The sequence below is a fragment of the Miscanthus floridulus genome, chromosome 18 (assembly GCF_019320115.1).
Source record: "Miscanthus floridulus cultivar M001 chromosome 18, ASM1932011v1, whole genome shotgun sequence".
NCBI lineage: Eukaryota > Viridiplantae > Streptophyta > Magnoliopsida > Poales > Poaceae > Miscanthus > Miscanthus floridulus.
The window spans coordinates 68,133,762-68,277,940 of record NC_089597.1 but is presented as its reverse complement, the minus strand read 5'-3'; positions in this window follow the sequence as shown (position 1 = coordinate 68,277,940).

Sequence of the window (144,179 nt, the reverse complement as noted above, 5' to 3'; positions counted from 1 at the left end):
CTTCTCATTCCATTCCTTTTCTCAAGTTTTAGTAATTCACCAGTCCTACATTGCTTCTGTAATGAAACGAGTCTCCGTATCCATGGAGCACTAGCAATTTGAATTGATTTAAGTCCCAGCTAGGGATTCCTTATCACACAACATATGTAGAACTTAATCTTGCATATATCAACCTCGCTACTGGATCCTCCTATACTAAGCCGTCTCCACGCCACCCGAGAGCACAGCACACCTCCAATTCGGCCACATTCTAGCCACAAGGGTACACATTACTCCTACCATCTCTCCACTCCTAGTGCGTGGGCATTCGTCTTAGTATCGGATTAGTCGAAGTAGGCTTACCAGAGTATGTGACCAGTACTACAAAGTGTCTTGTTCAGAAGATCCACAATGAGTGGCCTTTAAGTGACATAGTCGGCAACATTACCCTACATTCAAGATAAGTCACCTGACTAGTCTCTAGTTCATTCTATCTTCTTTCTTTCTTTGGCCAGTATGCCATCTTTGATTGTATCGAAACTTTTACTTTGAAAACCTACCATAAAGCATACTAAGCATTCTACGCCTTTCTAAATGAAATCATCTTCAAGGATGGTAAACAATTAACAAGGTAGGCAATGCATCAAGTAGGTAACATTTGAATTAATCAACTTAATGCAATAAGTAACATAGGTGATAAACTTTTCAAAGTAAACAAGGTAATGGTTTAATGCATAAACCGGGGCTTGCCTTCGTTGACGATCTCGGGTTCTGGATCAGTACCACAAATATCGAATCCCGAGACAACCGGGGATTCTTCCACAACTTGCTCAACTAGGATCGGTTCACTCTCGGATTCTACACGAAATAATAACATATGCTTCAACATGATGATAATGTAAACATGATGCTTTCATGGTGCATGAAATATAATAACACCTTGAGTACAACTTTCCTTCACGGTACAGTTGCAAGCCAACAAAACCAACTTGCAATTCTACCATCAAGGACCACACAAAAATGTTTACTAAGAAACCCTACTAGTCACAAAACATGCTCAAAACAAAAATCAAACTCTAACCTAACACTTAGGGTTTGCTTTTATTCATCTTTGAATTAATTTGGAAATAAGCCCAAAACGAACTTGTTCCAAATGACCTCAAAATTTTATGTAAGCTTCCTCATGACAATTTAGTGTACCAAAACAAATTTCATAATTTTTGAAGTTATACAGTGGCCTATAAAAATCATGGAAATTACATTTATCAATTAATTGAGCAATTTTCATCACATTCAAAAAGTACTGTAAATCAATATTTCATATTTCTCCTAAATAATATTCATCACAGAGAGGTCACACAAAAATTTTCATAATTTTTGGATCTCTAAATAAATCTACACAAAAATATCAAAAATAGACACTATTCATCCATTTCTGAAAATAGAAAAATTCCATTTTGAACTACACAGTCGCTGACATACGGGACCCACTTGTCATCCCTAACCTTCGGCTTTGACCACGACGACGACGGTGCTGACCGACGCTAACTCACCGACGGTGAGTCCAACGGCGACGGCCAAGGTACCAAAACACTCACAATAACATGGCGCACCGATTGGAGACACTAGCTAACTCAATCATGGCACGATTCGAGGCCGACGCCGGCCATGGCAGACGCGGTGGCATGGCAGCGCTGTGCCAGCGATAGGAGAATAGTAGCAATCAAATAAATAGCTCAGGAAGCATCTGTAGCATACCCCGAACGTGTTGAAGCAAAGAACAAGACCGGAGGAGCTACGGTGACGCGGTTCGACGATGACCGCGATCACGACGGAGCAGACTTCGCTGACGGCGGTGTTCTGGCAACTACAGTGGGCAAAATGAGCAAGCAACAGGTCATAGAGCATCATGGGAACAAGGCAGAGCTAACGGCATACCAAGCACGAGCAGAGACAGACCGTGGAGCTCTGGTCACGGTGAGGCGAACGTGACGGTGGTCTGGTCGGTCGTGAGGAAGAAGAACGTGGACAGCGAGTTCTCGGTGAAATCAAGCTGTGACAATAGGTCGGTTGGAGGTGCAAGGAGCAGGCAAAGCTGGGACACTGCTTTGTTGGGACTGGCTAGCGCTAAAGAGGCGAGGGGAGCTTGACGGAGCCAAGGCGGCGGCGGCGGGAAATAGAGGAGAGGAAGGAAAGCCGACGACGGCGTCGGAGCTTTATAGCGCGGCCAAGAGAGCAAGTGTAACACCTCGGGTGTTAGCCTTGCACAACTTGACCTGCATAACATGAGCATGAGCATCAAGCATTCATAAACAAGCATTTACAATTGAAACATTGGATTGAAACATCTGCAACATTTGCTTGTTATCGCATGTTTCCTTGAACATATGCAACTTTTCTCATTATTTCATGTCTCCATGTGTATATGCATATGATCATGAGTGTACACATGTACTTGGTGGATGTGAGTCACACAAACATGTAGCAACACCTAGGTTAGCAAATAGGACATTGTTCATGGTCACCATTCATGAACCAACACCTAAGCTTTCATGTGATTACACTAAATAGCTCTATGAGTGACTAATACATGAAATGATTGTATGACCTTGCAATTTCCTTAAACATGTTTAGAGTATCATTATGAACAACTTTGATATTCATGGTTAGGGGTAAATAGGTCATTAAGACATAGTTTGAAGTGTACCATTCTTTAAATGTGACATGTTTGGCCAAGTTTGAACTAGGTGTTAGAGACCTTGCATGGAGGTGGTCACTAAAGCAAAGTTGTAGTATTAGGTATAAGGAACAACTTTTATTTTTGGGTCATTGAATGATTCAGCTCCTAACATATTTGAAATTGGATCACAAGAGTCAGCAAAACAAACAATTCAACACTTATAAAATTTTTTCTAAGTCATGTTCCCTGACCGACTGATAGGCTGACATTGGGGATGATATAACTTTGTTTCGGTTGCGAATTAGCACGAGATCCTTGAACAAGAAATGAAGCTGGTACATAGGTCTACCATTTCGATGTAGAGCGTTTGCACGTTGGAGCCACAGATTAGCGGTTACATTGGCTTGAAAACCCGCTGTCAGGCACCGTTGCTGCTTCACTGAATGAACGGCGACGAGGTTCAGTGGCCGACACCAAGCAGAGTTCGCGCGCCGCGTGGAAGCCAGAGGACGCCGCGCATCGCCGGAGCCCCACCGCGTGTGGCCAAGGCAGGCCAGCGCACGTGTTAACACCCCAGCTACCGCCCGCTCCTGTCCGCGCATCATTTCGCATTTCCCGGCTTTTCCTTCGCCGTTTGCAGCTCCTGCAGCGGCAGCACCGCAGCGCCGCCGTCGTCGTTGATGGCACAAGCCGCGCCTAGCTACTCAATCGCCACCGCAACCCCTCCACTGTCATCCCAGCGACTCCCTACGCTCGCCTGTGTCCGCTGACCACGCTAGGTAAGCCACCACGCCGCGCACGGACCTCGCTGGCATCCGCCGTCGAGCTCCATTACCGTGGCCGCATCATTTCTGTCCGCCTTGCGTTGAAATAGCTCATGCGTTAGCTTCGTTGTCGCTTGTAGATGCACGGCATAGCCCTAGCTTGCGCTTCCATGGCTGGCTCTGGCGTATCGCCGTCGTCCCGCCCCGCCGTGCCACCATGGCCTGCGTCGTCGCCCTTCGCGCCGGTGATCAGCCCGCCTAGCTAGCCCCACGTGTGCGCCCGATCGTGTAGGTCGTGTTGTGAAGATGTCACCGCCGGCGAGTTCGCCGTCGGTGAGCTTTGGCCGCGCCACCATCGCGCAGCGTAGCTGCTTTGTTCTTGTCTCACTAACGCGTGGGTCCTCTGACCAGAGGGTCCCACCGGTCAGCGGCAGTGATAGTTCATTAATTCCAGATTTTGTACTGTTTTGTAATATTTGTAGCTCCAATTTGGTAGCTTCAAAAATGGTGAAATAAATTTGGTAGTGTTCCATAGGAAGTGAGGTATTTAAGAAAAATATGATCTTGACACTTACAGTAGAAATTTTGGAAGATTTAAATGGAGATTTGAAATGTGTTTTTGAATGCATGCAAACTTGTTTATTTTATATCTAGAGTTCCTGTGCTCCAAAAATTATGAAATTTTTGTGGTAAGCTATTCTTGTCATTTATGAGCTCTGGTAAAAATTTGAGGATCAGTGCATGTGTAGATTTATAGTTATATAGTTTTCTTTTATAAATAGTTAATCATTGTATGAATTTTTATAAATTATTTATGAATCCAAAATTCATGAAATTTGTTGGGGGTAATCGTAGTACCATAAGGATGCTACGAAAAATAGGAAATCTGTTGCTTGACACTTTTCACTAGGGTTTTCCATTTATGCTATTTTAAGCCTTTATGCTTTGTCTTTTTTGTATAGAGTGTTTTAATAAATAAAATGGCATGAAACTTTTACAGTTGTCTTTTGGTAGCATTAGTAAGGCACTCTAAATTTTTAAGAATTTATTATGCACATTTGATATATATTTATTATTTAACCTCTGTATCTAAATAAAATGATAAGGGCATTTAAAGAAATAGTTTGGGCTTCACCATTATATTTTCTTGAGTGTATTTGGTGTGCTTAAACTGGTGGTAGACTTTGTATTGTCAAACTATGAATGATTACATGAAGTAGAAGTATTGTTACATTGTAATGTGAATTAGAATAGTTTCCGGACAGATTCTGGAGTTTGATAAGTTGCATGTTAAAAATGATGTTTGCTGTAAAAATGGTTAATAACAAAGTTGTGGGTAATTTTATAAGCTTTCCAGAAAGTCTAGGATCACTGCATTTGGATAATTAAAACTCCAGTTATGAGTAAAATAAGTAGCTGCTATTTGTGAAGTAGTAGATGCATTGTCGAAGTAATTAGTTACATAATCAAGAAGAGATATGCACCTACTCAGTAGAACATGATGCACTTGTTAACATATATGCATTCGTAATATCTTATGCCATATTCATGCATCTAGGATCGGAGGAAGAAATAACGTTGCTGGAATTCGACGAGGTAGAGGAAGGGGACCAGCAGCAGAATCCTCAAGTCGCAGCTCCTGAAGGCGTGGAACAGAATCCTGAAGAGCTTCCGGAGTGTCCTGACCATCGCCCCACTTCCTTTCTGCGAGGCAAGCCCTGGAGCATTCTAAGTCTCCTAGTATTTTACAAATGATTACTTAAGTACTTATGATGGATGCATTAGGTTATAAGAGTTGAATAAAACCACTTGATGCATATACATTCCTTGTCCAGATATTACACCTTTAACCAGTATATGTCCAGGATCGAATATATGCTTAGCCATGCTTAGACCGGTAGAAGTCGGGTGATGTCCTGTCACCTGCGAGATATAGGTGGATACCGAAGCACGGTTGGCTATATTTGCTATCGTGGAACAGAACCATGGGGTAAAAGAAAATCGAGACCGGGCGAGATGTCGATAGGAAAGCAACAAGACATGGAGGCCTTGGGTGTGGATCTATCCCCGTCTGTGTCGATTAAGGACCATACCGTTGTTGTCACTTCTAACAAGATTGAACGTATGCCTCTCACTTAGCTGGCCGGATAACTCGTTCCGACCGTGAAGCCGAGTAATTCAACTCAGGCCGGGACCTATTTTGTTGTGCGCTCCTTGCGGGGGGCGATCAGACTGAGTCCAAGGGCAAGCTAGGCCTGAACATCCTGACATCTGGTGTCCTAGATTGTGCGGCACAGTACGGACCCGCGAAATGTAGACCTGAGCTGTACCAAAGGTGACCTAAGGCTGCCTTCGCGCGGTATGCCTGGGTTTGTGTTAGGAATAAATTCACAACTGGTTGAAAATGATTCAAATCGCCGTCTCTCCCGGATAGTGAGAAACTTGGCTAGTCCCAACATCGTAGTAACTGTGTTATGGAACATGATGGTTCGGATGAATATGGAATTACAATACCTGCTATGGTTACTATTGTATGCTTCTAAATTGATATACCACGTGTTTGGCACAGGATAGTTGCTAACCTAGAAATGGATAGTTATAATTAACTTGATAAAGGAATCGTAATTGTACAATAAGTCAATTGCTTTTATGTAAAATGTTGTCAAGTTATCTCCACTTATACAGCCTTGCATAATCCTTGGAGTCGATTTATTTCTGGTTTATGACGGGTAAGCCTAGCTGAGTACCTTCTCATACTCAGGGTTTTATTTCCCATTGTTGCAGATGGCACTGTGTATCATGGTTATTGCAAGAGTTGCTTCTATCCCGCCGTGGATGAGGAGTAAGCCTTGGGCAGGCTTCTTTATTAATCCCTATCTTTGCTTTTGTGGACCGTGATCCTACTTGGCACTGTATCAAACTATGTTGGAAACTTTATTTTTGAACTTAATTGCTTCCGCTTTATCTATCAAACTCGGTTTGTAATAACTGTTATTCGTACTCTGATGATGAAATGTATCTGTGAACTTTATGTAATATGTGGCATGTATGTTGAATCATGTACGATCTTGGTTGTTGTAAATCGTTTATCGAGACCCGTCGTGGTACTCGACGGACTACCGGGTTTATATGGGTTCAAGTATGACAGTGCGACCACTTGCGGGCTGCCATTGTACTTGTACTCTTATAAATTGGTCGATTCTATGACAGCTGGCATCAGAGCAAGATTCAACGTTAATTGTCACATGTGTATTTAAAACAAAAGTTTTTGTTTTCCAAAAACCCTTCTCTAGCAACTAATAGTTATATTAATAGGTATTTGAAACCTAAAGTGTGCCAATGATCACTTTCCTTATGCCCAAATTAAGGACTATTAGGTGGCTATTTAAGTACTAACATGGGGGTTTTTACTTCATCGTCCATACGGCGTGCTATAGTATGGATGCCATTTACTTGAATGGTAATGTATGGATCAACTGCCTCTACGCCAAGGTAAGATGATGAGTGTATGACCGCAAGATGTGAGCGTGCGGTCGGGGAGAGTTAGCTTTGGTACGGCTATGTATGCATGCTTGCATGTGTATATGGTACGTATTTAATTGTGGGGTTTAAATTATTGTCGGGTAGCTTGATATGGAAGCATACGTATGGGTATACGTATATGGAAGTATTTAAATTTACATTCTGCATATTTCATTATGGGTTTGGGCTGAAATGAAATTCTTATGCAGGTACACTAACAACGAAACGTGTAGCTCGACTAGTTACGCTATATATGAGAGAACGTATGTATGCCACCGTGTCTACCGTTAGAAACAAAATTTTCCTAAGTTTGTGAGGACGTACGGAACGAGCATGCATCATGATAATTATCATTCACATAATTACATTGTTCCTCCCCTTATAAAATTCTTACTCGGTTATGTAACTCTTATCCATTATGGCCTTGTCTCACCAAGAGTACATGCTGATGGTACAGACGGCAGCGCCAGTAGGGAGTGAGAATTTCCTGAATGTTTTCAGAACACCTACCCTCTTGTGGAGAGTTCTACACTTTGTGGGGTACCATGAACTGCCCCTTTATCATTGGAGTGGTGAGTACCTGGAAGGACAGCCATGGTACGAGGTGCGGCACACTATACCAGCCCGCACACAACCGCCCTTCTGGTAGGAGGGGAAAGCAGAATCGGAAGAGGAAGAGGTGGAGCCTGAGGAAGGAGATGGTCCTATTTCTGACCTCGATAGTGATCATGACGAGGATTAGACCGCGTAATATTTAGTATAAGTGCCTAATATATCATCATTGGATCTGGAATGGACCTATAGTTAGGAATTGGTATGGGTAATTTGAACTCATGTAAAATTGTTATTTGCATGACTAGCGCACGTCCAGTTAAATCCCTAATTCCAGTTGAGCTATCTGAGCTCATGATTTGGATATTAACGTGCTACGAGTCCGATGAGCGATCAAATTGGTGATGTCATGTTGCGAGAATGAATTGTTATGCCTCTGTTTTTATTGTGAATTTGAGAGTTTTCTCTAGTAATTTTAGTTTGGCATGATTATGATTCATCTGCAATCTTGTGGCATCAACCGATAATCGCTTATTGTTGCAACATCGCAGATGACATGCACCCGTGCTGGAGCTGGTGGCAGCCATGATGGCAATAATGATGACTTACCACCACCGCTGCCGCCGTCTGCTCAGGAGTTCTTTACCTAGTTCTTAGGAAGCCAAAGGACAATGGAAGAAGCTCTGCGCCTCATCGTGCAAAACACCGCTCGTGGCCACCCACATCAACCAGGGGCTGAGCCAAATCAGCACAGTACATTCAAGGAATTTCTAGATACGAAGCCTCCAATCTTCAAGGTGGCTGAGGAACCACTACAGGCTGACGAGTGGCTCAATACCATTGAGCAGAAGTTTCGTCTGCTAAGGGTCACAGAGCATCTGAAAGCTAAGTATGCTTCTCATCAGCTGCAAGGACCAGTAGGGATCTAGTGGACACATTTCTTGTCGTCTCTGCCTGCTAATGCGCGAGTGACCTGGGAATAGTTCAAGCTGGCTTTTAGGGGACATCATATTCCCCCCGGCCTAATGCGCATGAAAGCGGCTGAATTTATGAGGCTCACTCAAGGAACGAAGACCCTCACAGAATATATGCACGCATTCAACAACCTGTCCAGATATGCTCTAGGTTTTGTGGATACCGAGGAGAAAAAGATAGAGAGTTTCAAGCGGGGTCTGGGTACCAAACTGATGAAGACCATGGCCAATTCTAGGTGTGTCACATACAATGAGTTTATTAGTGATGCCTTGACCCAAGAAAACCACAACAACATGCATGCCGTTGCTAAGGGTCGCAAGAGGGCATATGAGGCAGGTGCCTTCGGATCTTCACAGTCAAAAGCGCCTATCACAGCTAGGCCACAATTCCGTCCACCTGCACCCAAGTTTAGGCCTCCACCACCTAAAGCTCAGAATAACAGACCACAGAAACCATTTTGTAAGGCATTTACTATAGCCTTACCAAAAGGGACTGGCAGTCAGGGGAGCTCCACCGGACCTCGGAATAATCAGCCATGTTTCAACTGCAACCAAATGGGTCATTGGGCCAAGGAATGCCCCCACCCCAAGAAGAATGGCAACCCAAATTAGAACAATCAGAGGTAGGCGAATGCAAGGGCACGTCCGGGATACGTGCATTATACCGCTGTTGAGGAAGTGCCCGCTGGAGAAGTTGTCACGGCTGGTATGTTTCTCGTCAACAAGCACCCACTGTTGTTTTATTTGATTCAGGAGCTTCTCATTCATTTATGAGTCAAGCATTTGCATCTATACATGATCAAGAAATAATTGAAGTAAGCAAAGGGGGTTATAATATAAGTTCAGCAGGGGGTACTATTACTACCAAAAAGATAGTCAAAAATGTGCTCATCTCTATACAAGGGAGGGAGTACACAACGGATTTGATAATATTGCCTGGGTTATCGATAAGTGTAATCTTAGGCATGAATTGGATGAAGTATCATGGTGTTCTTATTGACACTAGCACCCATACTATTATGTTGAGAGAACCCACGGGAGGGAATGCTTTTCTAGTACCACTCTCCTGCAATTTTGAACTCCAACATTTAGCTTGTGCTATCCAAACCACCACACTTTGTGATATCCCAGTGGTTTGTGAGTTTCCAGATGTATTTCTAGAGGAATTACCAGGCTTACCACCTGATAGGGATGTGGAATTTAAGATCGAGTTAGTGCTAGGAACGACACCCATATCCAGAAGGCCCTATAGAATGCCACCCAATGAGTTAGCGGAACTTAAGGTTCAATTGCAAGATCTATTGGACAAGGGTCTTATCCAACCTAGCTCATCTCCGTGGGGATGTCCAACCTTGTTTGTGAAAAAGAAGGACAAGTCACTGAGAATGTGTGTAGATTACAGACCGCTCAATGCTGTGACCATCAAGAACAAATATCCATTACCTCACATCGACATCTTGTTCGATCAGCTAGCAAAGGCAAAGGTATTCTCCAAAATTGACTTGAGAGCAGGCTACCATCAGATCAAGATCAGACCGAAGGATATACCTAAAACTGCTTTCTCTACTAGGTATGGCTTATATGAGTATTTGGTTATGTCTTTCGGACTAACAAATGCTCCAGCCTACTTCATGTACCTGATGAACTTGGTATTCATGCCCGAGCTCGACAAGTTTGTGGTCGTGTTTATCGATGATATATTGATTTATTCGGAAAATGAGTCAGATCATGAAGAGCATATGAGGATTGTTTTATCCAGATTGAGGGAGCATAAGCTATATGCGAAATTTAGCAAGTGTGAATTTTGGTTGAGCAAAGTACCTTTCTTAGGTCACATCTTATCAAGGGATGGAATCTCTGTAGACCCATCAAAAGTACAAGAGGTCATGGATTGGAAAGCCCCAACTTCGGTTCATGAAGTTCGGAGTTTTCTGGGGTTAGCAGGGTATTATCATCGTTTTATTCTAGATTTTTCAAAGATAGCTAAGCCTATGACCAGACTACTTCAGAAGGATGAGAAGTACAAATGGACACCAGAATGTGAAGCAGCTTTTCACACCCTCAGAACTTTGTTGACTACAGCACCTATGCTAGCACAACCAGACATTGAAAAGCCTTTTGATGTATTTTGTGATGCATTAGGAATAGGTTTGGGATGTGTGCTTATGCAAGAAGGAAGAGTTATTGCATATGCTTCTCGGCAATTGAGAAAGCATGAAGTCAACTACCCTACACATGATTTAGAACTTGTAGCAGTTGTTCATGCATTAAAGATATGGAGACATTATCTGTTGGGCAATGTATGTCATATATATACTGACCACAAAAGTCTCAAGTATATCTTTACCCAACCAGAGCTGAACATGAGACAACGAAGATGGTTAGAGATAATTAAGGACTATAATTTAGAAGTGCATTACCATCCGGGAAAAGCTAATATAGTAGCAGATGCACTCAGTCGAAAGTCCCATTGCAACACTATAGAAGCATTATTGGAAGATGGATTCAACTTGTTACATCCTGTGGTACTACACAATATCACGATCAGTTGTTCACTTGAGAGCAAAATCATAGAGCTACAGGAGACAGATGTAGGAATAAGTCACATCAAAAGAAAAATGCAAGAGCAAGAGACCAAGCATTTCAGATTGGACGAAAGAGGTATTTTATGGTTTGAGGACCGACTTGTGGTACCAAAAGACCGTGAGCTAAGGAATCAAATTTTAGATGAAGCTCACTCGTCTAAATTGTCTATCCATCCGGGTAGTAGTAAGATGTATCAAGATTTGAAAACCCGTTTTTGGTGGACTAAGATGAAGAAAGAGATCGTAGCCTATGTTGCTAGGTGTGATAACTATAGTAGAGTAAAAGCTGTTCATATGAAATCCGCCGGATTACTTCAGCCATTGCCTATTCTAGGATGGAAATGGGAGGAAATTAGCATGGACTTTATCACAGGCCTTCCAATGACACCACAAGGTCACGATTCAATATGGGTTATCGTCGATCGTCTCACCAAGTCAGCACATTTTATACCCATGAACACAAGGTATATAGTTGGGAAATACGCTGAGATATATGTTTCCCAGATCATGAGACTACATGGAGTACCTCGGACTATAATCTTAGATCGAGGACCATAGTTCATAGCTTGTTTCTGGGAGCACTTACACCAGGCCTTGGGAACCAAGCTAATCAAAAGTTCGGCATACCATCTGCAAACTTTAGGACAGACGAAGCGAGTGAACTAAATCCTAGAAGATTTGCTTAGAGCTTGTGTTATATCTTCAAAAGGTTCATGGGAGAAATGGTTACCTTTAGCTGAGTTCTCCTATAACAACAGTTATCAAGCGAGTATCAAGATGGCTCCATTTGAAGCATTATATGGCAGAAAATGTAGAACTCCATTGAATTGGATTGAGCCCGGTGAAAGGAGATACTTTGGTATTGACTTTGTCAATGAAGCTGAAGAGCAAGTACATGTCATCCAACAGCATATAAAGGCTGCTCAATCGAGACAAAAGAGTTATGCTGATAAAAGAAGAAGACCACTAACTTTTGAAGTGGGTGACTATGTATACTTGAAAGTATCGCCCATGAAACGTGTGAAGAGATTTGGGATGAAAAAGAAGCTTTCACCAAGATATGTAGGGCCATACAAGATTTTGGAATGGAAAGGAAATGTTGCATATAAGTTACAACTTCCATCAGAGATGAGTGCAATATTTGATGTCTTCCATGTTTCTCAGTTGAAGAAACGTCTTCGAGTACCTGAAGAAGCTATTGCACTCACCAACATGCAGCTTCAATCGGATTTGACCTATGAGGAAAAGCCAATTCGAGTATTAGAGGAGATGGAAAGAGTAACACGGAGTAAGATTATTAAGTTCTATAAGGTGGTGTGGAACAATCATAGTGAACAAGATGCTATGTGGGAAAGAGAAGATTATTTACGAGAAGTTTATCCCGCCTTTTTCCAAGAATGGTAGGTCTTGCAAATCTCGGGACGAGATTTTTATAAGGGGGAGGGGCTGTAACACCTCGGGTGTTAGCCTTGCACAACTTGACCTGCATAACATGAGCATGAGCATCAAGCATTCATAAACAAGCATTTACAATTGAAACATTGGATTGAAACATCTGCAACATTTGCTTGTTATCGCATGTTTCCTTGAACATATGCAACTTTTCTCATTATTTCATATCTCCATGTGTATATGCATATGATCATGAGTGTACACATGTACTTGGTGGATGTGAGTCACACAAACATGTAGCAACACCTAGGTTAGCAAATAGGACATTGTTCATGGTCACCTTTCATGAACCAACACTTAAGCTTTCATGTGATTACACTAAATAGCTCTATGAGTGACTAATACATGAAATGATTGTATGACCTTGCAATTTGCTTAAACATGTTTAGAGTATCATTATGAACAACTTTGATATTAATGGTTAGGGGTAAATAGGTCATTAAGACATAGTTTGAAGTGTACCATTCTTTAAATGTGACATGTTTGACCAAGTTGGAACTAGGTGTTAGAGACCTTGCATGGAGGTGGTCACTAAAGCAAAGTTGTAGTATTAGGTATAAGGAACAACTTCTATTTTTGGGTCATTGAATGATTCAGCTCCTAACATGTTTGAAATTGGATCACAAGAGTCAGCAAAACAAACAATTCAACACTTATAAAAATTTTTCTAAGTCATCTTCCCTGACCGACTGACAGGCTGATATTGGGGATGATATAACTTCGTTTCGGTTGCGAATTAGCATGAGATCCTTGAACAAGAAATGAAGCTAGTACATAGGTCTACCATTTCGATGTAGAACGTTTGCACGTTGGAGCCACGGATTAGCGGTTACATCGGCTTGAAAACCCGCTGTCAGGCACCGTTGCTGCTTCACTGAATGAATGGCGACGAGGTTCAGTGGCCGACACCAAGCAGAGTTCGCGCACCGCGTGGAAGCCAGAGGACGCCGCATGTCGCGGAACCCCGCCGTGTGTGGCCAAGGTAGGCCAGCACGCGTGTTAACACCCTGGCTACCACCCGCTCCTGTCCGCGCACCATTTCGCATTTCCCGGCTCCTCCTTCGCCGTTTGCAGCTCCCACAGCGGCAGCACCGCAGCGCCGCCGTCGTCGTTGACGGCACAAGCCACGCCTAGCTACTCAATCACCACCGCAACCCCTCCACCGTCATCCTAGCAACTCCCTGCGCCTACCCGTGTCCGCTGACCACGCTAGGTAAGCCACCACGCCGCGCACGGACCTCGCCGGCGTTCGCCGCCGAGCTCCGTTACCGTGGCCGCATCGTTTCTGTCCGCCTTGCGCCGAAATAGCTCATGCGTTAGCTTCATTGTCGCTTGTAGATGCACGGCGTAGCCCTAGCTTGCGCTTCCATGGCCGGCTCCGGTGTATCGCCGTCGTCCCGCCTCGCCGTGACGCCATGGCCGGCGTCATCGCCCTTCGCGCTGGTGATCAGCCCGCCTAGCTAGCCCCACGTGTGCACCCGGTCGTGTAGGTCGTGTTGTGAAGATGTCACCACCGGCGAGTTCGCCGTCGGCTAGCTTTGGCCGCGCCACCGTCGCACAGCGTAGCTGCTCTGTTCTTGTCTCACTGACGCATGGGTCCTCTGACCAGCGGGTCCCACCGGTTAGCGACAGTGAGAGTATAGGATAGTTCATTAATTCCAGATTTTGTACTATTTTGTAATATTTGTAGCTCCAATTTGGTAGCTTCAAAAATGGTGAAATAAATTTGGTAGTGTTCCATAGGAAGTGAAGTATTTAAGAAAAATATGATCTTGACACTTACAGTAGAAATTTTAGAAGATTTAAATGGAGATTTGAAATGTGTTTTTGAATGCATGCAAACTTGTTTATTTTATATCTAGAGTTCCTGTGCTCCAAAAATTATGAAATTTTTGTGGTAAGCTATTCTTGTCATTTATGAGCTCTGGTAAAAATTTGGGGATCAGTGCATGTGTAGATTTATAGTTATAGATTTTTCTTTTATAAATAGTTAATCCTTGTATGAATTTTTATAAATTATTTATGAATCCAAAATTCATGAAATTTGTTGGGGGTAATCGTAGTACCATAAGGATGCTAAGAAAAATAGGAAATCTATTGCTTGACACTTTTCACTAGGGTTTTCCGTTTATGCTATTTTAAGCCTTTATGCTTTGTCTTTTTTGTATAGAGTGTTTTACTAAATAAAATGGCATGAAACTTTTACAGTAGTCTTTTGGTAGCATTAGTAAGGCACTGTAAATTTTTAATAATTTATTATGCACATTTGATATATATTTATTATTTAACCTATGTATCTAAATAAAATGATAAAGGCATTTAAAGAAATAGTTTGGGCTTCACCATTATATTTTCTTGAGTGTATTTGGTGTGCTTAAACTGGTGGTAGACTTTGTATTGTCAAACTATGAATGATTACGTGAAGTAGAAGTATTGTTACATTGTAATGCGAATTAGAATAGTTTCCGGACAGATTCTGGAGTTTGATAAGTTGCATGTTAAAAATGATGTTTGCTGTTAAAATGGTTAATAACAAAGTTGTGGGTAATTTTATAAGCTTTCCAGAAAGTCTAGGATCACTACATTTGGATAATTAGAACTCCAGTTATGAGTAAAATAAGTAGCTACTGTTTGTGAAGTAGTAGATGCATTGTCGAAGTAATTAGTTACATAATCAAGAAGAGATATGCACCTACTTAGTAGAACATGATGCACTTGTTAACATATATGCATTCGCAATATCTTATGCCATATTCATGCATCTAGGATCGGAGGAAGAAATAACGTTGCTGGAATTCGATGAGGGAGAGGAAGGGGACCAGCAGGAGAATCCTCAAGTCGCAACTCCCGAAGGCGTAGAACAGAATCCTGAAGAGCTTCCGGAGTGTCCTGACCACCGCCCCACTTCCTTTCTATGAGGCAAGCCCTGGAGCATTCTAAGTCTCCTAGTATTTTTCAAATGATTACTTAAGTACTTATGATTGATGCATTAGGTTATAAGAGTTGAATGAAACCACTTGATGCATATACATTCCTTGTCAAGATATTACACCTTTAACCGGTATAGGTCTAGGATCGAATATATGCTTAGCCATGCTTAGACCGGTAGAAGTCCGGTGATGTCCTATCACCTGCGAGATATAGGTGGATACTGAAGCAAGATTGGCTATATTTGCTATCGTGGAACAGAACCATGGGGTAAAAGAAAATCGAGACCGGTTGGGATGTCAATAGAGAAGCAACAAGACATGGAGGCCTTGGGTGTGGATCTATCCCCGTCTGTGTCGATTAAGGACCGTATCGTTGTTGGTGCTTCTGACAAGATTGAACGCATGCCTCTCACTTAGCTGGCCAGATAACTCGTTCCGACCGTGAAGCCGAGTAATTCAACTCAGGCCGGGACCCGTTTTGTTGTGCGCTCCTTGCGGGGGGCGATCAGACTGAGTCCAAGGGCAGGCTAGGCCTGAACATCCTAACATCTAGTGTCCCAAATTGTGCGGCATAGTACGGACCCGCAAAATGTAGACCTAAGCTGTACCAAAGGTGACCTAAGGCTGCCTTCGCGCGGTATGCCTGGGTTTGTGTTAGGAATAAATTCCCAGCTGGTTGAAAACGATTCGAATCGCCATCTCTCCCGGATAGTGAGAAACTTAGCTAGTCCCAACATCATAGTAACTGTGTTATGGAACATGATGGTTCAGATGAATATGGAATTACAATACCTGCTATGGTTACTATTGTATGCTTCTAAATTGATATACCACGTGTTTGGCACAAGATAGTTGCTAACCTAGAAATGGATAGTTATAATTAACTTGATAAAGGAATCGTAATTATACAATAAGTCAATTGCTTTTATGCAAAATGTTGTCAAGTTATCTCCACTTATACAGCCTTGCATAATCCTTGGAGTCGATTTATTTCTGGTTTATGACGGGTAAGCCTAGCTGAGTACCTTCTCGTACTTAGGGTTTTATTTCCCATTGTTGCAGATGGCACTATGTATCATGGTTATTGCAAGAGTTGCTTCTATCCCACCGTGGATGAGGAGTAAGCATTGGGCTGGCTTCTTTATTAATCCCTATCTTTGCTTTTGTGGACCGTGATCCTACTTGGCACTGTATCAAACTATGTTGGAAACTTTATTTTTGAACTTAATTGCTTCCGCTTTATCTATCAAACTCGGTTTGTAATAATTGTTATTCGTACTCTGATGATGAAATGTATCTGTGAACTTTATGTAATATGTGGCATGTATGTTGAATCATGTACGATCTTGGTTGTTGTAAATCGTTTATCGAGACCCATCGTGGTACTCGACGGACTATCGGGTTTATATGGGTTCAAGTATGACAGTGCGACCGCTTGCGGGCTACCATTGTACTTGTACTCTTATAAATTGGTCGGTTCTGCAACAGCGAGGGGACGACACGCAGTGAGCATCCTGTGCCAGCGCAAAGCCGAGGGCGGCCATGGGCGCGTCTGGAAGGCCGGAGAAAGGACACCGGCGGTGGGGCGGTGTCGTGCACTGTTCACCAGAATTACAGAATTGCCACTGAGTTCATTTTACAAATTACTCCCAAATTTTCTAAAGAAGTTGAAAATCTCCAAAAATAAAAGTTGCTCAACATTTCAAGTTCTACAACTTTGCTTAAATAAACATTTTCAAATTCTGCCTCCATTTTGAAATTTGAATTTGGGGTGCATTTGAGCATTTGAATCATTTCAAAATTACTCCAAATTTTATATATAAACTTTAAAAACTTTGAATACCAAAGTTGATCCTTATAAAATAAGCTTCAACTTTGCTTTTTGTCACACCCCCAAATTCCAAATGGATTTTGAAATAGACAGAAGGGGCAAAAAGGACTTTTATGATTTGAATTTGAATTCAAATTTAATTTGTTTACCTTTTTACTTAACTATGATTTTTGACCAGTTACATGGCCCATTAGGGTTATTTGAGTCAATTGACACATGGTCTCACATGATCATATGAAATTTGACCCTTGTGGTCATGATCTTTATTTAGAGTTTTGGATCACATTACATCACATAAAATAACAACTTATGAAATAAAGCTTATTTAGTGAATGCATTCAAAATTTTCTACTTTATGAATGCTTTGTAATGCATATGATGACATGCCAAGTTTTAGTGCTAGGTCAAAACACAAGAGGTGTTACAACCCTTCCCCCTTAAAGAAATCTCGTCCCGAGATTTAAAACCTAAGGCTAAGTAATGGAAAAGGAAATGTGTCAAACTAACACATCATAAATTTATTCAAAAAGCTAGTGAGGGGGTTTTCCATTCTTTAGACAAAAGAGACAAGTTACAACATAGACAAGGTATTACAACTAAATAGAAGCGAAGAAGTCAGGAAAGTTTTCTTCTAAGTAATCCTCGGACTCCCAAGTAGCTTCATCTTCAGTGTGTTGATTCCATTGTACTTTGTAGAACTTGATCGTACGTCTTCGAGTGACTCGATCTTTCTGATCTAAGACTCTAATGGGGTACTCGGCATAAGTCAAATCAGGTTCTAGTTCTACATCACCAAAGTTGATCACTTGGTCAGGTACTTGAAGACACTTCTTTAACTAGGATACATGGAAGATATCATGCACAGCTGACATGTGATCTGGTAGCTTGACGCGATAGGCGATCGGTCCACATCGTTGTTGGATTTGAAAAGGACCGACATAACGGGGCGCCAACTTTCCCCGAATCCCAAAACAATGAACTCCTTTCATAGGCGACACCTTGAGGTAGACATGATCTCCCACTTTGAATTCTAGCGGTCGTCTCCTCTTATCAGCATAGCTTTTCTATCGGGATTGAGCTACCATCATATTAGCTTGTATGAGTTTAACTTTCTGTTCAGCTTCCTTGACCACATCTGGCCCAAAGAACCAACGTTCTCCAGCTTCTGACCAATTTAAAGGTGTCTGGCATCTACGGCCATACAATGCTTCGAATGGTGCCATTTTAATGCTCTCTTGATAGCTATTGTTATATGAGAATTTAGCTAAGGGAAGGCATTCATCCCATTTAGCACCATAGGAAAGGACACATGCTCTCAACATATCTTCAAGAATTTGATTTACCCTTTCAGTCTGTCCATCTGTTTGTGGATGATAAGCAGAGCCACGGATAAGTTTGGTTCCCAAAGACTCATGTAGACTTTTCCAAAACTTAGATACGAACAATGACCCTTTGTCAGAGACAATGGTCTTGGGTGCCCCATGTAGACTGAAGATTCTATCAAGATAAAGATTTGCATACTGTTCCGCTCGATATTTATCTCTGACTGGTAAGAAATGAGCTATCTTGGTTAGGCGATCAACAATAACCCATATTGAATTGTAGCCTACAGATGTCTTAGGCAATCCCACGATGAAGTCCATACAGATATCTTCCCACTTCCAAGATGGAACTGGCAATGAATGTAATGGACCTGCAGTCTTCATGTGAACTGCTTTGACTCTCTAACAAGTATCACATTTGGCCACATATTGAGCTATTTCTATTTTCATTTTGGTCCACAAATATCTCTTTCTCAGATCATGATACATCTTGTTGCTACCTGGATGAATGGAGTATCTTGTAGAATGAGCTTCATGAAGAATTTGCTTTCATAGCTCCGGACTTTTGGGTACTACCAATCTATCTTTGAACCATACGACATCGGATTCATCAATATTGAAACATGTTGGTTTCTAGATCTGACTTTATCTTTGATATGGGCTATTCCCTTACTTTTCCGTTGAGCAACAATGATCTGATCTTTGATAGTGGACTCAACTGCAATATTGGACAGGGAACCTTGTTCTATGATTTGTAAATTCAGATGCTCCATCTCTTGACACAATGTTCGTTGCATAGGTTTCACAGTCAGACAATGGCAATGACTCTTGTGACTCAGGGCATCGGCAACCACATTAGCCTTGCCCGGATGATAATGCACTTCTAAATCATAATCTTTGATAAGTTCTAACCATCTTCTTTGCCTCATATTCAACTCTAACTAAGTGAAGATATATTTCAAACTTTTGTGATCCGTATAGATATGATAGAATTGCCCAATAAATAATGTCGCCAAACCTTGAGTGCATGAACAACAGCGGCTAATTCAAGATCATGGGTGGGATAATGTTCTTCATGCTTCTTGAGTTGTCTAGAAGCATACGCTATGACTCTGCCTTCTTGCATAAGAACACAGCCAATACTAATTCCAGATGCATCACAATAGATGTCAAACGGTCTCTCGATATCAGGTTGTGCTAATACTGGTGCAGTTGTCAGCAACTTCTTTAATGTTTGAAAGGCCTTCTCACATTCTATTGACCATACAAACTTAGTTTGATTTTTCAACAGTTCAGTAATCGACTTTGCAATTCTGGAGAAGTCAGGGATGAACCGACGATAATAACCTGCCAACCCCAGAAAACTTCGAACTTGATGAATAGTGGTAGGTGCTCTCCAGTTAAGGACTTCTTCTACCTTGCTTGGATCAACAGCTATACCTTCAGCAGATAACACATGACCAAAAAATTGTACTTCCTCTAACCAGAATGCACATTTACTGAATTTGGCATATAATTCATGGTCTCTTAATCTTTGTAGAACAATGCAGAGATGTTCCGCATGTTCCTCTTTGCTCTTAGAATAGATAAGAATGTCATCAATGAACACCACTACAAACTTATCCAACTCGGGCATGAAAACTGAGTTCGGGCCATTGGTCAGCCCAAAAGACATGACTAGATACTCATATAGACCATATCGGGTAGTAAACGTTGTCTTCAGCACATCTTCCCATCTGATCTTAATCTAGTGATAGCCTGATCTCAAGTCTATCTTCGAGAACACCTTAGCTCTCGCAAGTTGATCAAAAAGCAAATCAATTTGGGGTAAGGGGTATTTGTTCTTTATGGTGACTTCATTTAACGGCCGATAGTCAATACATAACCTTAAGGTTTGGTCCTTTTTCTTCACAAAGATAGCAGGGCATCCCCAAGGTGATGAACTAGGTTGAATGAAACCCTTGTCTAACAACTCTTGTAGTTGGATTTTTAATTCTGCTAATTCTTTGGGTGGCATCCTATATGCTCTTCTGGACACAGGTGTCGTTCCTGGTTTCAGATCAATTCTAAACTCTACATCTCGGTCTGGTGGCAGACCATGCAGATCATCAGGAAAGACATCCGTAAATTCACATACCACCAAAATTTTCTCGGCTTCTTCAACAGTAGTTGCATAGACTGTTCCAACCGTACTCTTAGGAAAAGGTAGTTGGATGAGAAGTTGGGTTTTGCTATCAGGTACATTTACCCTTATGGTCTACGCAAGACATCTATGATAGCCCCGTGTTGGGTTAACCATTTCATACCAAGGATCACATCTATATCTTGATCCTTTAATATCAGCATGTTGGTAGGGAACTCATATCCTCCCAAATCAATAGGTACATGCTGAACTATCTCCCTTGTATAGATTCGTCCCCCGGGCGACTGTATATGATATGGTTCTTTTGTTTCCCCAATAGTTATCCCATGCTTCACAACAAATGTACGATTGATGAATGTATGGGATGCACCAGAATCAAATAAGGTAATTACAGGATGCTTAGCAATGGGAAACATACCAATCATTGCTGGTTCTCCTTCTGGAATAGATTCCACCTGAGTATAGAAGACCCTTCTAGTTTTCTTCTCAGCCTGACCCTTCTGACTGTTCTGAGCATTGCCCTTGTACTGATTCTGAGCTTGAGTAACAGGGGCTTTAGGTGCATCAGGATTACTCTTCCTAGGATACGGACATTCTCGAGAAAAGTGTTCGGGTTTACCACAATTATAACATGGATAATTGTGATTCTAGGGAGTAGCAGTGCGGTTTGCATTATTTATATTATTTTGCTGCTATGGTGCTTGACGAGGATAAGGCGTATTAGTTGCAGGGCGAATAAAGATTTGCTATCTGCTTTGGCTTTGTTGTGGGCAGAATGGCGCACGGCCATGATTCTAAGGATGGTAGACTATCTTTTGATGCTTTCCACTCGACGATCCGGAAGCAAATACTCTCTTTTTCTTCGCCTCCTTGTGTCAGCGGTAATTCTCCTCTGAAGCGATAGCAATGTTGACTGTCTCATGATAAGTTGCGTTGCCACAAGTTGCCATCATGGTCTGAAGTTTGGTGTTCAGGCCTCTTAGGAAATGATTCTTCTTCTTCCTGTCAGTATTCACATACTCTATAGCATATTGTGATAGGTGATTGAAGCGCCCAACATAGTGCATCACCGGGTGCTCCCCTTACTTAAGAGCCAAAAACTCTTCTAACTTCGTGGTCATCACACCATCTGGAATATAGTGTGCCCTAAAGGCATCCTTAAACTCCATCTAGGTGATTTAGTGACCAGCGGCCTATATAGCTACCAAATTTGCCCACCAGGCACCAGCAGCTCCTCAGAGTTGCTGTGCCGCAAACCTTGGTTTCTAAATCTTGGTACAGTGAATCAGCTCAAACTTTTGCTCTATTGTCCGGAGCTAATCATCAGCTTCTAAAGGCTCTTCTGCCTTAGAGAACACAGGTAGACGTGTGTCCATAAAATCAATATAGGTTGACTCATCATTTCCATTATTACGGCGGCCACGATTAGGGTGTGGTGCCTGTTGGTTCTGAGCCAATTCCCTTAACAACCTAGCATTCTCTACCATTGCATTGACAAGTGCGGCTATGGCATTTGCCATAGTCGGAGGCATTGGTGGAGGATTTGGGATATCATCATTGTCATGCGTGGTACTTGCGCTAGCTCGGGTGATAGGACGAGGCATCTGTTAGAGAGACACGTTTATTAACATTATTATTTATTGAAAGCAGTTAAAAGGTTTCATGCTACAAAGGGTTACTTATTTATATTACATGTCTTGTATCCCACAAGACAACCCTAGTTTACTAGAAAAGCAGTAAAGGAACTATTACTACTCCAAGCTCTCAGTCATCGGCGTCTGTGTCCATACCGGACGAAACCTCATCTTCATCTGAGAAGTACACTAATTCCTCAGGGTCCTCCTCCTCTTCTTCATCCTAGATTTCTCCTGGATTTACAATCATTTCTTCATCTGTAACTTCACCATCCCCATGGGGAGGATGAAGTTGAGCGTACATCATGTGGACATTCTCATGAAGAATGGCATTGTCCATCTCCAGGTCTTCTACGTAGAACTCCAACTCAAGCATGCGTTCGTTGGCCGCATCCTCTCGTGTCCAAGCTTCATTCCGCAACTCGATGTTCATGGTGATGTACCTTTGCATTTTCCGCCAACTTCTCTAGATCTTTGGCATGAGCTCAACGAAGAGTGTTGAGCTCCATGGTAAGGTTCTCGATGTTGGTGGGATTGCTTGAAGATCCTTCATCTCCTAAGGTCCTGGAACTTCCTTCACCAAGCTCATGGTTTCGCAGTGCCAACTGGTGACGAGGGACTCCGTGAGGTCCGGTGGACTTGTGTGCTGTTATCTTGGTCTTTGCCATAGCCTATAGAAGTTAGGGTAGGACTATAAGAATAACTAGAGGATAATGGAGGTTAGCAAGAATGGGATTGACATTACTTACCCAACCACTATTAAGGGGAATTATTATGCAAGGTGTTCAAGCATGATGCATGAATCGATCTTATGAATCTAGGTACAAAAGATTTATATAATCAAAAGTACTAGATTTTTAATACATAGGACAAACCTAATTATATTATCCGCCATGAACTTTCAAATAAGATAGGATTGAGGCTAGATCAGAGGTAAGAAGAAAGAAATTTGAACTTTATAATATCAAGTTTACTTTCTTTGATCCAAATCAATTTGAAGGTTTTCCAAAGTAACCTACAATGATCTTAGATAGGACCTGCTCTGATACCAGCTGTGGCAGAACCTTCTAAGAAATCGGGCCCACGTGCATCTATCGTTGTCTCAACAGACCTCTGATAGTGTACACAAGTTCCCAACAACTTAACAGGTCTGTCGGGTGTCCTCGGGAAACCCGAATCATCCATGAATCTTTTCCAAACAGGATCCCAATCACAGACATTGCAGATTACAATAGTTTTCAATATACATATCAGAGATTATAAAGCAAAAGACTTTAGTTTTAAGATTACAAACCAGTTGTTTCAAACTTACAAAACCATAAGTGTCATACAACCATAGTAGTGGGATAATATTACATTAACATTATTTTTCATACAAACTAGTGCCTTGTCCAAAGGCCATTCATCATTCCTCATTGTCACCGTCTTCAAACACTGACATGCAGCAGGGACCAAAACAAGCCTGCGCATGCGACTCACCTGCAACAAGGGTTAACAAACCCTGAGTACAAAAGTACTCAACAAGACTGACCTGACGTAAAAGGGGGTGAAAGACTTTAAAGATGCAGGTGTTGGGGCAAGGTAAGGATGTAGCAAGATTCAAAAGTTCTTTGCCAAAAGCTTACTATTCTTGAAACTATTTTCAGGTTTTACCCCTAAGTCTTCTTAGTTCATTATCTCAAACTAAGTGTTCATATCCCATGTTCTAATCCTTCTCATTCCATTCCTTTTCTCAAGTTTTAGTAATTCACCAGTCCTACATTGCTTCTGTAATGAAACGAGTCTCCATATCCGTGGGGCACCGGCAATTCGAATTGATTCAAGTCCTAGCTGGGGATTCCTTATCACACGACATATGTAGAACTTAATCTTGCATATATCAACCTCGCTACCGGATCATCCTATACTAAGCCGTCTCCACGCCACCCGAGAGCAAGCACACCTCCAATCCGGCCACATTCTAGCCACGAGGGTACACATTACTCCCACCATCTCTCCACTCCCAGTGCATGGGCATTCGTCTTAGTATCGGATTAGCCGGAGTAGGCTTACCGGAGTATGTGACCAGTACTACAAAGTGTCTCGTTCAGAAGATCCACAATGAGTGGCCTTTAAGCGACATAGTCGGCAACATTACCCAACATTCAAGATAAGTCACCCGACTAGTCTCTAGTTCATTCTATCTTCTTTCTTTCTTTGGCCAGTATGCCATCTTTGATTGTATCGAAACTTTTACTTTGAAAACCTACCATAAAGCATACTAAGCATTCTACGCCTTTGTAAATGAAATCATCTTCAAGGATGGTAAACAATTAACAAGGTAGGCAATGCATCAAGTAGGTAACATTTGAATTAATCAACTTAATGCAATAAGTAACATAGGTGATAAACTTTTCAAAGTAAACAAGGTAATGGTTTAATGCATAAACCGGGGCTTGCCTTCGTTGATGATCTCGGGTTCCGGATCAGTACCACAAATATCGAATCCTGAGACAACCGGGGATTCTTCCACAACTTGCTCAACTAGGATCGGTTCACTCTCGGATTCTACATGAAATAATAACATATGCTTCAACATGATGATAATGTAAACATGATGCTTTCATGGTGCATGAAATATAATAACACCTTGAGTACAACTTTCCTTCACGGTACAGTTGCAAGCCAACAAAACCAACTTGCAATTCTACCATCAAGGACCACACAAAAATGTTTACTAAGAAACCCTACTGGTCACAAAACATGATCAAAACAAAAATCAAACTCTAACCTAACACTTAGGGTTTGCTTTTATTCATCTTTGAATTAATTTGGAAATAAGCCCAAAACGAACTTGTTCTAAATGACCTCAAAATTTTATGTAAGCTTCCTCATGACAATTTAGTGTACCAAAACAAATTTCATAATTTTTGAAGTTATACAGTGGCCTACAAAAATCATGGAAATTACATTTATCAATTAATTGAGCAATTTTCATCACATTCAAAAAGTACTGTAAATCAATATTTCATATTTTTCCCAAATAATATTCATCACAGAGAGGTCACACAAAAAATTTCATAATTTTTGGAGCTCTAAATAAATCTACACAAAAATATAAAAAATAGACACTATTCATCCATTTCTGAAAATAGAAAAATTCCATTTTTGAACTACACAGTCTCTGACATACGGGACCCACTTGTCATCCCTAACCTTCGGCTTTGACCGCGATGAAGACGGCACTGACCGACGCTAACTCACCGACGGTGAGTCCAACGGCGACGGCCAAGGTACCAAAACACTCACAATAACATGGCGCATTGATTGGAGACACTAGCTAACTCAATCATGGCACGATTCAAGGCGGACGCCGGCCATGGCGGACACGGTGGCATGGCAGCGCTGTGCCAGCGATAGGAGAACGGTAGCAATCAAATAAATAGCTCAGGAAGCATCAGTAGCATACCCCGAACGTGTTGAAGCAAAGAACAAGACCGGAGGAGCTACGGTGACGCGGTTCGACGGTGACAGCGATCACGGTGGAGCAGACTTCGCCGACGGCGGTGTTCTGGCGACTGCAGTGGGCAAAACGAGCAAGCAACAGGTCATAGAGCATCATGGGAACAAGGCAGAGCTGACGGCATACCAAGCACGAGCAGAGACAGACCGTGGAGCTCTGGTCATGGTGAGGCGAACGTGACGGTGGTCCGGCCGACCGTGAGGAAGAAGAACGTGGACAGCGAGTTCTCGGTGAAATCAAGCTGTGACAACAGGTCGGTTGAAGGCGCAAGGAGCAGGTGGAGCTGGGTCACTGCTTTGCTAGGACTAGCTAGCGCTGAAGAGGCGAGGGGAGCTCGACGAAGCCGACGCGGCGGCGTCGGGAAACAGAGGAGAGGAAGGAAAGCCGACGACGGTGTCGGAGCTTTATAGCGTGGCCAAGAGAGTGAGGGGACGACACGCAGTGAGCATCCTGTGCCAGCGCGAAGCCAAGGGCGGCCACGGGCGCGTCTAGAAGGCCGGAGAAAGGACGCCGGCGGTGGGGCGGTGGTCGTGCACTGTTCACCAGAATTACAGAATTGCCACTGAGTTCATTTTACAAATTACTCCCAAATTTTCTAAAGAAGTTGAAAATCTGCCTCCATTTTACAAATCACCAGAATTACAGAATTGCCACTGAGTTGCTCAATATTTCAAGTTCTACAACTTTGCTTAAATAAACATTTTCAAATTCTGCCTCCATTTTGAAATTTGAATTTGGGGTGCATTTGAGCATTTGAATCATTTCAAAATTACTCCAAATTTTGTATGTAAACTTTAAAAACTTTGAATACCAAAGTTGATCCTTATAAAATAAGCTTCAACTTTGCTTTTTGTCACACCCCCAAATTCCAAATGGATTTTGAAATAGAAAGAAGGGGCAAAAAGGACTTTTATGATTTGAATTTGAATTCAAATTTAATTTGTTTACCTTTTTACTTAACTATGATTTTTGACCAGATACATGGCCCATTAGGGTTATTTGAGTCAATTGACACATGGTCTCACATGATCATATGAAATTTGACCCTTGTGGTCATGATCTTTATTTAGAGTTTTGGATCACATTACATCACATAAAATAACAACTTATGAAATAAAGCTTATTTAGTGAATGCATTCAAAATTTTCTACTTTATGAATGCTTTGCAATGCATATGATGACATGTCAAGTTTTAGTGCTAGGTCAAAACACTAGAGGTGTTACACCGGATGGGACTCAAAGTAGTGACGCAGCTTGCGTCGAGCCAAGACTATGGCGTAGATCAGCTTCTGGATGTGGGGGTAGCGTGTCTTAGTCTCGGAGAGCACCTCGCTGATGAAGTAGATAGTCATTGGATGGGTAGGGCATGCCCCTCTTCCTGCCTCTCGACCACCACGGCCACGCTGACCACTTGGGTTGTTGCAGCGATGTAGAGCAAGAGGGCCTCGCCCTTGGTCGGTGGCACTAGGACAGGAGGATTGGTGAGCAGTGCCTTGAGCTTGATGAGGGCTTCTTCGGCCTCAGGGGTCCAAGAAAAGCATTTGGATTTTCTCAAGAGGTGGTACAGAGGTAAGCCTTTTTCGCCAAGGCGTGAGATGAAGCGGCTCAGGGCCGCAAGGCATCCCATAACCCTCTACACTCCTTTGAGGTCTTAGATTGGTCCCATGTTGGTCACGGCCGAGACCTTCTCTAGGTTGGCCTCGATGCCGCGCTTTGAGACTATGAATCCCAAGAGCATGCCTCAGGGGACCCCGAAGACACACTTCTCAGGGTTGAGCTTGATGCCCTTCTCTTTGAGGCATTTGAAGGCTATCTCCAGGTCTTCGACGAGATCACCGGCCTTTCTAGACTTGACCACGATGTCATCCACATAGGCCTCAACAGCTCGCCCGATGTGCTCGCCAAAGACCTGGGTCATGCATCGCTGGTATGTGGCCCCTACGTTTCTGAGGTCGAATGGCATAGTCACATAGTAGTACATGCCGAATGGGGTGATGAACGAAGTCGCGAGCTGGTCGGATTCTTTCATCTTGATTTGATGGTAACCGGAATACGCATCAACGAAAGATAGGGTTTCGCATCCCGTAGTGGAGTTAATGATTTGGTCGATTCAAGGTAATGGGAAAGGGACTTTTGGACATGCTTTATTTAAACCGGTGTAGTCTATACACATTCTCCACTTCCCATTTTTCTTCTTAACTAATACAGGATTAGCTAACCACTCTAGATGGGACACTTCCTTGATGAATCCGGCTGCCATAAGCTTCTGCACCTCCTCGCCGATGGCCCTGCGCTTTTCCTCATCGAATCGGCGCAGGCGCTGCTTCACCGGTCTGGAGCCGGCCTGGATGTCCAAGGCGTGCTCGGCGACCTCCCTCGGTATGCCCGGCATGTCCGAGGGACTTCACGCTCATACATCGGCATTCATGAGGAGAAAGTCGACGAGCACGGCTTCCTATTTGCTGTCGAGGGTGGTGCTGATCCTCAGCGCCCGGCCGTCGGAGTAGGCGGGGTCGACCGGGACGAGTTTGACGGCCTCTGTGGGCTCGAAAGTCCCGGCACGACACTTGGAGTCAGGCGCCTTGCTGCCAAGTCAGTCGAGGTTGATGATGAGGGTCTCGGTCTCCACAAGAGCCTCGGCATACTCGATGCATTTGATGTCACAGTCGTATGCATGCTCGTACGTGGAGTCGACAGTGATGACGTCATTGGGGCCCAACATCTTGAGCTTGAGGTAGGTGTAGTTGGGGATCACCATGAACTTGGCATAGCACGGGCACCCCAGGATGGCGTGATAGGTCCCCTTGAACCCAACCACCTTGAAGGTGAGGACCTCTTTGCGGTAGTTGGAGGGAGTGCCGAAGCAGAAGGGCAAGTCGATGCGTCTGAGGGGTCGCGTGCGTTTCACTAGCACGATGCCGTGGAAGGGCGCGGCATCGCCTCGGAGCCGTGATTGGTCGAGCCCCAGGAGTTCCAGGGTGTTGGCATAGAGGATGTTGAGACCGCTGCCCCCATCCATCAACACCTTGGTGAGCCGGGTGTTGTCGATGATCGGGTCGACGACGAGTGGGTACTGCCCGGGGTTTGGGATGTAATCGGGGTGGTCATCCCGATCAAAGGTGATTGCCTCCCGAAACCAGTTCAGGTACCGGGGAGCGGCCACCCTAAGTGAGAAGACCTCCCAGTGCTCCCTCTTTCGCTGACATGCCATGAGGCACACTAAAGGCCTGCCAAAGATCATGAAGGCGTTGTACACCTCGGGGAACCCGTCGTCCTTCTTGTCGTCCTTGTCGCTGGCGCCCTTCTTCTTGGCATCATCATAGGGGAGCCCAAGCTTGGCGTAGTAACGTCGGAGCATGGTGCACTCTTTGAGGGTGTGCTTCACCAGGCCATGGTGGTAAGGGCAGGGCTTCTTTAGCATGTCGTTGAAGAGCCTGGGGCCTCTGACAGGGCCTCGGGGATTCTTGCGATCTGCGGCTGTGATGAGACCGACCTCGAGGACCTCCTGCTTCCCCTGGCAACCCTTTTTCTTTTTCTTGGGGAGGTGGGGGCTGAGGCCCCGGGGGCCTTGTCCCTCCTCTTCCCCTTGGCGTCGTTGTTGGGGAAGATGGCCCCTATAGCCTCTTCGCCCGAGGCGAAGTTGGTGGCGATGTCGAGGAGCGCGGCCGCCGAGGTCAGCACGTTTTGGCCTAACTCTTGGATCAGGTCTTAGTAGGAGGTGCCGGAGAGGAATGCCTGGATGATTTCTGAGTCACCGACGCTAGGCAACTCAGTGCATTGCTTAGAGAAGCGTCGGATGAAGTCTCGGAGAGACTCGTCCGGCTTCTAGCAACAACTCTTGAGGTCCTTGGAGTTCCTGGGGCGCACGTATGTGCCCTGGAAATTCCCGACGAAGACCTTTACCAAGTCGCGCTAGTTGTGGATCTGTGAGGGAGGGAGGTGTTTGAGCCAGGTTCGCGCCGAGTCTAACAGGAATAAGGGGAGGTTGCGGATGATGAGCAGGTCATTGTCCACGCCGCCTAACTAACAAGCCAGGCGGTAATCGGCCAGCCACAGCTCGGGGTTGGTCTCGCCGCTGTACTTTGTGAGGTTGGCTGGTTGGTGAAACCAGGACGGGAAGTGGGCGCCGCAGATGGCCATCCTGAAGACCCGTGGGCCAGGTGGCCTAGGAGAAAGACTGTGGTCCTCCCCCACTATCATAGCGACCGCCTCGGTGCAGGTGGTAGCCTCGGGCGGGCCCCTTGTTGTCATGGCACCATCACCTGCTGACCACATCGTGGTCACCTTGTGCCTCGCGTCGGTTGCCAAGGCGGACATGCACCAAGGGGGCCCTGTTGGCCGTTTGTGCCCGAGCAGGCTCAGGACGAACCAAGGCCTCTCTACCCTACCAAGGTGATGCCGCGGGTAGTTCTGAGGCGCCTCCGCGCTGTCTAGAGGCGAAGCTTTCGGCCTGCTGTACCGCAGCAGTCTCGAGGAGGTCTCAGAGCTCGCCGTGGACCAGTCGCCCTTATGTGGTAGAGGGCTCGGGCATAGTCCAGAGTAGCATCGCCGCTGCCGTGACGTTCTGGCTAGCATGATTGAAGATAGGGGGTTGCTCGCCCCCTATGTCATTGTTGATGCGGTGGTTGACGTTGTGAGCCCTCTGCCGGGCTAGTCCGCCATCACTGTAACCCCGCTGCTCTTGCTCGAGGGTGTCTCAGAGCTGCCGTAGAAGGAGTCAGTCCTACTCGACCTTGGCCTGGAGCTCGCGGAGCTGCTCTAGGTCAAGGCGTCGAAGTTCCTCATGGGTGGGGTTCTCATTCCGTGCCGCCGGGGGCTCGACGCGTGGAGGTGTGGCGTCGCATGCCCCTTCGCGATGTGGGGAGCGGTTGCCTGCCCCTTCGTCCTCATCGCTCGCTCTCAGCATCCCGAGCCCGATGTGGAAGCACTCACGAGTGGGATCGTAAGTGCCTTCGTCGTCGGAGTCGGAGTAGCCAAAGCAGTAGTCACTTGCGGCCAAGAAGCGGTGCATGGCTTTAGGGTAGAGAAGCCCGGAGAAGTTCGCTCTAGCCCATGCCTCGTCCTCCTCTGAGGAGTCAGTGTGGGTGTGGGTCGAGGTTGTGACATCAAGGTCGAAGGCGAAGCGTTGGTGGCGTCCTGAGGGCTTCGCGTGAGCGGAAGCGTAGGCGGAAGCATAGGCGGTGGCGGCATTGCGTAACCCGAAGGGGTACAAGGATGGTGCCATTGCCGGGCTTTGCTCCGCCGGAGTCGACTCCTCAGGAGGTGGCGGGGCAGAGCTTGATGACAGGGCATCGCTGCATGCCACCAGCGTCTTTCCCTTGCCCAGGCTTAAGCTGGACAGGTCCCCAACCAGGGACTCTATACCAACAGCCAGGCATGGGGTACCGGCGGAGCGCAGTGCGTCGCCCTGAGCTTGCGCAATGTACGGGTGGTCCCGCCCACGTCGTGCCTGGTGAGCATGTCGTGAGCGGTGGCCCGGGCGCCGTCTGCGCCTGGGCTACCAGTGCGTGATGTCATCGTCGGTCAGTGGGGCTCTGGGTGTGAGGAGTACCATATCGTACTCAGATCCTAGGGACATGAACTCTTGGCTCCCGAACTAGATCACCGTGTTGAGACGCAGTGGTCATACGGGGTCTGCCATCTAGAACTTGTTGGGGTGACGAAACTGACACGCAGTAGAGTCCCCTACCTGGTGCACCAACTGTTGGTGTTTTGGACCGGCGAGCCCTCAACTAACTAGTGAAAATGTAGTGCATGCCCCTAATCCTAGATGGTGATGCAAAGAGACACAAGGTTTATACTGGTTCAGGCAATAGGTGCCCTACGTCCATTTTGAGAGAGCGATCTTGTATTCCTTGCACCGAGGTGCTTGTAGTAGGGGGTTACAAGCAGGGCGAGAGAGGGAGCTAATCCCAGGTCTCTATGTAGTGGTGCAGGTTGCTTGAGATGTTAATCTTAGGCAGCGAGGGAGCGTGCGTATTACAGAGTGTTGAGCGTTGCTGGGGTGTGTGGGTGAATTTACGTGAGTCTCTGCGCCTGAGCGTCTATCTGCCTTCCTCTCTCTAGAACCAACCCTGGTCACTCCCTTTTATAGTTGAAGGGGGGATAGGGGCGATACATGTGTGGTTCATGAGCAGAGGTGGTATGCCCAGCCCTGTGGCTTATCACTATGGCGACATGGTTGATGGAGCGGTCTTGTCCTTGATGTACTGGAGCGACACGCCGGTCATGCCCGATCCTGTGCGACGTGGGAGCTCTAGTGATAGCTTGACGTAGGGCATGGCACATGTTGTGGATGACGTGCCGGTCGCTGTATGTCAACAGCATAGAGAGCCGAGGCCCAGTCGGTGTAGAGGTTGAACCATCGTGGGGGGCTCGATGGGCACAAATCCCGAGGCTACCGAGACCCCGAAGCGGACGACCGAGGCTCATAGGGAGCAGTTGGTCTTTGTACATTGATTCTGAGGCTACAGGGACCTGAACATGAATCTCCATGCCGCGCTGTCCTTGGAGCAGGTGGGGTTAGGCAGCACAGTGCTGCATGGGTGTCCGTCGTGGGCACAGTGCCGAGCACAGCGGCCGGTAACCCCTGCCCCATCCTGTCCCGGACAGCATGGCATCGATGTGACTTACATCTCGTCGGCCACTCCGCTGTATCGAGCCGTCGTTCGGCTAATATCGCGGGAGCAGTTGAACGCGTTAGTTGGACGTGACGTCTAGTCAGAGAAGTTGGTCAAGGCAGAGGTGACGGGGTTGTTGCCGAGCCGGCCTCGAGCGAGGCAGAGAATCAGCACCTTGTCCGAGCCTTGCGCGCGGGGCCTCGAGCGAGGCGGAGAATCAGCACCTCGTCCAAGCCTTACGTGTGGGGCCTCGAGCGAGGCAGAGAATCAGCACCCCATCCGAGGCCTTATGGGCGGGGCCTCGGGCGAGTTGGGGTACTATTCAAGGTGGGCCAGGCGGTCTAGCCAAGTCTCGGATAAGGTGGGGGTTTGCCGGTAGTTGTGTCTTGGCTTTGATTTTTACAGGGTCTAAGCGATTTTTTTGGTTCTTGCTTAGGGGACCCCTTTTTATGGTACCCGACACATACCATAGGCTCAGACATCATTTTTGACACACCCGATGGTACTCCTATGTGATGAGGCTCAAGTAGAAGCTCATTTCTATCCATTTGGAGATGGTGCAAATCTTGACGCAAGATAGGTGCATGGTTTGCGCCAAACGTACCATAGGCTCAAAAATCATTTTGGATGCACCTGATGGAACTCCTAGGTGATGAGGCTCAAGTGGAACCTTGTTTCGGTCTATTTGAAGATAGTGCAAGTCTTGATGTGAGATAGGTGCATGGTTTGTGCCGAACGTACCATAGTTTCAGAAATCATTTTGGACGCACTTGATGGAACTCTAAGGTCACGTGGGTAACGTGGAGTTTTGGTCCATTTGGAGATAGTATTAGTGTCGCCACAAGATAGGTGCTCTGATTTGCGACAAATGCCCAATAGGCGTTGAAATCATTTTGGACATACCCGATGGTATTCCTAGGTGACGAGGCTCAAGCGGAAGCTCGTTTCGGTCCGTTTGGAAATGGTGCTAATCTTGACGCAAGATTGGTGCATGGTTTGCACCAAATGTACCATAGGCTTAGAAATCATTTTGGACACACCCGATGGAACACCTAGGTGACGTGGGTCATGTGGAATCTTGTTTCGGTCTATTTAGAGACTATGATAGTGTCGATGCAAGATAGGTGCATGGTTTGCGTCAAACATACCATAGGCTCAGAAATCATTTTAGATGCACCCGATGGTACTCCTAGTTGATGAGGCTCAAGCGGAACCTCGTTTTGATCTGTTTGGAGATGGTGCTAATCTTGAAGCAAGATAGGTGCACGGTTTGCATCGAAAGTACCATAGGCTCAGAAATCATTTTGGACGCACCTGATGGAACTCCAAGGTAAAGTGGGTCATATGGAATCTTGTCTCGGTCTATTTGGAGACGTTCTTAGTGTCGGTGAAAGATAGGTGCACAGTTTGTGCCAAACGTACCATAGACTCAGAAATCATTTTGGACGCAACCGATGATACTCCAAGGTGACAAGGCTCAAGCCGAAGCTCGTTTCGATCTGTTTGGAGATGGTGCTAATCTTGGCGCAAGATAGGTGCTTGGTTTGCGCTGAACTTACCATAGGGTCAAAAATCATTTTGGATGCACTCGGTGGTACTCCTAGGTGACGAGGCTCAAGTGGAAGCTCATTTTGGTCTGTTTGGAGATGGTGCTCATCTTGACGCAAGAGAGGTGCACGATTTGCGTCAAACGTACCATAGGCTCAGCAATCATTTTGGACGCACCCGATGGAAGTCCATGGTGAAGTGGGTCATGTGGAATCTCATTTCGATCCATTTGGAGACAGTGTTAGTGTCGGTGCAAGATAGGTGCACGGTTTGCACCAAATGTACCATAGGCTCAGAAATCATTTTGGACGCACCTGATGGTAGTCCAAGGTGACGATGCTCAAGTGGAAGCTCGTTTCGGTCCATTTGAAGATAGTGCAAATCTTGACGCGATATAGGTGCACGGTTTGCGCCAAATGTACCATAGGCTCAGAAATTGTTTTCAACGCACCATTTGGAACTCCAAGGTGATGTGGGTAACGTGGAATCTCGTTTTCTTCCGTTTGGAGATAGTGTTAGTGTTGGTGCAAGATAGGTGCATGGTTTGCGCTAAACATACCATAGCTCAAACATCATTTTCGACGCACCCGATGGTTCTCCTAGGTGACGAGGCTCAAGCAAAAGCTCATTTCTATTCATTTGGAGATGGTGCTAATCTTGATGCAAGATAGGTGCATGGTTTGCGTCGAACATACCATAAGCTCGGAAATCATTTTGGACGGACCCGATGGAACTCCTAGGTGACAAGGGTATTGTGGAATCTCGTTTCGGTCCATTTGGAGATAGTGTTAGTGTTGGTGCAAGATAGGTGCACGATTTGCGCCAAACGTACCATAGGCTCAGAAATCATTTTGGACACACCCGATGGTAGTCCTAGGTGACGAGGCTCAAGTGGAAGCTCGTTTCGGTCCATTTGAAGATAGTGCAAGTCTTGACGCGAGATATTTGCATGTTTTGTGCCGAACGTACCATAGGTTCATAAATCATTTTGGACGCACCCGATGGAACTCTAAGGTCATGTGGGTAACGTGGAATCTCGTTTTGGTCCATTTGGAGATAGTGTTAGTGTCAGTGCAAGATAGGTGCACGATTTTCACCAAACGTACCATAAGCTCTGAAATCATTTTGGACACACTCGATGGTCCTCCTTGGTGACGAGGCTAAAGCAGAGGCTCGTTTCAGTCCGTTTGGAGATGGTGTTAATCTTGACGCAAGATTGGTGCATGGTTTGCACTGAACGTGCCATAGGCTCAGAAATTGTTTTGGACACACCCGGTGGAACTCCTAGGTGACGTGGATCATGTGGAATCTCGTTTCTGTCTGTTTGGAGACAGTGTTAGTGTCAATGCATGATAGGTGCACAGTTTTTGCCAAACGTACCATAGGCTCATAAATCATTTTGGATGCACCCGATGGTACTCCTAGTTGATGAGGCTCAAGCGAAACCTTGTTTTGGTCTATTTGGAGATGGTGCTAAGGTTGAAGCAACATAGGTGCACGGTTTGTGTCGAAAGTACCATAGGCTCGGAAATCATTTTGGACACACTGATGGAACTCCAAGGTGAAGTGGGTCATATGGAATCTCGTTTCGGTCAGTTTGGAGACAATCTTAGTGTCGGTGAAAGATAGGTGCACGGTTTGTGCCAAATGTACCATAGTCTTAGAAATCATTTTGGACGCTCCCGATGGTAGTCCAATGTGACGAGGCTCAAGTGGAAGCTCATTTTGGTATGTTTGATGATAGTGCTGATCTTGATTCGAGATAGGTGCACGGTTTGCACCGAACATACCATTGGCTCAGAAATCATTTTGGACGCACCCGATGGTAGTCCTAGGTGACGAGGCTCAAGTGGAAGCTCGTTTCAGTCCGTTTGCAGATAGTGTTAATCTTGACGCTAGATAGGTGCACGGTTTGCACTGAACGTGCCAAAGGCTCAGAAATCATTTTGGACATACCTGATGGAAACCCAAGGTGACGTGGGTAACGTGGAATCGAGTTTTGGTCCGTTTGGAGACTGTGTTAGTGTCGGAGCAAGATAGGTGCATGATTTGCGCCAAACATACCATAGGCTCAGAAATCATTTTGGACACACCCGATGGAACTCCTAGGTGACGTGGGTCAGTGGAATCTCCTTTTGGTCTGTTTGGAGACAGTGTTAGTGTCGATGAAAGATAGGTGCATGGTTTGCGACAAACACACCATAGGCTTAGAAATCATTTTGGATGCAACCGATGATACTCCTAGGTGACGAGGCTCAAGCCAAAGCTTGTTTTGATCCATTTGGAGATGGTGCCAATCTTGGTGCAAGATAGGTGCATGGTTTGCACTGAACTTACCATAGGCTCAGAAATCATTTTTGACGCACCCGGTGGTACTCCTAGATGACGAGACTCAAGTGGAAGCTCGTTTCGATTCGTTTGGAGATGGTGCTAATCTTGACGCAAGAGAGGTGCACGGTTTGCGTCGAACGTACCATAGGTTCATCAATCATTTTGGACGCACCCAATGGAACTCCATGGTGAAGTTGGTCATGTGGAATCTCATTTTGTTTCATTTGGAGACAGTGTTAGTGTTGGTGCAAGATAGGTACACAGTTTGCACCAAATGTATCATAGGCTCAGAAATCATTTTGGACGCACCCGATGGTAGTCCAAGGAGACAAAGCTCAAGTAGAAGCTCGTTTTGGTCCATTTGAAGATAGTGCAAATCTTGACGCGAGATAGGTGCATGGTTTGCACCGAACATACCATAGGCTCAGAAATTGTTTTGGACGCACCCGAAGGAACTCCAAGGTAACGTGGGTAACATAGAATCTTGTTTTGTTTCATTTGGAGATATTGTTAGTGTTGGTGCAATATAGGTGCACGGTTTGCGCCAAACATACCATAGGCTCAGACATCATTTTCGACGCACCCGATGGTACTCCTAGGTGACGAGGCTCAAGCAGAAGCTCATTTCTATCCATTTGGAGATGGTGCTAATCTTGACGCAAGATAGGTGCATGGTTTGCGCCGAACGTACCATAGACTGGGAAATTATTTTGTACACACCTGATGGAACTCCTAGGTGACAAGGGTCATGTGGAATCTCATTTCGGTCCATTTTGAGATAGTGTTAGTGTCGGTGCAAGATAGGTGCACGGTTTGCGCCAAACGTACCATAGGCTCAAAAATCATTTTGGACGCACCCGATGGTAGTCCTAGGTGACGAGGCTCAAGTGGAAGCTCATTTCAGTCCGTTTGAAGATAGTGCAAGTCTTGACGTGAGATAGGTGCACAGTTTGCGCCGAACATACCATAGGCTCAGAAATCATTTTGGACGCACCCGATCTAACTCTAAGGTCACGTGGGTAACATGGAATCTTATTTTGGTCTATTTGGAGACAGTGTTAGTGTCGGTGCAAGATAGGTGCACGATTTGCACCAAACGTACCATAGGCATAGAAATCATTTTGGACACACCCGATGGTCCTCCTAGGTGACGAGGCTCAAGCGGAAGCTCGTTTCGGTCCATTTTGAGATGGTGTTAATCTTGACGCAAGATTGGAGCATGGATTGCACCGAGCGTACCATCGGCTCAGAAATCCTTTTGGACACACCCGATGGAACTCCTATGTGACGTGGGTCATGTGGAATCTCGTTTTGTTCTGATTGGACACAGGGTTAGTGTTGGTGCCAGATAGGTGCACGGTTTGCGCCAAAGATACCATAGGCTCAGAAATCATTTTGGATGCACCCGGTGGTACTCCTAGTTGACGGGGCTCAAGTGGAACCTTGTTTTGGTCCATTTGGAGATGGTGCTAAGGTTGAAGCAACATAGGTGCACGGTTTGTGTCGAAACTACCATAGGCTCGGAAATCATTTTGGATGCACCTGATGGAACTCCAAGGTGAAGTGGGTCGTATGGAATCTTGTTTCGGTCCGTTTGGAGACATTCTTAGTGTCAGTGAAAGATAGGCGCACGGTTTGTGCCAAATGTACCATAGGCTATGGACACAATCGATAATACTCCTTGGTGACGAGGCTCAAGCCGAAGCTCGTTTCGATCTGTTTGGAGATGGTGCTAATCTTGGCGCAAGATAGGTGTATGGTTTGTGCTGAACTTACCATTGGCTCAGAAATCATTTTGGACGCACCCGGTGGTACTCCTAGGTGACGAGGCACAAGCGGACGCTCGTTTTAGTCCGTTTGGAGGTGGTGCTAATCTTGACACAAGAGAGGTGCATGGTTTGCTTCGAACGTACCATAGGCTCAACAATCATTTTGGACGCACCCGATGGAACTCCATGGTGAAGTGGGTCATGTGGAATATCGTTTCGGTCCATTTGGAGGTAGTGTTAGTGTCGGTGCAAGATAGGTGCACGGTTTGCGCTGAACGTACCATAGGCTCAGAAATTGTTTTGGACGCACCAGATGTAACTCCAAGGTGACGTGGGCAACATGGAATCTTGTTTTGTTCCATTTGGAGTTAGTGTTAGTGTTGGTGCAAGACAGGTGCCCAGTTTGCGCCAATCATACCATAGGCTCAGACATCATTTTTGATGCACCCGATCGTACTAGGTGACAAGGCTCAAGCAGAAGCTCATTTCTATCCATTTGGAGATGGTGCTAATCTTACGCAAGATAGGTGCATGGTTTGCGCTGAACGTACCATAGGCTCGAAAATCATTTTGGATGCACCCGACAAAACTCCTAGGTGACAAGGGTCATGTTGAATCTCGTTTTGGTCCGTTTGGAGATAGTGTTAGTGTCGGTGCAAGATAGGTGCATGGTTTGTGCCAAACATACCATAGGCTCAAAAATCATTTTGGATGCACCCGATGGTAGTCCTAGGTGACGAGGCTCAAGTGGAAGCTTATTTTGGCCTGTTTGAAGATAGTGCAAGTCTTGACGCGAGATAGGTGCACGGTTTGCGCCAAACGTACCATAGGCTCAGAAATCAGTTTGGATGCACCCGATGGAACTCTAAGGTCATGTGGGTAACACGGAATCTCATTTTGGTCTATTTAGAGATAGTGTTAGTGTTCGTGCAAGATATGTGCACGATTTGCGTCAAACATACCATAGGCTCAGAAATCATTTTGGACACACCCGAAGGTCCTCCTAGGTGACGAGGCTCAAGCGGAAGCTCATTTTGGTTCATTTGGAGATGGTGTTAGTCTTGACGCAAGATTGGTGCACAGTTTGCACCAAATGTACAAAGGTTCTGATATTGTTTTGGACACACTCGATGGAACTCCTAGGTGAAGTGGGTCAAATGGATTCACGTTTCGGTCCGTTTGGAGACATTCTTAGTGTCGGTGAAAGATAGGCGCACGGTTTGCGCCAAACGTACCATAGGCTCAGAAATCATTTTGGATGCAATCGATGATACTCCTAGGTGACGAGGCTCAAGCTGAAGCTCGTTTCGATCCGTTTGGAGATGGTGCTAATCTTGGCGCAAGATAGGTGAATGGTTAGCGCTGAACTTACCATAGGCTCGGAAATCATTTTGGACGCACCCGGTGGTACTCCTAGGTGACGAGGCTTAAGCGGAAGTTTGTTTTGGTCCATTTGGAGATGGTGCTAATCTTGATGCAATAGAGGTGCACAGTTTGCGTCGAACGTACCGTAGGCTCAGCAATAATTTTGGATGCACCCAATGGAACTCCATGGTGAAGTGGGTCATATGGAATCTCATTTCGGTCCGTTTGGAGTTAGTCTTAGTGTCGGTGCTAGATAGCTGCACGATTTGCACCAAACGTACCATAGGCTTAGAAATCATTTTGGACGCACCCAATGGTAGTCCGAGGTGACGATGCTCAAGTGGAAGCTCGTTTCGGTCTATTTGAAGATAGTGCAAATCTTGACGTGAGATAGGTGCACGGTTTGCGCCGAACGTGTCATAGGCTCAGAAATCATTTTGGATGCAACCAATGGAACTTCAAGGTGACGTGGGTAACGTGGAATCTCGTTTTGTTCCATTTGGAGATAGTGTTAGTGTTGGTGCAAGATAGGTGCATGGTTTGCGCCAAACATACCATAGGCTCAGACATCATTTTCGATGCACCCGATGGTACACCTAGGTGATGAGGCTCAAGCAGAAGATCATTTCTATCCATTTGGAGATGGTGCTAATCTTGAAGCAAGATAGGTGCACGGTTTGCGCCAAACGTACCATAGGCTCAAAAATCATTTTGGATGCACCCAATGGAACTCCTAAGTGACAAGGCTCAAGTGGAAGCTCATTTTGGTCTGTTTGAAGATAGTGCAAGTCTTGACGCGAGATAGGTGCACGGTTTGCGCTGGACGGACCATAGGTTTAGAAATCATTTTGGACGCACCCGATGGAACTCCTAGGTGACAAGGGTCATGTTGAATCTTGTTTTGGTCCATTTGGAGATAGTGTTAGTGTCGGTGCAAGATAGGTGCACGGTTTGCGCCAAATGTACCATTGGCTCAGAAATCATTTTGTACGCACCCGATGGCTATCCTAGGTGACGAGGCTCAAGTGGAAGCTCATTTCGGTCCATTTAAAGATAGTGCAAGTCTTGACGCGAGATAGGTGCACGGTTTGCACCGAACGTACCATAGGCTCAGAAATCATTTTGTATGCACCCGATGAAACTCTATGGTCATGTGGGTAACATGGAATCTCATTTTGGTCTGTTTAGAGACAGTGTTTGTGTCGGTGAAAGATAGGTGCACGATTTGCGCCAAATGTACAATAGGCTCAGAAATTGTTTTGGACACACTCAATGTGTAAAACCCTATGTGTTAAGCATGCATTTGGCATTGGCATTGCATGAGTACAAGCATCATTGATAATTCATGATCATGAGCATCTCTAATTTTATCTCTATGATTGCTTATATCACATGTGTTTGTTACTAAATGCCTTACAAATGCTAGGATTTACATGTGACCAATGTATAAAATGTTTGTGGGACCTTAGGAGTACCTTAAACATGTTTAGAATGTCACATGGAACAACTTTGGTATTCATGACTTGGACCCATTTGGCCTCTAAGTCATGGTTATAGTGTAGGCTTTCATTTTCAAATTGTATGATTGACCTACGTTGAACTATACACTAGAAACTTTGCTTGGTAGTGCACCCTTAAGCAAAGTTGTAGTACTTGACTAGAGTAACAACTTTTATTTTTGGGTCAAGACCTAATTCAGTGCATAGCATGCTCAAAAATAGCTCACAAGTATCAATAGAATTACTATTTTCGAGTTTGAAAATTTTCTAAGTCTAGAAATGATTTTCAGTTTCAATGTACCCTACTTTGAAGATTTGCAATTTAAAAACCATGGCAAATTAGAGGAAACTTTCTAAATCAAAGTTGTAGATCTCATGTAGCTCTACCATTCTTGTTAAAGAAGTTTTTGCAAAGGACGAACGGTTTAGGAGTAACGATTGTGTGAAGTCGCTCTGTCAGTCCCATTCGCCAGAGACTGATGTCGTTCGACACCGGTGTTAGTGGCCGATCGGGGGCAGGCCAAGCATGCCATGTGGTGGTCGTACGCTGACGCCAGCCTGGTCGGTCAGGCCAGCGTGGGGAGTAAAGGTGTGCGCCTCTATTGCTCGCCCCATTTCGCTCTCGCACCTCGCTCTCTATCGCCCACCCCATAGCAAAATGGAGCACTGCGCCGCCGCGCCATCGCCGTCGCTCTGCCGTGCCTGCTCACCGCCATCGCAGCTCCACCGCTCGATTCCTCATGCTAACAGCTTTGACATCTCCGCCTCTACCTCCCCGAACCACTACTACCTCATGTCGTGCCATGGTAAGGCCCCATTTTGCCTTGCCATCATCGGAGCACCGCCGCGTGCTCGGCTCACTGTACCCAAGCCTTTCCACCGTACCTCCTGTCCTCATCTTCTTCGGTCTGTAGATGCTTTGTGGTCCATATGCTTAGGTAGGAATTCAGTTAGATGCTACAGCGCGATCGAGCAGGAACACACCATCACTCCCGCCGTGGCCACCATGGCGGTGAGCTTGAGCTCGCCGTGGCCAGCCGTCTCAGGGTCACTCTAGTCCCCGCTCTTAGTTGTCTCTACACGGCCTTGTGACCTAGATCAAGTAGGCTAGATGGAGACTTCCCTCTCACCGCTGGCTAGCCAGAACAAAGAACCCCACCACAGCGCACCGTGTGCCGCTGCATGGCCATGCATGCGGCCAACCTTTTCCACTGCGCCACCATGGCCTAATCCTCATCGTAGTGCAACGCTAGGTCACCAGGAAGGAGTAGCCATTCTCACCAGTGCATGCCATGGTCAGAGATGGCCGGTGTGCCACTACATAGCTCCATCGTGCTGCCATCATCGTCGGCAAGCCATCCCCGGTGAACCTTAGGTCATGTAGTCACCACCTATTGACGCGACTTGATGAGAGGAACACGTTGGTGTCACAGTCGTCGCCGGTAATCTCACTGCCGGCGAGATAGGGTTGGCCGAAGCACCTCCTCTACTCTAGAGTCACTAACGTGTGGGACCTACTGACCAGCGGGCCCCATCTGTCAGTCTGTGTATTATTTGATTTTTCTGATTTGTTTTCACAATTTGAATGCATGTTTCAAAAATTCATATCTCGAGCTAGGAGTGTCCAAATTGGGTGAACTAAATTTTGTTGGATTCATCATGAAGTGTAGTATTTCATAAAAATATGAAATGTACAGTTTCTTGTAGTTTTTTGGGTGAATTAAATGGAGCTAAATAGGTGCTTTTAAATTGTTTGCAATCTTGTAAAATACATAACTTGAGCTAGAGAAGTGATAAAATTGTGACTCCAATTTTGCTGATCTTGTGTTGACATGCTATAGCTAGGAAAAATACTAAACTTCCAGAAAACTTGATTGGAGTAAGGACTTTCTATTTATCTTTTAATAAATGGTGTTTTCTAAGGAAATTCATAAGGATAAAAATAAATAACATATGGCTGCAATAGTAGTTTCTGTTGTATTGATAAATTCATGATGATAATTACTTTTCCTATGAAACTTGTTATTAACAAAGTTGTAAATAACTTACCTATCTTACTTGTGTCGAATTTTCATGGTAATAGACTAAATGGTTTGGGAGTTATAACTGTTAGAAATCTGTTGTCAGATTTGCTTGTCTTCTGGATAGATCTAGACAATTGAATTGTTTAACCTAGATAGCTATTAAATCATCTTATGATGACTAAATGAAAGTTGTAGGAAATTTTGTGAGCTTTCTAGAAAGTCCTAGATCACAACAATTGGTTGAGTAAAACTCCAGTTATGATCTAAACTTTTAACTACTATGTTGTGATCCAGAAATGGACTTAGTGTGGATTCTTGAAAATTCTAGAGAAGAGATATGCACCTACTCAGTAAATAAGAATTTAACTTGGTTATCATCTAAGTAACTTGATATAATCATCAGCATAAAATCATTCATGTTCTCATGTCATATCATTCACAATCCTTGTTATGCATCCATGATACTTACTTTATGCATATGCATGCAATAGGTGCAGTGGAAGAAATCACGTTGATGGAACTCGAAGCCGATCCATAAGAGGAGAACTAGGAAGCTCAGCACCAAGAAGCTCTAAGCGAAGGGAAGCCTGAAGTTGAACATCACCAAGAGTGCCCTGACCACAAGCCGGACACGTTTGTGAAAGGCAAGCCCCGGAGCATTCTAAGTCTCCCATGTTTTACAAGATATTACTTGAGTCCTTTATGTTTGATGCATTAGGTTATAAGAGTTGATTGGAACCACTTGTTGCATATACTTTCCTTGTCCAGAAATATCTATCTTGAATCCTATGTAGGTCTAGGATCGAACTTCTTGCTTAGCCATGCTTAGACTGGTAGAAGTCTGGTGATTTCCTGTCACCTACGAGCTATAGGTGGTGACTTGATCACGGTTGGCTATATTGTGCTATCGTGGAACATAACCTGGTGATGTTGAACAATTGGAGACCAGATGGAATCTTATATGTTAGGTGTGGTGACGTATAGTGATTTCGTCTGTGTTGTTTATGGACCGGCCGTTGGAGACCCTCTTGTCATGTTGAACGCATGCCTCTCACATAGTTGGCCGGATAAGTCATTCCGACCACGAAGCCGTGTAGCTCAACTCAGGCCAGGGACACGAGCAGTTCAAGTGTACACCCTAGAGGTAGTAAGGATGTGCAGAGAGCCAATGGCGTGAGTCCAAGAGCAAGTTCGAGTCCTGAGCCTCCTGGCAGATTGGTAGTATCTTTGAGGGTACGACGCTGGTCTCACCCATGATTTGGACCTAAGTTGTACCAAAGTTGACCCGATGTGACCCTGACGGGGGGAGTATGGGTGTGTGTTAGGAATAATTCCCCAGCTGGGTAGGAATCGATTCGAATCGCCGTCTCTCCTAGATAGTGAGAACTTGACATGAGTCCCCTTCATCGTAGTAATTGATGAAAGTGTTGGTTATGTGGGTTATGAAAATGCTCAACTTCATATGGTTACTATTGTGATGATTTAATGGTACACCACATGTTTGGCATAGGACAGATGATAATCTAGAATGGAACTAGAATTATAAACTTGTTATTCAAAAGTTAAAAGATACTAGATAAATATTGGCTTTAGGCAAAGGATGTCAACCAACTCCACTTATAAGCCTTGCATGATCCTTTGTGTCTCTTATTTTTGGTTTGTGACGGGTAAGTCTAGCTGAGTACCTTCTCGTACTCAGGGTTTATTTCCCTATTGTTGTAGATAACGTGATGTACCATGGCTATTGTAAGCACTGCTTTGCTCCTACAGTGGATGAGGAATAGGACCATGGGCATGGTCATTCTATATATCATCTCACCCTTGTGCTTTTGGATGGAGATGATTGTGAAAACTGGCTATGTATCTAAACTACTGTTGATGTCCTTTAGAACTATGTTGCTTCTGCTGCTATTAAACTGATGTTGTAATAACTATGTTGGAATTCCAATGTATGACAAACTATTTGTGAACTTGTTGTAACATGTGGCTTGTATGTTGAATCATGTACGATCTTGGCTTGTATGTTGGTTGATTCGAGATCCTTCGTGATACTTGATGGACTACCGGATTTATATGGGCTCAAGTGTGATGGTTTGACTGCCTCGGTGGTTGCTATTGTACTTGTGCTCTTATAAATTGGACGGTTCTGTTACAACTGGCATCAGAACAGGATTCAACACTAAATTTGTCACATGTGTAATTAAAACAAAGGTTTTTGTTTTATAAACTTAATTTCTACAACTATAGTAATAAGTTTAGAGTGTTGAAAATTGAACGTAAAACTATAGTGTGCCAGTGGTCATCTCCGTTATGCCTAGTTAAGGACTATTAGGTGGCTATTTAAGTACTAATATGGGGTTTTTACTTTCGTTGTCCATACGGCATGATTTTGTATGGATGCCATTCACTTGAGTGGTAATGTATGGATCAAATGCCTCTACGCTAGGTAAGAAGGTAAGTTGATGAGTGGCATGACCGCAAGAAGGAGCGTGCAGTCAGGTTGAGCTAGCTTTTGATACGGTTGTATATGCATGCTTGCATGTGTGCATGGTGCATATTTAATTGTGGGTAGTGTAATTGATCATCGGATAGCTTTGATACAGAAGTATATATATGGGATATATATGGAAGTATTTAGTTTACTGCTTTCATATATATCTTGCTATCCTTGATATTCAGCATAGAGCCCAGATTTACCTTTCTATACATATAACTGTTGGGTTGGGCTAAAATGAATCTTCTGCAGGTACACTAACAACGAAACGTGTAGCTCATTTAGTTACGATTATATTGAGAGAACATATGTATGCCACCGCGTATGTCGTTAGGATTTATTTCTCTAAGTTTGTAAGGACATATGGAACGAGCATACATCATGATACATCATTCATTCATGTCATTGCATTGTTCCTCCCCCTTGCAAAATCTTATTGTTAAGTAACTCTTTTCTATAATCGCGTTGTCTCACCAAATTGTAACATTTTGCTATAGATGGCAGCCCTAGGAGCCCCTATTGCAAGCGACACCTTTTTGGCACTGTTTGGGACTCCCACCTTACTATGGAGGGTACTGCACTCTGTCGGGTATGTTGAACCCCCTTGCTACTTTTGGAGCAAAGTGGTAACTGAGGGACAACGGTGGTGCGACGTGCGGGTCACTATCACCACCCATTTGGACAACCCTCAGTGGCAAGGATATCGAGTCAGATGGACAGACCCCATGGGAGGGTGCCCAAGTGGCCGCTTTTGAAGATCTCAGTGAAGTCTGTCAGGAATTTGGTGATGAGCTTGTCAATGGGCCCATTGGATCTTTCCCTCGAGTGGATGTATCATAGACCACTTGGACCCAGCCAGGTGGTAATGCTTTGGTAAGAGATCGGGATGAAAGAGCAAGAAGTAGTAGTGCTGCCATGAGGTATGCAGTTATGAGGATGTTTTACTCTCGCCAGGATAGTTACATCAGTTGTATGCAAGAGCTCCAAATAGCATAGGCTGCACAGCGCAGGATGCGAGGATGTGTGCGTAGGTACCAAAGGGTAGTTAGAGCAGCTCAGAATGAGATAGGTAATTATATGACAGCCTTGGAAGCTCATCGAGGGCAGTTTGTCTTTGCTGTTGCGGAAAGAGATGCAGCTAGGGCTGAGTTACATGATGTCCGTGCTGAGAGGGATGAGGTCATTCGCCTTGCTAAGACTAGGGAGGTAGCTAGGATCCAGACTATGTTCCAGGCTACTAGGCAGGCAATGAAGTTTGATCGTAGAGAGCAGGAACTCATATGCCAGATTGAGGAGCTTCAGCTAGATGTTCATCGTCTCAATAACATGGTGAACCCAATTCTTCCTCCAGCTCCAGCGGTGGAAGAAGATCCCAATGTGTTGATTGCTGAGGATGATGGTATGGAGGTGGACGTCGAGGATGAGCCTAAAGAGGAGGAGATTGAGCCTTTTGAGGATGACCACAGTGATGGTGTGTCCGACATCGATAGCGACCACCCCATGGAATAGCTTAGCTATAATATCTAGCTAGATGCGATAGCTCTCTATCTTCGATCCTTATGTAATGAACTCGTAATGTAGGTTTCAATTTTATGATGTACCCCTTTGATGTTATTGGAATCATGCATGTAATACATGTGGTGATTGCATTTTTTAATGAATTCCTAGTTGTTTTTGGGAAAGAAAAATTTGGCATGTACGGAAGGCGTTGTGAGTATGATAAGTGGTCCTATTGGTGATGTTATTGTGGGGGATACAACCCTGGATACCCATGGCAGACTACATGGGCTATGACGCTAGGGGTGGTCCAGCCCACAAAATGAAGCCTTACAGAGCATGGCGCTGCTCGGCGCGCCCCGCAAGACATCGAGAAGATATTCTGAAGATACGACGTAATCTGTTAGGATATGTTACGATCTCGTGATCCCTATAATCTGTTATTAGTTATCGGTTATCTCCTAGATCTAACCGACTTGTAACCCTACCCCCCTACTATATAAGGCAGGTAGGGGACCCCCTCAAAACACACGCAATATCATACGGTAGCCAATACAATCCAACAGACCATAGGAGTAGGGTATTACATCGTGCGGATGGCCCGAACCTGTCTAACTCTTGTGTCTCGGTTGCCTTCTTGTTCTTGATTACACGCACCTCTGCCGATCAATCTACCTTTGTGGGATACCCCTTAGAGGACTGCTGAGCATCTTTTGTCGATAGTTATGTTGTGGAAATGAATTATTGTGCCTCTGTGTTATTGTATGAATTTGAGATTCTCTCAAGTAATTACAGTATGGCATGATTATACAACTCTTCTGCAATCTCTTGACATCATCCAATAATCACTTGTTGTTGCTATTTTGTAGATAACTCGCATTCGCAGAGAGGCTAGTACCAGTCATGAGGGTGATGATGATCTCCCACCACCACCATACCCCACGCCAATGGAAATGATGGCCTAGCTCCTGGAGACCCAATGGTCTATGGGGGAAGTATTGCGTGAGCTTGCGTAGAACACCGGTCGTGGACAGGGACAGGACCGACACCAGGGACCCAAACCAAATCAGTACAGTGAATTCAAGGACTTTTTGGACACTAAACCTCCTATCTTTAAGGAGGCAGAGGAGCCATTGCAAGCCGATGAATGGCTCAATACCATTGAACAGAAGTTTCATCTCTTGAGAGTTATAGAGCATATGAAGGCTGAATATGCCTCACATCAGCTGCATGGTCTAGCAGGCATTTGGTGGACTCATTACTGTCTACCCTCCCTGCCAATGCTTAGGTTACATGGAATGAGTTCAAAGCTGCTTTTAGGGGGCATCATATTCCCCTAGGTCTTATGAGCATGAAACATACAGAGTTTATGAGGCTTACTTAGGGCACCAAAAGTCTCACTGAGTACTTGCATGCCTTCAACAACCTCTCTAGGTATGCATCTGAGTTTGTGAATACCAATGCTAAGAAGATTGCAAGTTTCAAGAGATGACTAGGTCCAAAGTTGATGAAGACTCTAGCAAATAACAAGAGTGAGACCTACAATGAATTTGTGAGTGATGCGCTCACACAAGAGAATCATAACAATATTTATTCTGCATGCAAGAGCCATAAGAGGGCCTTTGAAGCCGGTGCATCTCTACAAAGAGCTCTAGTGGTGGCAAGAACCCAATACCGCCCACCTGCTCCAAAATACTGCCCACCTCAAAAGAAGGCCTAGCCAAGCCAAGCAACTAAAGGGTATCGTCGGGCACACTCTATTGCTCTACCACCAAAGGGTGGTGCAAGAAAAGGTAACTCAAAGGCTCCACCTAACAATCAACCATGTTTCAATTGCAACAAGACTAGTCATTGGGCAAGGGAGTGCCCTTACCCCAAGAAGAACAATCAGAAGCCAGCAGCTGCAAATGCATGCCCGGGGTATGTGCATTACACCACCATGGAAGAGATTCCCTCTGGCGAGGTTATCACAACTGGTACATTTCTTGTGAACCATTACCCTACAGTTGTTCTGTTTGATTCTGGGGCTTCACATTCATTCATGAGTCCAACATTTGCATCCAAGTATGATCAGAAAATATTTGTAGTAGACAAAGGTGGTAATTGTATAAGTGCAGCCGGGAATAACATTTCTACCAATCAGATAGTTAAAGATGTACTTATCCAAATAAGTGAACGAGAGTATACTGCAAATTTAGTGATATTACCGGGATTGGGTATAGATGTGATCTTGGGTATGAATTGGATGAAGAACCATGGTGTCCTTATTGATACATCGACTAGAACCATTATGTTGAGAGACCCTAGGAATAATGATGCTTTTCTAGTACCCCTTTCTAGGGAGTTTGATCTCCAAAATGTGGCCAATGTTATCCAGCCTGTGGCCCTTGCTGATATTCTTGTAGTATGTGAATTTTCGGATGTCTTTCCAGATGAATTGCCTGGGTTACCACCCGACAGGGATATAGAGTTCAAGATTGAGTTAATACTAGGTACAACGCCCATCTCCTGAAGACCTTATAAAATACCGCCAAATGAGTTAGTAGAATTGAAGATCCAATTACAAGAGCTCTAAGAAAAGGGTCTCATTCGCCCTAGTTCGTCACCATGGGGTTGTCCAGCCATATTTGTGAAAAAGAAGGACAAGCCTTTGCGGATGTGTGTGGACTATCGACCCCTCAATGCTATTACTATCAAGAACAAATATCCGTTGCCTCACATTGATATCTTATTTGATCAATTGGCAAAAGCAAAAATGTTCTCTAAGATTGATTTGAGGTCAGGTTATCACCAAATCAAGATTAGGCCTGAGGACATACCTAAGACGGCTTTTTCCACAAGGTATGGCCTTTATGAGTATTTAGTCATGTTCTTTGGGTTGACCAATGCTCTTGCCTATTTCCTGTATTTGATGAACTCGGTATTCATGCCTGAGATTAATAAGTTTGTGGTCGTGTTTATCGATGATATTTTGATCTATTCCGAGAATGCAGAAGATCAAGCAGAGCACTTGAGAGTGGTGTTGTCTAGGCTAAGAGAGCATAAGTTATATTCTAAATTTAGTAAATGTGAATTCTGGTTGAGGAAAGTACCTTTCCTAGGCCATGTTTTATCTGAAGAGGGAATCTCGGTGGACCCATCCAAGGTGCAGGAGGTTCTTGATTGGAAAGCCCCAACCTTCGTTCATGAGGTTTGGAGTTTTCTTAGTTTAGCAGGATATTACCGTCGGTTTATTCTAGATTTCTCCAAAATTGCCAAGCCCATGACTAGGTTGCTTCAAAAGGAAGAAAAATTTGTATGGACACCGGAGTGTGAGGCAGCTTTTCACACTTGACGAATGTTGCTAACTACTGCTCCTGTTTTAGCATAGCCTGACATTGAGAAACCTTTTGATGTGTTTTGTGATGCATTAGGTACTGGTTTGGGGTGTGTTCTAATGCAGGAAGGCTGAGTCATTTCTTATGCCTCATGGCAACTGAGAAAGCAGGAAGTCAATTATCTAACCCATGATTTAGAATTAGCAGAAATTGTCCATGCTCTAAAAATTTGGAGACATTACCTACTTGGTAATGTTTGCCATATCTGCACCGATCACAAGAGCCTCAAGTACATTTTCACCCAACCTGAATTGAACATGAGGCAAAGAAGATGGTTGGAATTGATCAAGGATTACAACATAGAAGTACATTATCATCCGGGAAAAGCCAATGTGGTTGTAGACGCCTTAAGCCAGAAGTATCAATGTAATCCATTGTTGGAAGATGGTTTCAACTTATTGCATCCGGTAGTCTTACACAATATCACAGTTAGTTGCTCTCTTGATTCTAATATCATTGAGCTCCAAAAGACCGATGAGAGCATATTCCATATCAAAAGAAAGATGAAAGAGGAAGAAACCAAGCATTTTTGGCTAGATGTGAGGGGTGTGCTGTGGTTTAAGGATCGGCTTGTAGTGCCGAAAGATAGAGAATTGAGAAACCAAATTCTAGACGAAGCACACTCTTCCAATTTATCCATTCACCCAGGTAGCAGTAAGATGTACCAAGACTTGAAAACATGCTTTTGGTGGACAAAAATGAAGAAAGAAATTGCAGCATTTGTTGCTAGATGCGATAATTGTTGTCGGGTCAAGGCCATCTATTTGAATATAGCTAGACTACTTCAGCCACTATCTATCCTGAGTTGGAAATGGGATGACATCAGTATGAATTTTATAGTTGGGCTTCCAACCATTGAAAAGGGTCATGATTCCATATGTGTAATTGTTGACCGCTTGACTAAATCTCCACATTTCATCCCTATTAAGGAAAGACATCGACCCCATCAGTACGTTGAGTTGTACATTGCCCAAATCGTATGATTGCATGGTGTGCCTAAAAGCATTGTGTCAGATCAAGGACCGTAGTTTGTTAATCATTTTTTGGGAACATATATATAAGCAGCTAGGCACCCAATTGATCCATAGCTTTGCTTACCACCCTCAGATAGCTGGTCAGACTGAGCGAGTGAATCCGATTCTAGAGGATATGTTGAGAGCTTGTGTGATTTCTTCTATGGGTTCATGGGAGAAATGGCTACCTTTGGCCGAATTCTCCTACAACAATAGCTATCAAGAAAGCATCAAGATGGCTCCTTTTGAAGCTTTGTATGGCTGAAAGTGTAGGACTCCTTTGAATTGGATTGAGCCTAGTAAAAGAAGGTATTATGGGATTGACTTTGTCAAAGAAGCTAAAGAACAAGTTCAAATTATTCAACAACATATTGAAGCTACTCAATCGAGACAGAAGAGTTATGTAGATAAAAGGAGAAGTCCCATTGCATTTGAAGTTGGGGATTTTGTACATCTAAAGGTGTCACCCATGAAGAAAGTGCAAAGGTTTGGTGTGAAGCGAAAGTTTGCACCTAGATATGTAGGCCCATAAAAGATCATTGGACGAAGGGGACTAGTAGCCTACAAACTCTAGTTACCTCCAGAAATGAGAGCTATATTCAATGTTTTCCATGTCTCCCAACTCAAGAAATGTCTTTGTGTGTCGAAGAAGCTATTGAACCCGCTAGTGTCAAGATCCAGTCAGATTTAACCTATAAAGAAAGACATATTCGAGTGCTTGAGACAAAGGAAAGAGTGATCCATAGCAAAGTCATTAAATTCTATAAGGTGGTATGGAATAACCATAGTGAGCAAGATGCTATGTGGGAGCGAGAGGATTATCTTTGTGAGGTCTATCAGGTTTTCTACAAGAGATGGTTAGTCGTGCAAATCTTGGGACGAGATTTCTTTAAGGGGGGAAGGGCTATAACACCCTAGGTGTTAAGCATGCATTTGGCATTAGCATTGCATTAGCATTGCATGAGCACAAGCATCATTGATCATTCATGAGCATGAGCATCTCAAACTTTATCTCTATGATTGCTTATATCACATGTGTTTGTTACTAAATGCCTTACATATGCTAGGATTTACATGTGACCAATGTATAAAATGTTTGTGGGACCTTAGGATTACATTAAAAATGTTTAGAATGTCACATGGAACAACTTTGGAATTCATGACTTGGACCCATTTGGCCTCTAAGTCATGGTTATAGTGTAGGCTTTCATTTTCAAGTTGTATGATTGACCTAAGTTGAACTATACTCTAGAGACTTTTCATGGTAGTGCACCCTTAAGCAAAGTTGTAGTACTTGACTAGAGTAACAACTTTTATTTTTTGGTCAAGACCTAATTCGGTGCATAGCATGCTCAAAAATAGCTCACAAGTAGCAATAGAATTACTGTTTTTGAGTTTGAAAATTTTCTAAGTCTAGAAATGATTTTCAGTTGCAATGTACCCTACTTTGAAGCTTTGCAATTTGAAAACCATGGCGAATTAGAGGAAACTTTCTAAATAAAAGTTGTAGATCTCGTGTAGCTCTATAATTCTTGTTAAAGAAGTTTTTGCAAAGGACAAACGGTTTAGGAGTACTGATTATGTGAAGTCATTCTGTTAGTCGCGTTCGTTAGAGATTGATGTCGTTCGACGCTGGTGTCAGTGGTCGACCGAGGGCAGGCCAGGCACACCGCATGGTAGCCATATGGCAACACTAGCCTAGCCAGTCAGGCTAGCGTGGGGAGTAAAGGTGTGTGCCTCTATTGTTCGCCCCATTTCGCTCTCGCACCTCGCTCTCTCCCACCCACACTAGAGCAAAACGGAGCACCGTGCCACCACGCCATTGCCGTCGCTCCGCCATGCCCACTCACCACCATCATAGCTCCATCGCTTGATTCCTCGTGCCAATAGCTCCACCATCTCCACCTCTACCTCCCCAAACCACTACTACCTCAAGTCATGCCTTGGTATGGCCCCATTTCACCTCGTCGCCACCGCACCATCACCGGAGCGCCACCGCGTGCTCGGCTCACCATAGCCACACATTTCCACCTTACCTCCTGTCCTCCTCTTCTCTAGTTTGTAGCCTCTTTGTGGTCCATATGCTTAGGTAGGAATTAGGTTAGACACTACTGCGTGGTCGAGCGGGAACACACCGTCGCTCCCGCCATGGCCACCATGGCCGTGAGCTTGAGCTCGCCACGGTCAGCTGTCTCGGGGTCACTCTAGTCCCCGCTCTTAGTCATCTTTGCACGGCTTTGTGACCTAGATCTAGTAGGCTAGGCAGAGACTTCCCTCTCACTACCAGCTAGCAAGAACAGAGAGCCCCGCCACAGCGCACCGTGCACCGCCGCATGGCCATGCACGTGGCCAAGCTTTTCCACTACGCCACCATGGCCTAATCCTCGTCATAGTGCTACGCTAGGTCAATAGGAAGGAGTAGCCATCCTCACTAGCACATGCCATGGTCAGAGATGGCCGGCATGCCACTGCACAACTCCATCGTGCCACCAACGCCGCCGGTGAGCCATCTCTGGTGAACCCTAGGTCGCGTAGTCACCGCCTATCAACGCGGCTTGATGAGAGGAACACGTTGGTGTCACAGTCGTCGCTGGTAATCTCGCCGCCGGCGAGATAGGGCGGGCTAGAGCACCTCCTCTGCTCTGCTATCGCTGATGTGTGGGTCCTACTAACCAGCGGGCCCCATCAGTCAGTCTGTGTATTATTTGATTTTATGATTTGTTTCACATATTTGAATGCATTCCTCAAAAATTCATATCTCGAGTTAGGAGTGTCCAAATGGGGTGAACCAAATTTTGTTGGATTCATCATGAAGTGTAGTATTTGATAAAAATATGAAATCCACTATTTCTAGTAGTTTTCTAGGAGAATTAAATGGAGCTAAATAAGTGCTTTTAAATTGTTTGCAATCTTGTAAAATACATAACTTGAGCTAGGGAAGTGATAAAATTGTGATCCCAATTTTGCTGATCTTGCGTTGACATGCTCTAGCTAGGAAAAATACTAAACTTGCAGTAAACTTGATCGGAGTAAGGTCTTTCTATTTATCTTTTAATAAATGGTGTTTTTTGAGGAAATTCATAAAGGTAAAAATAAGAAACATATTGCCATGCAAATTTTTGTACAGTGTTAATGGGTTTTAGGGAAGTTAAGAAAAATATGAAATCTATTGTTTGGCACTTTTCTATAGGGTTCACTATTTTCACTAAAGTCAGCCCTTGTAACTTGTCATTTATGTAGAGGGTGCTGTACTTGTCTTTTTGGCATGAAATTTGTACAGTATGCTACTGTAATTTTTTCAGAAATTATGGAACATTGTAAATAATTATCTCATAAATCACCTTATTAAATAAAGAAATTTATAAAGGTACCTAAATACATTAGTTTGGCATAAACATAATATTTTCTATGGTCCTTGTGATGCATATGATCTGCTAATAATGGTAGTTGTGCTTGAAGTTGATTGGTTATAAGCAGCTACTTAATTATTGCTTTATAATTCCGCTAGATGGCTATAGGAGTAGTTTTTGTTGTATTGATAAATTCATGATGATAATTACTTTTCCTATGAAACTTGTTATTAACAAAGTTGTAGATAACTTAGTTATCTTACTTGTGTCAAATTTTCATGGTGGTAGACTAAATGGTTTGGGAGTTATAACTGTTAGAAATCTATTGTCAGATTTGTTTGTCTTCTGGATAGATCTAGATGATTGAATTGTTTAACCTAGATAGCTATTAAATCATCTTATGATGACTAAATGAAAGTTGTAGGAAATTTTGTGAGCTTTCTAGAAAGTCCTAGATCACAGCAATTGGTTGAGTAAAACTCTAGTTATGATCTAAACTTGTAGCTGTTGTGTTGTGATCCAGAAATGGACTTAGTGTGGATTCTTGAAAAATCTAGAGAAGAGATATGCACCTACTCAGTAAATAAGAATTTAACTTGGTTATCATCTAAGTAACTTGATATAATCATCAGCATAAAATCATTCATGTTCTCATGTCATATCATTCACAATCCTTGTTATGCATCCATGATACTTACTTTATGCATATGCATGCAATGGTGCAGCAGAAGAAATCACATTGGTGGAACTCGAAGCCAATCCACAAGAGGAGAACCAGGAAGCTCAGCACCAAGAAGCTCCAAGCGAAGGCAAGCCTGAAGTTGATCATCGCCAAGAGTGCCCTGACCACCAGCCGGCCACATTTGTGAAAGGCAATCCCCGGAGCATTCTAAGTCTCCCATGTTTTACAAGATATTACTTGAGTCCTTTATGTTTGATGTATTAGGTTATAAGAGTTGATTGGAACCACTTGCTGCATATACTTTCCTTGTCCAGAAATATCTATCTTGAATCCTATGTAGGTCTAGGATCGAACTTCTTGCTTAACCATGCTTAGACTGGTACAAGTCTGGTGATTTCCTGTCACCTGTGAGCTATAGGTGGTGACTTGATCACGGTTGGCTATATTGTGCTATCGTGGAACATAACCTGGTGATGTTAAACAATTGGAGACCGGATGGAATCTTATATGTTAGGTGTGGTGACATATAGTGATTCTGTTTGTGTCATTTATGGACTAGCCGTTGGAGACCCTCTTGTCATGTTGAACGTATGCCTCTCACATAGTTGGCCTGGATAAGTCATTCCAACCACGAAGCCGAGTAGCTCAACTCAGGCTGGGGACACAAGCAGTTAAAGTGTAAACCCTAGAGGCAGTAAGGATGTGCGGAGTGCCAATGGCGTGAGTCCAAGGGTGAGTTCAAGTCCTGAGCCTCCTAGCAGATTGGTAGTATCTTTGAGAGTGTGGCGCTGGTCTCACCCGTGATTTCGACCTGAGTTGTACCAAAGGTGACCCGATGCGACCCTGATGGGGGGAGTATGGGTGTGTGTAAGGAATAATTCCCCGCTGGGTAGGAATTGATTCGAATCGCCGTCTCTCCCGGATAGTGAGAACTTGACATGAGCCCCCTTCATCGTAGTAATTGATGAAAGTGTTTGTTATGTGGGTTATGAAAATGCTCAACTTGATATGGTTACGATTGTGATGATTTAATGGTACACCACATGTTTGGCATAGGATAGATGCTAATCTAGAATGGAACAGGAATTATAAACTTGTTATTCAAAAGTTAAAAGATACTAGATAAATATTAGCTTGTAGGCAAAGGATGTCAACCAGGCTCCACTTATAAGCCATGCATGATCCTTTGTGTCTCTTATTTTTGGTTTGTGACGGGTAAGTCTAGCTAAGTACCTTCCCATATTCAAGGTTTATTTCCCTATTATTGCAGATAACGTGATGTACCATGGCTACTGTAAGCACTGCTTTGCTCCTGCAGTGGATGAGGAATAGGACCATGGGAATGGTCATTCTATATATCATCTCACCCTTGTGCTTTGGGTTGGAGATGACTGTGAAAACTAGCTATGTATCTAAACTACTGTTGATGTCCTTCAGAACTATGTTGCTTCCGCTGCTGTTAAACTGATGTTGTAATAACTATGTTGGAACTCTGATGTATGACAAACTATTTGTGAACTTGTTGTAACATGTGGCTTGCATGTTGAATCTTGTACGATCTTGGCTTGTATGTTGGTTGATTCAAGATCCTTTGTGATACATGATGGACTACTGGATTTATATGGGCTCAAGTGTGATGGTTTGACTGCCTCGGTGATTGCTATTGTACTTGTGCTCTTATAAATTGGACGGTTCTGTTACAACTGGCATCAGAACATGATTCAACACTAAACTTGTCACATGTGTAATTAAAACAAAGGTTTTTGGTTTATAAACTTAATTTCTACAATAGTAGTAATAAGTTTAGACTGTTGAAAATTGAACGTAAAACTTACTTGTGGTCTTATAAATTGGACGGTTCTGTTACACGATGGTCCTCCTAGGTGACAAGGCTCAAGCGGAAGCCCATTTCAATCTGTTTGGAGATGGTGCTAATCTTGACGCAAGATTGGTGAATGGTTTGCCCCGAACATACCATAGGCTCAGAAATCATTTTGGACACACCCGATGGAACTTCTAGGTGAAGTGGGTCATGTGGAATCTTGTTTCGGTCCGTTTGAAGACAGTGTTAGTATTCATGCAAGATAGGTGCACGGTTTGCGCCAAACGTACCATAGGCTCAGAAATTATTTTGGAGGCACCCGATGGTACACCTAGTTGATGATGCTTAAGCAGAACCTTGTTTCGGTCCATTTGGAGATGGTGCTAATCTTGACGCAAGATAGTTGCACGGTTTGCGTCGAAAGTACCATAGGCTCGGAAATCATTTTGGACGCACCTGATAGAACTCCAAGGTGAAGTGGGTCATATGGAATCTCATTTCGGTCCATTTGGAGACATTCTTAGTGTTGGTGAAAGATAGGTGCACGGTTTGCGCCAAACGTACCATAGGCTTAGAAATCATTTTGGACGCAAACAATGATACTTCTAGTTGACGAGGCTCAAGCAGAAGTTCATCTCGGTCCATTTGGAGATGGTGCTAATCTTGATGCAAGAGAGGTGCACTGTTTGCGTCGAACGTACCATAGGCTCAGCAATCATTTTGGACGCACTCGATGGAACTCCATGGTGACGTGTCATGTGGAATCTCATTTCGGTCCGTTTGGAGACAGTGTTAGTGTCGGTACAAGATAGGTGCACGGTTTGCACCAAACATACCATAGGCTCAGAAATCATTTTGGGTGCACCCAATGGTAGTCTGAGGTGACGACGATCAAGTGGAAGCTTGTTTCAGTCCATTTGAAGATAGTGCAAATCTTGACACGAGAAAGGTGCATGGTTTGCGCCGAACATACCATAGGCTCAGAAATCATTTTGGACGCACCCGATAGAACTCTAAGGTGATGTGGGTAACGTGGAATCTCATTTTGTTCCATTTGGAGATAGTGTTAGTGTTGGGGCAAGATAGGTGCACGGTTTATGCCAAACATACAATAGGCCCAGACATCATTTTCGACGCACCCAATGGTACTCCTAGGTGACGAGGCTCAAGCAGAAGCTCATTTCTATCCATTCAGAGATGGTGCGAATCTTGATGCAAGATAGGTGCATGGTTTGCGCCGAATGTACCATAGGCTCGGAAATCATTTTGGATGCACCCGATGGAACTCCTAGGTGACAAGGGTCATGTGGAATCTCATTTTGGTCCATTTGGAGATAGTGTTAGTGTTGGTGCAAGATAGGTGCACGGTTTGCACCAAATGTACCATAGGCTCAGATATCATTTTAGACGCACCCGATGGTAGTCCAAGGTGACGAGGTTCAAGTGGAAGCTCGTTTCAGTCCGTTTGAAGATAGTGCAAGTCTTTATGCGAGATAGGTGCATGGTTTGCGCCGAATGTACCATAGGCTTAGAAATCATTTTGGATGCACCTGATGGAACTCTAAGGTCACGTGGGTAACGTGGAATCTTGTTTTGGTCCGTTTGGAGACAGTGTTAGTGTCGAGTTCATAAACCTGGCATCCCTCATGGACTTGCTTCCTAGCAAAAGATCGGCCCAGCAGGCGACGTTGCGAACCACGCAGAACTCCTGGGCTGGCCCAAAAACCAACGATAGGCTAGAAGGGAGATCCAATATCCGACCGAAAGGCCTAGCCAAGGAGGAACGATGCTCGCTTCCGACTCTGGCCCACCTCTCTGACCGGAAGGCCTGGCCAAGGAGGAACAGTGCTCACTTCCACCTCTAGCCCGCCTCTTTGACTGGAAGGCCTAGCCAAAGAAAGGATAATGCTCACTTCCAACCTCGGCCCACCTCTCTGACCGGAAGGCCTGGCAAAGAAGGAACGGTGCTCGCTTTCAACTCCAGCCCGCCTCTCCAACTGGAAGGCCTGGCCAAGGAGGAACGGTGCTCGCTTTCGACTCTAGCCTGCCTCTTTGACCGGAAGTCCTGGCCAAGGAGGAACAGCGCTCACTTCCAACTCTAGCCCGCCTCTCAAACTAGAAGGCCTGGCCAAACATCGCTTCTAACTCCAACCCGCATCTCCAACCGGGGATACATCGAACCTCTGCTTACATCTCTTCTCCGACTAGCGCAGTCGGAGCTGACTAGGACCAACCGACCGGGGACGCCCACTCAGTGAGGACCTAGGGAATGGGCAGAGCAAGTAAGGCAGGGCGCTCAAGTCAACCGCAATACCAATGACCATACCTAGTACACATATAGGACAGTACCAATAGGACATGTCAGAAGGGTGCCCTACCACCTTTAAGGCATGTTAGAACCCAAGCAGTGTTGTGGGCGTCGACGTTTGCCCTACAGTGTTGTGGGTGCCATCAATTCCCATACCAGGTGAACATGGTAAAACCCCCACATGCCTCTAGGCATCAACAGTGTTGTGGGCACCGTCATCTGCCATACATGGTGAATACGGTAAAACCTCCCACATGTGTCTGACATAAATAGTATTGTGGGTGTCTACAATCATCTTGTACCCAATAGCGTGGGCAACAAGACTTAGTAGCATATGTACACTGTCTCTCTCTCCCTATCACACTTGTAAGGTTGTCCCCTTCATCTATAAAAGGGGATGCGCTCTCTCCCAAGAAAGAGAATGCCAACGACTCTCCGACGATTCGAACAACAAACGATCGATTCACCCTCTGGTAGCTTTAGACACTCCAAAGCTACACAGAGCACATGCTCGAATACTTAGCGTACGTAGGAGCTCCCGTCACTCTTAGCCCTTTGGTTCGAAGTCTGACCAGACCTCTTGCAGCCCCCATCTTACTCCCTCTCATTTATAACCCCACAGCAAACTTCGAGCACTTGGGCTAAGGAATAAAGTCACCGATCGACTCAAACTGGACATAGGGCACATTGCCTGAACAAGTATAAACCCTATGTCATTGAGTGCTAGGCCACATCCAATCACAATGTACAACAAAACTACAAATATTTACGTGTTGGTCATTTTCTGCACCGACAGTTGGCGCTGTCCGTGGGGAAGACAACGTACATTCACGCTTTTGGTCATCGGATGGCCCACCTTTCTGCCATCTTCACCATGGCAGGCCTAAGCAATATGACTCGCTTTGGCTTGCTGGAGTTTCCTGCACTCCCACCAGTTGGGATGTGGGTTTCTCCCATCTTCGCGCCGTCCTGGGCCTTCCTCTTCGGAAGCCTAGACTTTGTCGCCAACTGGCTCGGCGTACTACACCTCCATGAGGAGGCACTTATTCCAATGCCCGTCGGAGGGGCACCCTCCGTCGGCTCTGGGACTCTTGGTGACTTCAACGATGAGATGCCTAGGCTTCGCTCTGAGCCCACGCATGGCTCAAACCCAACTAGGAGTAACGTACGCTTTGTTATTTACTCGCTATTTACTGTCTTTCACCGATTCTTTGAAGGGACCCTATTGTCCCTGCTGTGACCGCCATGCGACTGGTTCCCCTACAGCCTCACGTCTCACGTGGACGCATACTCTCAGGGGCTCCAAAGGATGCTAGTGCCACCCCCTCTCACATCCGAATTCATGGGGATGGTGAGCTACGCTCCTGCCTCTTTTCACGACCTCATGAATGACGATATTGAGAGCGATAGCTCCAGCATCGGCGAAGTCATGGCACCCAGCCACCCTTTGTCCCAAAAGTGTGCTATGGCAGATGCTCTAGGACAGCCGCTGGTGATGGCGGAGTCTCTATAGACCCACACACCTCCGAACCCTCATGCGGATGCCCTCACATGTGCCTAGGAGCACGGCAAGGAGCTACGACAAAGGTGGTAGAACCAGCCGCCACCTACGCTGGCGTGCTCGGTGCAGCATGCTATGCCCCATGCACATAACCTAACGAGCGGTGCCCGAGGTCACGCCCGCTAGGTCCAGCGCAACATCATGGACGAGGGGAATGATCCCTCATAGTTTGCTCAGGCTGGCCAGAACATCACTACCGCAACGATGCTTTTACGCGGCCTTCCCAAGCCAGACAACCCCTAGGAACGGCGATCCACTAGAACCTTTGGGCACTGGTGGAAGCCACCGTCGTTCAACAAGCAAAAAGCTCTGTGTCGCACCACCGACTCGCGGCCTCTTTCCCTACTGGGGGAACGGGCGCACGACAGTCCAACCACTCCATCCGCTCACCACTACGGCCGCTAGGTGTGGAGCGGGAGGGCGCATCTATGCCACGAATTGACATGGCGCCTGCTCCACACCGGCCACCTATGCGCGAATGCCTCGGGCCAAACCAAGATGCTCGCAGCAGCATCAGCAACCAGTGTCAGGGCTGGCATGCTGATGGCGTCCATCAGGCAGCGGTGAGAGCATACGACAAGGGCTCCGGCCGGACCATTGAGAGGACCGGTGAAACGCACCCTAGGCGTGGTTATCGACCCAACGACTGGAGTCCTAGCCCAGATGGCCTGAGACCATGGGCCTTTGGCCGGCGCATCCAGGGAGCGTCATTCCCACCGTGCTTCCGATCGCCGACAAACATCGCCAAATATACCAGGGAGACGAATCCCGGTATATGGCTCGAAGACTTCTGGCTCGCCTACCGAGCTAGGGGAGTGGATGATGATCACTTCATCATTCAATACCTCCCCATCTATGAGGGGGAACATGTTCAAGCATGGCTTGAATTCCTCCCGCACGACAGCATCCATGACTAGGTGAAACTCAAGAGGATCTTTGTTGGAAATTTCTAGGGGACATATGTCTGCCCTCGAAACTCCTAGGACCTCAAGAGCTACCAGCAGGAGCCTAGCGAGTCCCTATAGGATTACATCCATAGGTTCTCAAAGTGGTGCAACTCCCTACCTAATGTCATCAACGTGGACGTCATCAGTGCATTCCTCTCTGTGACAACCTGTGAGTCCCTAATCCACAAGCTTGGCTGCCTAAAGCCCCATACCACCCATGACCTGCTCGATGTCGCCACGAACCACACCTCCAGCGAGGAGGCGGCCAGAGTAGTAATCAATGGAGGTTAGGACAAGGGCAAGGCCAAGTGCGAGGACCAAGATGAGGGCCCCTCCATGTAGAGGGGCAAGAGCCCAGACGTGCCCGTGTGACTAGTTTTATGACAGACTGGTCTTAGAACCTGAGATGGGCTCCAACTTTAGTTGGACTGGGCCTCCACCATGAGAAAGATGAATTGGACGCCCATGCTACACCTCCTCCTCTCCTTGGCTTGTATGTGATAGAGTGATGTCCTCATCATGACCCTCTCCTATGTTCCTAAGCAAGATAACATCATTAGGTAGTAGTCTATTCTTAAAAGTATGAAAAGGATTGCTTAAGAACGAGCTCACCTCTAAATTGAGTTGACGCATTCAAGCTCGGGTCATTGGACCTTGCATAACGGTTGGAGGATGAGCGGGTACATCCGTAGGAGTGATGTCCTCATCATTTGGGGTGTGTGCTCATGCAAGAAGGAAGAGGTATTGCATGTGCTTCTTGGTAGTTGAGAAAGCATGAAGTCAAGTACCCTATACATGATTTAGAGCTTGCAGCAGTTGTTCATGCGTTGAAGATCTAGAGACACTACTTGTTGGGAAACGTATGTCACATATATACTGACCACAAAAGTTTCAAATATATCTTCACCCAACCTGAGCTGAACATGAGGTAGTGAAGATGGTTAGAGCTGATCAAGGACTACAATTTGGCAGTACACTACCATCTAGGAAAAGCCAATGTTGTAGCAGATGCACTTAGTGGGAAATCCAATTGCAACACTTTGGAAGCCTTGTTGGAAGATGGATTTAATTTGTTACATCCTGTTGTGCTGCACAATATCACTGTCAATTGCTCACTTGAGAGCAAAATCATAGAATTGCAGAAGACAGATGTAGGTGTATTTCACATCAAGAGAAAGATGAAAGAACAAGAATCCAAGCATTTTAGGTTAGATGAAAGAGGTGTGCTATAGTTTGAGGACCGATTTGTGGTATCGAAAGTCCGTGAGCTTAGAAATCAAATTTTAGATGAAGCTCTTTCATCCAAGTTGTCTATCCATCCGGGTAGTAGCAAAATGTATCAAGATTTGAAAACCCATTTTTTGGGGGACCAAGATGAAGAAAGAGATCACCGCCTATGTCGCTAGGTGTGATAATTGTAGTAGAGTTAAGGCCATTCATCTAAAATCTGCTGGATTACTTCAGTCATTGCCTATTTTAGGCTGGAAATGGGAGGAAATAAGTATGGACTTTATTACCGGCCTTCTGATGACACAGCAAGGTCACGATTCCATATGGGTCATTGTAGATCTCCTCACCAAGTTAGCACATTTTATACCAGTTAACACAGCATATCACGCAGGGAAGTACGCTGAGCTGTATGTCTCTCATATCGTGAGACTACATGGAGTACCAAGGACCATAATCTTAGATCAAGGACCATAGTTTATAGCTCATTTCTGGGAACACTTGCACCAAGCTTTGGGAACTAAACTAATCAGAAGTTCAGCATACCATCCACAAACTTTTGGATAGACCAAGTGAGTTAACCAGATCTTAGAAGATATGTTGAAAGCATGTGTTATATCTTCCAAGGGTTCATGGGAGAAATGGTTACCTTTAGCCGAGTTCTCCTACAACAATAGTTATCAAGCGAGCATCAAGATGGTTCCTTTTGAAGCCTTGTATGGTCAGAAATGTAGAACTCCCTTGAATTGGATTGAGCCTAGGAAAGAAGATATTTTGGCATTGACTTTCTCACCGAAGCTGAAGAGTAGGTACGCATTATCCAATAGCATATGAAAGCAGTTCAATCAAGACAAAAGAGTTATACTGATAAAAGAAGAAGACCATTAAAGTTTGAAGTGGGAGACTATGTATACTTAAAAGTGTCACCCATGAAAGGAGTGCAAAGATTTGGAGTAAAAAGAAAGCTTGCGCCTAGATATGTAGGGCCATACAAGATTATTGAACAAAAAGGAAATGTCGCATACAAGTTACAACTTACTCTAGAAATGAGTGTGATATTCGATGTCTTCCATGTTTCTCAGTTGAAAAGATGTCTTCGCATACCTGAGGAAGCCATTGCACCCACCAACATTAAGCTCCAATCGGATTTGACTTATGAAGAGAAACCAATCCGTATGCTAGAAGAAATAGAAAGGGTAACACCAAGCAAGGTCATTAAGTTCTACAAAGTGGTGTGGAATAACCACAGTGAACAAGATGCCACGTGGGAATGGGAGGATTACTTACGTGAGGTTTATCCCACCTTTTATGAAGAATGGTAGGTCTTACAAATCTCAGGATGTGATTTCTATAAGGGGGAGGGGCTATAACACCCCAGTGTTAAGCTTTGCATTTGACATCTACATTTTATGAGCACAAGCATCATCCAAGCATTCATGAACATGAGCATATGAAAATTTCATCTCATTCTTATACATTGTCACATGAAATGTTGATTTATATGTGTTTATGCTTGCAATCATGTATGACCAATGTATGATATGGTGGTGAGGTCATGAAAACACCTTGACACATCTAGGATGGTAAATGGAACAATGTTTGTTTTCATGACATAGGCCAAATTTGCTTCTAAGTGTTGGTTTCATTTGAAATGCCATTTTCATGATACTAGTTTGACTAAAGTTGAATAGTAGCTTAGATTGTTTCCATGGCTCTGTGACCTAAATAAAAGTTGTAGTACTTGACTAGGGTAACAACTTTTATTTTTGGGTCAAGGTCTAATTCAGTGCATAGCATGTTCAAAAATAGCTCACAAGTATCAACAAAATACTATTTTGGAACTTGCAAAATTTTCTAAGTCATGATGTTGTTTTCAGTTTCAATGTACCTCACTTTGGAGCAATGTAGTTTGTTAACCAGTAAGAATTAGATGATGGCTCTTAAAGAAAAGTTGTAGATGGCATGTAGATCTACAACTTTCATTAGTGGAGTTTTTGCAATGGATGAACGGATTAGGAGATACATGGGGTTGAAAACGCACTGTCAGGCTTTGTTCGCGGCGTCTGAACCCGCGTCCGCGCGCATGGCAATGGCCGACCGGCCAATGGCCATAGCCACCATGTGGCAGCAGCACGCCGGCGTTGGCCTAGATGGTCAGGCCAGGGTGAGCACTTAAGCGTCACGCCCCTGCTGCTCACTCCACTCACCCACTCTCACCTTCTCCCTCTCGCTCTGCCTCTCCAAAGCGTAGCGCCAAACTCATCGCAGCACGGTCGTAGCTCTGCTGCAACCACTCGCCGCCAACGTAGCCTCATCAGTCGATTCGTCTTGGCCATAGCTGCTATGCCATTACCTCCACCTCCTTGAGCCACCAGCACCACCTACCGACCCTAGGTAGAGCGACATTTTGCCTCGACACTGCTGCCGTCGTCACCGAAGCACCCCACGCTCATGGCTCACCATGGCCCGACCATTCCACCAAATCGCATTCCTTTGTTTTCTTTGGTCCAGCACCACGCTAGAGTCTAGATGCTTAGGCTGGAGCTAGGAATGATGCCATCGCTTGACGACGCCGGAACAAGTCGCCGCTCTACCCGCGTCCACCATTGCTGCCATGGCACTCGAGCTCGTCACCGCCGAGCTGGTTCACTGTCTCCCTCCTTTCTCTCACGCCTTAGGTCGAGTAACCCTAGACATAGCTAGTGGCATGACGGAGACCCACCTTTCATTGCTGTTTAGCCGGAACAGTGTGAGCACCTCCATGCTCCATGCGCCGCCGCACGGCCATGCACGCGGCCAAGCTCACCGACACCACCTCGAGCCCTCACCTACACCATGTAGCTTTGCTAGGTCACCAAGATGGAGTAGCCATCCTCACCTGAGTGTGCCATAGCCAAAGATGGTCGGCGTACCACCACCGACCTCCGCTGTTCGCCATGGCCGCCGACGAGCTTGCTCCGGCGAGCCACCAAGCCAACTAAGCCTACCAGTCAATGCGCGTGGGTGAGAGAATGCAGTGCTAAAGATGCTACCGTCGGAGACCTCACTATCGGCGAGTTCTCACCGGTCAGCGCTGTCCCATGTTTTGGTCTCATTGATGAGTGGGTGCCCGTTGACCGCGGGCCCTGGCTGTTAGTCCGTGTAGTGTTTGATTTTCTAATTTATTTTTCTAGATTTGAATGCATGTTTCAAAAATTCATATCTTAAGCTAGGAGTGTCCAATTTTGGTGAACCAAATTTTGTTGGGTTCCTCATGAAGTATAGTATTTGGTAAAAATATAAGATGCACTATTTATGGTATTTTTCTAGGAGAATAAAATGTAGCTAGATAAATGCTTTTTAAATGGTTTCTATCTTATAAAATGCATAACTTGAGCTAGAAAGGTGATACCACGGAAGTTGTTGCTTGGTTCGTGCACAACAAACTTTGTTTTTGGAGTATACCATGGATCGGCTCAGAACCAAGTCTAGCAGTGGCTCAAAGTTGGAACCTGCTGCTGATTTTAGCACTTAGAAATATTCTAAGTCTAGAAATTCATTGACATCGGCATTGGCGTCTCACGTTCTCCGAAATTCGTTAAGCATCTCAAGTTGACCCAAAAGTGAAAGTTGGAGTTTACATCTTGGTGAAGAGCATACAAAAATTGGGTTTAGTTTGATCGGGTTTTGACCTTCGAAAGCGAGTTTCCGTGATCACTGTTGTTGTGTTGGCACTGCTGTGTTGGCAACTATTTTACCGCTAATCCGTTGCTCTAATGACCTGAGTGCCTTAATAGAAAATGTAGAGCGGGTTAAGGTGAGAAAACTTTGTTTTAGGCCCAGTAACTAATTCGGCCTATAGCCAGCCCGAACGGACGCCCATTCTGCCCACTCCTATGAGCACCACGTGTTCGATGATATGCTGACGTGGCCTTCTTGCATGGACGCCGCGCGCCCTCTCCATCGCCACGCGCCGCCCGGCCCCATGCACCCCAAATGCGGATGCTCGAGCCTCCTCTGCTCACTCGCCACTCGCCATTTGCCTCCTGCCTGCCTTCTCTCGCTCTCGCCGCGCAGAGTGCAGGCGCCGCCGCCATGGCCGGTCGTGCCAGCTGCATGGCCGCCGTTGTTCCTTCATCTCCAGCCTCCCTCCGCCCAAATAGACCGTAGCACCACCTCCCTCACCTCGCACCGCAACTCGCGCACCCCTCGCCTGAAGCCACTCATCGCCGACGTGACTTCACTATGGAGCCGCTCGGCCTAGGCCGCCAGTGCACATGGCTGGGGCTCCACGCTCCACCTCGGGCCGAGCCGAGGCCACCGGCGAGTGTGCGCGGCCCTGCTCGTGCTCCGCCGCCACTTCCCCCGCCGCCGACGAGCCTCCTCTGGCCGGCAAACGGCGAGCTCCTGCACAGCGCCTTCAAAAATCATGATCAGGGACCTCGGCTTCGAATTCGAGAATAGGGAGGAGCCTTTCGGTGAACCGCAGACTCATGTGGATAGTGCCTTTTGGACCTGTTTGCTTTGAAATTGGCTGAACTTTTAAAATTCATAGTAATTAGTAGAAAAATCGTAAAATAGTAAATGATGACTTTTTCGAATCCTTGTGAAGTTATCTATGCAGTAGATCTATAATATGGTATGCTTTAGTTTAAATATTTTTCTGTAAAAATAGATTTATGCAGTTAGGTTTTTGATACTAGTTGTGTTTTGTCCTTTTCATAACTGCAGTTGTTATGCACAAATAATTGTGAAATTTTTGTGGAGTTCTACTAAGGGTATTCTTGATGTCTGGTAAAAATTTCAGTATTTTAGGCTTGATAGTTTAAGATCTATAAAAATAACAAATTACCTGTAATGCCTTGCCCCTATTCTGAATAGGTTTGTATGTTTGAATTAATTGGCTTAGTTAAGTTATGAATCATGACTTTATGATAATACATAAGTTGTAGTACTTTTATTAAGCTTTTCAAACAGCTAAATATCATGATTTTTGGTTAAGTAGATCTTGAGTTATACTTGATTAAATCTCTGTGGCTGTTTCTGACCAAACCCAGAGAGGGTTTCCTTGTTCTTACTGTGGGGCCTTCTTATTAGTAGAATTAGCTTTAGGTGTTTACAACAAAGTTGTTTAGAATTTGCTAAGCTTTCTAAAAAGTCTAGAACCACATTTATTGAACATGTAGAACTCCAGTTGTAGCTGTTTGAAGTGACATATCAGTTTCTATCCATGTTTTAGACAGAGATTCATTCATTGGATTAATTGACCTTGTTAGCAGTAGAATAATCTTAATATGATAATAAGAAAGTTGTATATAACTCACTTAACTAGCTTGTGTTAAATTTTTATGGAATTTGGGCAAATAGTTTGTGAGTTATGACTGTTCTAAATTGGTCTTCAGAAATTGTAGTTCTCTGGAATTTCTGGACCAGATTTTATAAATGTGACTGTTTGACACTTTTAACTTAGATATCATGCTGGGATGCTTAAATATGAATTGTAGAAAATTTTATAGTATTTCCATATTATCTTGTTTCATGTCTTTTGGATTAGTACAACTCCAGTTATAAGTTTGTGAAGTTGCATGGCAGAATCTGTCCAAGTCTGGACAGAGGTGCACAATTGTGCTTGATTGACCTTGTTAGTTGAGGAATCACCTTGTGATGATAATAAACATATTTTAGACAATTTAATAAGATTTCTAGAAAGTCTAGTATGACCTTATTTGGATGTCTGGATCTCCAGTTATGAATAAAACAAGTTATTGTTGTGCCGCTATCCAGATTTCTATACATGTGCTAAGTGATTGCTTTAGCTTGCTCTTGCTGGGCTTAACATGTTGGTTAGTTCTTCATCGATGCATGTGTGCAATATCTGAACTTAAGTTCACTTGTGTGCAATATCTAATATGCTTGTTATTCCTCTATAATAGGTTGTGTGATATCAAGTTAAATAACTCTAGGTGCCTATGTCTTGCATGATCTTAGGTTTACCTCGAATGCTATTATGTGCTGCATCTCATATTACCATTCTTTATATTCATGCACTTGCATCTTGCACCTCATCTAGGTACGCTAGATGAACTACGTGAAGGACGTGAGGCTGGAACCGAACCCAAAGACGGTGTATGGTGGACCTATCCTGAAGATGGAAGGACTGGACAAGTGCTAGGATGGGAGATGCTCACCAAGCGAATGTCGTCTAACAAACACTAACCTAGTGTTGGATCCCAGGCAAGCCCCGGAGCATTCTAAGTCTCCCAATATTTTACAAAATATTACTCGAGTCCTTTATGATTGATGCATTAGGTTATAAGAGTTGATTGGAACCACTTGATGCATATAATTTCCTTGTCCAGAAATACACCTTTAACCCTATGTAGGTCTAGAATCGAATATATGCTTAGCCCTGCTTAGACCGGTAGAAGTTGGGTGATTTCCTATCACCTGCGAGATATAGGTGGATACCGAAGCACGGTTGGCTATATTTGCTATCATGGAAAAGAACCATGGGATAAAAGTAAATGGAGGCTGGGCGGAGTCTATGTGTAGGTTGACTCATGTGATTCCGTCTATGCCGATTAAGGACCATACCGTTGTTGGCGCTTCTGACAAGATTGAACGCATGCCTAGCTGGCCGGATAACTCGTTCCGACCGCGAAGCCGAGTAGCTCAACTCAGGCCAGGCCCCGCTCTATAAGAGTGCGCACTCTGGATGGTAGTAAGGATGTGCGGGGAACCAGACTGAGCCCAAGGGTAGGCTAGGCCTAAATGTCCTGGCATTTGGTTATCCCTGATTGTGCGGCGCTGGGCGAACCCACAAAATGTGTACTTGAGTTGTACCAAAGGTGACCTAAGGCTACCGTGGCTGGTAGACCTGGGTTTGTATTAGGAATAAATTCCTAGCTGGTTGAAATCGATTCGAATCGCCGTCTCTCCCGGATAGTGACAAACTTGGCTAGTCCCAACATCGTAGTAATTGTATTATGGAAGTTGATGGTTTGGATAAAGATGGAATTACTACACCTGCTATGGTTACTATTGTATGCTCTAAAAAGATATACCACATGTTTGGCACAGGATAGTTGCTAATCTAGAGGTGGATAGTTATAATTAACTTGATGACAGAATTATAATTGTATAATTGAGTTAATCGCTTTTTATGCAAAATGTTGTCAAGCTACCTCCACTTATAAAGCCTTGCATACTCCTTGGAGTCAATTTTATTTCTGGTTTATGACGGGTAAGTCTAGCTGAGTACATTCAAGTACTCAGGGTTTATCCCACCATGTTGCAGGTGAGGTTTTGGCCTGCTGAAGATGGTGGCTAACCGCCGGTGGGCTCGGTGACTCTATGTTATATCTCATCTATATGCTTTGATCTGAGGATGTCACTTATGCTAGCAATGTATTTGAAACTTATATTAATGTAATCATTTAAAAGCTATGTTGTTTTCACTAATCGATTTTGAAACCCAAACTTGTACTATTATTTATGAACCTATTTGTAATATTATTTCCGCTGCAAGTCTACGTATGTGATTTGTATTTGCTTAATCACGCGATCTTGGTTGTGATGTTGATTTACCGAGGTCCTGCGTGACACTCGGCGGACTACCGGGTTTATATAAGTGAAAGTATGCGCGTGTCGACGTGTTAGCGGGGACAGCCGTACTTGATCTTGTATAAATTGGGTGGTTCTGTCACAGCTGGCATTAGAGCAAGATTAAGCATAATACTGTCATGTACATAGTTTTAAAAGCCAAGTTTTGGTTTTAAAAAGCCTATTTTAACTAAAACTTTAGCTACAGGCAAATTTATCAAAACTTATTTACAAAACTATGCTAGCGACATCCTCCTTTATGCCTAATTAAGGACTATTAGGTGGCTATCTAAGTACTAACTTTGGGGGATGTACTTTATTGCAATTTTTACTTTTGTCATCCATACGGCGTGCTATTGTATGGATGCCGTTCACTTGAATGGTAATGTATGAATCAATTGCCTCTACGCCCAGGTAAGTGTGAGTTGTGAGAGCATGACCGTCCAACTGTCGTCTAGGAGAGAGTTAGCTATGGTTACTGGAATATTTACATAGTACACTCATGTATATATGAAGGTACTTAATTATGGGTTTATCTATTGGGTAGCTATGGATACCAAAGTATATACATCTGGGGATGTATATATGGAGAGCATCTTAGTTTACTGCTTTCATTGTGTGCTTATTTATCTCTTTTGGGGATGGGATGCAATGAATTTGCCTACAGGTACGCTAACCACGAATGCGTAGATTGAATATAGCTGACGACTAGCTATATATTGAGAGAGTACGTGTTATGCCACCGACATAGAACATGATTGCCACCTTAGGCTGGCAATTTTGTGAGGACAAATAGGACGAGCATGCATCATGATTGTGCTTGTGCATAAATATGCTTCCCTCACTTTGTTCTAATATTAACTTGTGATCAATGTGATTAATATTAACTTGTTCTAATATTACTATCTTCCCTATGTGAAGCTAGACAAAATGCCTTGTTCCATGCTGCTTGAGTAGCTGTGCTTGAAGGTAGTGTGTGATTAGTTTTGCCTTGTATGTTTACTTCCAAAGGAAATAAAAGATAACAATACCTTACCACCATGTTTTGCATGATATGTGTAGTAGTGTTACTATAGGTGACTACTTGTTAGGTGCGAGCTTTGTGTTTAGTAATAGCCGCTTAAGCTCATTGGATAGAGTGTTTCCAAATGCTTGCTTAAGACCATGATGTAGGTGTGGATGCTTGTTATATAGGTAGTGCCATAGCTGTCACCCCTTTTGTCCTCAATAAGCATACGAGTGTTGAAGAGCGCTATCCTAGAACAGCGTCCAAGTTTTGATAATCTCATGGTTGTCGTCTCCAATTAAGTTCTCTCTTAGGAGACTGAGCCTATACACATGGTTGCTAGCCCTTGAACGTTGCGCTATGAAGACCTTTATCCATGCTTTTGCTTGACCTTAGGCCCAAGCTTAGTTTCCTTAATTGCTTGCATGTTCATGGTTGTACCGCTCCTGTGTGGGAGGACCCTGCTGCAAAAATCCTTGTTAGATCTCATTGCTCCTTCTTTTATAGATGATCTGGTGCAACGCTAATCGCTATCTATCCTGGCTTTGGAACCTTTTCCTCACAGATCATGTCATTGCTTTATCAACTCAATCCCTAGTCAGTGCATTGGCTCTGGCCCTCGAATCTCGTTTATTTTGCCTCCAACCCTTTCAAGTCTCTGGATGTTTATCAGTCTTGATCTCATGTTGCTGCTCGGCAAGACCAAATCTCATGTTAATCTTTACCTGGTAATCACCATGGTGGACACAATGCGTTTATGGAAATTAAGCAAGAGTCTCCTGCTTAGTTGCCTTCGGCAATTAGGCTATGTTCTTTTGCGCTGTGTTTTGATCTTCTAATCGCCTCCTTGTTGAGTCCTAACCTTGTGACTACCTTTGTTTGCTATCCCTCCTTTGCATAGTGCTTGTTCTTATGACCCAATCTGTGCAACTTGAAAATTCACTTTGGGTGTGTGATCAGTAATGGTGTTATGAGTAGCAACTATGGTGCCGCGATGGAACATAGGGCCTCCTTGTGGCCAGCCGGCACATGGTTGTCCTGCTGGGTGCGTGCCGGTATCAAGGTTTCTAGTCATGATCCATTGCCGAACTGCACCAATGTGTTATTTTCACGTGAGCTCTTCCTTGGTTATCTCTCCATATCTAATCGGAAGATCCTTATATTAGACCAAAAGTAGTAGAGCTTCCTTCTGAAGTCGTCTAGAGGATAACCTTTGAAGAATAGGTCGCTGACATGAACATAAACAGACTGCAAGAGATGGTAGGCAAGTGACCCTACTTGACTGTCCCTATAATGACATCGGTCATCTAGTGAAAAACTTATGTCATTCTCATTGGATCAGAAAGGCACACAACACTTAATGTTGGACAAGTTGTTAGTCAGATAAGAATCGAACGTCACATTATGATTATGACCTAGCTATCCAAGTCTTGATCATTATGTGCATGCTGATCGCACAGTCGAGATCAACCATCTCTAGTGTGACCCCTTGTCTGCTGACTTCGATGGCGACCATCTGTTATGCGTCAATCACAACTATTGTTGGCAAGAGTGAAGATTTAGAACTTTTAGTGTTGAGAGACAACTGATTAGTTACTAGTAGGAAGCTTAACCTCTAGCTAGGTGACAGCTTTTTGCTAATTATGAAGGCTATGTCTCGCAGAGCAATGTTAAGCAATAAAATAGCAAGCCATTTAGCAATGCAACTACTACTTTGTTTTTCAAAACCTGTGCTATCAAGTCAATTCCATCTTGGATAATCACACAGATAGTACAAGACGTTGTATCGGCTACATAAGGAGCTAGCGAAAGTACGTCCCTAGTTTTAGTCAGCATCTTTGTGCCCCTAGGTGCCACTAACACATGTGTCCGGACTCTATTGGATGAAGTGTCGAAGGATATATAAGAATGGTTCCTTATCTCTGTAGGACAGTCCCTCCATGAAGAGTATGCTTTGTGTCCCAAAAAAATAGCCCACCAGTCCAATGCTTGTGCATCGTCGAGTTGGTGTCTAAATCAACGGTTGAGGTTGTTTCCTAAGAGGCATGTAAGGAAAACCCTAGCCTCCATCCTCAGCGAGAAAGCTACCATGGTTATAAAGAGAATTAGAGAGTATAGAACACACACCACAACGTGTGAAGCAAAGAAAGAGAAGAACGAGAAATCTGTCCAGATTTTAGGGTACAAAACCGAACATCTTTAGGCCAACGATTAGTGACTCAAACATGGTTGGAATGGCCTCAAGCTTTAGTGACCTCATTCCTCACTTAGGACATGTCGATGCCTTAAGTTTGTTTGAGGATTGGTTGAGTGAAACATCGGACTTGAAGAGATGTTTTGTCAATTCAGTACGCTATAATTACAGAATAGAGCAGTTTTGGTAGCCGCATTGTTTGGATAGTCAAACAGTGTCTGTTTGAGCTGAATTTTGGTGAGCAGTTAGGGGACTCATGGATCTATATTTCTACCAAAATTCATGCACAATGGAGCAATAGTTTGTGAAATATGAACAGAAAACCGAAGAGTACAGAATCTGTTATTTCTTTGTGACTGCGATCATCCTTCGCATTCGAAAGTTGTGTTTGCAATTGATGCCAAGGTATGTAACGCGGTCAATAATTGTTGCTAGATAATCCTTTAGATGCCCTAAAGAAGACTCCTTGGACCCCTTTGTACCTTGTTCTTGGCCTCTTCTATCAACAATGTTCGAGCAATCGAGGTGTTCTACAAGTCAATTTGTACCCTTGCAAATCGGAAGCAATTTGAAAGGTGTCAAACCGCAGATTTTCGGATTATGGTTTTTGAGATATTGATTGGCCTTAGAATGGTAGCCTCGACATCAAATGTAGTTTAAGAAAGCTGGTTTTGCTACGATGCAAGTCAACCCAACTTGCTATGCAACTGCACCACAAAGGGAAATTATACTCAACCTGCTTGGTGGTGAACTAGTCCCTAGTTCTGTGATTACTTGCAACTTTTGTTGTCCTCTAAGCCTCGCTAACATCCTTTTGCATCAATGGTTCTCCAATGCTGATATGTCTTTGGTACCTTATATGTGTTTTTACCCAAGAGGTTGCCTCAGATTCAACTCAGATAACTGTTGCCGCTTGGATACAAGGATTCCCAAATAACGATCGTCAATCACGCTAAGTCAACAGAGTCAGCTATCACATTCACCGCTCACTCAATGGACTCAAATAATAAAGTGTCATCATTAGAGAAAGAGAACTACACACATGGAACATTATGTAGTTTTCCATCGGTTGGCATTTGATTGATTGAATGGTTACGACCAGCATAGATACTGTCTGTTGGATACTCGGGTTTTTTTTCACAGCCATAAAGGATGTTTACCCCGTTTGTGAACTCGTCTCATATGAAAGGTTGTACCCAAGCTACTTTGGTAGAGGACTGCTTTCGAACTTTGTGAATGAACATGGAACCATTGTAATGAGTAGCTTTCAGAAGCTGGTAGTCTAGTGCTAAGTTCACATGGTCCATGCTATATTCACTAGGGAAAGAGATAATAGGTAATTAGTTTATGCTTCGTAGTACTCTTCGTATCCCATAAAAGAAGTATTATGCCATCTTGGATTCCTCCTAAAGTAACAATGCTTCGTAGACACCAACAAAGGAAATTCTTCAGACAACAACTTATGATGAAGAGCAAGTATCAGAAAGTGTCTTGACCAAATTAGCCTCTCTGATACTCCAAAGTTAAGTAGCCTAAGGCTATCACTGATGTTGGAAACTAGATGACATGTTTCTCTTCCCTTAAAACTCTTTCGCACCGAATCTCGGGGCGAGATTCCTATAAGGGGGGAGGGTTGTAACACCCTAGGTGTTTGTCACCAGTTAAGCAGTGGGTTTGAGCTCAAACATGATAGATTAAGTGATGATGAAGATGTCAAGGTCAAACCTATGGAAATGAGCCCCAACCTAAACTTGGATATTGCACCCTTGCTTTACATATAGGCCCTTTTCAAGATATATGCTTGGCTGGTGTTAGTGGAATATCTTCATGTGTCTCACATCAATACCCATCTATATGGGTCACTAGAAAAGTTTCATGAAGTTTGGAATCAAAAAGTCACCTGAAATGATTAGTTATATCCTTGTTGGAATGGCCTTATTAAGTGAATGAGAACATGTGTCATCAACCAAACCTTGCAACCTTGCCCAAATGACTCTAGATGAGCTGTACAACAAAAGTCATGAAAGGTTCATGTTGAGCAAATGCCAAGAAAATGCTCCAATGGATCACAAAGGATAATTTAAGCTTTATCGTGATCCTACTTTGGTCAAAGTCGAACTATAGCTTCTGCACCTATTTTGATGTTGGACATTAAATAAAAGTTGAAGCTCATGTTATGTAGAAGAAACTTTGTTTAAGGGTCGAGAGCTAGTTTGGTCCATAACCTAGTCAAACAGAGCTCACAAGTTTCAATATAGTGCTGTTTTTTAGCCCAAGATTTTGCCTAAGTCCTAACTGACGTTTTTGTTCGGGTACCCTAGTTTGGAGCTTTGTTTCTTCCTAATCAGGCCGAACCAGTCTAAGAACCTTTAATGAAAGTTGTTGCTTGGTTTGCGCATAACAAACTTTGTTTTTGGAGTATACCATGGATCGGTTCGGAACCAAGTCTAGCAGTGGATCAAAGTTGGAACCTGCTGCTGATTTCAGCACTTAGAAATATTCTAAGTCTAGAAATTCATCGACATCGGCATTGGCGTCTCGCGTTCCCCGAAATTCGTTAAGCATCTCAAGTTGACCCAAAAGTGAAAGTTGGAGTTTACATCTTGGTGAAGAGCATACAAAAATTGGGTTTAGTTTGACCAGGATTTGACCTTCAAAAGCGAGTTTCCGTGATCACCGTTGTTGTGTTGGCACTACTGTGTTGGCAACTGTTTTACCACTAATTCGTTGCTCTAATGACATGAGTGCCTTAATAGAAAATGTAGAGCGGGTCGAGGTGAGAAAACTTTGTTTTAGGCCCAGAAACTAATTTGGCCTGTAGCTAGCCCGAACTGACACCCACTCTGCCCACTTCTACGCGCACCACGTGTTCGACGATATGCCGACGTGGCCTTCTTGCATGGACGTCGCGCGCCCTCTCCATCGCCACGCGCCGCCCGGCCCCCTGCACCCCAAATGCGGATGCCCGAGCCTCCTCTACTCACTCACCACTCTCCATTCGCCTCCTGCCTACCTTCTCTCGCTCTCGCCACGCAGAGTGCAAGCGCCGCGGCCATGGCCGGTCGTGCCAGCTCCATTGCCGCCGTTGTTCCTTCATCTCCAGCCTCCCTCCGCCCAAATAGACCACAGCACCACCTCCCTCACCTCACGCTGCAACTCCCGCACCCCTCGCCTGAAGCCACTCGTCGCCGACGTGCCCTCACCATGGAGCCGCTCGGCCTAGGCCGCTAGCGCACGTGGCTGGGGCACCACGCTCCACCTCGGGCCGAGCCGAGGCCACCGGCGAGTGCGCGCGGCCCTGCTCGTGCTCTGCTGCCACTTCCCCCACCACCGATGAGCCTCCTCCGGTCGACAAACAGCGAGCTCCTGCGCAGCCCCTTCAAAAATCGCGATCAGGGACCTCAGCTTCGAATTCGAGAATAGGGAGGAGCCTTTCTGTGAACCGTAGACTCATGTGAATAGTGCCTTTTGGACCTATTTGCTTTGAAATTAGCTAAACTTTGAAAATTCGTAGTAATTAGTAGAAAAATCGTAAAATAGTAAATGATGGCTTTTTGGAATCCTTGTGAAGTTATCTATGCAGTAGATCTATAATATGGCATGTTTTAGTTTAAATATTTTTCTGTAAAAATAGATTTATGCAGTTAGGTTTTTGATACTAGTTGTGTCTTGTCCTTTTCATAACTGCAGTTTTTGTGCACAAATAATTGTGAAATGTTTGTGGAGTGCTACTAAGGTAGTCTTGATGTCTGGTAAAAATTTCAGTATTTTAGGCTTGATAGTTTAAGAGCTATAAAAATAACAAATTACCTGTAATGCCTTGCCCCTATTCTGAATAGGTTTGTATGTTTGAATTAATTGGCTTAGTTAAGTTATGAATCATGACTTTATGATAATACATAAGTTGTAGTACTTTTAATAAGCTTTTTAAAAAGCTAAATACCATGATTTTTGGTTAACTAGATCTTGAGTAATACTTGCTTAAATCTCTGTCGTTGTTTCTGCCCAAACCCAGAGAGGGTTTCCTTGTTCTTACTGTGGGGCCTTCTTAATAGTAGAATTAGCTTTAGGTGTTTACAACAAAGTTGTTTAGAATTTGCTAACCTTTCTAAAAAGTCTATAACCACATTTATTGGACATGTATAACTCCAGTAGTAGCAATTTGAAGTGGCATGTCAGTTTCTATCCATGTTTAAGATAGAGATTCATTCATTGGATTAATTGACCTTGTTAGTAGTAGAATACTTAATATGATAATAAGAAAGTTGTATATAACTCACTTAGCTAGCTTGTGTTAAATTTTTATGGCATTTGGCCAAATAGTTTGTGAGTTATGACTGTTCTAAGTTGGTCTTCAGAAATTGTAGTTCTCTGGAATTTCTGGACCAGATTTGATAAATGTGACTGTTTGACCCTTTTAACTTGGGAATCATACTGGGATGATTAAATATGAATTGTAGAAAATTTTATAGTCTTTCCATATTGTCTTGTTTCATGTCTTTTGGATTAGTACAACTCCAGTTATAAGTTTGTGAAGTTGCATGGTAGAATCTGTCCAAGTCTGGACAGAGGTGCCCAATTGTGCTTGATTGACCTTGTTATTTGAGGAATCACCTTGTGATGATAATAAACATATTTTAGACAATTTAATAAGCTTTCTAGAAAGTCTACTATCACCTCATTTGGATGTTTGGATCTCCAGTTATGAATAAAACAAGTTATTGTTGTGCCGCTATCCAGATTTCTATACATGTGCTAAGTGATTGCTTTAGCTTGCTCTTGCTGGGCTTAACATGTTGGTTAGTTCTTCATCGATGCATGTGTGCAATATCTGAACTTAAGTTCACTTGTGTGCAATACCTAATATGCTTGTTATTCCTCTATAATAGGTTGTGTGATATCTAGTTAAATAACTCTAGGTGCCTATGTCTTGCATGATCTTAGGTTTACCTTGAATGCTATTATGTGCTACATCTCATATTACCATTCTTTATATTCATGCACTTGCATCTTGCACCTCATCTAGGTATGCTAGATGAACTATGTGAAGGATGTGAGGCTAGAACCGAACCCGAAGACGATGTATGGTGGACCTATCCTGAAGATGGAAGGACTGGACAAGTGCTAGGATGGGAGATGCTCACCAAGCGAATGTCGTCTAACAAACACTAACCTAGTGTTGGATCCCAGACAATCCCCGGAGCATTCTAAGTCTCCCAATGTTTTACAAAATATTACTCGAGTCCTTTATGATTGATGCATTAGGTTATAAGAGTTGATTGGAACCACTTGATGCATATAATTTCCTTGTCCAGAAATACACCTTTAACCCTGTGTAGGTCCAGAATCGAATATATGCTTAGCCCTACTTAGACCGATAGAAGTTGGGTGATTTCCTGTCACCTGCGAGATATAGGTGGATACCGAAGCACGGTTGGCTATATTTGCTATCGTGGAAAAGAACCATGGGATAAAAGTAAATGGAGGCTGGGCGGAGTCTATGTGTAGGTTGACTCATGTGATTCCGTCTATGCCGATTAAGGACCGTACCGTTGTTGGCGCTTCTGACAAGATTGAACGCATGCCTATCACTTAGCTGGCCGGATAACTCGTTCTGACCATGAAGCCGAGTAGCTCAACTCAGGTCGGGCCCCGCTCTGTAAGAGTGCGCACTCTGGATGGTAGTAAGGATGTGCGGGGAACCAGACTGAGCCCAAGGGCAGGCTGGGCCTGAACGTCCTGGCATTTGGTTATCCCTGATTGTGCGGCGCTGGGCAAACCCACGAAATGTGTACTTGAGTTGTACCAAAGGTGACCTAAGGCTACCGTGGCTGGTAGACCTGGGTTTGTGTTAGGAATAAATTCCTAGCTGGTTGAAATCAATTCGAATCGTCGTCTCTCCCGGATAGTGAGAAACTTGGCTAGTCCCAACATCATAGTAATTGTATTATGGAAGTTGATGGTTCAGATAAAGATGGAATTACTACACCTGCTATGGTTACTATTGTATGCTCTAAAAAGATATACCACATGTTTGGCACATGATAGTTGCTAATCTAGAGATGGATAGTTATAATTAACTTGATGACAGAATTATAATTGTATAATTGAGTTAATCGCTTTTTATGCAAAATGTTGTCAAGCTACCTCCACTTATAAAGCCTTGCATACTCCTTGGAGTCAATTTTATTTCTGGTTTATGACGGGTAAGTCTAGCTGAGTACATTCGAGTACTCAGGGTTTATCCCACCATGTTGCAGGTGAGGTTTTGGCCTGCTGAAGATGGTGGCTAACCACCGGTGTGCTCGGTGACTCTATGTTATATCTCATCTATATGATTTGATCTGAGGATGTCACTTATGCTAGCAATGTATTTGAAACTTATATTAATGTAATCATTTAAAAGCTATGTTGTTTTCACTAATTGATTTTGAAACCCAAACTTGTACTATTATTTATGAACCTATTTGTAATATTATTTCTGCTGCAACTTTGCGTATGTGATTTGTATTTGCTTAATCACGCGATCTTGGTTGTGATGTTGATTTACCGAGGTCCTACGTGACACTCGGTGGACTACCGGGTTTATATAAGTGAAAGTATGCGTGTGTCAACATGTTAGCGGGGACAGCCGTACTTGATCTTGTATAAATTGGGCGGTTTTGTCACAGGAGAAAGGGAGTGGATTATGGAGTTAGGGGGAGGCTTAAGTCCATAATACCACAAGGAGACATTAGCAAAGGCAAGATAAGTTATAATAGTATCCTTTCATTTGCTATCTTTCAACATCATTCGATCTTGCATTTGCATTGCATCCTAGCAAGTAGATAGGTTTTCATCTGGTATCTATTTTTATTTGCATGCTTTGGTCGTGTTGTCATCAAGCACCAAAAAGGGGGAGACTGTAAGGAAAATGGACCCTTGACCCATTTAGTTTGGATTTTGGTGTTTGATGATCAAGATGACCAAGTTGTACTAATTAATGAATTTGCAAGTGTCTTTTTGTAGTTCAATAGGATGCAAAAGTAACTTGGACAAAGGCAACATGATGATTCAATGATCAACACCTCAAGAAATACATCTGAAGCTGAGTAGAAGACCTACAAGACATGCAAGTCCAAGCCATGAAAGATGGAACCAAGACAGATGCTAGGATCGTGAAACAACAAAGGAGGATGGGTTGTAGGGGCGTCGGACCCTATCACGCAAGGTGTCAGACCAATTGTAGATGAGTCCGGCGATGATGAAACCCAGCATAGGAGCACCCAGGTAGTGTCGGACCAGAGGGAAGTAGTAGAGCTTCAGACCAAATGCTTCCACTGTTCACGAGCGTAGCAATGTGAGAGTCAGACCTTGCTCAGACGCAAGCATCTGACCAATACGTGCTCGGTCCGACCGGTTCTAGAGACACGCCAAGAGGGGAGTTGGGCATCGGACCAGACAGATAGACGCACCCCTCCAATGGTTGGCTAACGGCTATATCTAACACAACCGTTTTGTGAGAGTAGGACCAAGGAGAAATGGTTCGACAGTTGGACCTCGAACGGTCCGACGGCTAGCAGTCAAGCCCCTTGCAAGATATGAAGTACGTTATCTACTAGCTAGTGTTGGCTCTCTTGGAATATATTCTTTCAGATGTATAGTGGTTGCTATACATGATGTAGTGGTGGTTGCGCACATAATGTAGTCGGCGCATGATGTAGTAATGTCTGAACTTGGTACTTGAAGTTGTTGCATGCATGAGGAAGGTTGCATGGTTGGAACAACTAGACTTGTATAGATGATAGCTATGTATATCATGTCATCTATTATTAACTATTAATCTAGAACTTCTAGATGGCTATCATGCCATGTATTAACTGGTTATGTGTGTGTTTATCTATGTGTATGTTTTTGTCTAGATTGCAGCCGCTTCTGCAAATAGATTTATAGAGGTGGCTGACTCCTCTACAAATATCATTACTAGAGGTGGCTAGGCATCCGCCTCTACAAATCACCTATTTGTAGAGGCGGAAAAGTAGAGGCGACTGGAAGAACCATCTCTATAAAGGCTTTTCAGTTGCCTCTACTGTGAAAAACTGTAGTAGTGATAGTGTAATGCTTAGTTTTCCAAAGAAAACCAAGCACTCACCATATGTGTGCCCAGGAAGTTCACACATACACAATAGAAAAGAGGATATTAGAAACAATGTTATATATCAAAAACATACTAGCAATTAGCACTTACATCAGAGTATAGTGGAACGGTTACTAATCTTTTCTTCATGCTCTAGCTTCATAGGGACGACTGACTGGGGTAACATACGCCTAGCACTCCTTAGAAACTTAACCAAGCTCCATGTTTTGTTACCCACCCAAGATTTTTCCAAAGTTTGAATGTAAAGCAAGCATAAATACATGTCATACTCAAGAAATATAGCATGGGGTGTATGAGGGCTCAAAAGACAACACAGTTGAACTACGGTAAGCATTTTTAGTAGATCAAGTTTTATCATTAGAACCTGAGTTGCTAGATTATGCTTAAGCTCCAATTCCCACATGATCGTAAGTAATGGCAATAATATAATAATGCTTAAAACCAGCTATTCCATAAGTTTCCCACATGATCGTAAGTAATAGACTAATAATAATAACCAGCTATTCCACAAGTTTCCCAGGCCGCTCGTGACCGATAGTACGACTGTTATAACAATTTTAAGACACTCTGCAGAGGTAGTACATCTTTACCCATGAGTCGTGATTTGCCCTTTCACCCGAGGTGGCCAACCTCTTGACCCACTTCTATGGTTACTCGGTAGGGTTCACTATGTGTCAACACAAAAATGTGGTGATGTGATCAACAAACAGCAAGCCGGAAGGATCTGCTTGGAGTAAGCCCGGAGATTCGCTTGGCTTCAACATAGGACCAGCCGATCCTATGAGTCCTGAAGGCGTGCCAGTCGATTTGACCTGCAATTGACTAGGAGAGAAAGTCTTATCAGTAGTTTACGGCAGAACATACTGGTTTTGCCCAGACAGTTCCAAGTGTGCTGCTTCGAGAGCAGCCAAATGGGGGAATCGACTAAATAGCCGATATGAGGAGAAATTGACTGTTAAGGACTGTGATGTTCGTGGGTCACGACTGATTTATGATAACAAGTACAATGCACCCAGATATAAGTAAAATCATCAGCTAGGTGGATATAACTAGTGTAAAGCATTGAGCCGATAAGTTTAATGAGAAGAGATATAACATGCGAACAAATCGACTGTCTAGTACAAATGAATCTACAAACGCTCTGAATCTAATTTGTTACCATCAACAGTGAGGTTCAACCGGATCGATACAGCTATGATAATGATAACAAACTAAAGCCAAAGAATCCATAAAAGAAGATAAGAAGTGATAATGGAAAAGAATTTGACAACACAAACATTGAAGCATATTGTGATGAAGTAGGGATCAAGCATGAGGTCTCCACAACATACACTCCTCAACAAAATGGTGTAGTAGAGAGAAAGAACCGGACACTTATCACCCTGGCAAGAACAATGCTTGATGAGTACAATACACCCAAAGCTCTATGGGCGGAAGCTATCAACACCACATGTTATGCTTCCAATCGCCTATTTCTTCAAAAGTTTCTTGGCAAGACCCCTTATGAGTTGCTCAATGGGAAGAAGTCGGATGTATCATTCTTCTGGGTGTTTGGTTGCAAATGCTACATCAACAAGAAGAGGCAACAATTAGGGAAGTTTCAAAGACGTTGTGATATTGGTTTTCTTGTTGGTTACTCATCAAAGTCCAAAGCATATCGAGTATTTAATCATGCCACCAGCTTGGTTGAAGAAACATATGATGTGGAATTTGATGAATCTAACGGCTCCCAAGGAGCACATGAGAATCTTAAGGATGTAGGTGATGAACCATTGAGGGAGGCCATGAAGAGCATTCTGGTTGGAGACATCAAGCCCAAAGATAATGAAGATGATGTACAAGTGATTGATCCACCCTCTTCATCAAATGTGCTATAAGATGATGATAAAGATGGAAGAGTAGAAAATGAAGATACTCATGTCTCCCATGATCAAATGGTGGCACAAGCTCAAGATGCTGATGCTCCACAACCTCCCCCTCAAGTGGTTGATAGAAGAAATTCACCCCTACTACAAGCACATCCATAAGATCTCATCATAGGGAGTCCTTCAAAGGGTGTAATGACTCGCTCTCAAAAACTTGCTTTATTTATTGAACATCACTCGTTTGTTTCTTGCATTGAGCTCAAAAATATAGAAGAAGCTCTTTAAGATCTAGATTGGATAAATGCCAAGCATGAAGAGTTGAACAACTTCACCTAAAATGAAGTTTGGATACTTGAAGAGCGACCACAAGATGCAAGATTCATTGGAACAAAGTGGGTGTTCCACAACAAACAAGATGATCAAGGCATCGTTGTGAGGAACAAGGCAAGGCTAGTTGCAAAGGGGTTCTCCCAAGTTGATGGATTGGATTTTGGAGAGACCTTTGCACCAGTTTCAAGACTTGAAGCCATTCGTATCCTTCTTGCATATGCATCCCATCATGAAATGAAATTATATCAAATAGATGTTAAAAGTGCATTTTTAAATGGTTTCATAAATGAACTAGTCTATGTTGATCAACCTTCCGGGTTTGAAAACCCTAGATATCCTAATTATGTCTATAGGTTGTCCAAGGTGCTATATGGGCTTAAGCAAGCCCCAAGAGCTTGGTAAAAGCGCCTTCATGATTTCCTCATTGATAAGGGCTTCACCATTAGGAAGGTCGATACCACACTATTCACCAAGAAGCTTGATGGAGAGATCTTCATTTGTCAAGTATATGTTGATTATATCATATTTGGCTCATCAAATGAAGACTATTGCAAAGAGTTTGGTGAATTTATGTCAAAGGAGATCGAGATGTCTATGATTGGAGAGCTTACATTCTTTCTTGGTTTTCAAGTCAAGCAAATCAGAGGGGATTTTCATCTCTCAAGAAAAATATACCAAGGACCTTCTCAAGAGGTTCAAAATGGATGAATGTAAGCCAATCAAGACACCAATGCCATCTAATGGACATCTTGACCTAGATGAGGGAGGTAAATCGGTTGATCAAACTCTCTACCATTCTATTATTGGTAGTTTATTATATTTGACCACATCTAGGCCCAACATCATGTTTAGTGTGTGTATGTGTGCTAGATTTCAAGCTAATCCTAAGGAGGCTCACATGGTTGCCATTAAAAAAATTCTTAGGCACCTTAAGCACACACCAAGCATTGGTCTTTGGTATCCCAAAGGAGCTAGATTCCAACTAGTTGGCTATTCCAATTTGGATTATGCCGGTTGCAAAATTGATAGAAAAAGCATATCCAGAGGGTGCCATTTGCTTGGTAGATCACTAGTGTCTTGGACCTCCAAGAAGCAAAATAGTGTGGCATTGTCCACCATCGAGGCGGAGTACATTACCGTGGGTGCTTGTTGTGCACAAATTCTTTATATGAAGCAAACTCTTCTAGACTATGGTGTAGTTCTAGAAAAGGTACCTCTCTTGTGTGACAATTGGAGCATGATAAAGCTTGCTAATAACCCGGTTCAACACTCTTACACCAAGCACATAGATATCCGCCATCATTTTCTTAGAGATCATGTTGCTAAAAATGATATATCACTAGAAGGTGTAGGACCAAGGATCAATTGGCAGATATCTTCACTAAACCACTAGATGAGGCTACATTTTGTCGATTGAGGAGTGAGCTCAATGTGCTTGACCTTAGTAACTTCAATAAAAAATGAGCTTGTGTTATCCCTTGTATTGCATTGTAATATAAAACATGTTTAATTTTTAGTAATGCACTTAGCGCTTGTCTAACATGGTTAAGATAACCACCAAAAAGCATGTGAAAAAGCTTAACCTTGGATCAAACTTGACAAGCAACTAGATTTCCTTTCTTGTATTGCATTGCATATGCATGTGTGTTGCTTTCTTGGTTCTTTTCAATTGTCTAATGAGCATCCGTTGTGTTCATCCACAAATAGAGAGAGCATTTGAAGCACCCAATGGTTGATTTCTCTATTTGTGTGGCCACATGTTGCTCCTCGCCCTTTTGTTGCCTATTTTCCTAAAAAGAATTATAGCCGAAGGCAAATTATTTTAAAAAAAATTAAGATTTGAGAGAAGTCTCTCATATCAGTCCCAATTTGTGTTTCTTTTTGGTCTTATTAAGTTGGGAATCGATTGGGAAAAAGTGGCACACAGGATCACAGCAAAACAGCAACTGAAGAGTGACCGGACGTGGCACCGAACTCTGCTACCTGAGCGTCCGGTCAGTACTTCTAAGGAACTACTGCTGAAGGAGGACCAGATGCTGAACAGTCTTTGCCCAGTGTTTGGTGTGATGTGCCTCTGTGTCCAGCCATGTGCGTGTTGATTCTCGAGAATGATCAGACTCTATGGCACGTCTGATCACGTGTCATCGGACGCGTCCGATCACCATTTGGGCGTTTCTGGACCTCTCTATACTCGACCGAACTCTGGTTTGTTGCGTCCGGTCGTTTTCACCGGTGCGTTTGGTCACTTCAACTCATGTGGATTAGATCCATTTCTTCTGTAACTATCATGAGGGCGCCCTCATTTATATCTCCGCGTCTGCACCGCCTTGCCCTCACCATGCCTACATCTCCATTGCCGTGCCCGCGCCTGTGCCTCCACCACCGAGCCCATGTCGTACTGCCCTAGCCAACACGCCGCCCTCGCATCTCTGTCGCCACGCCCGTGCTTTCTGCACTGGCACCCTTCTCACGCTCCTAGCCCTGCTCTCATCGCGCCTCATCATGCCCGCCAAGTGCTTGCCACCACCACCAGAGTTTCCTCCCCACCTCGACTTGTCGGCGTCTCGGCTCCCTCTGGTGACCTCACGCGTCTTTCTCTCAGTGTCCTATGCTCATGCTCCGATGATTCTCTTGGCTGGCTACCATTCCTCCAGGTGCACCACCTTGACGTCCAACGTCGTGCACCAGCATTTCCATGACCTGCAGCGCCCCTATCTTGTTTTGGTTGCCTTGATTCGTGGTGCCTCTATGTTTGTCAGTGACTTACCTTTTCACAAGGATTCCTCTTGTTCTAAGATAGTAAGCCAAATTCATTCTATTCGTACCTCACTGCTTGCTTCTCATTAGGATCTCGCTCATCTCTATAATATAATGTGATGCTTATATGTATTCCTTCTATTTCTATCCATGCAGCACGACGGTTCATTTGAGGTTACTTAGCAGCTGCCAGTGGCAGTTGAACCCAGGGCCAAGCCCATGAGTATAGAACAGAGGCCAAGCCTCTTGAGTGTTAGTGGTTGTTGTTAGCTTTAGAGATGGCACATTGCAAGAATGTCGGGGGTGGTCCCGGCAATGAGGATCCAAGGCCTCTGCCTCGCCTGACTGCTCAGCAAAAAGGAAAGGCGAAAAAGACTACAAAGAAGAAGCACAAATTCAATGATGTTGAGGCAGAGAGGGCAGCAGTTGTGGTAGCCACCATAGAGGCAAGCCGAGACAGGTGGATCTGGCAGTGGCATTCGCATAGGTAATCAGTTGTCACTAGCTCAAGAGGGCCGCCATCGAGAGGATTGAGGCTAGTCTAGGCAGTCCACCCAGGACTATCATGCTTGGAGGACAGCGTGTCTCTTTAGAGGATGCTCTAGAGGTCTCTCATGCAGAGGAGAGTTAGACTCAGGGGGTGACTGAGCAGTAGACATAATCAGTAGAGCAGACAGAGGACGCTCAATAGGGAGAACAGGTTGAGGAGGTAGAGCAGGTAGCATAGCCACAGCCTCGACGCTCTAATTCGCACACGCACTCTGGTGACGACACATAGGTGGGGCTCTCGTCCACCTCCCATACCATAGGGTCCGCCTCCCATGGTACACCTTGACCTGAGGGCAGCCATAGCTAGACAAGTGCAGCAGCTATAGTTCATGCAGTTTGAGGATTAGTTTCCACCGAGGCGAGATGAGCGTGCCTCAAAGCACTTCTACACTGTGTTGTAAGAGGACTTCTATAGTGCATATCTCAATAGCGGTGTTGCCTTTAGATCTCAGTGGGTCTGCTCCATAGAGTCTCTAGTTGCAGTTGTAGATGAGTAGATCCATCCTCACCTTTCTTATCTGCTAGGCTTGTCAGATCTCCTTGGATGGACTGGTCGGTATGTTCCATCTTGGGTCCTAAGAGTTCTACTCCTCCTTGTGGATTGACCTGAGTCATAGGTTTATTCACTTTGCTTTCTGAGGGTGTGACTATAGGCTCTAGAGCTCAAGGGTCAGAGACATACTGAGGATTCTAGAGTCACCTATTCAGTCTTCACTGAGGTATGCTATGGATAGATAGAGCCTCTGAGACGCCCTCACGACAGACTTGTGCCACCTATAGATCTTGTTAGACCATGCTTAATAGAGCTATTTGGTGAGGGGTCGAGTAGGACACTACATGACCTTACACCTACAGCTCGGCTCCTTGATGTTATTATGAGGACTCTGCCCCAACGATGGGATACCACGAGGGCCTAACTCGAATTCTGTTGTGGACTAGTGCATTACCTGATGTCTCAAACTGTCTTTAATATTTGGGATGTGATGCTTTCAGTGATGAAGGACACACTAGTACAGGGCTTTAGAGGTCACCATCCGCTACCTTATGCTCATTGGATCACTTTCCTACTCCGAAAGGTAGTTCCACACAAGTCCCCAGAGACAATGGTAGAGTGGACAGGTGCTACCACTAAGTTTCCAAAGTATGACACAAGCCTAGATGCTACATTCATAGTCATGCGAGGAAACCTCGCTAGCCAAGCCATCGCCCAGAGGTACCAGAGACAGCAGCTCAGCAGGATGAGATCATCAGGGGCATTGCAAAGATAGAGGAGGAGGAGCTAGATGCCTAGTGAAAGGATCAAGATACCCAAGAGGGGGGGTGAATTGGGCTAATTCTAAATTTCTTCGCAATAAACAAGTCCTATGGTTAGCCCAATTAACCCCTTAGTGCCTAGAGAAGTGTTTCTATTGATCTAACGCACAAAAGTTTAGCAACCTAGTTCCAATCCTACTCTAGCATGGCAATTCTAGGAATGTAAATGACAAGAATTGAATTGCTCAAAGTAAAAAGAGGAGAGAAAACACGGTGATGTTTTACCGAGGTATTGGAGAGTCACCACTCCCCACTAGTCCTCGTTGGAGCACCCGCGCAAGGGTGTAGCTCCCCCTTGATCCACGCAAGGATCAAGTGCTCTCTATGGGTTGATTCTTTGACACTCCGTCATGGTGAATCACCCACAACTGCTCACAACTTGAGTTGGGTCATCCACAAGCTCCGCCGGATGATCACCAAGCTCCCAATCACCACCAAGCCATCTAGGTGATGGCAATCAGCAAGAGTAACAGGCACAAACTCTCACTTGACCATGACAAGCCTAATGAGAATGGTGGATGCACACTTTGCTACTCTTGCTTCACTATTGAGGCTACTCTCTTGGACTCTCAAATCTCAATCACCTCACTAGGACCTTGCTCTTCTTGGCACTCACAAACGTGTTTCTCAGCTATTAGAATGAGCAAAAGTACCCCAACACACGAGTGGAGGTGGTATTTATAACACTAGCTGAAAAACGAACCGTTATGTGCCTCTACGGGGTGACCGGACGCAACAGTCATGTTGACCGGATGCTCCGGTCAGTACACCCCGAACTCCAGGGTTTACAGTGTGACCAGACACTGCCAGCACCTGGTCAGCACTGACCAGACGCGTCCGGTCATGATTTACCCTCTTTGGAACCTTACTAGAAACGACCGAACGCTGGATCTCAACGTCCGGTCACTTTACCTTCCAGCGTCCGATCACACCGAATGATTTCACCTCAGTCAAATGAACTGACCAGACTCTGCGCCAGCGTCCGGTCACACCGAAGCCAGCGTCCAGTCAGTATTTGACCCTCTATTCACTTCCAACTCTCGATCATACGTGAATGAAGTTTCCTCCATTGGATCTTAGGCATATGTAGGAGCTACCTAGCGCTAGTTTTAACAAGTGTACACCACACCTAACTCACTAGACTCACCTAGGTCAAGCTACCCGTCTATACCCCCCTTAATAGTATAGCCAAAGGAAAAACAAAGTCCTAAACTACTCTAAGTGTCTCTCCAACTCCAATAGACACTTAGAACTAGTCATCCTTAACCTTGTTGTCCATCCTTTGAAAACTGAAATGATTTCCATCGTAATGGCATGACCATCTCCATTGCCCAATCGATCTCCATTACCATGACCTAACTTAATTGCCTCTACAAAACACACATTAGTCATAGTAATCTTGTATTGTCATTAATTACCAAAACCCAACTAGGGGCCTAGATGCTTTCAATCTCCCCCTTTTTGGTGATTGATGACAATACCACCTCGAGTATGTGAAAGAGTTGAGGTTTTTATCATGCTTGGATCATATAAGGTTTTTATCATGCTTGGGTCATATAAGCTTTTGTCAATAAGAACAAGAGAGTTAGGCAAGCTTATATGACCTAAGCCAACATAATGTACTCAAAAGATATGAAATAAGCATGAGTACAAGTAATAAAGCTCATTTGCATCGGAGTATAAACGCTGAAGCAAGGCAAATGAGCATAACACAAGTGATATGACATATAAATAGTTATGAAGTAGACAGCACACATGTCATATATCACAATCACGTAGATATCACTATCACATAGATATAGTTTAATGCATGAAGGTAAACACACGAATGCATAATAGTAATAGTGTATCACACAAATAAAACTCCAAATGTATATAATAGACTAATAGCTAACTAGGCTCCCCCTAAAAGTCGCTCCCCCTGAGTCTACATACTCAAACCCTCTCCCCGTTTGGCGTTAAACACCAAAACCTAAGGGTCAGTCGGTGGGGCTACAGTTGACGAGCCGGGAGCTGAGGTACAAGGAGCAAGCTGGAACTGGGCGCCATCATCATCTAACCCTGAGCTCTGTACTGACTAACCCTCTATGGCTGGAAGCATCACTGAAGCAGTCTGGGTCTAAGCTGGGGCAGGTGCAGCCTGTGATGCTGCTAGTATGTCTGTCGTAGGATCTGAAGATGCGACAGAAGAAGGGAGCCTCTAAGTAGTCATGGCGACGGGAGCTGCTGTAGAAGGACCTGGGGCATGCATATGTGGCGGTGTAGGCATCCCTATCAACTCGCTAAAAGATGCTCCAAGACTCCTAGAGACTGACGTGTCAGGCACAAATAGCGAGGATGACTGATCCGATGTGAAGCCCGTCTGAAATGGTGTGAACTGTGGGGCTACCACTGGCGAGGATAACCATTGAGACACCTGTACTGTGGGAGAAGCAAACTGAGCTGGAGGCTATCCCTGACTCTGAAGCCCACTAGGCTATACTGCTAGAGTCGTCATAGTGGTAGCAGGCTAACCAATCTAGGGCGAAGGCTGTGGCTGTGGGGCCCCAATGGCTGTCACTACATGCTGCATGAATCCCAAAAGCTGCTGCTGCATGAGTAACTGCTGCTGATGCATCTGCTGCTACTGCTGCTGCTAGAGGACCTGCTGCTATCGCTGGAACTTGTCCTAACGAGCCTGAAACTATGCAAAGTTGGCAGAGGCCTCCTGAGCCTGTCTAGCCTGATCCTACTGCATCCGCTCAAGGATAGCAATCAAAGCGGGGTCCGTCTGTGGTGCAGGTGGAGCGAAGCTAGAACTACCGGCCTCTGCATCATGTCTGCGTGGAGGCATCCGAGGAATAGGCTAGTAGTCATCGTCTGAGCTGTCACTAGGCTCTCTCACCTCTAGCTGTGCCTCAAGCTGCTCCTCCTCAGTAGCTACTATGCCTCTAATGATCTCATCCTGCTGAGCTGTAGACTCTAGTATATCTGGATGACAGCGAGGCTGACTGGGTGCCTGTGGCGTGCTATGCCTGATCCTCTATGCCATGTTATAAGCAGGAAACTCGGTGGTGGCACCTCTGTACTCTGCAACCATCTCTGGTGACCTAACTATCACTGCCTTGAGGATAATGAAAGTGATCCAGTGGGCATAGGGTAGCTGCCTGCGACCCTTGAAGCCCTCAGCTATCATGTCCTCCATCTCAGACAGAAGAAGATCCCAAACATCAAACACTGTCTGTTGCATCAGGGTGTTGAGAAGCCATAGCTGGATACGTGTCAGGCCCTCCCTGTATCCCATCCTAGGAAGCAGTGTCCTCCTCATAATAGCCTCTAGAACTCGAGCAGTCGGAGTAAGATCACTGGGGTTCCTGCGTGAGCCCTCGCCAAAAGGCTCCTTGAAGCAGTGTCGCACAAGATCTGTAGGGGGCACCAAACCACCATGAGGACACCTAGGAGGCTCTATCTATCCATAATAGACCTCATGTAACTTGACTGGCTGCTCCTATAGCCTCCGTATCTCCCTGACCCTCTGACTTGTCAGTCTGTAATCTTTGCCTCAGAATGCAAAGTGAATAAAGTTATGGTGCGGGTCAACAAAGAGAGAAGCATAGAACTAACGAACCCATGATGGAACATATAGTCCTGTTCATCCAATCAAATCAGTCAGCCCTAGTAGATATGCAAGCTAGGGGTGAATATGCTCTCCAACTGCTGCTGCTATAGCCTCAATGTTGCAAACTCTCTGAGATCTGAAGACTGCTCCACTGTTTAGATATGCATTGTAGAAATCTTCCTAGAGCGGTGTGTAGAATCCCTCAGATGCTCTCTCATCCCTCCTCGGAGGAAACCATACATCAAACTCTACAAACCTCAGCTGCTGAACCTGCTTGGCCATGGTGGCCCTCAAGTCAAGGTGGGTCACTAGAGGTGGACCCTGTGGTCTAGGCGGTGGACATGATCCCCTCCGCTGTGTTGGTGGCCTCGGTGAGACTAGAACACGGGTACGACCAGAGCGGCATAGTTGTGGCTAGGGTGCCTGCTCGGTCTCCTCGGCCTGCTCATCCTCCTGAGTCTGCTCTGCTGGTTGGGGCTGCTGCTGCTGCGACTCCCCATATGGCTAACTCTCATCAATAGCATTACGCCTTCCTACAATCATGATAGTCCTAGGTGTACCACCATGAAGGTGTCAACTAGCTCGATTCCAGCCCTTGCTTCCGGTGAAAGCGGCTGATCTGCAATGACAACTCCACTGTGGGCACCTCCTCTCTCGGCATGCTCTGCGGCCTCAGCAACTACAACTGCTCTGGCTGTCTCTGCATCAGGGTACTTGTGCTTCTTTGATGCAACCTTCTTCGTCTCCTTGCCTTTAGGATCTATAGGCAGGCGACACGGAGCCTCCGATCATCATCTCCTAGACCACCACCAACATTCTTGGTGCGAGCCATCTGATTTGACTAGAACCACTACTGCTGACAAGATCAACTGTCCACTGACACTTTCAAGGCTTGGCCTCGATCCGTACTCATGAGCTTGGCTCCGAGTTAACTGTCAACTGCCACTAACACCTCAACGACACCGACTCGCTGCACAATGGAATAGTAGGATATACAAATAAATATGATATATCTAATAGATGCGAAAACCTAGGAAGCAAGCAATTTAGATACGAAATTGAAACAACTGGCTTGCTTGTAACACCCTAGGTGTTTGGCTTCCACATAATTGCATTTCATTTCATAAACATATGCATCATCCATGTCACCATGCCATTATCACTGAAACATACATATGCAACATTCGCATATTCTGTTTGTTTCATACTTTATTGCTTATGAATGGTGGTAGTGCCACATGTGAATGCAACATGAATTTCTCATACCTTGAAACATGGCAACATGGTAGTAATGTGACAAGTATAAAATAACAACAAAGTCATGAAACATGTGAAACATTGAATTGCAACATTTGGGTGAATTGCTTGTTTTGTGCTTCATCACATGTGATCATTAGAAATTGGCCTTTGCATTTGTGTAAAGTGGTTGATCATGGTCTAATACACCTTAACTACACTTAGGGTAATTGTTTGGACATTGTTCATGTAGATCAAAATGACAAAATTGCCCTTTGGGAGAGGTTTGACTTGAATTGACCCTTAGAGTGCCACAATTTGACTGATTCAAAAGACCAACTTAGAGGCTTTGCATGGCTGTGCACTCTTTACCAAAGTTGTAGCTAACTTATCAAGGAACAAAAGTTGTTTTATGATCATCTCATGAAAATGGCTAGAACATGCTCAAACATGGCCCACAAGTCAGAATTCCATGCTGATCTCACACTGAAAATTTTGTCTAAGTCATTGATGCCATTTCAGTTTGATTGAGCCACCTTTGGCTTGATACAACTCAGGATACAGGGTGAATTAGCTATAGAGTTCTAAAACAAAGTTGTAGCCCTACTATAGCTCTACAACTTTCATATACATTATTTTCACTAAATCGTCACGGTTTAAGAGATCCATCACGGTTAAGTTTGCCTGTCAGTCATAGTCATCGAGCACTGAATCGAAAAGTTTCAGAAAATGTTCAGAGCCGCCAGTGGCCAACCTGGCTGCAGGAGCTGCTCGCCGTGTGGCACTCATGCTCTGCCAACGCCACCACGTCGTGCGTCCGCGCTCCTAGAAGAAGGCCAACGCCTGCCCGACGCACTCGCCCGCTCCATTTGCTTTTCTTTCTCCTCCACCGCGCGCAGCGCCGAGCCACAGCCATCCGCCATTGTCAGCTAAAGCCTTTGCCCTTGCCTAGCTCATGCGTCTTTGCAAAAACGCATTGCCCAGTTCGCCCAGAGCCTCGCCGTGATCCCCTCTACCACCTCCACCGTTCAATCGAGTCAATTGAGTCTTGGTAAGCGGGTATTCATCGTTTCTTCCACCACCGCCATGTCGGGACTCACCGGAGTTGGCGCTCCACATGGCCAACGGTCATCGCATCCCTTGCCATCTCTTCTATCCCTTGCGCTAGGTCCGGTGAACGCTACCGAAGCTCGTAGAGTCACCCGTTAGGGCCGAGACGCGGTCGTCTCGCCGGAGCCGGCCCTGCCGTGGCCGTGCGCCGCCATGATCATCGTCACCCCTGTAGCCATAGCGCTAGCTTCAATTGAGGGCACCACTAGATGCGCACGGGTGAGGTGACCGCCGTAGCACCGCTGACCTCGCCGGAGGAGCCACCGACGACGAGTTACGCCGTCGTCTTCCTTCGTTCCCCTATGTGTCTCGCTGTCGCGCAGGTCCCATTTGTCAGCCGCTGAGGCCAATGCGGGAGCCAGGCTAGGTTGCGTCGTGTTGGGCCGCGCCAGTGCGTGTTGCGTGGGCCGCCGAGTCTGACCGGGCCGGCCCAGCAAGTAGAGTTAGGGTTTCAAATTCATTTCTGTTTTATTTATTTCACAGATTTGTGTATAGTTTCAAAAATATGTATCTCTTAGTTGGTAGATCCAAATGATGTGGTTCCAATTTTGTTGAGTTCATGATAATGTATAGTTTCTATTAAAAATATAATATATGCCATGTTCTGTTATGAAAATGGGAGTTTCTATTTATCTCTTTTAATCATGGAGGAATTAGGGATAATTATATCTTTTTCTATGTAGCTCCAAATCGCATGAAATTTTTATGGTGTACTGCTCATATCATGAATAGCTTGTAGTTAAATTTTCATATTTTTTGGACACTGTATGTAGGAGATATAAAATTCTCTTTTTTGCATGGATGGATCTTGTGTGAATTTTCATAATTTTTCTATAGATCCAGTAAAGGTAAAATTTGGTGAGTGCGATTCTTATGCTAGAATGATGCTAGGAAAAATGTGAAATATGTTGCTTGACACTTTTCATTAGGGTTTCCTAATTATGCTAAAAATAGACATGCCACTTGTTATTTTGGGTACAGCAAGTTCTGCTTGCTCAATGGCTTTGAAATTTTTATGGTAGTCTATGTGAAGCCTGAGATAACTACTGTAATTTTTGTAGATTTTTCTGAACAGTTTTACTATATATTGATTTAATCACCTAATTAACTAAATAAATTTGAAAAGGATATTAAATAATTTATTTAGAAGTTGGCACTAAACTTTCTAATGTTTCTCTGGTATGCAAAACATGTTGGTAAACTTGGTTTGGTCCAATTATGCTTTTGCATCATCATTAAATAATTAATTTAGTAACCCTGTCATTTCTGGACAGATTCTAGGTTTACTGGAATTCGAATTGGTTAACGTAAGAATCATGCTTTGATGTTTACAAATGATTTGTAGAGAATTTCATAAGCTTTCCAGAATGTCCTCATGCAAGTCATTTGGATTTGTAGAACTCTTGTTGTGATTGAATTAAGGAACTACCCGTGTGCATATGAAACTTTAACTGTTGTTTTAAGTATGCCTTTACTATTTCTAAGTTTGTGGTAATGTTCCTAGGTGTTAGGCCTTTAACTGAAGATGAGCATCTTTATCCTAGGTTATGCAAGTTAGGTAAGTTGATCTTGTTCTTCAAGTTAAGTTAGATACCTATTTTAAAGTGATTTGAATAGGGCTATTCTTACTCAGTAAACGAGTGTCCAGTGATGCTTTCGTAAACACTTACTGTGATTCATTCATCATGAGCATCATGTCATTCCTTATGCATCCATGGTATTTATCTTGTGCATCGGCATGCAATAGGTGTACCGAAGGGAGCAACACTGCTGGAATTCGAGGAACCGAGCGAGCAGCAGCAGCCGACACCGGAGGTTCAGGAGGTGCAGCCTTCAGGAGAAGTGCCAGACGAGGACGCCGTTGAGTGCTCGGATCACCGTCCGTGCAACTTTGTGAAAGGCAAGCCCCGAAGCATATTAAGCCTCCTAATTTCCGAAATGCAGTTACAGTATTATTGTTATATATATATATTGTTGCATTAAGTTTAGGTGTTGGATGCAAACATTTGCTGCATTGGTTATCCAATCCTTGTCTAGATATTGTTACCCTGAATCCTATGTAGCTTAGGCTCGTGTAGTGCTTAGCCCTGCTTAAACGTGGTAGAAGTCAGGTGATTTCCTATCACCTGCGAGATATAGGAAGATACATATGGCATGGTTGGCTATATTTGCTATTGTGGAAAAGAACTAGTCTTAATTTGAAATGAAGATCAGACGGAGGCTTGCCGGTTTGCAGTGACTCCGTCTGTGTCGCTTAAGGACTGATTCTTGGAGCCTTTCCTATTCATGTTGAACGCATGCCTCTCTCTTAGTTGGCCGTGTCCGAAGACCGACCGCAAAGCCGAGTAGCTCACCTCAGGCCGGGAGTCGATAAGTATAAAGTGCACCTCGGAAGGGAGCCATAGGTGTGAGTCCAAGGGCAGGTGATTTAAAAGTCCTGATCATCCTAGCAGAAGGGTAATCCCTAAGAGTGCTGGCGCTGATCGAACCCGCGAATTTGGTTCCTAAGATGTTCCAAAGGTGACCCATGGCTACCCTTGCTAAGTATGCCAGGGTGAGAGTTAGGAATACCCCCTCAGCTGAGTTGTAATTCGATTCGAGTCGTCGTCTCTCCCGGTTAGTGAGAACTTGACGGGCTTATCTCCAAAGTAGATACACTAAATAACCTAATGGTTCAGAAATGATGATATGATGATGACAGACTTATTATACCTGCTATGGTTAATATTGTTTGCTCTAAATAAGTGAGTGCTCTAGTATAGGTGCTAATCTAGTGGACAGGTAAATGATGATAAGCTTGATGCTAAGTTTAAATTGGGCACTACATTCATAAGCTCTTTTATGCAACTGTGTCAAGCTAGCCCACCTCATAAGTCTTGCATGACCCTTGGTGTCTTTTATTTCTAGTTTTGACGGGTAAGTCTAGCTGAGTACCTTCTTGTACTCAGGGTTTATCTCCCACCTGTTGCAGATGACCAGTTCTACTTTGGTTGCTGCAAGTATTGCCTTCTCCCAGCTGGGGATGAAGACTAGACCGTTGGGCGCGGTCTCTCCTAGTTCTCTTACCTGAAGATGCTTTTGTGGGACATGACTAAGATCTAGCAATGTATTTGAAACTATGAAGTAAATGTACTAAACTATGTTGCTTCCGCAAAAATTCGAACTTGGTTTGTAATATTTTATTTGAACTCTGATGGATGTAATCTAAATGCCACTTGTGAAATGTTGTAATGATTGATGTGTTGTGTTGAATCACTATGGTCTTGGTTTGTATGTCGAGAGTTGGATGAAATCCTTCGTGATTTCTGGACTACCAGGATTATGGGAGCTTAAGTACAGGAATTTGATCGTTTCGGTGATTGTTTTTGTACTTACGTTCTTATGATTTGGTCGGTTCTGTTACAGCTGGCATCAGAGCAAGATTCGACACTAAGCATGTCATTTGTGTATTTAAATAAAAGTATTTGTGAAAATCCTAAATTAAATACTAAGTATTGCCAGTGGTCATATCCCTTATGCCCAAATAAGGACTCTTAGGTGGCTTATTAAAGTACTAACTTGGGGGTTCCTGCTTGTTTCTGTTTCGTCGTCCATACGGCGTGCTATTGTATATATGCCATCTGCTTGGGTGGTAATGTATGGATCAAAATACCTCTACGCTCTGGTAAGTGGGAGTTGTGAGAGCATGACCGTCCAACCGTCGGTCTAGGGGAGAGTAGTTGTGGTTGCTCGCATACTTACATGTTCGATCATGTATCTATGAGAGTACTTAAATGTGGGTATCTCTGACGGGTAGCTGTGATACTAGAATATATACATCGGGGGATGTATGTATGAAAGTATTTAGTTACTGCTTACTTTACATGCATTTTGGGAAATTATTGGGCTGAAATGAAATTTTCTGCAGGTACACTAACAACGTATCGTTGTAGATCGACTAGCTACCGTATATGAGAGAACGTATGTATGCCACCGTATATTTTGCTAGCCTTTAAATTGTTCTAGGTTTGTGAGGACGTACGGATCGTGCATGCATCATGTTCAAGCATACATGGAATTTCTTGCATTACTCCCTCCTTTAAAATTGATGGTCCCGACTAATTAAATTCCGTATCCCTTAAATGATTCTCCCCTTATGTTGTAACTTTTTGCTATAGATGGCGCGCACGAAACTCACTGCTCGCAAGTCCGCTGGAGGCAGGGCGCCTCGTCACCATTTAGCTCCTCATGAGCCCCGTCCTGAGCCTACTAAGGTGGAAAGGCTGAGGGCAGAGCTGGCCCGGGTGACTGCTAAGAGGAATGCGACTCAGCACCGTTTGGAGCAAGTAACCTAGGAACGGGACCAAGAGACCCTGGAGGTTTAGAGGTTGATAGTTGCTCACCGCAACTATGAACATATGTTGATTCACGTGATGAACCAATGGAATAAAGCCTGGCACGAAGAGAATGTGTTGAGAGCGCGTCAGGTAGAGCTAGAGCAGCAGTTGGTAGTTGCCGAAGAGTACAATGACCATCTCCATGAGGAGGTTCACCTGTTACATAATCAGCTTCACCCTCTCCTGTCACCTGATGATGAGGATGAGATGGGTTCTGGTGTTATCATGGCTGAAGGTGATGATGGCATTGAGGTCAATGGACCTGAGGACGTTCCACCTGAAGAGGAGGAAGATGAGGAGTTAGAGCCTGCTAGTGATGAAGATGGAGGAGAGATCTTCGACACTGACTCTAAGGACGATGCGTAGTTTAGCTTACTACTTAGCTAATGCGCTAGAGCTAGTCTTTTGTTGATCCTCATGCATGAACAAGTAGCTTTGTAATAAGTTAATCATTGGGATGTAATATCGAACCTTAAGTTATCTTTGATGTTAGTTCGGAACCACTATGGCTTGGATGTAACCTATCAAACGTGTTATGCTCCACGTATGTGAGCTTTTGACGAATTCCATCTTTGCGGTCTATAGATCTCGTTGTTGGTTAAGTTCATCGCATTACTGTGTCAATTGACATGCTTGATGAGTTGTGTGATTGTGATGAATGATTGTGCCTCTATTGATTATATAAATGCATTCTCTCCAATGGAATCAGTTTGGAATAATTATACAATTCATCTACAAAAGTTTCCACATCGTCAGTGCTCATTGGCTATACCTTTTGCAGATGGCTTATAACCTTCGTCGCGGTCATAGCATGGGAGATGAGGAACAACCACCTCCTCCATCGCCCACACCAGCTGAGCTAATGCAGATAGTCGTTGAAAGTCAGTGCATGCTAGCTGAGGCTATGCGCCATATGGCTAACCGTGATGACCGACATGTCCGCCAGGGACCCGAGCCGAACCAGTACAACAACTTTAAGGACTTCATGGACACAAAGCCTCCTATCTTTTGTGAGGCAAAAGAACCATTACAAGCTGATGAATGGTTGAGCACGATAGAGAAAAGGTTTGGATTGCTCTGCTTGACAGAAGTCATGAAGGCCTCGTATGCAGGACACCAGCTCCAAGGCCCTGTAGGCATCTGGTGGAACCATCACAGGACCACCTTCCCTGCAAATGTTGAGATAGTTTGGGACCAATTACAGACAGCTTTCCGAGGACACTTTATCCCTCCTAGTCTCATGGCCATTAAGCATACCAAATTTATGAAGCTAACCCAAGGCAACAAGAGTCTTAATGAATACCTCCAGGCATTCAACAACCTAGCAAGGTATGCTCCCGAGTTTGTGGATACTGATGCCAAGAAAATAGCTAGCTTCAAGAGGGGGCTTTCCTCTAAACTGATGAAGTCTATGGGCAACTGCAAGTGTGTCACCTTCAATGAGTTTATCAGTGACACCCTGACTCAGGAGAATAATGATAAGATATATGCTGCTTCTAAGAACCGCAAAAGAAACTTTGAGGCAGGTGCTTCTCAGTCCAAAGCACCAATGGTATCCAAGACCCAATATCGTTCACCCAATGCTAATGTCTGATACCGCCCACCTCAGAAGAAGAATCAAGCTAAAACTGGTTTCCGCAAGGGGTACACAATTTCCTTGCCAAAGAATACCTCTGGGCAGGGCAGCTCCAATGTTCCGCCAGCAAACAGGCCGTGCTAGAACTATAACCAGCCTGGTCATTGGGCAAATAAGTGTCCCTATCCTTCCAAGCAGAATACTCAGGGAAACATCAGTTAGGGGCGTGTTCACTACACTATTGTGGAGGAAATTCCTGCTAGTGAAGTGGTCACCGCTGGTAAGTTCCTTGTTAATGATCACCCTGCAGTTGTGCTCTTTGATTCGGGTGCTTCGCATTCCTTTATGAGTTCTACTTTTGCATCTAAGCATAAGATGAATGTGATTACAATTGTCAAGGGTGGTTATTGTATTAGTGCTGCTGGAAATAATATCCTGACTAACCAAGTAGTTAAAGATGTAAAGATTGAGATTAGGGATCGAGAGTTCCTTACGGATCTTGTAGTTCTACCAGGGGTAGGAATCGATGTAATCCTAGGAATGAAGTGGATGAGCGGGAATGGAGTGTTGATTGATATATCAACCTGTGTGGTAATGTTGAGAGATCCTATGGATAAAAAGGGTTTTCTAGTGCAGTTACCTCGTGATATCTCTATCCACAATACAGCCAATGCTACCCTAGCCAAAGCCATTGAGGATCTACCGGTTGTCTATGAGTTTCTAGATGTCTTCCCTGATGACTTGCCTGGATTGCCTCCGGACCGTGATGTAGAATTCAAGATAGAACTCATTCCGGGTACGGCTCCTATTTCTCAAAGGCCCTATAGAATACCGCCCAATGAGTTGGCTGAGCTGAAGAGTCAGTTGAATGAGCTATTAAAGAAAGGTTTGATTCGGCCTAGTTCTTCTCCTTGGGGTTGTCCGGCTATCTTTGTGAAGAAGAAGGACGAGTCTCTACGCATGTGCGTGGATTATCGCCCCCTTAATGCTGTGACTATCAAGAACAAATACCCTCTTCCTCGCATCGATATTCTGTTTGATCAGCTCTCCAAAGCTAAGGTATTCTCCAAGATCGATTTGAGGTCTGGTTACCATCAGATCAAAATTCGTCCTGAAGATATACCTAAGACAGCTTTCTCTACTCGTTATGGCTTGTTCGAATACCTTGTCATGTCCTTTGGGTTGACAAATGCTCTGGCACACTTTATGTACCTGATGAATTCAGTATTCATGCCGGAACTGGACAAATTCGTCGTCGTGTTCATTGATGATATCCTTGTATATTCTCAGAATGAAGAAGAGCATGCTGAACATCTGAGAATTGTTTTAACTCGGTTACGTGACAACCAGCTTTATGCTAAGTTCAGCAAGTGTGAATTCTGGTTGAACAAGATACCTTTTCTGGGTCATGTGTTATCTGGAGATGGAATTTCGGTTGACCCTACTAAGGTGCAAGAAGTCCTTGAGTGGAAGGCACCTACTACGGTCACAGAAGTCCGAAGTTTCCTAGGTTTGGCTGGCTACTATCGTCGCTTTATCCCGGATTTCTAAAAAATCGCCAAGCCCATGACTCGCTTACTTCAAAAAGATGAGAAGTTTGTGTGGACTCCAAAATGTGAAGAGGCTTTCCACACTTTGCGGACCCTACTAACCTCTGCTCCTGTATTGGCACAACCTGACATCGAGAAGCCTTTTGATGTCTATTGTGATGCATGTGGCACCGGTTTGGGGTGTGTTCTTATGCCGGTTTGGGGTGTGTTCTTATGCAGGAAGGCCGAGTAATTACTTATGCTTCGCGCCAGCTTCGAAAACATGAAGTCAATTATCCTACCCATGACTTAGAGCTAGCCGCAGTTGTTCATGCCCTAAAGATTTAGAGACATTACTTGCTAGGTAATGTGTGCAACATCTATACAGACCATAAAAGTCTCAAGTACATCTTCACTCAACCTGAGTTGAACATGTGTCAACGATGATGGTTAGAATTAATCAAAGACTACAACCTTCAAGTGCACTACCATCCTGGCAAGGCAAATGTGGTTGCTGATGCCTTAAGCAGAAAGGCCCATTGCAATTCCTTAGTTAGTGAAGACTTTTGTAACACCTCGGGTGTTAGCCTTGCATAACTTGACTTGCATAACATGAGCATGAGCATCAAGCATTCATAAATCATCATTTACAATTGAAACATTTGATCGAAACATATGAAACATTGCTTGTTATATCGTGTTTCTTGGAACATATGCATATGATTATGTGCAAATGAATGTAAGTGGGTGATGTTGGTCACTAAAACACCTTAGCTACACTTAGGTTAATAAAAGGAACCTTGTTCATGAAGGCCACATTTCATGATCAAGCACTTAAGTGATATTTCATGTGTTGACCTGGATAGCTCTATGAGTGACCACTGCATAAAATGATAGGAGGACCTTGGAAATTTCTTAAACATGCTTAGGATATCATCATGAACAACTTTGGTATTTAGGGCTAGGGCTAAATTGGTCATTTAGTCATGGGTTGAGTATGTATCATGATTTCAAAGTGACATGTTTGACTAAAGTTGAACTAGGTGGTAGGGACCTTGCATGGAGGAGTTCACTAAAGCAAAGTTGGAGTGTTTGACATAAGGAACAACTTTTATTTTTGGGTCATGGACTGATTCAGCTTCTAACATGCTTGAATGGGTCCCACAAAAACCAGCAAAATCCAGCTTTCAACACTTAACAAATTTTCTAAGTGGTTGATTGACTGACAGCCTGACAAGCCAACATTTATCATGATATTACTTTGTTTCGGTTGCGATTTAGCACAAGTTCACTGAAGGAGAGTTGTAGATGGTATATCGGTCTACAAGTTCCATTTTTATGGTTTACGCAATAGAGCTTTGGATTAGCAGTTAAATGAACATCAAAACGCGCTGTCAGGCACTGCTCGGGCGACTGACGAACTGAACTCGCCGTTCGTCTATGGCCGACCGCGCTAGAGTCTGGCCACCGCGTGGAGCCGATGGAGGCCGCGCGTCGCCATTGCTCTGATCAGCCTAGCCATGTCGAGTCGCAACGCCCTACATAGCGCCCCGAAGTCGCCTGCTCCGTCCCCGCGCTTGCATTTCACTTTTGTGGCCTCCTTCGCTCACCCGCAGCCGCCGAGCTCTCAGAGCCCCGCCGTCGCCGTAGCCAACGCCAGCTCGCCCTCACTGCTTCTCCACCCCGACAACACCTCCACTAGTGCCCCAGCGATCCACTGCTTCCTCCCGTGCTCGCTGGCCGTGCTTGGTAAGCCACGCATCGCGTACGCCCTCACCGGAGCTCCGCCGCGAGCCCCGTCACCATGGCCGGAGCGCCACAGTCCACCTCTCCATGCGTTAGCTAGTGCGTCGAGTGCGTCTTAGGTAGTATATGCTCGTCCGAGCTTGAGCTTACTTCGCCGTGGCCTCCTCCGACGTGTCGCCGTCGTTCCGCCCCGCCGTGCCGCCATTGTAGCCGCCGTAGGCGCTAGCTCCGACGAGAAGGCCACCCACGTAGCTCAATCGATGCGCGTAGTCGAGTAGATCATCGTGTGATGATGTCACCGCCAGCGAGTTCGCCGTCGGCGAGCTCTGGCCGCGCCCGCAGCGTACAGCGCCGCCACTCTGCTTTCGGTGTCGATGACATGTGGGGTCCTCTGACCGACGGGTCCCACCGGTCAGCGACAGCAGTATTGAAGGCTAACTCATTTGATTCCAGTTTTTGATTTGTTTTGTGAATTTTGTATCTTCAGTTTGGTAGCTCCTAAAATTGTAAAATAAATATGATTGTGTTGCTTAGGAAGTGTAGTATTTAAGAAAAATACGTTCTTGGGTTCAACAGTAGAAATTTCTGGAGATTTAAATTAGGATTTGAAATGTGCTTTTGAATGCATTTAAATTTGTTTATTTTATATCTAGAGTTCCTATGCTCCAAAAATTATGAAATTTTTGTGGTAGGCTATTCTTGTCATATATGAACTCTAGTAAAAATTTGAGGATCAGTGCATGTGTAGATCTATAGTTATAGATTTTTCTTTTATGGCTAGTCAATCCTTGTATAAATTTTAATAAATTAATTATGGATCTAAAATTCATGAAATTTGTTGGAGGGTATACTAGTACCCTAAAGATGTTAAGAAAAATAAGAAATCTGTTGCTTGACACTTTTCAATAGGATTTTCCATTTATGCTATTTCAAGCCTTGCTTCCTTATCATTTTTGTATAGAATGTTCTACTTAGTAAAATGACATGAAATTTTTATAGTAGTCCTTTGATAGCATTAGTAAGACTCTGTAAATTTTTGAGAATTTATTAAGCACATCTTGATATATATTTATTATTTAACCTAGATATCTAAATAGAATAATAAAGGCAATTTAATAAATAGTTTGGGCTTCACCATTATATCATCTTAACTGTATTTGGTATGCTTAAACTGTTGGTAGGTTCTAGGTTGTCAAATTTTGAATGATTACATGAAGTAGAGGTGTTATTACTTTATATTGCATGTTAAATAGTTTCCGGACTAATTCTAGAGGTGTGATGAGTTGCATGTTGAAACTGATGTGTACTGTAAAAATGGTTAATAACAAAGTTGTAGAGAATTTGATAAGCTTTCCAGAAAGTCCTGGATCACTATTTTTGGATTTGTAGAACTCCAGTTATGAGTGAAACAAGTAGCTACTGTTTGTGGCATAGTCGATGCATTGTAGAAGTAGTTAAGTAATAATCGAGAAGAGATATGCACCTACTCAATAAACAGTGATGCACTTGTTAACATATATGCATTCGTAATACTTATACCATACTCATGCATCTAGGATCGGAGGAAGAGATCACGTTGCTGGAATTCGAAGAAGCAGAGGAAGGGAACCCACAGGAGGATCCGCAAGCCACAGCTCCCGAAGGCGTGGAGCAGAACCCTGAAGAGCTTCCGGAGTGTCCTGACCATCGCCCTACTTCCTTTCTGCGAGGCAAGCCCCGGAGCATTATAAGTCTCCCAGTAATTTACAAATGTTTACTTACGTATTTATGATTGATGCATTAGGTTATAAGAGTTGAATGAAACCACTTGATGCATGTACATTCCTTGTCCAGATATTATCCCTTTAACTGGTATAGGTCCAGGATCGAATATATATGCTTAGCCATGCTTAGACCAGTAGAAGTCGGGTGATGTCCTGTCACCTGCAAGATATAGGTGGATACCGGAGCACGGTTGGCTATATCTGCTATCGTGGAACAGAACCATGAGGTAAAAGTAAATTGAGACCAGACGGGAAGTCGATAGGGAAGCAACAAGGCATGGAGGTCTTGGGTGTGGACTTATCCCCGTCTGTGTCAATTAAGGACCGTACCGTTGTTGGTGCTTCTAACAAGATTGAACGCATGCCTCTCACTTAGCTGGCCGGATAACTCGTTCTGACCATGAAGCCGAGTAATTCAACTCAGGCCTGGGAACCATTCTGTTGTGCGCTCCTTCCGGGGAACGATCAGACTGAGCCCAAGGGCAGGTTTGGCCTGAGCATCCTGGCATCTGGTGTTCCAGATTGTGCGGTGCGGTACGGACCCGCGAAATGTGTACCTGAGTTGTATCAAAGGTTACCTAAGGCTATCATGGCTGGTAGACCTGGGTTTGTGTTAGGAATAAATTCCCAGCTGGTTGAAATCGATTCGAATCGCCGTCTCTCCCGGATAGTGAGAAACTTGACTAGTCCCAACATCGTAGCAGCTATATTATGAAACATGATGGTTTAGATGAATATGGAATTACAATACCTGCTATGGTTACTATTGTAATGCTTCTAAATGATATACCACATGTTTGGCACAGGATAGTTGCTAATCTAGAAATGGATAGTTATAATTAACTTGATAAAGGAATCATAATTGTACAACGGGTAATTGCCTTTTACGCAAAATGTTGTCAAGTTACAGTCCACTTATATAGCCTTGCATGATCCTTGGAGTCATTTTATTTCTGGTTCATGACGGGTAAGTCTAGCTGAGTACCTTCTCGTACTCAGGGTTTATTTTCCCATTGTTGCAGATGGCACTGTGTATCATGGTTATTGCAAGAGTTGCTTCTATCCCGCTGTGGATGAGTAGTAAGCCTTGGGCAGGCTTCTTTAGTAATTCCTATCTTTGCTTTTGTGGACCGTGATCTGGTTTGGCACTGTATCAAACTACGTTGGAAACTTTATCTTCGAACTTATTTGCTTCCGCTTTATTTATCAAACTCGGTTTGTAATAACTTTTATTCGTACTCTGATGATGAAAAGTATCTGTGAACTTTATGTAATATGTGGCATGTATGTTGAATCCTGTACGATCTTGGTTGTTGTAAATCGTTTATCGAGACCCGTCGTGGTACTCGACGGACTACCGGGTTTATATGGGTTCAAGTATGACAGTGCGACCGCTTGCGGATTGCCATTGTACTTGTATTCTTATAAATTGGTCGGTTCTGCGACAGCTGGTATCAGAGCAAGATTCAACGTTAATTGTCACAAGTGTATTTAAAACAAAAGTTTTGTTTTCCAAAAACCCTTCTCTAGCAACTAATAGTTATATTAATAGGTATTTGAAATCTAAAGTGTGCCAATGATCACTTTCCTTATGCCCAAATTAAGGACTATTAGGTGGCTATTTAAGTACTAACATGGGGGTTTTTACTTCGTCGTCCATACGGCGTGCTATAGTATGGATGCCATTCACTTGAGTGGTAATGTATGGATCAAATGCCTCTACGCCAAGGTAAGATGAGTGTATGACCGCAAGATGTGAGCGTGCGGTCGGGAAGAGTTAGCTTTGGTACGGCTATGTATGCATGCTTGCATGTGTATATGGTACGTATTTAATTGTGGGTTTAAATTCTTGTCGGGTAGATTGATACGGAAGTATATGTATGGGTATACATATATGAAAGTATTTACAATTACATTCTGCATATTTCATTATGGGTTTAGGGCTGAAATGAAATTTTATGCAGGTACACTAACAACGAAACGTGTAGCTCGACTAGTTATGCTATTTATGAGAGAACGTATGTATGCCACCGTGTCTACCGTTAGAAACAAATTTTTCCTAAGTTTGTAAGGACGTACGGCACGAGCATGCATCATGTTAAATTACCATTCAATACTACATTGTTCCTCCCCTTATAAAATTCTTACTCGGTTATGTAACTCTTATCCATTATGGCATTGTCTCACCAAGGGGTACATGTTAATGGTGCAGATGGCACGCACCAAGCAGACTGCTCGCAAGTCCACCGGAGGCAGAGCTCCTAGCCGTCAGCTTGCTCCACGTACCCGTCAACTGTCACACGTTCCTTGGAGAGTTTGGGATGCCTACACTCTTGTGGAGAGTGCTCAGCTATGTAGGTTATCCTGATGGAATGGAACCCCGCTACTTCTGGGCGAATGAGCGGTTGGGAGAAGGTCTCTTAGTTACTGTGGAGGCCAGTTGTTCGTCCCCGAGGTGACGATTCAGAGTGGACAGGCTGGTGTTATGAGTCAACTGGCAGGACTGCTGAAGAAGCAGCTGGCAGGGCAGCCTTTGGGATCTTGAGGGAATATCATGGATCGTTTTCCTCAAGAGCTGGCAGCCGCTTTGGTTGGAGTCTTTCCAAGAGGTAACCCATCCACCGACTCATGGTAGCAGGCAAGAGGAAGATCTTTGGAGATTGGTGCAGCAGAAGGGCAGAACAGCGATAACCCTGCCATGAGCGCCATGTTCGCAATGATGAGAGTGTTAGATGGAGTTGAGGGTAGCCTCAGACGTGTGTCTGGTGCACTTGGTCATGCCCACGAGGATCGACGTCAGCTTCAGAGGGAGCACGATGCCGAGATTGAGAGGCTCACTGAAGAGATGACTCGGTTAACTCACCAGCGGAATGCAGCTTGGTCCAGGGAAGATGTCCTGAGAGCTCGACAGTTTGAGCTGGGACAGCAGCTGGCCAATGCTGAAGAATACAACGATAATCTGCATGAAGAAGTTCATCTACTGAACAATCAGCTCCACCCTTATGTCCCACCTGGAGCCGCAGAAATGGATCTAGAAGGGTACGAGGAAGGAAGAAGAAGTGGAGCCTGAAGAAGAAGTAGAACCTGAGGAAGGAGATGATTCTGCGTCTAACCTCGATAGTGATCATGATGAGGATTAGATCGCTTCGCATTTAGTGGAAGGACTAATGTATCACCTCTATTTATGTAATGGACATGTAGTTTGAAGTTGGCATTAGTAACCAGACTATCATGTAATGTTAATCGCATGTTTGGACGAACGTCAATGCAATTCCAGTTCTTTGTCGGTAATCACGCTTTAAATTTGCATGCGTTATGAGCACGATAAGTGGTCAAATTGGTGATGTCATGTTGCGAGAATGAATTATTATGCCTCTGTTTTTATTGTGATTTTGAGAATTTTCTCCAGTAATTTCAGTTTGGCATGAGTACAAAATTCCTCTGCAATCTCTTGACCTCAACCAATAATCGCTTATTGTTGTCAACTTCGCAGATGACGCGCACCCGTGCAGGAGCTAGTAGCAGCCAGGATGGCAACCACGATGACTTGCCACCCCCACCAGCCGCCGTCTGCTCAGGAATTCTTTGCCCAGTTCCTAGGGAGCCAGAGGACAATGGAAGAAGCCTTGCGCCTTATCGCGCAAAACACTGCTCGTGGCCACCCACAGCAACCGAGGGGCCGAGCCAAATCAGCACAGTTCATTCAAGGAATTTCTGGACACGAAGCCGCCGATCTTCAAGGTGGCTGAGGAACCACTGCAGGCCGATGAGTGGCTGAATACCATCGAGCAGAAATTTCATCTGCTAAGGGTCACAGAGCACCTGAAAGCAGAATATGCTTCTCATCAATTGCAAGGACCTAGCAGGAATCTGGTGGACGCACTTCCTGTCGTCTCTACCTGCTAATGCGAGAGTGACCTGGGATCAATTCAAGCTGGCTTTTAGGGGACACCATATTCCCCCGGGCCTGATGCGCATGAAAGCAGCAGAATTTATGAGGCTCACTCAGGGAACAAAGTCACTCACAGAATATATGCACGCATTCAACAACTTGTCAAGATATGCTCCAAGTTTCGTGGATACTGAAGAGAAAAAGATTGAGAGTTTCAAGCGAGGGTTGGGTACCAAATTAATGAAGACTATGGCAAATTCTCGATGTGCCACATACAATGAGTTTATTAGTGATGCCTTGACCCAAGAAAACCACAACAACATGCATGCAGTTGCTAAAGGTCGCTAAGAGGGCATATGAGGCCGGTGCATCCGGATCTTTCCAGTCGAAAGCGCCTATCACAGCTAGGCCACAATTCCGTCCACCTGCACCCAAGTTCAGGCCTCCACCACCAAAAGCTCAGAATAATAGGCCACAGAAACCCTTTCGTAAGGCGTTCACTATTGCCTTACCAAAAGGAAATGGTAATCAGGACAGCTCCGCCGGATTCAGAAGTAATCAACCTTGTTTCAACTGCAACCAACTGGGTCATTGGTCCAAGGAGTGCCCCCACCCCAAGAGGAATGGCAACCCCACGCAGAACAATCAGAGGCAGGTGAATGCCAGGGCACGTCAGGGACAAGTGCATTATACCTGCTGTGGAGGAAGTGCCCGCCGGAGAAGTTGTCACGGCTGGTATGTTTCTCGTCAACAAGCATCCCGCTGTTGTTTTATTTGATTCGGGAGCTTCTCATTCATTTATGAGTCAAGCATTTGCATCTAGACATGATCAAGAAATAATAGAAGTAAGTAAAGGGGGTTTTAACATAAGTTCAGCAGGGGGAACTGTTACTACCAAAAAGATAGTCAAAAATGTACTCATCTTGATACAAGGGAGGGAGTACACAACAGATTTGATAATATTGCCGGGATTGTCGATAAGTGTAATCTTAGGCATGAATTGGATGAAGGATCATGGTGTTCTTATTGACACTAGCACCCATACTATCATGTTGAGAGAACCCACGGGAGGGAATGCTTTTCTAGTCCCACTCTCCCGTGAATTCGAACCCCAACATTTAGCCTGTGCTATCCAAGCCACCACCATATGTGATATTCCCGTGGTTTGTGAGTTTCCGGATGTATTTCCAGAGGAATTACCAGGTCTACCACCTGGATAGGGACGTGGAATTTAAGATCGAATTAGTGCCAGGTACCGCACCCATATCCAGAAGGCCCTATAGAATGCCACCCAATGAGTTAGCAGAACTTAAGGTTCAATTGCAAGATCTATTGGACAAAGGTCTTATCCAACCTAGCTCATCTCCATGGGGATGTCCCAGCATTGTTTGTGAAAAAGAAGGATAAGTCACTGAGAATGTGTGTAGATTACAGACCACTCAATGCTGTGACCATCAAGAACAAATATCCGTTACCCCGCATCGACATCTTATTCGATCAGCTAGCGAAGGCAAAGGTATTCTCCAAAATTGACTTGAGATCAGGTTACCATCAGATAAAGATCAGACCGGAGGATATACCCAAAACTGCTTTCTCTACTAGGTACGGCTTATACGAGTATTTGGTTATGTCTTTCGGACTAACAAATGCTCCAGCCTACTTTCATGTACCTGATGAACTCGGTATTCATGCCCGAACTTGATAAGGTTCGTGGTCGTGTTTATCGATGACATATTGATTTATTCAGAAAATGAGTCAGATCATGAAGAGCATCTGAGGATTGTCCTATCCAGACTGAGGGAGCATAAGCTATATGCCAAGTTTAGCAAATGTGAATTTTGGATGAGCAAAGTACCATTTTTAGGTCACATTTTATCAAGAGATGGAATCTCAGTAGACCCATCCAAAGTACAAGAGGTCATGGATTGGAAAGCCCCAACTTCGGTGCATGAAGTTCGGAGTTTTCTCGGGTTAGCAGGATACTATCGTCGATTTATTCCAGATTTCTCAAAGATAGCTAAGCCTATGACCAGACTACTTCAGAAAGATGAGAAATACAAATGGACACCAGAATGTGAAACAGCTTTTCACACCCTCAGAACTTTGTTGACTACAGCACCTGTGCTAGCACAACCAGACATTGAAAAGCCTTTTGATGTATTTTGTGATGCATCAGGAATAGGTTTGGGATGTGTGCTTATGCAAGAAGGGAGAGTAATTGCATATGCCTCACGGCAATTGAGAAAACATGAAGTCAACTACCCTACACATGATTTGGAACTTGCAGCCGTTGTTCATGCATTGAAGATATGGAGACATTACTTGTTGGGCAATGTATGTCATATCTATACTGACCACAAAAGCCTCAAGTATATCTTTACCCAGCCAGAACTGAACATGAGACAACGTAGATGGTTGGAATTGATTAAGGACTATAATTTGGAAGTGCATTACCATCCGGGTAAAGCTAATGTAGTAGCCGATGCACTTAGTCGAAAGTCCCATTGCAACCCTATGGAAGAGCTATTGGAAGATGGATTCAACTTGCTACATCCTGCTGTACTACACAATATCACAATCAGTTGTTCGCTTGAGGGCAAAATCATAGAGCTACAGCAGACTGATGTAGGAATAAGTCACATCAAGAGAAAAATGCAAGAGCAAGAGACCAAACATTTTAGATTGGACGAAAGAGGTGTATTATGGTTTGAGGACCGACTAGTGGTGCCGAAAGACCGTGAGCTAAGGAATCAAATTTTAGAAGAAGCTCACTCGTCCAAATTGTCTATCCACCCGGGTAGTAGTAAGATGTATCAAGATTTGAAAACCCGTTTTTGGTGGACTAAGATGAAGAAAGAGATCGCAGCCTATGTTGCAAGGTGTGATAACTGCAGTAGAGTGAAAGCCGTCCATATGAAAACCGCTGGATTACTTCAGCCACTGCCTATTCCAGGATGGAAATGGGAAGAGATCAGTATGGACTTTATTACAGGCCTTCCAACAACACCACAAGGTCACGATTCAATCTGGGTCATTGTTGATCGTCTTACCAAGTCAGCACACTTTATACCCGTGAACACACGGTATATAGTTGGGAAATACGCTGAGATATATGTTGCCCAGATCGTGAGATTGCATGGAGTACCCAGGACCATAATCTCAGATAGAGGACCACAGTTCATAGCTCAGTTTCTGGGAGCACTTACACCAAGCCTTGGGAACCAAGCTAATCAGAAGTTCAGCTTATCATCCTCAAACTTCAGGACAGACAGAGCGAGTGAACCTAAATCCTAGAAGATTTACTTAGGGCTTGTGTTATATCTTCAAAAGGTTCATGGGAGAAATGGTTACCTTTAGCTGAATTCTCCTATAACAACAGTTATCAAGCGAGTATCAAAATGGCTCCATTTGAAGCCTTGTATGGCAGAAAGTGCAGAACTCCATTGAATTGGATTGAGCCCGGTGAAAGGAGATACTTTGGTATTGATTTTGTCAATGAAGCCGAAGAACAAGTACGTATCATCCAACAACACATGAAGGCAGCTCAATCAAGATAGAAGAGTTATGCCGATAGGAGAAGAAGACCACTGACTTTTGAAGTGGGTGACTATGTATACTTGAGAGTATCACCCATGAAAGGTGTGAAGAGATTTGGGATGAAAAAGAAGCTTTCACCAAGATATGTAGGGCCATACAAAATTTTGGAACGAAAAGGAAATGTTGCATATAAGCTACAACTACCACCAGAGATGAGTGCAATCTTTGATGTGTTCCATGTTTCTCAACTAAAGAAATATCTTCGAGTACCGGAAGAAGCTATTGCACCCACCAACGTGCAGCTTCAATCGGATTTGACTTATGAAGAAAAGCCAATTCGAGTATTAGAAGAGATGGAGAGAGTAACAAGGAGTAAGACTATTAAGTTCTATAAGGTGGTGTGGAACAATCATAGTGAACAAGATGCTACATGGGAAAGAGAAGATTATCTACAAGAAGTTTATCCCGCCTTTTTCCAAGAATGGTAGGTCTTGCCAATCTTGGGATGAGATTTTTATAAGGGGGAGGGGCTGTAACACCTTGGGTGTTAGCCTTGCATAACTTGACTTGCATAACATGAGCATGAGCATCAAGCATTCATAAATCATCATTTACAATTGAAACATTTGATCGAAACATATGAAACATTGCTTGTTATATCGTGTTTCTTGGAACATATGCATATGATTATGTGCAAATGAATGCAAGTGGGTGATGTTGGTCACTAAAACACCTTAGCTACACTTAGGTTAATAAAAGGAACCTTGTTCATGAAGGCCACATTTCATGATCAAGCACTTAAGTGATATTTCATGTGTTGACCTGGATAGCTCTATGAGTGACCACTGCATAAAATGATAGGAGGACCTTGGAAATTTCTTAAACATGCTTAGGATATCATCATGAACAACTTTGGTATTTAAGGCTAGGGCTAAATTGGTCATTTAGTCATGGGTTGAGTATGTATCATGATTTCAAAGTGACATGTTTGACTAAAGTTGAACTAGGTGGTAGGGACCTTGCATGGAGGAGTTCACTAAAGAAAAGTTGGAGTGTTTGACATAAGGAACAACTTTTATTTTTGGGTCATGGACTGATTCAGCTTCTAACATGCTTGAATGGGTCCCACAAAAACTAGCAAAATCCAGCTTTCAACACTTAACAAATTTTCTAAGTGGTTGATTGACTGACAGCCTGACAAGCCAACATTTATCATGATATTACTTTGTTTTGGTTGCGATTTAGCACAAGTTCACTGAAGGAGAGTTGTAGATGGTATATCGGTCTACAAGTTCCATTTTTATGGTTTACGCAATAGAGCTTTGGATTAGCAGTTAAATGAACATCAAAACGCGCTGTCAGGCACTGCTCGGGCGACTGACGAACTGAACTCGCCGTTCGTCTGTGGCCGACCGCGCCAGAGTCTGGCCACCGCGTGGAGCCGATGGAGGCCGCGCGTCACCATTGCTCTGATCAGCCCAGCCACGTCGAGCCGCAATGCCCTACATAGCGCCCCGAAGTCGCCTGCTCTGTCCCCGCGCTTGCATTTCACTTTTGTGGCCTCCTTCGCTCACCCGCAGCCGCCGAGCTCTCGGAGCCCCGCCGTCACCGTAGCCAACGCCAGCTCACCCTCACTGCTTCTCCACCCCGACAACGCCTCCACTAGTGCCCCAGCGATCCACTGCTTCCTCCCATGCTCGCTGGCCGTGCTTGGTAAGCCACCGCATCGTGTACGCCCTCACCAGAGCTCCGCCGCGAGCCCCGTCACCGTGGCCGGAGCGCCACAGTCCACCTCTCCATGCGTTAGCTAGTGCGTCGAGTGCGTCTTAGGTAGTATATGCTCGTCCAAGCTTGAGCTTACTTCGCCGTGGCCTCCTCCGACGTGTCGCCGTCGTTCCGCCCCGCGTGTGTCGCCATTGTAGCCGCCGTAGGCGCTAGCTCCGACGAGAAGGCCACCCACGTAGCTCAATCGATGCGCGTAGTCGAGTAGATCATCGTGTGATGATGTCACCGCTGGCGAGTTCGCCGTCGACGAGCTCTGGCCGCGCCCGCAGCGTACAGCGCCGCCACTCTGCTTCGGTGTCGATGACATGTGGGGTCCTCTGACCGACGGGTCCCACCGGTCAGCGACAGCAGTATTGAAGGCTAACTCATTTGATTCCAGTTTTTGATTTGTTTTGTGAATTTTGTATCTTCAGTTTGGTAGCTCCTAAAATTGTAAAATAAATATGATTGTGTTGCTTAGGAAGTGTAGTATTTATGAAAAATACGTTCTTGGGTTCAACAGTAGAAATTTCTGGAGATTTAAATTAGGATTTGAAATGTGCTTTTGAATGCATTTAAATTTGTTTATTTTATATCTAGAGTTCCTGTGCTCCAAAAATTATGAAATTTTTGTGGTAGGCTATTCTTGTCATATATGAACTCTAGTAAAAATTTGAGGATCAGTGCATGTGTAGATCTATAGTTATAGATTTTTCTTTTATGGCTAGTTAATCCTTGTATAAATTTTAATAAATTAATTATGGATCTAAAATTCATGAAATTTGTTGGAGGGTATACTAGTACCCTAAAGATGTTAAGAAAAATAAGAAATCTGTTGCTTGACACTTTTCAATAGGATTTTCCATTTATGCTATTTCAAGCCTTGCTTCCTTATCATTTTTGTATAGAATGTTCTACTTAGTAAAATGACATGAAATTTTTATAGTAGTCCTTTGATAGCATTAGTAAGACTCTGTAAATTTTTGAGAATTTATTAAGCACATTTGATATATATTTATTATTTAACCTAGATATCTAAATAGAATAATAAAGGCAATTTAATAAATAGTTTGGGCTTCACCATTATATCATCTTAACTGTATTTGGTATGCTTAAACTGTTGGTAGGTTCTAGGTTGTCAAATTTTGAATGATTACATGAAGTAGAGGTGTTATTACTTTATATTGCATGTTAAATAGTTTCCGGACTAATTCTAGGGTGTGATGAGTTGCATGTTGAAACTGATGTGTACTGTAAAAATGGTTAATAACAAAGTTGTAGAGAATTTGATAAGCTTTCCAGAAAGTCCTGGATCACTGTTTTTGGATTTGTAGAACTCCCGTTATGAGTGAAACAAGTAGCTACTGTTTGTGGCATAGTCGATGCATTGTAGAAGTAGTTAAGTAATAATCGAGAAGAGATATGCACCTACTCAATAAACATGATGCACTTGTTAACATATATGCATTCGTAATACTTATACCATACTCATGCATCTAGGATCGGAGGAAGAGATCACGTTGCTGGAATTCGAAGAAGCAGAGGAAGGGAACCCGCAGGAGGATCCGCAAGCCGCAGCTCCTGAAGGCGTGGAGCAGAACCCTGAAGAGCTTCCGGAGTGTCCTGACCATCACCCTACTTCCTTTCTGCGAGGCAAGCCCCGGAGCATTATAAGTCTCCCAGTAATTTACAAATGTTTACTTATGTATTTATGATTGATGCATTAGGTTATAAGAGTTGAATGAAACCACTTGATGCATGTACATTCCTTGTCCAGATATTATCCCTTTAACCGGTATAGGTCCAGGATCGAATATATATGCTTAGCCATGCTTAGACCGGTAGAAGTCGGGTGATGTCCTGTCACCTGTGAGATATAGGTGGATACCAGAGCACGGTTGGCTATATCTGCTATCGTGGAACAGAACCATGAGGTAAAAGTAAATTGAGACCGGACGGGAAGTCGATAGGGAAGCAACAAGGCATGGAGGTCTTGGGTGTGGACTTATCCCCATCTGTGTCGATTAAGGACCGTACCGTTGTTGGCGCTTCTAACAAGATTGAACGCATGCCTCTCACTTAGCTGGCCGGATAACTCGTTCCGACCGCGAAGCCGAGTAATTCAACTCAGGCCGGGAACCGTTCTATTGTGCGCTCCTTCCGGGGAACGATCAGACTGAGCCTAAGGGCAGGTTTGGCCTGAGCATCCTGGCATCTGGTGTTCCAGATTGTGCGGTGCGGTACGGACCCGCGAAATGTGTACCTGAGTTGTATCAAAGGTGACCTAAGGCTATCGTGGCTGGTAGACCTGGGTTTGTGTTAGGAATAAATTCCCAGCTGGTTGAAATCGATTCGAATCGCCGTCTCTCCCGGATAGTGAGAAACTTGACTAGTCCCAACATCGTAGCAGCTATATTATGAAACATGATGGTTCAGATGAATATGGAATTACAATACCTGCTATGGTTACTATTGAATGCTTCTAAATGATATACCACATGTTTGGCACAGGATAGTTGCTAATCTAGAAATGGATAGTTATAATTAACTTGATAAAGGAATCATAATTGTACAATGGGTAATTGCCTTTTACGCAAAATGTTGTCAAGTTACGTCCACTTATACAGCCTTGCATGATCCTTGGAGTCATTTTATTTCTGGTTCATGACGGGTAAGTCTAGCTGAGTACCTTCTCGTACTCAGGGTTTATTTTTCCCATTGTTGCAGATGGCACTGTGTATCATGGTTATTGCAAGAGTTGCTTCTATCCCGCTGTGGATGAGGAGTAAGCCTTGGGCAGGCTTCTTTAGTAATTCCTGTCTTTGCTGTTGTGGACCGTGATCTGGTTTGGCACTATATCAAACTACGTTGGAAACTTTATCTTCGAACTTATTTGCTTCCGCTTTATTTATCAAACTCGGTTTGTAATAACTTTTATTCGTACTCTGATGATGAAAAGTATCTGTGAACTTTATGTAATATGTGGCATGTATGTTGAATCCTGTACGATCTTGGTTGTTGTAAATCGTTTATCGAGACCCATCGTGGTACTCGACGGACTACCGGGTTTATATGGGTTCAAGTATGACAGTGCGACCGCTTGCGGATTGCCATTGTACTTGTATTCTTATAAATTGGTCGGTTCTGCGACAACTTTCATCTGGCACACCTCCTTCATCCTATAGTACTCCACAATATCACTGTGGATTGCTCTCTTAGAAGTCAAATTATCGAACTCCAGAAGACTGATGTGGGTGTGTTTCATATCAAGTAGAAGATGAAAGATCAGGAGACCAAGCACTTTAAGGTCGATGACAAAGGAATTCTCTGGTTTAATGATAGGCTTGTAGTACCCAAAGACAAAGAACTTAGAAATCAAATTATGGCTGAAGCCCATTCTTCTAAATTGTCCATTCATCCTGGTAGCAGTAAAATGTATCAAGATCTCAAGCTGTATTATTGGTGGACCAAGATGAAGAAAGAAATCACAGCCTACGTGGCAAGGTGCGATAACTATTGCAGAGTCAAGGCTATTCACATGAGGCCCGGATTATTGCAGCCACTCTCTATTCCTGGCTGGAAGTGGGAAGAAATTAGTATGGATTTTATTGTTGGATTACCCACTACCAAAAAGGGTTGTGATTCTATCTGGGTTATCGTAGATCGTCTAACTAAATCCGCTTACTTTATCCTGGTCAAGTCTACCTATCACCCTCACAATTATGCTAAGATTTATTTTCAACAAGTGGTACGTCTCCATGGTGTACCCAAATCCATTGTTTCAGATAGAGGACCGCAATTCACGGCTCACTTTTGGGAGTGCTTACATCAGAATCTTGGCACTCATCTAATCCGCAGTTTTGCCTATCATCCGCAAACATTAGGACAGACTGAGCGTGTTAATCAAATTCTTGAAGACATGCTTAGAGCTTGTCTTATCTCTTACAAAGGCTCTTGGGAGGACTGGTTGCCTCTCGCTGAATTCTCTTATAACAACAGTTATCAAGAGAGTATCAAAATGGCTCCTTTTGAAGCTCTTTATGGCCACAAGTGTAGAACTCCTTTGAACTGGGTGGAACCCGGAGAAAGAAGATTCTATGGTATTGATTTTGTAAAAGAAGCCGAAGAGCAAGTCCGAACTATCCAAAAGAATATGACTGCCGCTCAGGCTAGACAAAAGAGCTATGCTGACAAGAGAAGAAAACCTATTGAGTTTGAAGTAGGTGATCATGTTTATCTAAAGGTATCCCCTATGAAAGGAGTCAAGCGTTTTGGAATTAAAAGAAAGCTTGAGCCTCGATATGTTGGACCTTACCGTATTATCGAGAAAAGTGGAAGAGTAGCATATAAGCTCGATCTACCACGTGAAATGGGAGCTATATTCCCGGTATTCCATGTGTCCCAGCTGAAGAAGTGTCTTCGTATTCCCGAGGAAAGAATAGCAACAAGGAAAGTCAACTTGAAATCTGATCTTTCTTATGAGGAGAAGCCCGTGCAGGTTCTGGATACTCAAGAAAGAGTGACTCGTAAGCGAGTAGTTAAGTTGTACAAGGTAGTTTGGAGTAATCATAGTGAACGGGATGCAACATGGGAGCGGGAAGATTATTTAAAGGAAAATTATCCGGCTTTCTATACTGATTGGTACGCTTTCCAAATCTCGGTACGAGATTTTTCTAAGGGGGGAGGGCTGTAACACCCTAGGTGTTTGGCTTCCACATAATTGCATTTCATTTCATAAACATATGCATCATCCAAGTCACCATGCCATTATCACTGAAACATACATATGCAACATTCGCATATTCTGTTTGTTTCATACTTTATTGCTTATGAATGGTGGTAGTGCAACATGTGAATGCAACATGAATTTCTCATACCTTGAAACATGGCAACATGGTAGTAATGTGACAAGTATAAAATAACAACAAAGTCATGAAACATGTGAAACATTGAATTGCAACATTTGGGTGAATTGCTTGTTTTGTGCTTCATCACATGTGATCATTAGAAATTGGCCTTTGCATTTGTGTAAAGTGGTTGATCATGGTCTAATACACCTTAACTACACTTAGGGTAATTGTTTGAACATTGTTCATGTAGATCAAAATGACAAAATTGCCCTTTGGGAGAGGTTTGACTTGAATTGACCCTTAGAGTGCCACAATTTGACTGATTCAAAAGACCAACTTTGAGGCTTTGCATGGCTGTGCACTCTTTACCAAAGTTGTAGCTAACTTATCAAGGAACAAAAGTTGTTTTATGATCATCTCATGAAAATGGCTAGAACATGCTCAAACATGGCCCACAAGTTAGAATTCCATGCTGATCTCACACTGAAAAATTTGTCTAAGTCATTGATGCCATTTCAGTTTGATTGAGCCACCTTTGGCTTGATACAACTCAGGATACAGGGTGAATTAGCTATAGAGTTCTAAAACAAAGTTGTAGCCCTACTATAGCTCTGCAACTTTCATATACATTATTTTCACTAAATCGTCACGGTTTAAGAGATCCATCACGGTTAAGTTTGCCTGTCAATCATAGTCATCGAACACTGAATCGAAAAGTTTCAGAAAACGTTCAGAGCCGCCGTGGCCGATCGGCGTAGGAGCTGCTCGCCGTGTGGCCCTATGCTCTACCGACGCCACCACGTCGCGCGTCCGCGCTCCAGAAGAAGGCCAACGCCTGCCCGACGCACTCGCCCGCTCCATTTGCTTTTCTTTCTCCTCCACCGCGCGTAGCGCCGAGCCACAGCCGTCCGCCATTGTTGGCTGAAGCCTTCACCCTTGCCTAGCTCATGCGTCTTTGCAAAAACGCGTTGCCCAGTTCACCCAGAGCCTCGCTGTGATCCCCTCTACCACCTCCACCGTTCAATCGAGTCAATTGAGTCTTGGTAAGCGGGTATTCATCGTTTCTTCCACCGCCGCCATGTCAGGACTCACCGGAGTTGGCGCTCCACGTGGCCAACGGTCATCGCGTCCCTTGCCATCTCTTCTATCCCTTGCGCTAGGTCCGGTGAACGCTACCGAAGCTCGTAGAGTCACCCGTTAGGGCCGAGACGCGGTCGTCTCGCCGGAGCCGGCCCTGCCGTGGCCGTGCACCGCCATGATCGTCGTCACCCCCTGTAGCCGTAGCGCTAGCTTCAATTGAGGGCACCACTAGATGCGCATGGGTGAGGTGACCACTGTAGCACCGCTGACCTCGCCGGAGGAGCCACTGGCGACGAGTTGCGCCGTCGTCTTCCTCCATTCCCCTATGTGTCTCGCTGTCGCGCAGGTCCCGTTTATCAGCCGCTGAGGCCAATGCGGGAGCTAGCCTGGGCCACGTCGTGTTGGGCCGCGCCAGTGCGTGTTGCGTGGGCCGCCGAGTCTGACCGGGCCGGCCCAGCAAGTAGAGTTAGGGTTTCAAATTCATTTCTGTTTTATTTATTTCATAGATTTGTGTACAGTTTCAAAAATATGTATCTCTTAGTTGGTAGATCCAAATGATGTGGTTCCAATTTTGTTGAGTTCATGATAATGTATAGTTTCTATTAAAAATATAATATATGCCATGTTCTGTTATGAAAATGGGAGTTTCTATTTATCTCTTTTAATCATGGAGGAATTAGGGATAATTATATCTTTTTCTATGTAGCTCCAAATGGCATGAAATTTTTATGGTGTACTACTCATATCATGAATAGCTTGTAGTTAAATTTTCATATATTTTGGACACTTATGTAGGAGATATAAAATTCTCTTGTTTGCATGGATGGATCTTGTGTGAATTTTCATAATTTTTCTATAGATCCAGTAAAGGTAAAATTTGGTGAGTGCTATTCTTATGCTAGAATGATGCTAGGAAAAATGTGAAATATGTTGCTTGACACTTTTCATTACGGTTTCCTAATTATGCTAAAAATAGACATGCCACTTGTTATTTTCGGTATAGCAAGTTCTGCTTGCTCAATGGCTTTGAAATTTTTATGGTAGTCTATGTGAAGCATGAGATAACTACTGTAATTTTTGTAGATTTTTCTGAACAGTTTTACTATATATTGATTTAATCACCTAATTAACTAAATAAATTTGAAAAGGATATTAAATAATTTATTTAGAAGTTGGCACTATACTTTCTAATGTTTCTCTGGTATGCAAAACATGTTGGTAAACTTGGTTTGGTCCAATTATGCTTTTGCATCATCATTAAATAATTAATTTAGTAACCCTGTCATTTCTGGACAGATTCTAGGTTTACTGGAATTCGAATTGGTTAACGTAAGAATCATGCTTTGATGTTTACAAATGATTTGTAGAGAATTTCATAAGCTTTCCAGAATGTCCTCATGCAAGTCATTTGGATTTGTATAACTCTTGTTGTGATTGAATTAAGGAACTACCCGTGTGCATATGAAACTTTAACTGTTGTTTTAAGTATGCCTTTACTATTTCTAAGTTTGTGGTAATGTTCCTAGGTGTTAGGCCTTTAACTAAAGATGAGCATCTTTATCTTAGGTTATGCAAGTTAGGTAAGTTGATCTTGTTCTTCAAGTTAAGTTAGATACCTGTTTTAAAGTGATTTGAATAGGGCTATTCTTACTCGGTAAACGAGTGTCCAGTGATGCTTTCGTAAACACTTACTGTGATTCATTCATCATGAGCATCATGTCATTCCTTATGCATCCATGGTATTTATCTTGTGCATCGGCATGAAATAGGTGTACCGGAGGGAATAACACTGCTGGAATTCGAGGAACCGAGCGAGCAGCAGCAGCCGACACCGGAGGTTCAGGAGGTGCAGCCTTCAGGAGAAGTGCCAGACGAGGTCACTGTTGAGTGCCCGGATCACCATCCATGCAACTTTGTGAAAGGTAAGCCCCGGAGCATATTAAGCCTCCTAATTTCTGAAATACAGTTACAGTATTATTGTTATATATATATATTGTTGCATTAAGTTTAGGTGTTGGATGTAAACATTTGCTGCATTGGTTATCCAATCCTTGTCCAGATATTGTTACCCTGAATTCTATGTAGCTCAGGCTTGTGTAGTGTAACACCCTAGGTGTTTGGCTTCCACTAATTGCATTTCATCTCATAAACATATGCATCATCTATGTCATCATGCCATTATCATTGAAACATACATATGCAACATTCGCATATTCTGTTTGTTTCATACTTTATTGCTTATGAATGGTGGTAGTGCAACATGTGAATGCAACATGGATTTCTCATACCTTGAAACATGGCAACATGGTAGTAATGTGACAAGTATAAAATAACAACAAAGTCACGAAACATGTGAAACATTGCATTGCAACAATTGGGTGAAATGCTTGTTTTGTTGTTTCATCACATGTGATCATTTGAATTGGTATAACAATTGTGTAAAGTGGTTGATCATGGTCTAATACACCTTAACTACACTTAGGTTAATTGTTTGGACATTGTTCATGTAGATCAAAATGACAAAATTGCCCTTTAGGAGAGGTTTGACTTGAATTGATCCCTAGAGTGGCACTATTTGACTGATTCAAAAGTCCAACTTAGGGATCTTGCATGGCTGTATACTCTTTACAAAAGTTGTAGCTAATTTATCAAGGAACAAAAGTTGTTTTATGATTATCTCATGAAAATGGCCAGAACATGCTCAAACATGGCCCACAAGTCAGAATTTCATGCTGATTTCACACTTAGAAAATATTCTAAGTCATAACTACATTTTCAGTGGATCAAGCCAACTTTGGCTTGATGTAACTGCTGATCCATGGCGAATTAGGGGATGGTCCTTGAAAAGAAGTTGTAGATGGATGGTAGGCCTACATTTTTCATGGATACTGTTTTTGCAATAGATCGATGGATTAGCCGTGTTGACGTGTCGAATACGTGTTGTCAGTCATCACCATCAACATTGAATCGTGTTATTCAGAAAACGTTTCAGAAAACCGTCAGGGTCGCCATGGCCGACCGGCTTAGGAGGTGATCGCCACGTGGCATGCATGCGCTGCCGACGCCACCACGTCGCTTGTCCGTGCTCCAGAAGAGGGCCAGTGCCCGCCCGAACACACCCGCCTGCCCCATTGCTTCCCTCTCACCTTCTCTACGCGCAGCGCCGAGCCACCACCGTTCGCCACTCCCGACCGAGCGTCGCCGTCATCGTGCACGCTCGTCGCTGCAAAAACGCGTCGGCCATCTCGCTCCTAGCCTCACCGTGATCCCCTCTACCTCCTCCACCCCACCGTCGATCCAATTGTGCCTTGGTAAGGGCGAATCGCCGTTTTCTTCCACCGCCACCGTGGCTGTTCTCGCCGGAGATGGCGCTCCACATGGCCAGTCGCCACCGTGGCCTTCCTGTCCTATCTCTTTCTCGCGCTAGGTCCTAGGAGCGTTGCTGAAGCTCGTAGGGTCACCATTAGGGGCTGCGACGCCGTCGTCTCACCGGAGCTGGCCATGCCGCGGTCGTGCGCCGCCATGCTCGTCGCCAACCCCGATAGCCGCGCCAATAGCATCAATTGAGGACACTGCTAGATGCGCACTGATGTAGTGAACACCGTAGCACCGTCGGGTTCGCCGGAAGAGTCACCGGCGATGAGCTTCGCCGCCGCCCTGTTCTCCTCCCCTGCCTGTCTCTCTATCACGTGGGACCCGCACGTCAGTCGCTGACGAACACAGGCGGGAGCCTGGCAAGGCCGCGCCGTTGCTGGGCTGCACTTGCGCATGCGTCACGGGCCGCCATTTCTTCGGGCCGGCCCACCAGTAGTGAATTGGTTTTCCTATTTTGTTTTGTTTTATTATTTCACAGATTTATGTACATATTCAAAAATATGTAGCTCTTAGATGGTAGATCCAAATGATGTGGTTCTAATTTTGTTGTGTTCATGATAATGTCTAGTTTCTATTAAAAATATAATCCATGCCCTGTTCTGTTATGAAAATGGGAATTTCTATTTATCTCTTTTAATCATGCAAGAAATAGGGGTAATTATATCTTTTTCTAGGTAGCTCCAAATGGCATGAAATTTTTATGGTATACTGCTTAGATCATGAATAGCTTGTAGTTAAATTTTCATAAATTTTGGACACTGTATGTAGGAGATAGAAAATTATCTTGTTGGCATGAGTGGATCTTGAGTGAATTTTCATAATTTTTCTATAGATCCAGTTAGGGTAAAAATTGGTGGGTGCTATTCTTATGCTAGAATGATACTAGGAAAAATAAGAAATCTGTTGATTGACACTTTTCAATATGGTTTCCTAATTATGCTAAAAATAGACATGCCACCTGTTATTTTGGATACAGCAAGTTCTGCTTGCTCAATGGCTTTGAAATTTTTATGGTAGTCTATGTGAAGCATGAGATAGCTACTATAAATTTTGTAGATTTTTATGAATAGTTTTACTATATATTGCTTTAATCACCTAATTAACTAAATAAATTTGAAAAGGATATTAAATAATTTATTTAGTGTTCCTCTGGTATGTGCAACAAGTTGATAAACTTGGTTTGGTTAGATTAGGCTGTTGCATCATCATTAAATAATTAAGTTAGTAGCCCTGTCATTTCTGGACAGATTCCAGATTTACTGGAATTCGATTTGGTTAACATAAGAATCATGCTGTGATGTTTACAATTGATTTGTAGAGAATTTCATGAGCTTTTCAGAATGTCCTTATGCAAGTCATTTGGAATTGTAGAACTCTTGTTGTGATTGAATTAAGGGACGACTTGTGTGCATATGAAACTTTAAATGTTAATTTATGTATGCCTTTACTATTTCTAAGTTTGTGGTAATGTTCCTAGGTGTTAGGCCTTTAACTGAAGATGAGCATCTTTATCTTAGGTTATGCAAGTTAGGTAAGTAGATCTCATTCTTCAAGTTAAGTGAGATACATGTTTTAAAGTGATTTGAATAGAACTATTCTTACTCGGTAAACGAGTGTCCAGTAATGCTTTCGTAAACACTTACTGTGAGTTATTCATCATGAGCATCATGTCATTCCTTATGCATCCATGATATTTATCTCATGCATCGGCATGCAATAGGTGTACTGGAGGGAGTAACATTGCTGGAATTCGAGGAACCGAGCGAGCAGCAGCAGCCGACACCGGAGGTTCAGGAGGTGCCGCCTTCAGGAGAAGTGCCAGACAAGGTCGCCGTTGAGTGCCCGGATCACCGTTCGTGCAACTTTGTGAAAGGCAAGCCCCGGAGCATATTAAGCCTCCTAATTTCCGAAATGCAGTTACAGTATTATTGTTACATATATTGTTGCATTAAGTTTAGGTGTTGAATGCAAACACTTGCTGCATTGGTTATCCAATCCTTGTCCAGATATTGTTACCCAGAATCCTATGTAGCTCAGGCTCGTGTAGTGCTTATCCCTACTTAAACACGGTAGAAGTCAGGTGATTTCCTGTCACCTGCGAGATATAGGAAGATACATATGGCACGGTTGGCTATATTTACTATCGTGGAAAAGAACTAGTCTTAATTTGAAATGAAGACCGGACGGAGGCTTGCCGGTTTGTAGTGACTCCGTCTGTGTCGATTAAGGACTAAATCTTGGAGCCTTTCCTGTTCATGTTGAATGCATGCCTCTCTCTTAGTTGGCCATGTCCGAAGACCGACCGCGAAGCCGAGTAGCTCAACTCAGGCTGGGAGTCGATATGTATAAAGTACTCCTCGGAAGGGAGCCATAGGCGTGAGTCCAAGGGCAGGTGATTTAAAAGTCCTGATCGTCCTGGCAGAAGGGTAATCCCTAAGAGCGCTAGCGCGGATCGAACCCACGAATTTGGTTCCTGAGTTGTCCCAAAGGTAACCCATGGCTACCCTTGCTAAGTATGCCAGGGTGAGAGTTAGGAATACCCCCTCAGCTGAGTTGTAATTCGATTCGAGTCATCGTCTCTCCCGGTTAGTGAGAACTTGATGGGCTTATCTCCAAAGTAGATACACTAAATAACATAATGGTTCGGAAATGATGATATGATGATGACAGCCTTATTATACATGCTATGGTTAATATTGTTTGCTCCTAATAAGTGAGTGCTCTAGTACAGGTGTTAATCTAGTGGACAGGTAAATGATGTTAAGCTTGATGCTAAGTTTAAATTGGTCACTATAATCATAAGCTCTTTTATGCAACTGTGTCAAGCTAGCCCACCTCATAAGCCTTGCATGATCCTTGGTGTCTTTTATTTCTGGTTTGACGGGTAAGTCTAGCTGAGTACCTTCTCGTACTCAGGGTTTATCTCCCACCTATTCTAGATGACCAGTTCTACTTTGGTTGCTGCAAGTACTGCCTTCTCCCAGCTAGGGATGAAGACTAGACCGTTGGGCACGGTCTCTACTAGTTCTCGTACCTGATAATGCTTTTGTGGGACATGACTCAGACTTGGCAATGTATTTGAAAACTATGATGTTTTATACTAAACTATGTTGCTTCCGCACACTCAAACTTGGTTTGTAATATGTTATTTGAACTCTGATGGATGTAATTCGAATGCTACTTGTGAAATGTTGTAACGAATGATGTGTTGTGTTGAATCACTATGGTCTTGGTTTGTATGTCGAGAGTTGGTTGAAATCCTTCGTGATTTCTGGACTACCAGGATTATGGGAGCTTAAGTACAGGAATTTGATCGCTTCGGTGATTGTTTTTGTACTTATGTTCTTATGATTTGGTCGGTTCTGTTACATGTAGTGCTTAGCCCTGCTTAAACGCGGTAGAAGTCAGGTGATTTCCTGTCACTCGCGAGATATAGGAAGATACATATGGCATGGTTGGCTATATTTGCTATCGTGGAAAAGAACCAGTCTTAATTTGAAATGAAGACCGGACGGAGGCTTGCCGGTTTGCAGTGACTCCGTCTATGTCGCTTAAGGACTGATTCTTGGAGCCTTTCCTGTTCATGTTGAACGCATGCCTCTCTCTTAGTTGGCCATGTCCGAAGACCGACCGCAAAGCCGAGTAGCTCACCTCAGGCCGAGAGTCGATAAGTATAAAGTGCACCTCGGAAGGGAGCTGTAGGCGTGAGTCCAAGGGCAGGTGATTTAAAAGTCCTGATCATCCTGGCAGAAGGGTAATCCCTGAGAGTACTGGCACTGATCAAACCTGCGAATTTGGTTCCTGAGATGTTCCAAAGGTGACCCATGGCTACCCTTGCTAAGTATGCCAGGGTGAGAGTTAGGAATACCCCCTCAGCTGAGTTGTAATTCGATTCGAGTCGCCGTCTCTCTCGGTTAGTGAGAACTTGATGGGCTTATCTCTAAAGTAGATACACTAAATAACCTAATGGTTCGGAAATGATGATATGATGATGACAGCCTTATTATACCTGCTATGGTTAATATTGTTTGCTCTTAATAAGTGAGTGCTCTAGTACAGGTGCTAATCTAGTGGATAGGTAAATGATGATAAGCTTGATGCTAAGTTTAAATTGGGCACTACATTCATAAGCTCTTTTATGCAACTGTGTCAAGCTAGCCCACCTCATAAGCCTTGCATGACCCTTGGTGTCTTTTATTTCTAGTTTTGATGGGTAAGTCTAGCTGAGTACCTTCTCGTACTTAGGGTTTATCTCCCACCTGTTGCAGATGGCCAGTTCTACTTTGGTTGCTGCAAGTATTGCCTTCTCCCAGCTGGGGATGAAGACTAGACCATTGGGCGTGGTCTCTCCTAGTTCTCGTACCTGAAGATGCTTTTGTGGGACATGACTAAGATCTGGCAATGTATTTGAAACTATGAAGTTATGTACTAAACTATGTTGCTTCCGCAAAAATTCGAACTTGGTTTGTAATATTTTATTTGAACTCTGATGGATGTAATTCGAATGCCACTTGTGAAATGTTGTAACGAATGATGTGTTGTGTTGAATCACTACGGTCTTGGTTTGTATGTCGAGAGTTGGATGAAATCCTTCATGATTTCCGGACTACCGGGATTATGGGAGCTTAAGTATAGGAATTTGATCGTTTCGGTGATTGTTTTTGTACTTACGTTCTTATGATTTGGTCAGGTTCTGTTACATTGCTACCTGATGAACTAGGCGATCCAAGAAGAGAAGAGACATCACATGGGGAACCTTTAGAACTTGGCTAGGGTTAGGGTTGCGGTGAGTAGTGAATCGACGGCCCTGAATGCAATTGGAATTCACTCTTTGATGAATGGCTAGGTCACAGCGAAGTTGAGATAAGGATTGACAGGGCATGATGGTAGGGCCTTACCAGCACTAGGATGAGGATAGCACTGCAGGCTGTGAATCTCGGTGACATGGACTGATGGCAGCGCTAGGGCACCGGAGCTCGGCTCGGTGGCGCTGTGGTGGCACGGCAGGCTGCTGGAGGTGCGCGGGAGGATCCTAGGAGTGCGGGGAAGCACTATGGCGGCAAGCTTGAGCTACATGAGAGGCAGGGTGCGGCAGCATGGTGAGGCTGGCGCGATGGTGCTGGCGCGGAGGAACTACGACGGTGCACGGGCATGGCTACGGCGGTGCGAGGAGGTGCGGTGGCGTCAGCGCGGGGAGGCTGGCTAGGGCAAGGGTAGATACGGTGCTACGTATGGCTGGATTGGTTATAAAGGGGTCCCCAGCGAAACAGAATAGGAAACAAAAATAGAGATCGAAGTCCACACGATTCCTATTGACCGAATGCTCCGGTGGCAGCGACCGAACGCTACCACCCAGCATCCGGTCGATTCCAGAGAGGTCCAATTCCTCTAGAATCGTGACCAGACACGTCCGGTGGACACCAACCGGACGCATCCAGTGGACACCGACCGAACGTAGCTAGAGGCCAGTCACCTAGCCTTGACGTCTTTATGACCGACCAGACGCTGAAGCTCCTTCTGACTAGACGCTGGAAAAACATTGTTTCAGCGTCCGGTCACTCCTTCGCAGCAAGTTCACCTCCTGTGAACTGACCGGACGCTGGACATCAGAGTCCGGTGCAAGCGTTCGGTCACTCTTTTCCAGCAAATCTTCAATGTTCCTTCGTGCTACCTGTTCCCAATCAAGTCCCAACTCAAAGAAGATCCAAATAAACACCAATTAGGACTGATGTGAGTGACCTCTCTCAGACCCTCAAGTTTTTTTTCAAAATATTTTGCCTTAGGCTATAATTCTTTTTAAGAAAATAGGGCAATAAGAGGGCAATTTGAAGATAAACAACAAACAACAATCATGCATATGCAATGCACTACTTGAAAGTAAATCTAGTTGCTTGTCAAGTTTGATCCAAGGTTAAGCTTCTTCACACGCTTTTCGACGGTTATCTTAACCATGTTAGACAAGCCCTATATGCATTACCCAAGATTAAACATGTTGTATGTTACAATGCAATGCAAGGGACAACACAAGCTCATCTTTTAGTGAAGTTACTAAAATCAAGTACATTGAGCTCATTCCTCAATCTACAAAATATTACCTCATCTAGCGGTTTAGTAAAGATATCCTGCTAATTGATCTTCGGTCCTTACACCTTCTAGTGATACATCATTTTTAGCAACAGATCTCTAAGAAAGTGATGGTGGATATCTATGTGCTTGGTGCGAGAGTGTTGAACTAGATTATTTGCAAGTTTTACCGCACTTTCATTGTCGCACAAAAGAGGTACTTTACCTAGAACTACACCATAGTCTAGCAAAGTTTGTTTCATGTAAAGTATTTGTGCACAACAAGCACCCGTGGCAATGTATTCCGCTTTGGCGGTGGACAAGGCCACTACTATTTTGCTTCTTAGGAGGACCAAGACACAAGTGATCTACCAAGTAAATGGCACCCTCCAGATGTGCTTTTTCTATCAACTTTGCATCCGACATAATCCGAATCAGGAATAGCCAATTAATTCAAATCTAAGCTCCTTTGGGATACCAAAGGCCAATGCTTAGGTGTGTGCTTAAGGTACCTAAGGATTCTTCTTACAGGCAATTAAATGTGATTCCTTAGGCTTAGCTTGAAAACTAGCACACATACACACACTAAACATGATGTCGGGCCTAGATGCGGTTAAGTATAACAAGCTACCAATCATAGAGCGATAGATAGTTTGATCAACCGTGTTACCTCCCTCATCTAGGTCGAGATGTCCATTAGTTGGCATTGGTGTTTTGATTGGCTTACATTCATCCATCTTGAATCTCTTGAGAAGATCTTTTGTATATTTCTCTTGAGAGATGAATATCCCTTCTCTCATTTGCTTGACTTGAAAACCAAGAAAGAATGTAAGCTCACCTATCATGGACATCTCGAACATCTCGAACTCCTTCGACATCAATTCACCAAATTCTTTGCAAGAATCTTCATTTGATGATCCAAAGATGATATCATCAACATACACTTGACAAATGAAGATATGCCCATCAAGCTTCTTGGTGAATAGTGTTGTGTCGACCTTCCCAATTGTGGAGCCCTTCTCAATGAGGAAGTCTCGAAGGCACTCATACCAAGCTCTTAGGGCTTGCTTAAGCCCATATAATGCCTTGGATAACCTATAAATATGATTAGGATATCTAGGGTCTTCAAACCCGGGAGGTTGATCAACAGTAGACTAGTTCATTAATAAAGCCATTTAAAAATGCACTTTTCACATCCATTTGATATAATTTCATTTCATGATGTGATGCATATGCAAGGAGGATACGAATGGCTTCTAATCTTGCAACCTGGTGCAAAGGTCTCTCCAAAATCCAAACCTTCAACTTGAGAGAACCCCTTTGCCACTAGTCTTGCCTTATTCCTCACAACAACACCTTGATCATCTTGCTTGTTTCGAAACACCCACTTTGTTCCAATGACTCTTGCACCTTTTGACCGCTCTTCAAGAGTCCAAACTTCATTGCGAGTGAAGTTATTCAACTCTTCATGCATGGCATTTATCCAATCCGAATCTTGAAGAGCTTCTTCTACCTTAGTAGGCTCATAGCAAGAGACAAAAGAGTGATGAGCAATAAATGAAGCAAGTTTTTGTGATCGAGTCATTACACCCTTTGAAGGACTTCCTATGATGAGATCTTGTGGATGATCTTGTAGTAGAGGTGTATTTCTTCTATTGACCACTTGAGGAGGAGGTTGTGGAGCATCAACATCTTGTGCATGTACCACCATTTGCTCATGGGAGACATGAGTGTCTTCATTTTCACCCTCCCATCTTTTTCACCAGCTTGTAGTACACATGATGAAGAGGGTGGATCAATCACTTGTATATCATCTTCATCATCTTTAGGCTTGATGTCTCCAACCAGAATGTTCTTCATGGCCTCCCTCAATGGTTCATCACCTACATCATCAAGATTCTCATGTGCTCCTTGGGAGCCGTTAGATTTCATCAAATTCCACATCATATGTTTCTTCAACCAAGCCGGTGGCATGATTAAATACTCTATATGCTTTGGACTTTGATGAGTAACCAACAAGAAAACCAATATCACAACAGTGTTTGGAACTTCCCTAGGTGTTGCCTCTTTTTGTAGATGTAGCATTTGCAACCAAACACCCTAAAGAAGGAGACGTCTGGCTTCTTCCCATTGAGCAACTCATAAGGTGTCTTGCCAAGGAACTTTTGAAGGAATAGGCTGGTTGGATGCATAGCATGCGGTGTTGATTGCTTCCACCCATAGAGCTTCAGGGGGTGTTGTACTCATTAAGCATTGTTCTTGCAAGAGTGATCAATGTCCGGTTCTTCCTCTCAACTACACCATTTTGTTGGGGAGTGTATGTTGCGGAGACCTCATGTTTGATTCCAACTTCATCACAATAGGCTTCTATGTTTGTGTTGTATCAAATTCTTTCCCATTGTCACTTCTAATCTTTTTGAGCTTCACTTCAAATTCATTTTGAGCTCTCTTGGCAAACTTCTTGAAGCAAGATGTAACTTCGGAATTTGTCATGAAGAAAGAATACCCATGTATACCTTGAATAGTCATCAACAATCACAAGACAATAAAGATTTCCTTTCAAACTCTTGTATGTTGTTGGTCCAAATAAATCCATGTGAAGGAGTTCTAGCACTCTTGTGGTTGACATGAAAGCTTTGGTTGGATGAGTATTTGCAACTTGCTTGCCGGCTTGACATGCACTACAAAGCTTGTCCTTCTCAAACTTCACATCCTTCAACCCTCTCACCAAATCATTCTTCATTAGCTTCTTGAGTGAGCTCATGCCAATATGAGCAAGTCTTCTATGCCATAGCCACCCAAGTGTTATTTTGGTGAATAGGCAAGTCTTTAAGTTTACATCTTCAGAGGTGAAGTCCACTAGATATAGGTTGTTGTATCTAAATCCTTTGAATATCACTTGATCATCATCCTTCTTAGATACAACAACTTCCTTCTCAGGTAAACAAGCATTGGAAGCCAAGATCACATAATTGTCCAACGGATAGCAAGTTGAAACTCAATGAAGCAACATATAGCACATTGGAGATGGAATGATCATTTGATATTGCCACTTTGCCCAATCCTTTAACCTTGCCCTTTGAATTATCTCCAAATGTGATTCTTTCTCTCCCATCTACTTCTTCATCTAGTGAGGTGAACATACTGAGGATCACCGATCATATGTTATGTGCAACCACTATCAATAACCCAATGACTTCCACCAGTCTTGTAGTTCATCTACACACAAGAGATCATGCTTTAGGAACCCAAACTTGTTGAGGGCCCTTCACCTTCTCAACAAGTGACTTGGCAACCCAAATTTTCTTAGGCCTATTCTTATTTGGAGGTCCTAAAAACATCACTTTCACCTTTCCACTAGAATCCTTTCTAAGCATGTAGTGAGCATTGAAGGCAAAGGGTCTAGCATGCTTGGGCAAGGGTTGTGGTGGTCGAGTTTGGCACTCATGAGCAAAGTGGCCTTCTTGTCCACACTCAAAACATCTCTTTGGCTTTGGCTTTGATTGTTGTTGTTGAGCTTGAGCCTTCTTCTTCTCTTGATTTGTCCATGTACCCAATGCCACTTCTATCCATCTTCATGACTGGTATTCATTAGAAGCTCACTTTGAAGATACTTGCCTCTAGTGAACTTGCTCAATCCAATCTTGAGATGCTCTTTTCCAACTTGAGCTTCTTGTTTTCTTCCTTGAGAGCATCACTACTTTTATCTTCCCTGAGTGCAACATTGTTTCTTTCTTCCTTGAGTTTCTTGTTTTCTTCTTTTAGCTTCTCATTCTCAAGAATCAAGTCACCATCATGATCAAGTGTTTCTAGCACAATGGTGTTGTTGATTTTGAACTCTTCAAACTCTTTCTTGAGCTTTTCATTGTCATGCTTGAGCTTGACATACTCATCATAATCATTGCACTCAACCACTTGCTTGCCTTTGCTACTAGATCCTTGCTCAATGCTCTCATCAATTAAGTCATCACATGATGTAGCTATATCAATCTTAACAACATGGTTAGTAGCATCATGTGGTTCATTAGATAGAAATTCTTGAGCAATGACAAGAGTATCATGATTAATCTTAAGAGTGGTATATTCATCTTTAGCTTGTTATGGCTAGTGATGAGCTCGTTGTGTATCCTCTCAAGTTTATCATGTTTATCTTTAAGCTCTTTCTTACAAGATTTGAGCTCCTTGAGTTTGGATGATATAGCATCATTTGCTTCTTTAAGCTCAACATTAGCCTTTTCCATTACATCACATTTTGCTAAAAGTGAATCATTTTTAGCATCTAGATTTTCATTTTTAGCTCTACCCTTTATAATGATCTTAGTGTATTGTTTTAGTATTTTAACAAGATCATCATAGGAAGGTGATTCATCATCACTATCACTATCACTATCATCATCACTAGCATGTTCATCAGCACTACTATCATCATCATTTGAGACCTTGCGTTCACCCTTGGCCATAATGCATAGGTGTGTAGAGGATGATGGCGATGGTGGCGGTGAAGATGATGAAGACTCAATAACAATAGCGGCCACCTTCTCATTGTCACTATCATCATCAGATGATCCCACTAGATGAATCAATGTCCGTGAGCCAATCACCGATGATGTATGCCTTTCCACTTTTCTTCTTCTTGTGGAAGTCTTTCTTCTTGCCATCTCTCTTCTTGTATGGCTTGTTCTTCTTCTTCTCATCTTCATCTTTGTTACTTGAGTCATCTTTCTTACCCTTGTTCTTGTTCTTGAACTTGTCTTTCTTGGGCTTGGTGCATTGGTGTGCTAGATGACCAAGTTCACCACAATTGAAGCAATCCATTTCAGGAGATTGGCTTTCTTCTAGAGCTTGTGAAGAACTTCTTCTTGCTGTTCGAACTTGATGCCTGCTCTTGTTTAGCTTCTTTAGCATCTTGGCGGCTTTCTTCATCATGAGAGCAAGATCTTTATCTTCTTCATCACTTGAGCTCTCATACTCAAGTCTTGCTTTGCCCTTATCTTGGCTAGCTTTGAATGCTATGTCCTTCTCTTTCTTCTTGGTAGAGGATGAGCCATCTTGTGGCAGTGATGTGCATGTACATCTCATGAGCATTGATCTTTGCCAAGATTTGTGTCGGTGTAGCGGCAGGAAAGATCACCTTGATGAAGCACGGTCACAATGTGCCCATATTTGTCAATGGGGAGGACACTCAAGATCTTTCTTACAACATCGGATGGTTGCATTTGAGTGAGTCCAAGCCCATTGACTTCCTCTACAAGAACATTCAAACATGAATACATCTCATTAGCACATTCTTTAGGAAGCATTTCAAAAGAGTTGAGCTTTTTCATGACAAGATGATAGCGTACCTCATGCTCACTCTTTGTTCCCTCATGAAGCGCACAAATGTCCGACCATAGTGCATGGGCGTCTTTGTGGTTCCGCGCAGTGATTGAACACATCTTTGCAAAGGCCTCTAAAGATGGTGTTGCGAGCCTTTACATTCCACTTCTCTTAGTTCAACTCATCGCCTTGTGGGTGTGTGGCATCCCGAGGTTTTGGGAATCCTTGTGAGGCGGCTCTAAGTATACCAACATCTAGAGCTTCTAGATATGCCTCCATGCAAATTTTCCAATATGAAAAGTCATCTCCCTCAAAGATAGGAGGAGGTCCATCCCCATGAGACATCTTGCTCTAAGCGGTTAAGCTTAAAATGAGAGCACAAGGCTCTGATACCAATTGAAAGGATCAAGATGCCCAAGAGAGGAGATGAATTGGGCTAATTCTAAATTTCTTCACAATAAACAAGTCCTATGGTTAGCCCAATTAACCCCTTGTGCCTAGAGAAGTGTTTCTATTGATCTAACACACAAAAGTTTAGCAACCTAGTTCCAATCCTACTCTAGCATGGCAATTCTAGGAATGTAAATGACAAGAATTGAATTGCTCAAAGTAAATGCTCAAAGTAAAAAGAGGAGAGGAAACACGGTGATGTTTTGCTGAGGTATCGGAGAGTTGCCACTCCCCACTAGTCCTCATTGGAGCACCCGCGCAAGGGTGTAGCTCCCCCTTGATCCACGCAAGGATCAAGTGCTCTCTACGGGTTGATTCTTTGACACTCTGTCGTGGTGAATCACCCACAACCGCTCACAACTTGAGTTGGGTCATCCACAAGCTCCATCGGATGATCACCAAGCTCCCAATCACCACCAAGCCATTTAGGTGATTGCGATCACCAAGAGTAATAAGCATGAACTCTCACTTGACCACGACAAGCCTAATGAGAACGGTGGATGCACACTTTGCTACTCTTGCTTCACTAATGAGGCTACTCTCTTAGACTCTCAAATCTCAATTACCTCACTAGGACCTTGCTCTTCTTGGCACTCACAAACGTGTTTCTCAGCTGTTGGAATGAGCAAAAGTCCCCCCACACACGAGTGGAGGTGGTATTTATAACATCGGCTGAAAAACAAATCGTTATGTGCCTCTACGGGGTGACCGAACGCTCCGGTCATGTTGACCGGACGCTTCGGTTAGTACACCCTGAACTCTAGGGTTTACAGTGTGACCAGACTGGAAACCTTACTGGAATAGCGTCCGGTCAGTATTTGACCCTCCATTCACTTCCAACTCTAGATCATACGTGAATGAAGTTTGCTCCATTGGATCTTAGGCATATGTAGGAGCTACCTAGTGCTAGTTTTAACAAGTGTGCACCACACCTAACTCACTAGACTCACCGTAGGTCAGGCTACCCGTCCATACCCCCCTTAATAGTACGGCCAAAGGAAAAATAAAGTCCTAAACTACTCTAAATGTCTCTCCAACTCCAATTGACACTTAGAACTAGTTATCCTTAACCTTGTTGTCCATCCTTTGAAAACTGAAACGATTTCCATCATAATGGCATGACCATCTCCATTGCCCAATCGATCTCCATTACCATGACCTAACTTAATTGTCTCTGCAAAACACACGTTAGTCATAGTAATCTTGTATTGTCATTAATCACCAAAACCCAACTAGGGGCCTAGATGCTTTCACCTAGCAGGAAGATGTGGTTGAGAATGACCCTACTGGTAGCTCAAATGATGACTATCAGTCGATTCCATAGATGGCTCCTCGACCACACGATAGAGAGGCCAGTGGCTCCAGCTCAGCTCCACCACAGCCACCATAGACTGTCCCAGCACTTCTAGTTGTACCTGAGCGGATGAGATAGGACCTAGGCACGCTAGGCATAGGAGACCGCTAGCTGCACTTGCTTAGATTCAGGCATGATACGGATGAGTTTCAGTGGTAGTAGTAGGCCATGCAGCAGCAGCAGCTTATGATTTAGCAGTAGTTACTTGGCTTCATGCAGCATGTATTCACTGCTATTGGGGTTGCTCCTTAGTAGTCTACACTTCAGATAGGCTAGCCTGCCACCATCACTCCAGTGACTCCAGTTGTATAGTCCAGTGGGCTTTCGAGTCAGAGACAGCCAGCTCCTTAGTTTGCCTCACCTATAGAGTAGGTGTCTTAGTGGTTTGCTTCACCAGGGATAGCTCAGGGTCCGTACTTTACTCCTATTGTTACGGGCTTCACTCTGACTCAAACTTCTTCGGTGTTAGTGATGGACACCCTAGTCTCCAGGAGTCTCGGTGCTACCTTTAGTGAGCTTATAGGGCAGCCTACACCTCCAATGTTTTGAGTCCCTGTCCCTACCATAGCTGCTCCAGTTATCGAGACTACCGAGATGATTCTATCATCTATTGCATCATCTGAGCCACCTCAGACAGTCACTCCTACACTTGAGGCTTCCGCGACAGCGGCAAATGTGGCTTCACTTCCTACAGTGACACCTCCAAAGTCATAGGCCATGCTAGTTACTAAGAAGACCCAGACCACTTCACCTTCACTTCTAGTGATAGAGGGTCAGACCGCTCTGAGCTCAGGGTCAGAGGGTGACGCAGCTCAATTCTAGATCCCTCATCGCACCTCAGTGCCTGACTCGACTGCTCCTGTCTCACCATCTGACCCTTAGGTTTTGTTGCTTGTCGCCAAAGGGGGAGAGGGAGTGAGTATGTTAGATCTAGGGGGAGCGTGTGAGATGAGCGAGTATGTTAGATCTAGGGGGAGCGTGTGAGATGGTCTCAATTCGTTTCTTTTGGTCTTTTGTGTGTGATACTTCGTGCATTCACTGTTTACTTTCATGCATTGTATTATATACATGTGATGGTGAGACTTATGTGACATGTGTGCTCTCTCTACATTGATATATATATATATATATATGTCATGTCACTTGGTTATGCTCATTTGCTATGCTTCCACATTTTACTCCATTTCAAATGAGCTTTACTTCATGTACTCATGCTTAATTCATATCTTTTGAGCACACCATGTTGGCTTGGGTCATACAAGCATGCCTAACTCCTTTGTTCTTATTGTCAAATGCTTATATGAACCAAGCATGTTGAAAACCTCACTCATCACTATTACATACTCGATGTTGTGTTGTCATCAATCACCAAAAAGGGGGAGATTGAAAGCATCTAGGCCCCTAGTTGGGTTTCGATGATTAATGATGACACGAGATTACTATGACTAATGTGTGTTTTGTAGAGCAATTTGAGTTAGGTCATGGTAATGGAAATTGATTGGGCAATCATGGTTGTCATGCCCCTGTCAATAGAAATTGTTTTGATTTTCAAAGGATGGACAACAAGGTTAAGGATGGACTAGTTCTAAGTGTCCTTTGGCATTAGAGAGACACTTAAAGTAGTTTAGGACTTTGTTTTTCCTTTGGCCATACTATTAAGGGGGGTATGGACTAGTAGCTTGACCTAGGTAGTCTAATGGATTAGGTGTGGTGCACATGTGTCAAACTTAGCACTAGGTAGCTCAGGAATAGCCCTAAGATCGATAGAAGTCAACTTCATTCTCGAAGGATTTTGATTTGGAAGTGAACGGAGGGTCAAATAACTGACCAAACGTTGGTTTGGTTGTGATCAGACGCATCTTGAAGAGTCTGGTTAGTTCATTTGATCGGCAGTTATAGTCATGTACTGACTAGATGCTAAACAGTACATGACTGGATGCTAGGGTGCCTACGTCCAATCAACATCAGAGAGCATCCATGGGGCATTTTGATGATCGGACATGTCCGGTGGGTGATGACCGAATGTAGGTCAGAGTTTCGATCAGAGCTAATGGCTCTTTATGACACAGTGATGTGTACTACTTACTAGAGCATCCTGGTCACCCTGACTGGCACATCCAATCACCCCAAAACTTGCTGAGTTGGCCTCCAACAGTTATGTTTTGAATGAGGGGGTATAAATACTTATCCCACTCGTTCATGGGAGGTCTCTTGCCCAATTGTTTAGCTAGTGAAACGCCTTTAGAGTGCAAGGGAGAGCAAGAGCCTAGTGTGGTGATTGGATGTTGATAATCCAAGATTAAGGACCTCACTAGTGCATAGGGAGTAGGCAAGTGTGCATCCACCTTTCTCATTAGGCTTGTCTTGGTCAAGTGAGAGTTTGTGCTTGTTACTCTTGGTGATCGCCATCACCTAGATGGCTCGGTGGTGGTTGGGAGCTTGGTGATCATCTGGTGGAGCTTGTGGATGACCCAAGTCATGTTGTGAGTGGTTATGGGTGATTCACCATAACAGAGTATCAAAGAATCAGTCCGTAGAGAGCACTTGATCCTTGCATGGATCAAGGGGGAGCTACACCCTTGCGTGGGTGCTCCAACGAGGACTAGTAGGGAGTGGTGACTCTCCAATACCTCGAGAAAACATCGCCGTGTTCGTTTCCCTCTCTTTATTTTGAGCATTTACATTTGAGCAATTCATTTCATGTCTTTATATTCCTAGAATTGTCATGCTAGAGTAGGATTGGAACCTAGGGTGCAAAACTTTTGTATGGCAAAACAATAGAAACACATTCTAGACACAAGGGGTGAAATGGGCTAAGTGTAGGGCTTAATTATTGCAAAAAAATTAGAATTAGCCTAATTCACCCCCCCCCCTCTTGGGCATCTTGATCCTTTTAGAAATAAAAGAACTAAAGTCACATGTTCTCATCACTGGGAACATCCAGCAATGCAGGCTTCTTCAACCACCTATGCGAGGTCCCAAAACCTTGCTTGAAGGGGACATACTCCACCTTTGGGCCAAAGCTAGCAACGACCAAGGCCGTTCTAGCTGATGGCTTGTCATCGGTAGGCTTGGATGACCCCAGAGCCATTGGCACGATGAATAACTCATGGTAAGCCAAAACAAACACACACCAAGGTCATAACTGGCTGAGATCATCCAATGTACCTGGCACCACAGATGCCTGTGCTCAGTGCTACCTCTTCTTCATCCCCTCAGGGGCTGTTTGCCCCTTAGTGGTGCCCATAGACTCCACTGTAGCCCTATGTCTCCTTGTTTGCATGTCCGAACCCGACGCACCACGACCGGTATGGCTCAAGCAAGGAGTGGGGACAACGGCACTCAACTCCTCCCAAAGTGTAGACATCTCACCATTACTGGTGGATGCCTCTACACGATCGATCCCCCTCCCCTAGACCCTATCTAAAGGGGCCCTAGAGTGGTACTTCTAATGAGCCTGCAAAGCAGAATAGATTATGCGAAATTAGCACAAGCTACCAATTGATCATCAACAAATGGCACCTTACTGAGTTCTCATTGTCTCTCGACTTTGAACTCAGTGGCTCCACCAGACGATATTTGCCTATAAGCTAGGATTTCAGACCCAGCACCTTGTTGGTTACAATGAGCACCAAAAGTACGGCCATCGGCTCGATGGGTTCTCCCGATGGATTCACGGCGTTGAGAGAGCCGCACATCAGGGACACCCATTACCTTAGGGGCTAGATCCACCTCTGAAAAAAGGCTACCAGGCAAGCTTGACCAGTAACCCCTCTTCTCCGGTGATAATCCTACAAGTCACTCTTGAGTTCATCCACTTTTTCCAACTTGGATTCAGGAACGAGCAGAGGAGGGGAAGCTTGTGGGAAAAGGCTGAAGCAGAGCAGTCATAAACATAAAACCACTTCTTCACCCAATTTGGGACATTGGAAGGGAGATCGATGTGGAAGAATGGAGACTTGTTGGCCACCTTGATCCAAAGGCTGCTATCGACGAATCGACCAATTTATAAGAGCACAAGTACAATGGCAGCCCGCAAGCGGTCGCACTATCATACTTGAGCCCATATAAACCCTGGTAGTCCGTCGAGTACCACGATGGGTCTCAATAAACGATCCACATACAACCAAGATCATTCATGATTCAACATACATGTCACATGTTACATAAAAGTTCACAGGTATAGATCATTCATCAGAGTACGAAATAGAATTATTACAAACTAAGTTCGATAGATAGCAGCGAAAGCAAATTAAAGTTCGAAAATAGCATTTGCCAACATAGTACAAATACAGTGCCAACACATGATCACCATCCACAAAAGCATATAGAAGGATTATTAAAGATGCCTGCCCAAGGCTCACTCCTCATCCACGGCGAGATAGAAGCAATTCTTGCAATAGCCGTGATAGATGGTACCATCTGCAACAATGGGAATGAAACCCTGAGTATGAGAAGGTACTTAGCTAGACTTACCCATCATAAACCAGAAATAAATTGACTCCAAGGATTATGCAAGGCTTTATAAGTGAAGGTAGCTTGACAACATTTTGCATAAAAAGGCGATTAACTTAATTATACAATTATACTTCGGTCATCAAGTTAATTATAGCTATTCATCTCTAGATTAGCAACTATCCTATGCCAAACATGTGGTATATCATTTTAAGAGCATACAATAGTAACCATAGCTGGTATAGTAATTCCATTTTTATCCGAACCATCACATTCCATAATACAATTACTACAAGGTTGGAGCTACCTAAGTTTCTCACTATCTGGGAGAGACGGCGATTCAAATTGATTTCAACCAGCTGGGAAATTATTCCTAACACAAACCCAGGTCTACCAGCCATAGTAGCCTTAGGTCACCTTTGGTACAACTCAGGTACACATTTCATGGGTTCGCCCAGCGCCACACAATCAGGGACAACCAGCTGCCAGGACGATCAGGACTACCCTACCCTTGGGCTCATGGCTGGCTCCCCACACATCCTTACTACCATCTAGAGTGTGCACTCTTATAGAGTGGGGTCCAGCCTAAGTTGAGCTACTCAGCTTCGTGGTTGAAACGAGTTATCCGGCCAACTAAGTGATAGGCATGCGTTCAATCTTGTCAAAAGGCCCAACAACGGTACGATCCTTAACCGACACAGACAGGGATAGATCCACACCCAAGACATCCATATCTTATTGCTTCTCTATCAACATCCTACCCGGTCTCCATTCGTTATTAACACATGGTTATTTCCACGATAGCAAATATAGTCAACCGTGCTTTGGTATCCACCTATATCTCATAGGTGATAGGAAATCACCCGACTTCTACCTGTCTAAGCATGGCTAAGCATATATTCAATCCTAGACCTACATAGGGTTAAAGGTACATGTATCTAGACAAGATAGTTCCATGCATCAAGTGTTTCCAACCAACTCTTATAACCTAATGCATCAAACATAAAGGACTCAAGTAGTATTTTGTAAAAACACTAGGAGACATAGAATGCTCCGGGGCTTTCCTTTGAGAAAAGAGGTGGGGCGGTGATTTGGGCACTCAGGGAGCTCTTCTAGAGTCTGCTCCTCTTCTTTGGAGCTGCAGCTTGAGGAGTTTCCTACTAATCCCCTTCCTCTTCTTTGTTGAATTCTAGCAACGCTATCTCCTCGGTCGATCCTATATGCATGATCATGGAATAAGGTATCGCGAATGCATATATGCTGACACGTATAGTATGATAAAATGTGATGACTGCATCATCACAAGTATTTTCCATAGCATGGTATTAAGGTAATAATAAGTGCATCCTATTCTACTGAGTAGGTGCATATATTTTCTCTATTACTTAAGCAAACACTTCTGCAATTCATTTACCAAACTACCAAATAACAGCTATTGTTTTAACCATAATTGGATTTATATACATCAAAATCATATGGTTGTGAACATTCTAGAAAGCTTATGAAATTGTCTACAACTTTCTTTTAATACTCTTAAGGTGATTCAACAGTTATCTTGGTCAAACCCATCAAACAAATATGTCCAGAGAACAAACAATTAGGGCAGCAAACTTCTAACGGCCTAAAACTCTTAAACCCTAAGGACAATGAGTATGAACATTTAACACAAGGTAGATTAGTAAGTTATCTACAACTTTGTTATTAATAAGTTTTACAGAAAAGGCCATTATCAATATGAAATCATCCGTTCAACCGAAACTATACATGCAACCCTTTATTTGAATTATAAAGCGATAATGAATTAGTTGCATACAACCAATTGATTCTAAGCCTTACTATCAACATCAACAGTTCATATGTATCACAAGCACCTTAGAAAACATCATGGTCAAGCACAATCTATTTATTTAAAAGCCTTTACTAATTTAATTAGATAATTAGGGGAAATAACAAACACATGCCAAATGTGCATAATAAATTCTCATAAAATTAGAGTAGCTTCCCAGTGCTCACAATAGGCTACCATGAAAATTTTATACCATTTGGACATGTATAACATCCTATGCAAAAAT